The sequence below is a fragment of the Coloeus monedula genome (genome assembly GCF_965178545.1).
Source record: "Coloeus monedula genome assembly, chromosome: 1".
Lineage (NCBI taxonomy): Eukaryota > Metazoa > Chordata > Aves > Passeriformes > Corvidae > Coloeus > Coloeus monedula.
The window spans coordinates 69,912,085-70,033,980 of NC_138781.1; the positions used below are offsets into that span (position 1 = coordinate 69,912,085).

A 121,896-nucleotide genomic window follows, 5' to 3' on the forward strand; every position below is an offset into this window, starting at 1 on the left:
TGACGTGCGCACGGAGGTCAGCACGAAACCCACTGGCTCAGCTGAGGGCTGCTGAAAGCAGGAGCCTCGCCAGGCTGCCAGGCAGAGCCTCTACTCCCTGCTGCATCCAGGTTGTCGAGGTCTGTGTGTTTACCTAAACCAGAGAAAGCGTGGGATGAAATACTCCTTCATTAAGGCTGCAGCTGGGGTCGTGCCTTCCAATTAATTGAAAAGCCCAGAATAACTAACATTTTGTATTTATTATTTTTGGACTGTCCCCCTGACAAAATGAATACGTGGAGAGCATGATGGAAAAAGCTGAAAAGTTTCTCTTACCTTGTACAGAAAGCGCATTACATGCAGCTCGATCTGTTAGCTGAGGGAACACATAAGCTGTTACCAAAACTCAAAGGCTCACAGGAGCACAAGGCAGTCACTGCTGGGTATTTGGATTAAAAAAGAATTGATTATTATCCATATATATATACACATATATATCCTGAAAATAAGAAAAGGGTGGAATAGTTTTTATTCTGATTCTGTAGACAGAATTCTGGTTTTACAGTGGAACAATCTCAAATTCCGGTATCTGGGGAAACAATAAGCAACAGGAAAAGTTTGGGAGATACAAAGTGTGGACACAGGATGGCATTTTGGAGAATGGATTTGTCTCCTGTTAAAAACAAAACCAAATGCTGAACTCTTTAACCCAACCACAGTATCCTGCTGATTCAAGAAGCCCCTCCATTCAAAGAATGTAAACTCTGCTATGACAGAAGCTGAGAGCTCTCTTTTATGGAGAGCAGGAAACTTTTCTAAAGGGCCAGTTTACGACCTGGTTGGAGAGCTGGAAATAATTAAGTGTTCTTGTCAAAGGTCAAAGTCATAGGGTTAAATTCCTAGGAACTCAAAACAACCCTCAGTGACTGTGCCAAGACTGATAATTTGGCCCTTTTCTGCCCACAATGGGTAGGCAGTGAACAGCCTGGGACATGACTGAGCCATGCCTCAGTTATACGCTCTTTCCAATTCCTAGTCTGACATTTTTAGACTCATCACACGCTCGTGGTCTAAAAAAGCAAAGCTGAGGTTAAAAAAATAAAATTGGGAAATAGGAATTGCAGCCAAATGACCTATTTATAGCCACGCCAAATATGAACTAAATGACAAATGAAGATCCCGGTTCATATTCTACTTCTGATGTAACCCTGCTCGATTTGATGGGGCATTATTAGACTCTGCAGGAAGTATCTGGCCCTTGGGGAGCTGTCACTCTCTGCTATGTGCACAAAAACTGCAGAACTGTCTGTATCTGTAGGGATCTCGCTGCTTAAATCTGAAGCTGTGCGTGGTGTTATTCCTGAGCAGGGCTCAAAAATGTAATGAGCTGGAAGGGAGAATTCGCTTGTTGGGTGCTTTTTTTTGATGACGACATCAGAGAAGCAACAGACTGTTTCTCCTTGTGACACTTAGCTGGAACACAGTGCAACAATGAGTTGCCAACACCCCTAAAGGAGGTTATAAGCTCATCTTGGTGAGACTCTGTCAAATGCACTCAGCAGCCCAAAGGCAGAGGCAAGAGGAGAGCAGAGATGGAGAGAACCAAAACCTCCTCCACAAACTGTGTGACAGGAGAGAAAGGCACTGCCCTCGGAGTTGCTTTTCCCAGTGCTTCTCATTCCAAGTTTTTTGCCCTGGCACCTCCAAAAACTATTTGACTCTTGCTTTGAGCATCTTTATAAGGCAAGAAAATGGCCCCAGAAACCCTCCGAGAGTGTTTCTCAGCTCTAATTGTCAAATTGTCAGTTACAAGCCAAGCAGATTTTCCTTCTACACCAGGAGAGAAGAATTGTAGTTTTGCCTCAGGCTTTAGGCTCAAAAATCATCTCCTTTCAGCCTTGTGCAAGGAATCAGGTGATTCTCTGTCCAAATCCTTTGCTTCAGTCAAAAATCATCTCCTTTCAGCCTTGTGCAAGGAATCAGGTGATTCTCTGTCCAATCCTTTGCTCTGTCCAAATCCTTTGCTTGCACTGCCCTCGGAGTTGCTTTTCCCAGTGCTTCTCATTCCAAGTTTTTTGCCCTGGCACCTCCAAAAACTATTTGACTCTTGCTTTGAGCATCTTTATAAGGCAAGAAAATGGCCCCAGAAACCCTCTGAGAGTGTTTCTCAGCTCTAATTGTCAAATTGTCAGTTACAAGCCAAGCAGATTTTCCTTCTACACCAGGAGAGAAGAATTGTAGTTTTGCCTCAGGCTTTAGGCTCAAAAATCATCTCCTTTCAGCCTTGTGCAAGGAATCAGGTGATTCTCTGTCCAAATCCTTTGCTTCAGTCAAGGCTACCCATCTGGTATCAAATTTCTCCTTTAAAATTCGAGGTCTCAGATTGGAGCTGAAATGTTCACAAAACTTGGTGGACATCTTGCTTCACAATGGGATAAACTGAGGTCAAATTATAAATATTTATGCAATTTTGGGACAGATCAGGTCCTGGCACAGTGGGATGAGTCAGTCTCTACTGAAGATGGCCATTTTGCCTTTGTCTCTTCTCAAGCTGTGGTTCTGCCAGTCCTCAAGCAGTCCTGCTGCATCAATTTATCCTTATTCATCCCCTGCTTCCTCCCTGTTCAAATTTCTAAACCTGGAGAGCAACTGAGACCATCCGGTGACCTCCTGCACTGACTGTTCTGTCTTTTGTGAAGCTAAATTGATTTTCCGTGCAGGGGAACATCCAGGATCTACCCTTTGACCTTCAGCCTGAGGTTGTGTATTAGGAGCAAGAGAGAATGCAAAAATGGCATTTGATTGTTAGGACTGGCAAGAAACATGAGCCATCCTCTACTAGGAAACTGTTTGTGTCCAGTGCCTGGAAATATGGGAATTGCCAGGCTTGCTTAGGAACAAGGGTCAATATCCTGTCCCTGATGCTAGCCAGCACCAGAAAGGCCTGAGAAGCCTGCAGCTGGGCAGATATGGGATAATTCCATTCTTATCTTCCTGCTGTGGGGAACAGTACAGCAAGCATGGACACAAACACAGACACAGACATATACATGCACACTGGAAACCGCAGGCCTCAGAGAGCTCTTTTCCTGGGAATACTGCAGAATTCTGTGTCAAATATTTTTAATGCCCATCACTACAGTGTGCAACAGACCCCAGGGGCCTGGCTCTGTAAATGAAGGGAGTGAATAAGGCACAGCATGATGAAGGTTCAAGAACTGTATTTAGCTCTTGGGTCTCTATAAATCAGTGTGCAGCTGATAAGTCAGCTGAAAATGGCCACTAAAACCAATCCTGTTCACCAGCCCAGGAGCTAAAATGTCATCATTTTGCAAAAGAACAATGTTTTTGAAAGAAATTGCCAACCCTTCAGCCATATTCCATATGTAGGCATATTTTATAACCCAAGTAAATTCTTGATTATTTTAGGCAAGTAGTCAATGGTCTTCAAGTCTCTAAGGTATGTTCAGCTTTCGGTAGTGCTCCTCCTAGTCCTTACCTACTGGAAGGGAGATGAAGTGGGACCAGGCTGAGCTTGGATATGTTTATACACTGCCCTGACCAGATCACCCTTTCTACCTATGATTTAATAATGTTGGTTGTTTTTTTTTTTTTTCATAACAGCACTGATTCACAGGGAAAAAAGAGGTTTTCTTTGTGTCATGCTGCAGCTGGAGATTTGATGTGAGGTTTGTCAGGGATTCTGGAAAGCTACTGGAACAGCCACTGTGGGTTTCCTGGCCCAATTTCTTTCTGTGTTTTGAGTATATCTGCTGTTATATAAATCTGATGATTATGAAAACACTACACTGTTTAATACCCACAGCTCAGATGAGAGGGGGAGGAGGAAGTTTGTGCTGACCTGTAAGAGAATCTTGTTATTGATACAGTTGAGGAAAACAGATCTCAGCACACTTTGCTTATTTAATTAGTGTCTGTTTCTAAGCCTCAGCTGTCCCACAGAACTCTTTCTGTATCACTAATTAAAGCACATAAAATTGTACAGAGTTATAAGATGATAATCCACATTATCTTATACTGCTGCTATTGGATAGTTCTTCAAACAAAGTACAAAACAACCCTGACCTTCCTAATGGGCTTTACTCAGAAAGAAAATCAACACAAAGGGATGCATAACTCTGCCCTCTAAAACCAGTGGGCATAGACAATACGATTGCAATTTCTTGGCCAAAAAAAAAAGTGTTTCCTTGGTATTAGTGGAGTAAGCTGTAAGCTATTTTTAGTTTTGTTCTGAAGTCTTTGTGAGGGGTGTCTCTGAATCAGACCGAAACACAAAGTCCTCCTCCCTAATTTGGAGAAGACTGTACTTTTTCTCTTGCAATGCATGCTATTGAACAGCAAAAAATAACCTCATGGACAGGTTTTTCTGGAAAGGTTCCTTAAATAAAAGCTCCCTCTGTCCTCCCTCATCCTTTGTAGATGCAGCTCCATCCAGGGTTTCCCAGCTCCCCTGCAAGCAAAGGACAGCCAGGGCTGAGTTCCAGGGTTAACTCTCTCCTAGGACAGCTGTGCGTGTGCCACACTTTGTCCTCACTTCACAGCAGGCAAACTTTCTTCTCTTTCTCTTTCTACGCCTCCCCATCGTTTCCACAAGGGCAGATGACCCACAAAACTGCTTCTTTTTCTCAGGCAGGGCATCATTTAAGAAAAACAGTAACATTCTCTAGATGTTGCTAGTTCCGCATGGGAAACTGCCTGGCCATGTTGTGCAAAAATTAATCTGATATAAATTAATTGTGCTGGCTCAAGTGTTGATGGTTACCCTTGCATTGGCAGGTTTAGTACCAGAGCAGACCTTGCCATCAGCACAAAGCTCCAGTAAGAGCATGGAATCAGCATAAACCCTGTGCTGCAGTTTTTGGCTGACTGGCTGACTCATCACATCCAAATGTCTCTCCCTGGTGAGGACCAAGTACATACTGAGGAGTGGCTGCTCTGCAGAGTCTTGCAACAGCTGGCCATGGTGCTGGGTGGCCCAGGGTCCTAGAAGGTTTGGCAGTGCCATCCACCATTGCACCTCGGCACAGGGACTACAAGAGAGGAAGGCATGATTCCAGCTTGTCAGATGTTTGCTGGCCTGCCAGGCAGAAAACCCTTCCTTTCACCAAGCTCTGGCATGGTGTTTCAGCCAACTGTGCCCCATCAGGCACAGACAGATGCCCAAGACCCCTTTACATGGGATCCTGAGGACACGAGCCCACATCAGCTCCTAGAGGCCCCCCAGCGTGTACTTAGTCTGACGTGTCCCTGCAATACCAGTGTTCAACACAAACCTCAGTTTCCAACCAAGAAAACTCTCCTTATGTCTGGGTGCATCTTGCTTCCCCTGAGGAACACAGTCCAGTGCTGGTCTCCCACCCTCCTCTGCTAGAAAAGCCAAGCCAACACAGCTGGTGCAAAGACCATTTCCTGAGCAGCCCCATGAAGCTGTTTGGCAGCAGCTGCCCTGTAACTGATCCCACCAAGCTTGTTGGGACAGGCCTGGGCTTTCCAAAAAGAGCCACCTCAGGATGTAACAGGAGAAATTAGGGGGCCTTACAGGCTCAGAGCCAGTACAGTGCTGGCTCTGAGGATGGTGCTCCATGTGGTCTATCCCAGTGGCTGTTAAGGAGTAAATTTCTGCATAAAGTCATTCTGCAGTCAAGCAGACTCTCAGGAACATGACAGTCACCAGAGAGCTATTGAGTCCTGGTAGTTACCTGCTTGCTGTTAGAAACACTCCCTAGGTTAGAAAAGCTTGCAAGGAAAACATATCCCCCCACAAGCCCTGTTCCCAGGGCCGAGGCCGTGTTAGGTACCTGGTCCTGCTGGGTGGCCCATCACCTACTCCTTGAGCTGAAACAAAACCTTTTTTCACTGCAAATGATTTCCTATGGAAAAATCAGGGGGTTGGTTAAATGAAATTATCTGTCACGTACATGTAGTAGAGAGTAAAATGTAACCATTTGGTAAAAAAATGCCTTATATGCTCCTAAACTCGAAGAAGTTTAATCAAAACACTGTAGGTTTCAATACGTGGCTTGACTCAGTGTTTTCCATACAAAATGTTTAAAAAAAGAATGTCTGTTTTAGAGGGACCCTCCACCTTCCTATTTTCTCATTAGTCAGGATCATGGCACGGTTTTACTGTTAACAGGGAAATAAAAAAAGTTATGTAAGCAGTTCAGAAACAACTTTTTCCCTGCTTGTACGTTCATGATAAATTACACTTTGAAGAAATAGGAAGACTGTGGAAATTTTTTTAACTGAAAGAAAATAGAGATAATTGCTTTCTTCTGATCTTGACATAAATCTTTTTCCCTGGAGACTGCAGGAAGAATTTCCTGTGTTTTCCCATTAGTGATGCCCTGCTCTGCTTGATGCCTTTCTGTGGTGCTCCATTCTCAGGGGCCACATTTGCCCCTATGCCAAGGCCCTGCCCTTCTGCCTTCCAGCTTCATCACTAACTTCACAGAGCTGTAGGAATTAGGTGGCATAACTGAGAAAGGGGGTATGGGAGTTAGTCCTGTAGTTTTCTTTTAGCAAGTTGACTATCTTTCATGCTAAAGAGATAACAAGAAGTGGCTCTCTGAAATTCAGAGGATGCCCCCCGAAGAACATCACTCCCTCTGTGCTCCCCATCCATCTCTTTTTAGCCCTCGTCCTTCTCCCTGCCAACTGAGTCCTGCCCTAAGGATAGTAATAACTTTAGTATGAAATAAGGAATAACTGTTCCTTTTGTTATCTGTGCTGTTTCCAGGCTCTTGGTTGATTTCTAACTTTTACCAAACCTGGAAGTTCTTAAATTACAGAAAAAACATATATGAAAACTGCAGTGCTCTGTTCTAAACGAAGGCCAAATGCATCTTCCTCCTTTCTTTACAACACCACAGCGATAATATTGAAGCTATTGCCAAAGTATAACTTTACAATGAGTGGCCATTATGTGCAGTACCCCACTGTGTTTTTGGGAATGAGAGGTATGAACATCCTTCACACGAACATAAAATGTGAATAATGAAGATACTTGCAGGTATGTGCTCTCAGAAGAAAAGCATGGGTTCAAAAGCACTGCACATAACTTTTATCCCTGAGAGTGATTAAATGCAGATGGCTACCAGGAAAGCTGGGTTTCACAATAGCAATCATATAGGATCCTTCAGACTATTTGGCTAGTAATTTAAGTTAGGAAAGATATTTGCAGAATGTGACCTCTGGAATGTAGTTATTCCAGGAAGATGTAACATATTATCAGGGAGTGAATTCCAGGACTGATTTATTTCTGGTAACAATTGAACGATGACAAAAATATTTACAACTAACTTATAAAATAAAAACATTCAAATATTTGTCAAGGAGTTTATTTACAATGAAAAGTTTCTGCAGACCTCTGTAGTTTCTACTTAGGACAGAAATAAATGGACAGAGACTTTGGAAATGATCCCTGTATGTTCATTTACAAGATACATACCATTCCCATTTATTTTAAACAATGGGGCAATAAACAGCAAAGGCTAACAAGGCACGCAACCCACGAACTGCTGCAAGTGCCCTGCTCATAGTTCAGCCCTTCACAGAAGTTCTCCATTTCTTCACAGCTGGCGTCCACATGAACCAACAGCTCAGTCCCAATGAAGACTTTTACCCTTGTCCAAATAAACCCAAAGCAAAGGTAAGTCAGAGCATTGGCACTGCAGTTCTTTGCACGGAAGCACAGACGTGTGCAAGCACAAGGCACTGAAAACAGGAGGGAAGGTCTTAAATGCTTCCTGTGTAAAACTGCCCACCAACGAAAAAGCTTTGGCTCTCACCCCCAGATATTGTAAACCTTGCTGCAAATGAGGACAGGATATTGGAAAGGGTTTTCCAACCCCGCATCATACAATTCCTTTCTATCTGCACCTTCAAAGGAGGTTTGTTTTTTTATCCCACTAATACTCCCTGCTTTCAGGGATAGATGTCTCCTTTCAGGGTTGACATGAGCATTTGAGGTTCATTTATTCTTGTGTCAGAGCTGCTCTTCAGCCTAAACAGCTTTCTTCTTTTTATGGGGTGTTTGCTGAAGTATCTATAAACAGCAATTGTATCCCCTTGAAGCTTTTGTTTTGCAAAGCTAAGCAAACCAATAGGAATTTTAATACCCTTTCCTAACAAAAAAATGACCCCTAATCATCTGCTTAATGAACCTAATGACCTCTCTTGGCATCTGTCCCAGTATGAATTGATTTTGCTTGAAAATACTTGACTAAATTTCTAGATAACATCTTGTTGGTACTTTACCAAATAGTATTGATATTTCTATACAGTGCCTGGCAATTTAATTCCCTTTCCTTAAGGGCAGGTCATGTTAGTGACCCCGGGTGGTCTTGTGATCAATTAGTACACAACTGGCATCCTCGCATCTTTCCTTCCCCTGTGTACACACACCAAGCACGGTGACTGCACAAGTCACGCTCAGGCTGACCCAGCAATTCCTTCCTCTAAAGCTCCTCTTGCCCACTACACCAGCCTTGGCCCAGAAATGCAGCTTTGGATGGGTGAAAGGTATTTCACCCAAAACAAAACTTTGCCTCCGAACACCTCCCACTTGTCAACAACCCACAGACCTTAATGGGTGCCACATCTACACTTTTCTCATTTTCCCTTCCCTGTACACTGCTGTCTGAAACTTCTCCCCAAAAAGGCCTCCCAACCACCCTGCTCACTCCTGTCTTGTCAAAACACTGTACACACATCAGCCTCTGCACTGCTCAGTCATCCATGGAGTCAGGTTTGATACTGCCTCAGGGCCAGCCTTGGCTGTTTTTCCTAGCACCCAGAAAAAGTTCTTTACTCCCAGATAGTCTCTATTGCTACTTCTTCCGACTACACTAAAAAAAACTGGAACAATACAACAAACTCTTGCTCAAGCAATGCCTGTTACACACTTCATTATTTTAGGGAGAACATTTTGCAACAGCTAAAGATAGCCCTTGGGTTTTATGTTATTTGCTTAGGTGCGTGTTGAGCAATCTAACCTTAGCACAGATAAACAAAGTATCCCAAGGAAATTGTAGCACGATAATCTATGTGTCCTGAGAGAAAGTCATGCCTCGGAAGCTTTCAGCTAGAAAGCAGCAAAAAAAAGGAATTTGAAGTGCAACTGACTAAAAATTATGAATGTGACCCCAATCTCTCATTTTACAGCACTTATTGCTATTACTTCTTTTGACTGCAAGGATGCCAAAGATGGGAGGTGAATCAGGACCCTGAGGAGAACTGAATTGGATCCATCAGGCCCATTGCATACCTTGTATACCCTGTGCTATACCTTCCCTTCCCACTGAACCCAGACCTGTCTTGTTTGCGAGACACAGCAGCTGCCCGGCCCAGTGGCAATTGTCATGCCCTTTTGGCACTGCTTCATGCAAACTTCTGCTGCACCCCGGCACTGAGGTGCATCAGAGAGGGTTCAGCTTACCCATTTATAACTCAGCTGTGTGTCATACAGCACTGCTACTTAGAGCATGCTCAGAATCCACCCCTTGGATATGTATTTTCAGTTTTGTGAAACACACCCAGGAGCCACTGTTGTCTTTTCCCCTCAGAGCCACCACTTCAGTCAGCATCCAAACCAACAGAAGCTGGGAATATTCTGCTTCCACTGGGTGAAAAACATACCAAGTGCTCTGTGCTACAGCCTTCCTGGCAAGACACAAACCTCTCTAAGTCGTACCCATTTTCAGACTGCAATGTCAAACCAGATGTGGGACCAGATTTACTGTAAAAGGCTTCTTCTGGGCCATGAATCACTCAGCAAATCTTTATTGCCCTGAGCACAATTTGGAGCAATTATAGCCTTACTTGTGAACCCAATGAGATATATCATTTCACACAATTTTGACACAAGCCCGGTTGAAACTCTGTGGATTGTTTTACTTTTTGGTATCTGCCAATGCTTCAATACAGGTTCATTCCCTCAGCAATGGCATTAACTCAGTGCATCAAAACGAGAGAGAGACAGTTTGTACCTGGTTTCAATATCTCTGTATTTGGGATATTTTAACATAGATTGTTGTTCCAATTAAATAAGAAAATGTTATTGGATTGTTTAGTGGAGTCAGAACCAAATCCCCAAAACCAGATCTATCTGAGATACAAGTTTTTCAGGAAAACCAAAAGAAGCTGTTCCTAGGAGCTCACTGACACACACTGATGCAGACACCCACAAAACATAACTCCTATTTTTTAAGACCAAGTCTTGCTAGTTCCTTGTTCTTTATTGCTGTCATTTTTCAAGGTTTGTACTGAGGATCACTTCAAATGTGTCCATCTAATACAGTGGTTGGGGGGAGAGGAAGCAGTTTTTAATGATGTTGAAAAAACATACAAGCCAAAAGTCAATCCTGACACAAAGAGACTCTGCAGCTGATATTGCCAAGGAGAAGAAGAGAAAGAAGGTATTAAAAATGTGCTAGAATTTCTTCTCAGTGACCACACTCCATAGCAGAGCTGGGAAAGGAGCCTCAATCCCTTTGGCTTTTCATCTACTGCCTTAACCTTCTATACCACTTTTGTGAACCCTTGGGGGTGGCATATCCACCTCTCCCTAAGTATTTATGCTGCTTGGTAGCTTCATCACAGATCAATTTATGTCAAGGCTTAGGAAAATTGGAAAAAAAATGCTAATGAGCCACAACAGAGGCTTGCTCTATTAAGCTTAATTAGCTAAGCAGTGCTCCAGGAGCAGCTGAGGGATTAAGACCCTGCCTCAGAGGGGCACAGGGCTAAACAGGACTGTCTGCCATGACAGCTACGTTACAGAGGCAGTGAAAATGGGAAAGGAGCAATTACAGAAGTCCCTGCTGTGCTATTTCATGCCATGTCTGTTTCAGGTCACATCTCATGCAACAACTGTGTTGTGCTACGTGAAAGCAATTTATGTAAAACTACCTTCTCCTGAGGAATCGGGGTGCAGGTACAGAGACAGCTCTGCAGGCTGAAACTCAGACAGAACTTGATGAGTCTAAACATTACAAGACACTAATTACCTCAAAGTGGGGCTATAAACATACAGATTCATAGGGCTGTGGAAAGATGATTTGGCCATAGATCTATCTAGAAAAAAAGAAAAAGTTGGCCACTGGACTTTGGGGAAAATTATTAAAGATACTGTTTGGGAAAATAAATGGATCTGTTGGACCAGTGTTGAATAGGAAAAGGATTTCTTTTAAATGAGGAATACCTCTGAAAATTTTGGCCAAGCAGCACTGTAGGCAGTAAGAGAATAAAAAGAATTAACAGACAGCAAATCATTCAGTAGTAAAGCCACTGGTGTTTATACCAGGAGTCCTTCTGTGAGGAAAATGCTCTGTGAGCCAAAAACGCAGCAGCAGCTGATGTTTGCAATGTGGATGCAGTCTGAAACAAGCCAAAGCTGCCTTAAAGGAAGAGTCTATTTTCTTCTGGTGTTTGAGCAACACCTTGCTGGTGTTTTTCACCAACTCTGTGGCCATCAGAAAGGATTGCTAAATTTCTTTTTTAGGTCAAGCAAGCCTGGAATTTATTATACAACCAAAAATTTTGGAGAATAAAGAGTTTCATACATGGAAGAACAAACTGACTTCCATGTCCATTTAAAATAACAAGACACACAGCTAGCACAAATCTAGACACACAGGATCGGTTTGTCCAGCTTCAGAAAATGAGAAGCTGGGAGTGAAGACTTTGACTTGAAAGAGGTGGGAAAACCTAAGTAATTATTTTTTGTGCTCAACAAACTGCAGCAAAAGCATCTGGTTATTCCTCTTCATCTAAAGTTAACCTTTCATTTCTGAAAGAAGATGTGTTTTCTTACATTAACTGTAAGATTTCTAATATTCGACTTTTCCAGGAGCATCCCTCCAACTCCCAGCTGGAATTTCCTATTTGAAATTGCAGCTCAGAGCTTACAAACCTATGATGAGACTTCTGAGGATCGGGCAAATGCTTCACCTCTCCACTGACACAGAAAACAGCAATCTTCTCAGTGCAACAGAATTTAATATGAAAAGGGTTACAAATGCCTACAAAAATATAAATTATTATCACCAGTAAGAGGCATCTTTTGTCAATATGTCACAGTTTGCCCAGAGGACTGTGCAGGTTAAGAAAATAATACTTTTACCTCATCAGAATAACAAATCTAGCCTGTTCAGACCTGATGTAATCTAACAAGTTGGATTTTCTAAGGTTTCCAAATGCCTGAGGATCTTTTCTGCCTTCTGCCTGCCCTGTTAATTTGGAGGTAACACACACACTCACAGCCTAAATACATGGTTGCAACTCCTGCCTTTGCTAAGGAAGGTTCATTTCTGTGGCAAGCAGACTTTCCAAACACAGCCCTCAGTGGCACTGAGGCATCTGCAGGCTCTGGGTCATGATCTAACAAGGATAAAGTGCAAAAGCAGGAAAAGTCCTTGTTGCTAGAGCTTGGTGTCTGCCCCTGCTTCAGCTGCCGCAGCCCAGTGCAGCTTGGATCACACGTCAGAGAGCTCAGCTAACAGGCTCTGTGGCCAGGCTGAAGCTAAGTTATTTTGGTACACAGGGTCACACTTGTAAAAGTAAGAGCTGCTACCTTAGCGAGGCTGCTGCACCTGCAAGGGTGACAACCTCTGGGCCAGGGCAAGGCAGGCAACATGTTTTTGTGGACCTGAACCTGAAGTCCCGATATTGCCACCTCAAAATGGATTAGCAGCCATGGAGCTAGGAACTGCAGCCAGCTTGGATCATGAAGCAGAAGGGAAATACCGTCTTGGGAAGGAGACCAGCATGACCATTGGCTGGACATTAGTGCCTGTCTCCTGAGTTAATTTGATTTTCCCCTGCCTTGATCTGACTTTTCAGAGCTGCAAGGCTCTTTTTTAGCACTGTAGCAAGGTTAGAAAAATCCTCAGGAAATGGGACTGCCAAGTAAATCATGATGATAAAATTAAATTATTACCCATCATAGCTCCACCAAATCTGGTGACTGTAAGACAGTCACAGATGACCACTGGACTCTCCCTGTGGGCTCTCTGATTCGAGGAGCACTCAGCCCGAATATCTGACAAATCTGTCAAAAACAAGGCTTACCAAATAGAGAGGAAGTGACAAAAAAACGGAAGAAAAACATTTGTGGTTTCTGTCTTTTACAAAAAAAGAAGAGGGGAGACGGAGTAAAAATGTACTCCTACAACCAAGCCTTCCATACGGAGCCAATGGGCAGATGTGGTTTCCTTGGACTACACTGACCTTTCCGAGGACACGAGAAACCCGATGAGAAGGGTCGGGGGAGGGAAACAGGAGCAGCGTCCCTGGCAAGGTAAGTGCTGCCCAGCAAAACCCCTCCACTGTGGTTGCTGGTGCTCTGGAGAGGAGCTGCTGTCCAGTAAGCAGCTGAGCCTGAGCCCACAAGCCTATAGGCAGCCTGGTACCTATCCATGTAGATGTGCAGCAACCTCCTTGGTTTTTTTAACAACACTGTCAACCGATTTGAAGTCTGTGCTTGTTAAAGGCCAAATTAATTGCTGTTTTGCTCTCATGGGCTTTTTTTTTTTTTTTGTTGAAATATTTTTTTCTGTGTGACAACTGACCATTGCAACTTAATTCCTCTGTCTACTTGGATCCTGGTAAGTTGTTTAATAAGATGCATTTCATGAGTAATCAGAGAAGTCCTGCCCCATTTCCAAAGGCAAATCAGGAAGTTGGCTGGTAGCAGTGAATTTGCCACTCCTGTTTGAAAAGGGGTCAAAACCCATGTACCTGCTGTTTGCCAAGAAGAAATACATTGTAAACTCTTCTGGACAAAGACCGTCCTTATTCTGAGCTATGAATTACCAAAGAGATCATTATCTCTTAATTATATCGCTACTTATATTTATCAGGAAGTTTTCGATTTTCTTTTCAGCATTGAGTTTACAGTAATGTATGCTTCAGTCAGTCCTGTAAGCATCAGGGTATACTGATAGTTCTCTAAACAGAGGTTTAGTATGTGGGAAAGTTTCAACATAATTCAAATTGAGTTTTAAAGACAAAATACATCACTCTTTGCAAGTGCTGATTTCACCATAGGTCTGCCTCAGTCAGTCCTGTTCATTCCAAAGCTTTCTAGCCTACAGATCTTCATGTGGCTGAACTTACATCACAATGTTTTATTGTCTTTATTTAGGCAATTCATAGTGATGGAGGAACATAATGCAATTGCTGTACCTTCTAGTCTGCGGTGGTGGGTGAGCTGTTTTCTAATGCTGGTGGCATTTAATTTCTGAAGTAAAATATGTTTTGGTAAGAAAGCATCTGTGAACATTATTTGAATAATGACTACAAAGCTGTGTCAGCAGTACCTGCCCCTCTTTCACTTTCTGCAGCTGTTCACAACTGAGCTGTGATTGTACAGAGAACAAGCATGAGTACTCAGGAAATACTATGTGGTGACCTGCCACAGGCTGCCCAGCCTCCTTTAGTTACACCATTCAGGGCGTGACAGGATATGACAAGAGGTTAATGAGGATATGACTTGAGTACACATTGTATGGAAAACAACAAATGTACTTTTGCCCTCTTTTGGGCTATTTGAAGGAATCATTTCCAGGGCTAAAAAATACACTTGGGTAAAATGCTTGTAGAGTAAATTTCGCTAAGTAATTTGCAACACTGGTGAATTTGTACTGAACTGAACAATTCTGCCAAAAAGACAAGGCAGGGCTGGAGACAGATGTGTAGCAGTGTAACGCCATTAAAAGCAACCCTCATCAACCTCCTTGTAAGTCGCTGAAGTCCGTATCCAGCTGCACATCCGATGGACCGACCTCCCTAAGCCAGGAAAAAACAGAGAGAAAATCCAGCTCAGTGCTGAGGCTTCCTCCAAAGCAATGCTGCTTCACAGGGGCAGCTAAAAAAAGTTAACCTTTGCTGGAAAAAGCCTGGTATAAACAGTCAACAAAGCTTAATCAAGGATTGGCATTGGAGTGTTGTGCTGAGGCTGAGTGCATGGAACATGAAATTTTTTTGCCTGCTTCTCAGGAAAACAAAAGAAGGCTGATGAAAGCAACTTGTGTTTCGTCAGACAAGCTACACTGCCTCTTGGGATGAACTTTGGCTCTCCCACTGGGAAGAGCCAGGGGACCCACTGTGGCTGAGAGATATAGCCTGCAGCTGGATAGCAGAGATAAATGAATGTGTGGGGACCAAGATTTAAAGGCGGGTGAGTCAAAACACCTCAGAGCAGAAGCATTCATAATTCAGGTCTGTGACAGAGGATATGAGAGGAGTGGAAACAGGGAAAGAAGAAGCTGGTTTTTCAAGCGGAAAGGAGGATGAGGAAGGGAGAAGTAGCTTGGGGAAGGTACAGCATTCTCCGTCATCCTCTGAACAGTCCACAAGAATTCCTTCTGCCAGTCATCCCTCCTACCCTTTTCCCAAAAGTGAATTCTTGTCCTTACCACTGTACCATGCATTTTAATCCGCATGGTTTCCCACAGAAACCATGAGAGCACAAACTTGACAGAGCTGTTGCACAGAAATGTAACAGACTCCTGTTAGCAATCTCCTACTATGTATCCAGCCTGTCCTCCTCCATGCAAACTTAGGACTCCTGTCTGGTCCTGGAGTTTGCCCTTAGTAATCTAAGTGGGCTAATTGATAATGACAATTAAGATGATTTTATAGCTACACTGAATAACTTCAATTGTAGGTTATGGCTTAGTTTTTTGCAAACAAAATAATTTTCTTTATCTTATTCTCACCTAAATTTGCTCTTTCAAAGCTAAGCATTCTCCAGGTGCTCTACCGTACAAGCTTGGTGGCAGGCATGTTATCAGAAGTAGTATATTTTAAGGAAATATTGGCATTTTAAAGAAGTCTTAAAGTTGTGTTTAAGAATCAAAACTGGAAGCTATTGTTCTTGCCACTCAGTGGGAAAATATTTTGAATTAATCACATACTAACCAAAGAATATGTCATGAATATCAAACACTTAAAACACTCTAAAAGCATCTGCGGAGCAGCCTGAAAAGCAGAGACTCTTCTATGCCTGTGAATGACACAATAAATAGTGAAATATATGCCAGTACTTAGTTTGGAGCATATGGTGGGCTGTGCTCAGATACCCAGACATAGTCTGAGATCACATCAACTGTTTGCCTCAGTCAGCAGTAAAAAAAGAGATCTAAACAGATTCACAGAAGTTTTAGGCAGACCAGTATACTACAGAGCAAAAATTAATGGTCCTCAATTAATCTTCATGATACCTTTGATTTAAAACTGAGTGGTTGTGTTTACATGGCATGACAAAAAAGCTGGAAGGACAGGATGGCCCATAATGGATCCACCCTCTATTCTCTTCAGAGAGACTCCCAATGCATTGCCTAGACACCTTCCCTTAGGTAAGGAACAGACAGGGATCAAACCTAGATATATCTTTGTGCTCTTCCCTCTGCCTCATTACTGATTGAGAGCCTTCTGTCCTGTGCCTGAACAGCACTGGGCTCCCTGCCAAAAAGGGTATTCAAACCAGTGCCTGTTGCTGCATCATGAGTTCCCTGCCCAGGCAAAGGAGCTGGAACTAGGTGGTCTTTAAGGTCCCTTCCAACCCAAACTATTCTGTGATTCTGTGATCTTCTATCTTTCAGAGAAAGCATAATCTTTGTTTCTGGACCTTATTTGTTGTTAGGGAAATGACTGCAATATCCATGCATTCAGCATTAACAGGAAAATCTCTAAATGATTCTGTGGCCTTTAGGGATGCCAAAACCAGAGCTGGTCTAAGTTCTGTGACATTTCTTCTCTATAGTAGCTTGTCAATCTGTTGGCTTCCTCCCACTGGTTGTCTGATCCTAGGGGGGGCCCAAAAGGCTCTTCTAGAGGAATATTAGGGAGTGAAACACCTGAGAAGAGGTTATGAACACAAATGTTCATGTGTTCATGGAAAGAATTAAAGAAGGGAAAATGAATCTTACTTTCCACATCATCTGAAGTGCAAGAAATTACCTCTTGTCACCAAGATTCAAAGGTTGAGGGCTCGCTGGGCACCAGCAGGTGCTTTCTTCGCAAGCTTCACATGACGTGCTGAGGCAGGCAATCGTGATGGGCTGGTGCAGGGACTTGGTTATAGGGGCGTAGATGACTGTGAATCACCCACATCCCTATCCCCCCTCTTTGCCCCAGGCCACAAGGAAACAAATCTGCTTTAACTAAACTTGACCTCCCTCCAAATAAAACCTTGTTTCTCTCTGAGTAGATGAACTCTTGTCTGCCAATACAGCATCTCTAAATGTCTCAGGCAGGACACCTCAGCAGGACTTTATTTTGCCTTATATCACTCTTGTATGGCTTTCTGAAAATAGGACACCCTTGTGTAATGATAACACTGATTGTTTCTACTCTGCTTCCTGATTCAAAGCAGTACAGAAAATATTCTTTTTCTAAGGTGCAACCAAACAGCTTCAGAAATGTTGATTTTCAGAGGGGCTTTCTCCTTCCTCTAGAATTAACAGTTGATGCTGATAGACAAGACTAGAAGTTATGCTGTTTCTACATTAACTAAACAGCAAATACAAGTAGCACAGAGCTAGAACTCCTGCCATGCCCTGCCCAGGCCCCACAGAAAACATCCCTCTTAATGCAGGATGTCTTGATCTGAGGCGAGGGAGGAGGAGGAGGTTTTTACAGTCATTTAAGCCCCCATGCAGGTACACAGCTCACTTCTCAGCTCAAATAGGGATGTGGCCCACTTCAACAGAGATGAGAAAAGGGCTCCTTTTATGCCTTTCGTGAGACAGACATTCTTCAATTTATTTTATGGCTACAGATGACATAGCTGTCTAGAGGCATTCTGGTGAGGAGAAGCAAGGAGAAGAGTCAGTGTGGGGGTGGAAAGCTGCAGCTCTGCCACTCCATTTGATGTGGTCTCTTTTAAAGGTCACCCACTGGGACCTGACATCAATCAAATTATTTTTGTAAAAATGGAGATTTATATAACACATTTATACTCTAGCTCTTGGTTCTTTTTTCTTAAATTACTTAAAGCAATATAATAACTTTCACAGGCTTATCACAGGAGACTGCCAACATTTCAAACATTTCCTTGATGTAGGATGATCACAATTGAAAGGAATGTGAATTTTATCCAGCTGTCAGTAAGGTTTTGTTTTCCTTAATCCCTGAGACTAAATCACTGGATAGTTTTCAGCCTCCAAACTAAATCTTAATCGAGACTAGGTGTCATTTAGGTTATTGCACAACTCTTATAACCTATGTGCTGGGATACATTTGAGGAAAGACTGGGACTGTCCCTGGGATGGGGACCCTCAGCACTTCATTAGTGTGAGCTAGTTGTGCAAGAGAGCTCTCCAATACTTTGGAAAAAAGCAATCAAAATTTCTTTTCAGTGTTAAAGTTCCTTCATTTGAAGTGTTTTCCTGCTTGAACCTGTGAGCAGTGTAAACCAGTCAGAATTCCCACAGGCTGGAAAAAAAGCTGGTGGTTTGTGTCCCAGGGGGATGCCATTTTGCTTTGCGCTGCATACACACTAGTGATTTTTTTTCCTTCAACATGAGAGTTCAGCTTATCTCTCAAACTGTACAAAACCAAAACCTTCCATCTCCCAACAAAAGTCACTAGCAGTAGGGTTCTATCTAGGCTTCTGCAGAGGTGTTGAAGAAAACAAGTGGTTCAGCTGTGACACTGAAATTTGTAGGCAAGATCCTGTCACAGAGGGGAAAATTAGAGATATTTCAGTGCCATTTCTACTGTAACAACTTGGAACACCTCCAAGCACTCTGGCAGTCAAAAGGTAACATTTTTCCATAAGTGAGTTAGGTCCCTTTTCATCAGGACCAGAGGGCAGTTTCTGTCCCCTTTGCCAGGATCCTCAACAGAAGAAAGGCGGTGGGAATGGAAACACCAAGTACAACCCACTGTTCACCTCCCCAGCAGCAACAAATCTGTGCCAACACCAATGCAGGGAAAAGGTCTTGTCAAAGGTGGGAGTGAGAGAGGAGGAAGAGAATAGTGTGTTTGCCATGTCCCAAAATTCCCCCTCCCACATCCCCCCTCAGTCTCCATGGCACCCCTCAGGCAACATAAGGGATGGTCTTTGGAAGATGGAGGCTTTGTTTAATTTGGAGGAAAACCTAGAAGTACTCTCAGTTCTCTGTGACTTGTCTGGGGAAGAACCATTTAAATTGTAATGCCAAGGCTTAGCTTTAACTAGGATTTTAGCCCCAAGCCTTACTTAAAGATTTAATAATTTAGATGGACTGTTCAGGTTGTGCCAGCGCCAGTGAAAACAGACAGGCTATTTCTCACCCTGAAAACAAGTCGGGAAGAGGTGAAATCCAGGAAACCCTGGAGGGACCCATTTCTCCCTTTCTAGAAGGACTGTGGATTCCTAGCCTGGGACTGCATGTCTAACTTTCTGGCAATTACAATTAGGTCAGAGGTGTCTGGGTTTCTGCACCATGGCTTCTCCCTTTTAAACAGAGAGTGAAGCTCATTCGTGCTTCACAAGGGAGTCACAAGGGTGAATTCAACATTGCGCACGCCAACATTGTGCTGAAAGAAAATAAAAAGCCTGTACACAACCAGCCTGAGCACCTCAGCACTCCATTCCAAACAGTGCCAGTATCTCCTAGAAACAGAATTAAACGTTCTTTTTATGTGAGCTGTTGAAAGTTCCCACATAAAATTCATACTTCTATTTCATGTCAGGATTCAGCTAAATAATGAATCCCAGTGAGCATTTTGCTTTAGGAAAGTATTCCCAATAAATACCAACAGACTTTTGATTTTTTTGAAGCTATACTGAGTGTATAACTTAATGATAATGAATGAGTGACTGCTGCTTCTTATCACAGCTCTCAGTCATAGAAAACCTTTGCCAAAACCCTACTAATTGAATAGTACAGATTGGGGAGCAACTGGCTGCTGGAAGGGATGTGGGAGTGCTGGCAGGGAATAAGATACATATGTGCTAGCAGCAGACACTGGCAGCAGGGACAGCTGGCAGAGCCCTGGGCTGCACTGGAAGGAGCACGGCCAGCAGATGTGGTGAAGTGTTTTTTCCCCTTTGCTCTGTGCTCATTTGAGCATATCTAGACACCGTGTCCAGTTTCACCCATCCCACCCCCCCGCCAGTACAGGAAAGGCTCCAATAGCCTTGGGTGAGTTTAGTGTAAGGCCACTAAAATGGCTGTGGCTGGAGCCGTGGCTGGAGCACCCAGCCTTTGAAGAGAGGCTGAGGGAGCAGGAATCATTCTGCCTGGAGAAGCGATGGCTTTGGGGATGATCTATCAGGGGCCCTATGGTACCTACAAGAAGGTTACCATGAAGGCCAAAACAGGCTCTTCAGATGTGTGTGGTGGGAGAATGAGAGACAAAGGCTGTATATCAAAACAGGGAAATTTCTGACTTCAAGTGAGGAAAGTAATTTTCCCCAACAACAGCCAAAGCATCAGCAGGTTGCCCAGAGACACCACAACATCCTTGTGGTCTCCTTGTAGAGACACCATCTACATCCTTGGAGGTCTTCAAGATGAGCTGGACAAAGCTCTGAGTGGCCTGGGCTGATTCCAAAGCTGGCCCTGCTTTGAGCAGGAGGCTGGGTTAGGTGAGCTCAAAAGGTCCTTTTCCTACCTGAACTATTCTGGCATTCTTGTACTGTAAACTGTTACTTGTCATGAAAGGTATAGAAAGAGTATCAGCCATCACTGAATATCTCTTGGCACACAGGGCAGCTAAGCTGTAATGACCTGCAGGCCTTCTCTCCCATAGCACTGCATCCACTTAGTTAAGGACCTTCTGAGGCAAGAACTGCAAAATGATTTTCATTATAACTACGTGAGTGGTCATGACTGAATGCTGATCTGCCAAGACCTGGTCTGGAGCCAGGTGAAGTAACTGGAAAGTTTGAGGGTACACATCAGCTGATGTAGATATCCAAATTTGAACTCATTATTGGCAACTCAATTACGCTCCGTGAAAAGATGTACTTAGGCAGAAAGCTAAAATAGGTCAGACTGATTAATGCCAAAACACATTTTCTCTCCCCTGACTACAAAAGGAGTCTGACTACTCCAGATACATCTGTGTACAGAGCACACCTGTGCAGTTAGATCAGATGGTTCCTGCCCCTATTGACTTCAGTAGCGGAGTGAGGTGATGGATTCTGCTTGAAGTCTGTGGAGGTCAGCACAGTCAGACTGTGAAATAAAATGTAGAGAGTCCATGCAGAACTGTATTTCTGGTACATCTTCCTGTTTAGAGTTCTAGTCCCACAACTTTATGACCATAACAGCTATTTATTGAGAACATATTTTCCTTCTTGACTGTCATGGGTGGAACAGTCTTGAGGATGATAACAAGAGACTGGGTGAGATTTTATAGTGGAAAACATGAGGAAAGCTGAGGAGAAAAATACCTGACTACTAGGACATCTTACAAGTTATGAATGTACTGTGGGATCTGATAACTTCTCCCTGAAGCCTAGATACATTGTGCCAAGCTTCTCCCCAAGTCCACGGCAAAGGCAATGTGAGCCTGTTCTCATGGTCCTAGCAGAGAAAAAGGCTGGTGTCATCTTCCGTGTTATCAGGGGGAATATTTCCAGCAGATGAAGTTGAGCTGCCCAGACTGAGAAGGGCTTCAGGAAGCCTGAGAAAGCTGGGGTTAACTCTGTACTTTCACAGTCTGTTTCTGTTGGCAGAAGCAGGAGGCCATGGGGTGAAGTGAATCAAGACTCCAGTCCGGGTTAAAAATAACAGCGTGGGAGGAGAGGGCTGCTGGAGGGTGAGCAGAGAAGGGCAGTGGCCAGCTCTGCTTCCAGACAGGCAAATACCTGGGAGGTGGCACAGTGTGAAGGGTGGGACTTCTGCTCCTGGTGACCACCAGCTCGTGCTGGCTGGGACCTCCTGAAGTGGAAGCCCAGCCAGCTGAGGAGCTGAACCCGGGTGAAGGAAGGTGTACAAGGGTCTGACTGCTGCCCCAAAACACTCCCAGTGGGGAAATAGAGAAGAAAAGAGTGAATGACAACAGCTGAAAGACAGTCTCATTCCCAAACACTAAAAATATGTTTATCCTGGTCAATAATACGTTTAGGTTGGAAATTAGAGAAAGGTTTCATTTCCTTTTCATTTTGCTTATTTTCTTCAGTCTTCAGCACTTTCACCTCCACAAATAAAACAATGTCCAAACCAGAATTTCTCCGGCATCCACCCGCCATTAACAAATGTGTGCAAAAGGACTTCTCTGTCAGCACCCCGATAACGGGCAGAGCTACAGTACTATAAGGATATAAATGACAAACAGGCCTCAGAGCAGCAATAGCTTACATTAGGCAAAATGAAATTAAGAAAACAACAGAGAAGCTTCCAAGTACAGAGGTCTGTAAGAAATGTCACGTGCCCAAACCTTATTTGTTTCCCGTTAACAAATATGCCAGCCTACAAGAAAGTGTAAACTTCCCCCATCAGCCTTCCTATCACTTTTCTGTGATGTTTAGTTTCCAGCTCACGCTGTCCATGTTTCCATTTTATTTTATTTCATTTCCATTTTATTTTGCATTCTTCCTATGTTTACTAAGCCACCTCCAGGTACTCACTACATAGTGGAGCTCAGGACACAAAGTGTTAAGATGGGAGAGAGATGATCAGGAGGGACAGCATGAGGTGTGAGGGTCTTTCTTCTAGGCAGCCACACTTTTCTCTGTACTTTGGAAACACTTTGATACAGATCAGGCCCTGAGTATTCAGGTCTCATCTCTAGCTTTCTCCCTGTATGTTTTCCCCCTCTCCTCCTGCTGGTATGAGAGCAGACTCCCTGACACTTGCTCTCTGGCAACAGGCACACAAGAAACTGTGGCTTGTGCAGCATGAGCTGCCGCAGAAAAACCCACACTGAATGAGCTGCACATCTAGAAACAGCTCCCACCCAAAGGAAAGCGTTACAATTACCATCACTATCACAATTATCATAGTTAACATCTCATCTCAACTCGTGAACACCCAACAGAAAATTCAGACCCTCTCTTCCCACTTTTGGAAAGCATCTGTGCAATTCTTGTGTAATTACTCAGAAAAAAAAAAAAAAGTAATAAAGCCAATTACCTTATCCTTGAGTCATGCCACTTGCAGCCTTAGTGCTGTGAGCTGAATTCCCCAACCGACTGAACCAAGACAGCTCTGTGGAAAGCTGACACAGTGCTTGGGAATGCCAAGCCAAGGAAGCAAGCAGTTCATCAAAACAAGCATTCCTAAATTTGTCCCTTGAAGCAGAACAAGCACATGGGCAACACCAGTGCTATGAAAGGAAGGTAGCAGTTAAGGACCCCAGTCCTTAAACCTACTCTATACTTAGGCTCTAGCATAGCTGTGAAAATAAGTATGTGTTAAAAATTGCCCCATCTAGAATCTGGTCAAAGGGAAGGCCCCAATATAGACACAATTGTATAAGTATTGCAAGTCCTTCTACTGATGGTAACATCTACTCCAGTCGGGAAATCAGTCTGGGCTACAAATGGGTGTAAAGTCAAGGTCCTTTCAGCCTTCCAAGAATTCAAAGTACATCAAAAAACATGAGATGTGTTACTCACTGCCTGTGCAAAAAGCCTTGCTCTGCAGTGTTTGTGCCAGAAGGAAGAGGAAAGCCTTACAGAAAGAATCAAGAGGCTTTTTCAGTGTATTTGTTCTGCAGGCACTTATTCCTGGCCCATGGCATGTTAAGCAGGGTTGTTCAGGTATCAAACACTAGCACAGAGGATGGATGCTCATACATATACATTTTACTGCATCATTGCAACTCACGTGCCAAACATGCTTCATAGATTGCCCATGCCGACCCCTAAGGTGGTGAAGGCAGGTCATTCAAGGGTGAGACTTATCTCTACACTGTAATGACACTCTGTGTCTCTCTTTCAACTCCTGTCCTCCTCTCAGAGAGGTTAGTGAACCCCTGCCTCTCACTCCTACTTAACTCCCACCACACATCACACTTTTCAGAGTGCAGTCACTTCATATAAACTATATAGTGAAGACAGGTGTGCCTGCTGCCCTACTCCTTTCAGTCTCCTAAGGTAACAAGGAATGGCTTTGCGGTGTGCCTGCTACCTAACATAAAATGCCTCCTCTTACATCCAAGTGCAGCCAAATGTCTAACATTTCCATCCTTATTGCACTTATGGAGGAAAGCTGGCGATGTGTACAAGCCAGTACTTTCAGACACTGACAGGTACCTGCTGTCCCGAAACTAGGATTCAGATCCCACAGTACTGAGAAACTCATCCTGATATAGACTTTCCTATGTAAATATGTGCAGTACATCTGTTGCATCTCAGACTTTAATGTACTTATGTACAGTTCCCCTAATACTGTGTTCTACATTATTTATATACTAATGATATAACAAATTTGAAAAACGGCTGTAAGGTGATGCAAATATTCGGTGCCTCATGGACCCACACAAAAGCCATCCTGGTATCTTCCTCTGTATTAAGAACTTTGTCCTTTCACATTCTTCTTGAAAGGCTGCTCACAGCTCAAAAACTGCTATGAAAACCTTCACCTTTGTTCAGTATTTGCAGTGTTCAGAAGTGGAACAAATCCAATAGTAACATCCTGGCTGTGGAACCAAATAATTGGTAGCCATGAGGTGAAAATGATTATTAGACCTGGATTTCATCCTTGTTTGTGTTTTGAACAGGCTTGTGATACTGACCCAAAGTCTGGTTTTCCTCTCCAGGGAATTTAATCACAAGAATAACACAAAGCATCTATAGGGCCAGACCTTCCTCCCCTAAGGCCCCTACACTGCTACTACAGAATCACCCCAGTGATCCTTTGCTGGGCCTTCTCACACATTACAGCTCCCAAGCACAAGACTCCCTTCCCCAAGGGACCACGGGAAAGCCCTAAGATGAGGAGACAGGGGGGTATCCTGCCTGCTTTAACATACACCAGGAATGGCACTGAGGGAGCAGGCAAACTGAGCTAAACACGGAGTACTGGATGTGGGAGAAGTCAGTTCTGTCTAGAGCCTCTGAAATTTGTGAATTCACTTAGCCTGGCCTGCTTGAACTCTAATGCCCACAGCGTTTTTACCACAACACTTGTGCCTTTACCACAAGCTCATTTACCGGAATTGTATTTTTTCGAAAAGGATCCAGTGCTTATTTCATGTAACAGGCAAACCCTGCATCCTGAGTTAAGTGGGTAGTTGCTGACACTGAAAGCAAAAGGCATTTTCAGTTGCCCATTTTCTAACCCATCTTTGTCCACCTCCAGCACCTAACCACCTTGCTATGTCCAGAGATAATCTGCCATTATTAATTCTCTCCCTGCTTTCAGTTTTTACTGGATGAACATCAAATGTCATGTTTAACAAAATAAATTGATTTAGATTCTCTTGCCTCTCTTTAGACAGCACAGTTCAGCCTATGCTCATGCAGCTCAGACAGTCTCTGTACTCTGCCCATCTGTCAAAATCCTTTTAAAACTGTAAACATTTCAGAAATGGTCTCATTAACGCTGTACACATGGAAATATCACCTCCTTGACCTTTACTCAGCAATCTGCTCTGTAACATTTGCTTTCAGGTACACTGTATCACACAGGGAATGCGTGTTTAGCAGATTATCCATTATAAACAAGCCTGAGTCACTGGTTTCCAAAACACAATCTCCCGGTCAAATAGCACGGCTATAAAAACACATCTCTGGTCTGTTAGCACCTTGAATTTGGCTGAAGATTCAAATACACATTTTTGAGGAGGAGATCAGTTTACCAGACAGTGCAGAAGATGCTAAAGAATAGGCTGGTCCCTGACACTGTTATTTATTTCTTCATCACTGGTTGCATCATCACCACTGTCTTTGTCTAATGGAATATGTCATGTGTTCTTAGGTCAAAACCCAAGCCACTGAGTACTCCAAGCCTCAAAGAATGAGCCCTTTGGTATATCCCTCAGGAACAACAGTTCTGAATGCCTCCTCATTTACGATTACTTTAGAAAGCATGACTATTAGCCAGATTGCAATTAATTTGATGCCTTTATTTAGTCTTATGCTGTTAGAATTTGGGGCTTGTCTTTACTCAGAGCATCGTGTGGAACAAAATTATGTCTTACAGAAATTTCAGTAGGTGTATGCTTAAGTTGATATCAAAAACATTACTTCTACCAATCAGACACCATCTTACCAAAATTACATTGCAATTAGTTCACAAGACAGTTTTACATTAATTACCATTAATTTTATCACCTTTTCCTAATCCCTTCCTGTGATTTGCCCCAGAATTTATCAGACTGCTACCCACTTTTCAACTCTTTGATCATAACTCCCATTTTTTCCTTACTTTTGGCTTCAATGCCCTGACAACTGATTTTATTCTTTACCAGTTAATGGTGCTGAAAAACGATGGAGGTACATATGAGTGCAGTAAATGAGAACATATTTTTTCTTAGGCTGCAGCAGAGAAAACTGTGATTTTTCTTGGGCATTCTGACTTCATCTACATCATGTCTCCTCTGCTGGATTAGAAAGAATATTTCTGCATATGAGCTCAAACATGATTGCTTAGGAAAAGAAAAAGTAGAAAACCTTGCTAAAACTCTCAAAACTTTCACCTTTGCTCTTCTTTTGGTCAGGGAAGAACCTGTTGGAATAGTTGCAGGTGGAATCTATTCCTTCTTGCACCAACCTCTTTCTGAAGTGATGCAACTCCATCACTCCAAACCACATCATTTGTTAAGCTTTGGGCAGCACCTAAGTCAGACATAGCCAGATCTGACAGATCCCTTCACCAGCACTGCAGTGCACATGACCAGTAACAAGGGGATAACCTTCCTGCCTTCCTTCAGCACCTTCTTTCCCTGAAAGGAGCAACAGGTTTAACTCAGAGCAAGGAAACAGAGCAGACACAATATAGAAAGAAAAAGCTCCCCTCTCCAGGCATATTAGATCTTGGTTCCTCTGGTTCACTCAGGATAGCCTCTCTCCACTGCGCACACATTAGGGCAAAGGCAGATGCCAGAGGAGGAAGGAAGGGACAACTGATCTTCAGAAGATGACTGTTTGTGCTTTGTGCATCTCTGTGCATTGTCATTACCATACGTCTGCACAACTTGTGCTATTTAAAGAAGGGATAATTTGAGATTAGCTGCCTGTGTAAAATGATAGCGAGTGACAGAAACATCCCAGCCTGGACTCAGTAAAATGGATTAGTAAAGACCAGTATCTCAAATTTCAGGCTGGATTCTACTGCTGTTTCTAGTTACATAAATGGAAACACAGGGCAATCTATCAATTCACTGCTACTTCACACTCTAACTCGCTGCTAAATGCCTGCAACAGGAGCTCAGGTGACCTTCCAAACCCAGGTGGAAGGTTTTAAGAACTGAATTATTACTTACATACCACAGGAAAGTAACTGATACTCTGAAGTGTCTTTGACTAATGTATTTTGTCTAACATTTCATGTGCTCCAAAATTGAGTTCCATTTATCACTTCTGGCAAGAAATAGGATCACTTGTGTGGCAAGTTTTACTGATTAAGGGTGAAAACAATTTGTACAATATTATTGCCACCTCTGTTGAAGAAGGAACAGCTGCTACCCCTCACACCAGCTTTAAAGGGTAAAGATGGGTGGCTAGAAATCTGCACACGCATTCATGTGGGAAGCAGGAGGAAAGGAAAACACTGGCAAGACCCATGCTATAAGCACATCTGGGCTCAGAGAACAGGCATCCACTATTTAAGGAATGGCTCCCTGATGCTCAGCTTTGAAAGTGGAACAAATATTTAGTGCTGGCTCTGAATTTTCCAGCTTTCAAGTTTAAAACAACGTGAAACAGCCTTTGCAGCATGGAGCCATTCCACACCAATTCGCTCATTGGGTTTGGCTTACAGGGCTACTCTGGGGATGGCCAACCTTCAAGAGGTGATCCACTGCGCCTTGGCTGGCTCCGGAGTCAAGTCACCAAAGATCATTCAAGGTTTCCAGAGGCCTCCTCAGCACTTCATTTAAGCACCATTTTCTTGCTGATGGCAATACTTGGAAAACTAGGTAAGAGTTAAAAACTTCCTGGAATTAAACAGGGGTGTGACACAAGATGATTAAGAGGATTTTGGGAGGGTGCCTTGCACAAAATCTTGGACTCCACCTTTATCTTCCTTTTTGTCAGCAACATGCTTCCTCTCCCACAACCTGCCATGGTGTTCTCCCTTTGCTGAGTGCACTCACTCCCAGCAGGAAGGGCAGCAGCAGCTATCGCAACAGCAGAGTGGCTCAAGGGCAGAGAAAGCTTGCACTGACCTAAGTTGTTTGACATAAAATGGGTTTATCAAGAAGCAGCAGGCAGCTGGCCTGCTGGAAGGGACCTCTTTGGTCAGCCTTTTTTAATTCAGGAAAGGGCGAGGACCACTCAACTGAGGTGTCAGTGGAAGGTGGAGAAAGAATTACTGCATAAATCTTCTTTCAAGCTAGTCCATGCTATTTTCTCAGGGCAAGTCCTCTGGGACTTCCCCAGCAGCTCTACTGCCATGCTTGTGACTTTGAGATAATTCTCTACAACTTTAGGCTGGAAATTTTAAAATTTCAGTATGGAACAAATGAGTATTAAGGCTGACCTTGATGGCAGCAATGGATGGATTTGCTCAGACTCTGTTCATGGCAAGTCCTAGGCTGTGACTGTTCTCCTCATTGGCTGTCAAAAGCAGCAGAGAGCAGGGGAGATAAAAATTGTAACAGTAAAGCTCTGAAGGAGGAAAACCCAATGGAATAAAGCCCCAAAGCAAAGAGACAGAGAAGAGAGTTCTTGAAGTAAAGTGCTATAGGAGGTGAGAGAACAGAGGAGTAGGTCAACTTCTAACAGTTCCTGCCCCATCAGCAAACAAATTATCACTCCCAGGATCTTGTCCAGATTATTTACAAGCCCATTTAATGGCAGTCAGCAGCCCTACAGACCACACAGCATTACTAGTGGCTGTGGGACAAGCAGTGGGTAAGGAGGTTGAATGATTTCAGTCCTACTTGGTGACCCTGGGGTGTTGGAAAAACCTGTAGGTACTGCAGCCTACTTGAAAAGCCTTATGTCCCTCACAAGAGATGTCAAAAATGCTCCAGTTTACCAATCTTTACTGGTCTGTGGGGGAAACATCTCCAGTTCCTCAGCGTGGAAAAAGAGGATCTGGGCACAGTTATTGTGGCTGGGTCCCCACCTCCTCTGGGGAGGTCTCTCCTTCCTTCCTGTAGGATGAGGATTTCAGAAAAAGCTGGAGTCACTAGAGGAGAGCAGTGGAGGTAGGCTCAGGATGGAGCTCAACAAAATTCAGTTTTCTTGTTGTCCAGCCTCTGGGTACATGCTCACACGTTCAATGCCACTTTAATGCACAGCCCAAACCTCCCCACACCCCTCCCTTCAGAGACACCATCCCTTTTGCTTTATGAGTGCTGTCTGGAAAGCATCAGAGAGAAAGTAAGTACCCCTAATATCATGTGGAAAAGGCCTCTGGTTTGAGTAGTTCCACTAAGTGACTGACTGGGCCAGATTTCCTTCCCTTCTCAAACAGCATTTGCAAAATTATCTGTCATGGAGAACACTGCTTTACTACTGAATCCATAATAAACTGGACTAGGAATAATTCTCCTGTGTGGGAGGATATATTTGAGGCTCTGATAGAATTATTCTAGAGCTAAACCTAAATGTACAAAACCAAAAAACTAAAATACACCTGGCCCTTCTCTTATAGTTTTTGTTGGGTTTTTTTTTTCCAGCTTTGAGCACTTCAAAATATATTGGTTCTTTTCTTGTTTTGGAGTTCTTATGACTAAGTGTTAAAATTAAGGTAATTTTGAGGTAGCGTTTTAGTTTTGAGCTAGAGTTTCCTATGCAAAAATATCAAAACAGGCCATTGGATTAAAAAATCTGAAATTTTTACAGCTAAGTCACTCAGAACTATTAATTCTCACAGAAAGTGTTAGTTTTAGACAAAGTAGGATTTTGTTTTATTACAAAAATGATCTGTAAAAAAAACATTCCCAAACAGCTTATCTCTAACAAGGCTGTCAAAAGCCTTATGTTCTTGTCCCAGGGAAATTGTTTTGTAAACTGAAACCCATTGCTATTGCAAAAGCAGGAAGAGATTCCTCTGACCTCCACAGCTTCCACACTTAGAAGAGCATGTTCCAGTGCCACCAGAAAAAAATGTCCTATCGTAATACTCCTTTGCATGCACAATCTCCTCTGTCATCCGTCCAACCAAAAAAAAAAAAAGTTTATATTCAACTACAAGTTAGTGACAGCTGGCAGACCAAAGCAAACAGATTGAAACTGCTTCCTGATTGCCCCTGTGTGCATCTGAGCACTACTAGGGCCACCAGAAGGTCACAAATCCCAGTCTTGTCCAGTGTTAATCACTTAGCACATTTGAAAAATGTGTCACTTGTTGAAGGGCAAACCCATGTCCTCTCTCCCAATGTCTGAATCTGCTGCCAGATTTGACAGATTTGGCACAATGGGATTCACTCCCTTCAAGGCAGATGGTTCCCACAGAACCAGGGGACCAAGTCATAAAAAAATTGAGAAGTGGTATTTTAGACCTGCTTCTCATTTGTTACATGTAATGGCAACCACATATTTTTATGGATACAGCCAGGTCTGCTAAGCTAAGCAAACAGAATGACCCCTTTCCTTCTAATTTGCTGCTTTTTTCCTTTGAAATCCATCTCTGCAACTGAGCAGTGGCTCATTGCACTGTAGCTGTGCAGAACTAACCTGGGCAGAACCTTGAATATGGTGTCAGCTCTTCACTGCAAATAGTTCAGTGGTTTCCCTCCAGAGACCTGCCTTGGGAAACTACAACTCTCCCTGATGCTCCAGTAGGTGACTTTTTCCTCCACTGAGCTATTTGCAGGGAAGACATGACACCATGTTTGAGGTTCTGCACAACATCACTGCAGTGAACCAAAGTGATCAACTATCAGGTCTATCTGTAGCCACAAAGCATGGAGTAACTGTTCTGTAGGCACCTTGCCATCCAACCAGCCCAGAGATGAGAGCAACAGGTACAACAGCTCTTATTCCCACACAAAATAATGCAGTTGTGTGTGGTCCTGAACACCCCAGTGAAAAGGGATGGTCTTTCCCACAGAAGGAGCAGAGGACATCCAACTCCTGGTCAGAGCTACACAACACACCACTGGACTGAGCTGTTAAGATTACATTCTAGAGTTATTGACCTGGCAAGGGAAACAGTCTGGTTTGATTATCAGACTCTGAATGATGACAGATTTGCAGCACTGTGGGAAAGAACAGTCCCAGCCCCACACCGCATCATGGCCTGGGCTCTCACGAGCTGAATTCCCCTGGAGCAGACCCAAGTCAAGGTCAGGCATTAGTTCCTCATACCATTTCCTAGAGGTGGTACCCCCTGTGGCAGAGCTGCTGGAGCATGGAAGTCTCAAGAGCTGCTTATGTACATGAGAAAACTGAATACTGGGGTTATTTGCATGGGCTGCTGAGCCCATGCACAGCACATTCACTACATCCCTATTTGCCTGCCAGTAGGTATCTACCCTGCTGCTACTCTGCATCTACCTCCCTGTCTGTGCCCTGAGCTCATCTGACCCCCAGGACAGCGAATTCCAGGCAAGCATCCCATGCAGACCTTGCTACAAACAAGTGTTTTTCATTATTGTTGGAGTTTAAGGAAAATAGCTTACAGAACTTTGGAAAAAAACAAACAAACAAAAAAACCCCAACCAAAACCCCCTTGTATATATATATATATATATACACATTTATGTCAGAGGATTGCTGAAGTTGGAGAAGCATTTGCTGCCAAGTGGCATGCCCTTCTTTTTGTCAGCAAAGCCAGCATATACATTTGGGCTTGGATGATCGCCTAAATGGGATGCTAAGGAGATGTTTATCTAGGGATGTAACTCACTGCAACTGGGGAAAGAAATAAAGGCCCACAAAAACACAGAGAGAAAATGAATTACAAAAATGTCACCAGCGGTGTTTTTGTATTTATTCCAATGCTGAAAACAATTACCCTTTGGCAAATTTTCAAATTCTGTTTATTTGACAGTGCTGCAAGTAAGCCAGGGGAAAATAAGCATGAAAGGGAACAAACTGATATTCCTGATGCAGAACTGGATTGGCGCTTAGAGGAAAGCATACCCAACTTAACCTCCAAATGTCATCTGCACATCATAACATAAAAATGAACAAGGTCCTATTTATAGGGCTTCAAATGAGTAGCTGACAACTGATACTTAACTATGAACACTTAAATACGTATCTTTCTTAGGTAACTCCTGCCTTTCACATAAACACATTTGGTTTCAATAAAAAAGGTATGCTTGGGGATCTTTTTTTTTTTTTTAACATGTAATAGTCCAAGCTAGTCCTTTTGTCTGCAATTACTGTATGACAGCTCAAACTCTAATGGACTTCATTAGCAATCACTCATCTCATGAGACACATCATTGTTAATTAATGAACTTCTGCTGTCTTGGATGGAAGTCCCCTCCATTATTGTTACAGTTTTTCAGATAGTCCAGGAAGACTTAACCTCACGTGGAAAATCATTCACAGCTGGGGGGGGGGGGAACAAGAATAGTTCTGCCAGACTGAAGGTAGAGGAGCATTTGGTCAAAGACAGCTATTGCACTGCAACAGAGAGTCTGTGAGTTGGACTTTGCTGGCCAAGCCCCTTGTATACTTTGTGTAACACATCCTGTCACCATGACAGGCATTTTTGTGCCAAGCAGAGGCGGCAAACACCTTGGCCAACAAAATCACAGCTGAACAACCTGCTGTCTTGCTCAAGCACAGATTGAGAAGGGATCCACAGACTTAGACTTCATTTGCCTAGTTTGTCCAAGAGGCCCAGCTTAGCAGAGAACTGGAACAATTACTCACAGGTTTGCATATAACAAAGCTGGAGGGGGTTGTGGTTCTCTTCGTATCCTACAGCTCAGCTGCGATGCAAGGAAACCAGTGTTTAATTCTGTTCCTCCGTCTCACTTGATCACCCATGCCTCAACTCTTAAGAACATACTTAAACCACCTAGCTGTAAAGTCTTGCAGGGAAAGGAGGAGGAGGGACTACTCACTTGGTTTTGCTTTCAACTTTTCCTATTAACTGGCTGCAGACCTCTTGATCCACCTGTGCCAGAGCACTCACGCCAGAGACACAGAGCAAGTCAGCAGCGGCACAGCGCAAAACCAGGAGAGCTGTGCTGAGGTTCCCATGTCACCTCATGTGGGGGAAGGAATATAGGCAACAGATTTTAACACTGTCAGTTAGCCAAGGGGTGAGATTAATCGTTATCCTCTCAACTACAGTAGTTTCTGCATTCCTTCACAGTTCTAAGTTCATCCTCTTTCCCATAGAATGTTCATATTAGACCAGACCATTTAACAGCACAGCATCTTAGAACCAAACTACTTTACTAGACTATTTTTCCTCCCCCTGTTAAGTGACACTTTATAACTACAAATTCAATGATGCATCATCACCAAAGAAGAAATGCAAGTTGGCAGAAGCTTTCAGTGTCAATTGTAAAAATAGTTCTTGAAGCAATGCATTGCTAATTATTCATGGAAAGACATGCTAAATTTTAAACTCGGAATCTCTGCTGCAGTGTTACTCATTTTCCTTATAGGCTTTGTCTAGATTATTGAACTCAGGGAGCCAAGAAATCCCAAAAAAGTGGGAGAAGACAAATAAAAACAGAAACTGGGAAGGGGTGAAGTTGTAATATGGGAAGCAAATGGACCAGAAGAGCCGCAGGAGTTCAAGAACGTAAAGCTTTTAAGGCAGGATGAGTGACTGGATCTCAGGGTATCCCTCGGTGCATGACTTCGAGCAGGGATGACAAAGTCTGTGCCTCAGAGCTGGGGAAGAGGTCTGCATAGCAATTACTTTACCTCCCAAAATATAAAACTGCTGATGTAGACCAGGCAAGGTCAGAAGCGATCGGCAATCCCTATGGACTGAAAGCTGCTTCTTGACCTGCCAAGGGCTGGATAAATTTCAGCTACTACTGCTACGACAAATATTTGCAGCATGTCTCAGGCATGAACATGGGAGCCCAGCATCCCCCCTCACACCAGCTTTGACCTCAGCTGGTGTTAGTGTGCAAGGCTGCAGACTGCCTTGGAGAGAGGGAAGGATTCTGCTCTTCTTGCTGGCTCTGCCAGGATGGCAGTAGCTTCCGGCAGAGGGGCTGGGCACACCAGTATGGCAACATCATCATCTGCTGCTGCAACCAGACCTGAGAGGAACTACAAGCTGTGTCTCATGGGAGGGGTGTGTGTGTAAATTTAAGTGTTTGATGTTTGTCTTGCAGAGTGGCTTATTCATGATCATTAACTGAAGGAGTGAGTGGGTGGGAAAAGGCCCTTCTTTAGAGCAGCAGCTTTGAAGCCAAACTGAGCTACTGACCTGTAACCTTTTCTCCTGCCTCTGGCACAGCATACAGCAAGTGTAAGCTCACGTATGGTCACAGCTGCTGCTCTGGGTTATGTTCACACAGGCAAGGGCAGTCTGTGACAATGACTTCCTCAAGGATCCTGGCTGCATGCCACGGGTGCCACTTGGAGTGGTCTCATCCCCCTTCCAAATAAATGGGCTTGAACAGGGTAGAACACTATCCTCCTGAGAGCTGCCTAGGCAGAACCTGACAAGTGCCTGCAGCTCCTCTCCACTGGCACATCAACCTTTATTGCTTGTTTATTGCCTGGGACCACGCTGGTCTCTGATAAATGGAGCTTTTGAGCCAGAGACTGCGGAAGGCTATGGGCTGATGACTATCTGCATCCCATCAGGCAGCGGGGGGATCCTGGCATGCTGATGGGAAGAATGGGACTCCAGGAGGCACATTTTTGCACCCCCCAAGGCTCTGCTCTGCTGCCTGTGACTAATTCTTCACCTAAATTAGAACACAAGAACTCCTGCTGATACATGCACTTCCAACAGGACAGCCAAACTTTACTTTTCATTAGCTTTTAACTACAGTACTTTACGTTTACATTAACTCATGTCTGCTCTGGGTGCTGTTCATTAGGTTCTTCAGTACCCCGTGTTTCATGAGACTTACCTCCTCCCACCCCCACACTTCAAGGCTCGGTGAGTGGCAAGCCCCACGCTCCCAGCGCTGTGGATGGGGTGAGTCTGTAGACTTGCCCAGAAGCAAGTACGTGTATAGGTGTAATCATCTTCCCCAGGCAACTCATCCAGCAAGGCTAGGGGTTTGAACCCCAGCGGTGAGGCAGGCCTCTGGCTTTTCCACTACCAGGCAGTACCTCCCAAAGTGTGGTTGAACAAAAGTGGAAAGTGGCATGGCCTGGTGCACACTGAATGCTTACTGGTGCAGGACTTGATCCCTGTTTTTTGGTGGTTTAATCCCAACCAGCAACTAAGTACCGTGCAGCCACCCACTCACACACCCTGCCACCCCTGCAGTGGGATGGGGAGGAGAATTGGAAAAAAGGTAAAGCTGGCAGGGTTGACATAAGAACAGTTTAATAATTTAAATAAGATTAGAATAATAAAATAATAATTGTAGTGGGAAGAGAGATAACCAGAAGAGAAAGAGAAATCAAACCAGAGAAAGACAAGTGATACACAACACAGTTGCTCACCAGCTGCTGATACCCAGCCTGTCCCTGAGCAGCCATCAGCCTCTCCTGGACAACTGCCCCAGCTAATAGACTGAGCAGGATGTTCTATTGTACGGAATATCCCCTTGGCCAGTCCGGGCCAGATGCCTTGGTCATGTTCCTTCCTGCCTTCTTGTGCACTTCCTTGCTGGCAGAACATGGGAAACAAGAAAATCCTTGATTTAGGCTAAGCACTACAGAGCAACAACTAAAACATCAGTGTGTAATCAACAATATTCTCATACTAAATCCAAAAATACAGCACTGTACCAGCTATGAGGAAGAAAATTAATTTTATCCCAGCCAAAACCAGGACACCTATCAATCTCTTTATCATTGTTCCCTACTTGCAAATATGTTGGGAGAGGCCCAAAGCAACAGCTTATACCTAAAAGTTCTCAAAACTGGAAAATATAGAAGTGCAGGATCTTGCATCCATCTGTTTTAACTGTCTGTGTGGAATTTCCCAACGTTTTCCTACTACTCTGCAACAGATGGGAACAAAGCTGCCAAACACTGCCAAGACTTAGCCCAGCTTGTTTTTACTGAATTAGCACTACTGAAAAACAGGCCTGGCACAGTTTGCTGAGGGAGCTGACAGACCTCAGCCCAGGAGCTACAGAGCATGCTGTCAACAGAGCGTCAGCAGCGTTTGCTGTGCCACACGGAGGAAAGCTGCAACATCCACGCTCATCTGACATGGAAACATAAACAAATTTCATCCACCTCCAGGAGCAAAAGGCTGGAATAATTAACCTTTGGTTTTGTTTTCTTCCTCTTGCTAACCTCAGGCAAGGCAGTTACCATCCTGCTGCAACCTGTCATGCCAAAACCAACACCTTGCATCAGCAGGATATGTGCTGTGGCACACTGGTTTTTTTGTGAATGAATATGGCTAAATAACAGAGGCAGCCAACAAAACTGCTCTTCTCCCTTGTCCAAGGGAAGCTTCCCTACTGACCCAAGTAGCATCATGCTTGCCACGTTTGGCTGGTACTGCAGGGTCCTGCATCACCCTGCTCACTTATACCTCTCAGAAAGGCTGAGAAGGTTTAGGTCCCCACTCCCTCAGTTGGTCCCTCACAGACAGAATAAAAGTCAGATGAATAAAAACCAAGCATGGGTTTTACATCAGTATATATGCTTTAAATATGTATATCTGTATATGCACGCACACATCAATCCTCCCTGCCACATTTCAGTCAAGCACTACGAGCATCAAAAATGTTTACAAATTAAGAGAATACTATAGTTACAAAATCGAGTACTCTGAACCCAGACTGTACAAACAGATTTTGTATCTGCATTTCTTAGCATTAGACCTCATCCATATGCCTTTTATCACATACTATTTGCCCATAAATCCCCTGCCTCCTTCAGTGACTAACACTCAAGTGTTAGTCAGGGGCTGTGCTCTAATACCCTGTCTAGAAGAACCCTCCTTTATTTTTTAAAAAAAGTCATAATATGCTGCTGAAGTAGTGAATAATGTATTGAAAGAAAGATCATGGTCCCTTATACCAAAAAAAGTTTCCATAATTTCAGATTGCACCCATAACATTCACACAGCTCCTGCAAAATGCCTATTACCTTATACAACCCCAGGCTTTAAAAATAGTTTTTTTCATATTCATCTACTTCCAATTAATTATACTGAAACATTTTTGGCCTGCTGTGCTGGGACAGTAGGAACATACAACAACAACCAAAAGCAGAGGGCTATACTTAAATTAATCAAGTAGCATAAGAAATTGTTATGTATGAGTAAGAAGGGCTTGGGATTTTTTCCTCTTAATCTCACAGTTCATTTTGACCTTAAACAAATCTGGTTTTCATTTAAGCAAGCCTGTGAGCAAAGTTGTGTCAAAATCAGAAAACAGTTGTCAGCAAATATTATAAAAAATTCAAACATTTGGGTTTACTCTTTCCCAAAATAAAACTGTTTAAGAACACAAGTATCTAAATTTTTATATAAACAGCATGTTTTAAATGGAAATGAAAAACAATATTTTGGATTGCATATTTGTACACCACTCCCCCCCCCCCCCCCCCCCCAGGAAAAGACAAAAAAAAAATTGAAAGTAACAGGCTTCAGATGAGGAGAGGTTTTAGATATGGCTTTCCTCATCCATTGAGAAGTGGCTCAGATGAGATGCCTGACGGCAGGTGCAGCACATCCTGCCCTGGGTGGTGATGAATTAACTTTCTGTGCTTCTCTGCTCCTCCCAAAACATTGCCTCTCAACACTAGGCAGAAAAACAATGTATGGACATCTGCAACAGCAGCACTACCTGAGAGCCAAACACAAAAATAACTACATTTGTTCAGGGCTGAAGGGGACATACCATAAATACCAAAACATGCATGGAGCTACACACTGTGAAAAGGAAACAGAGACTGACTATGCTGAGTGACAAGGAGAAAAGTTTTATGATCCTATGAACTTAAACTAAAGGTAGTACAGATGACCTTGACTTTGGTGTGTATTCGCTTTTGGAAGTACCATTAGTATTATTAAAAAGCACAGACCCACATTAACAGGATGCTTCTAGTAATGCTTTCTTAATGTTTTACAAAAAATATACTGACACAACAGATTTTCACTTGTGGAAAGGACTCTTCGAGCAACATTTACACCTCTCTGCTAGAGCTAGGGCAATAGCTCATTATTACTCCCTTTATGGTCCTCTGCCCAAAAGGTGAGACAGACAGCTTCCAGCAGGTTTGCAGCCTGTTGCTGAGAAAGGAAATGCAGCCCTGAAGGACAGTGACCTCTGGGATAATGTTCTTCAACCAGTTACTCTCCAGATTGCTTAACAGGCTGAGAGGTATTTATGGTCTAAGTGTGGAGGTTGAAGTTGCAGTTCAGCAGCAGCCATCAGGCCTGTCCCATGCAGCCACATCAGGAGTGGCTCATTTCAGGAACTGGGACTGGTTACAGGATCTGTGCCTGTGGTTTGACCCAAAAGCCATAAGCCCACCTGGTCTAAGCCTGTCAGACCTGTAAGCACCTTCAGGCAGGATCTTCCAAGCCAGAAGCATCTGGCAATTCTCACTGCAGGTTGCTTGGTAATTGGGGTGTGTTCTCTGTGCCTAGGGTATGTTATCAGTTCCCATGCACGTTCTGAACAGCAAAAACCAAACACACATTAAACAAGGCTTATGCCTCAGCCATCTAGTGGGAGGTGTCCCTACCTTGGCATGGGTTTGGAACTAGATGATCTTTAAGGTCACTTCAAACCCAAATCATTTATTGATTCTATGATCTATCCTTTTATTTAGCCAACTTCTTCTGGTTCTCTCCACTCCTACCTACTAACACTTTCCTCTGCATTTCTGCATCTGGCCAGAAGAATTTTTCTGACTAGTTCTCCTGTAAACAAAGCATGTTCGATAGCTATTTCCAGCTGCAAGTGACTATAGCTGGAATCCTGCCATACAGAGTCGTCAAAGATGAGACCCTCCTGTGATGCATAAAATATGGACTCTGTTGCCAAAACCACCATTACAAGTCACTTCAAGTCCTCATACCAGTGCTCACTCTCTCACTATTACTTGCTCAGCTCACAAGGACTGCCTCTGCATCCTGTTCCTCAGACTGTTCTCCTAATTAGAATCCAGTAACTTCCTGTAGCACTTCATTCATACCTGAAAGAGCAACTGGTATTATTAGCTGTAATTTGAAATACACTGGTGAAAATAATACACCACATAAAAGGTGAATTCAGTGTCAAGGAATAAATAACCTGTTTGTGAAGCAAAGGCACCGAGCCTTTGTTCATTATGGAGCAAGAGGAGGGGGGAAAATATGGCAGATCTGGAAGGCATGCGGGTTGTGCCTTATTTTCTTTCCTCACTGCTATGGAAGGGTACAAAGTAAAATCATGGAGTACCTGGAGCAGCAGTCAGCCCTCTCAGTACAATGTTGTCCTTCTTTAGAAGGGGGAAGCTTAAGATTTTATCATTGCTTTTGACAAGGATTTCTTTAGCGCTTTTATTTTAAAAAGGATTTTAATTGATCTGTCTTTCCATCATCTTCAGTACTATGATTTACCCTCATAAACCACATGGATCATAGAAGGGTAATTTTGCTCTTGGTACCATTTGTGCAAAATAAATGGTTTTTGTGTGCCTCAGACTGCACTACAGAACTGAAGGTATTAATTGAAATGTAAGGGTAATGATCCCAAAGCACTCATTTGAGAAACCTTTTTTTACCTCTGGAGCCCTATTTGGTCACCTAAGCTATAAAGTCAAGCTCAAGTATCCTGCAGCCTTTGGTTCACAGGATTTAGCATGAGGTCACTGCTGCCCAATGCGGTGGCAAATAATGCAATTCCCTTCAAGAGTCTCTGAAGTAAGCAAGAGAAATGAATGCTCTAGGCACTTTGTAAGCTGGTCTCATGCCTTACTCTTGGGCAGAGGCAAAAATCCCACAACAACAGATGAAATAACATGTCAACAGACTTCAGACTTGATGCCTTAAACAAAACGCCATTCTGCTTTACTCTGTTGTATGGATCCCTCAGCCAATGATTCCCCCCAGTTCTGTGTTCCTCCCCAGGCTGAGCATGCACCAACAGGTCAGTATCACATCTCAGGAAAGTGAGGGACTGCTAGGATCAAACGTGTTGCCTGTCCTGCCATAGCTGAGAGTTATTGCTTCATAAATAGCTCAAGGAGACTGAGCTACACTCTTGATCCACAAGCAGAGGAACTGACACTGGCACTACTGCAATGGCATAAACTCACTCTATAGCTACGCCTGCAAGATTCCCTGCACCTAGACAAACTCCAGCAGTGCCAGCACACTTCCCAGATCACAGGAGAGATGTATATTTAGCAGCAACAAGAAATCCTGCACAAGCTGTCTGGCCATCACTTCCCTGAAGGGACACAAGGCAGGAACAGACTGCCCTTCCTCAAGGTCACACCTTGCAGAAGAAAAGGTGGGCTGGCGGGAATACAAGAGAGGGAAATAAGGCTCCGGCCCTCTGCCTCAAGAGGAGGGGCCAAAAGCAGTGTATGGGTCACACACCCCAGGGGCTGCAGAGGAGGAAGAGGAGAGCAAAAGTGATCACTAAACCTTCTTCAAAGCAGAGTCCAGAGAGAGATGAACTAAGTAAGGCCAAAAGCAGCAAGGCAGCACATGCAGCTTTTATGAAGAGTTCCCCCCCCCCCCCCCACCCCGAAGTTGTCTCCCACCTGGCCAAACTCTTTGGCCAATATCTGATCACAATTGTGGATGCATAGTGAAATAAATACTTGGCTTGGGGCAACAAGTCACTTCTGGCCCCTTCAATCCTCTGGACACTTGACATATTTGATGTACAGGGAAGTTTTTGATCTTGTTCTTTAAATCCTCTGCAGGCTGGGTGAGGGGTAGGCAATTGGGTCCAACATGTTGAAAACATTTTAGAAATTGGGAGGACAGAGGGAGTAAACAAGAAAAGACACAACCAGCAGCCAGCAGCTACTTGCATACAAAAATATCATTCCTTTTTCTTTCCTGGGAAGTTCTGCTTCTGTGCTTAAGACCCAGACAGACAGGAAAAGCCCTTGCCAGGACATCAGTTTTCCTCATTTGTGGGAACAGAAAAAAGGAGACTGCTGTGCAACCTTTACCAGCAGTCTTGCTGTCAGCTGAAGGACGCTACAGCTTACTCAGGGCCTTTGTTAAAAATCTATTGTGGTTGGGAGTGGTGGCAGCTGTTAGTGCCATGATGGGAGCATACTTTAAGGCAGCAATCACTTTGTACAGTCGTGTCTCTGTAACTTTGGACAAAGCATTAATGTTGTCTAGAAGACCTTGGGGCAGGAAGGAAGTCATGCCTCCTGAGTTCTCCACATGCTACAAAGAGGATAGTGAAAGCATCTGAAGTGCAGGAGCCATTGTCATACCTCAGAGACCCCCCCACCCCAACAAGCCAAAAGAAACAGGGGCATTTCTTACAACCACTTTCCTGGATTTGGAAGTACAAATAGTGAAACCTACCAAGCTCTTAAAAAAAAAATAAGTATGCTCTGTTTCCAAGGTTTCCTCCAGACTGATTCTCCTGGCAAACAGAAAAGATCCCCAAGCCAAGTAACTCTACTCAGCCTCATCCTGCGTGTCGCATGCTTGAAGGATTAAGTTATGGTTTACTGCAGCTGTACCCAGAGCTCGCCTAGAACTTCACACCCTCCATGGGTAGCACAAACTCTTTGCATATTCCTTTAACTCACAACTTTCTCACAAGCTTGTTCAGCTATTTCCTGACACCTCCCACGGGTCATTTCTTGTTTTTTTCCAAGAAGTTCAGGTCTGTCTTTGAAACCTGAAGTGTCTCAGAAAATTCACACTGAGTAATTGGTCATCAGTGGACAGTCACCACTTAAAGTTCAGGAGGCAAATTCCACGCAGGATCACAGTATGAGTGATCCCTTATCAGAATGAAGGCGGGGCCTCAGAACTGTTGTGTTTATGTTACCCAAGACAACAAGCAGGTTTGAAAAACAAACCAAAATGACCTTTGAAAGTTGTGACAGCACAACTGGTCATTTTAAAGCTAGACTAATGATCTTCCATGTAGAGATTGACCCTTTATTTTACGTTTGCATAATCCGTATGATGGGTCTGGCTTTAGACACTGTCCCAACAAGAAGAGCAAGAAAAATATTTTTTTGAAGACTGAGTTATTCAAACCCATAAAGCATTATGAAGTCAAACCAAAATTGTGATTTGGTTGTGCTTTGGTTTACCAGCTGCATTTCTCTCAAAGCTTATTAGCGAAGCCCACAAAGGAGCTAATTTTACCCTGCATGAGGCCTGTTTGTCTTTTTGGTTCCCCAGCACAAAGCTACAACCTAGGCTGCAGATATGCAGATGAAGGAGCTGCTGAAATAAGCATTCCAGAGCTATTGAACAGCTCTGGGTATCAGCCTCCCTGATAAATGTATAGGGAGCAGTAAAGTAAGGCCAGGCAGCATGCATCAGTTTATGATACTTGCCAAAATTCCTTAGACCTTAACAGGGATAAAAAAAACCCCATGCCATTGATTGAAAACATATATTGCTGACAGTGGCAAAGTTATTTAATGATATTTTGGAGAGAATCAGAGCTTTTTCCTGAGGAAAGTCTTGTTCACCATCAGGAGAAGCATGCAGGGAAACCCTGTGTGAAACAGAAGTGTTTGAATTGGCAGGACGGTAAGTAAATGGAAAGACATTTTCCTCCTTTTCTCATCTCTGTTTCATTGACCTTTTCTTTCAGAGGATGGAAAAAAACACTTGGGTCTGTGAAGAAATATTTGGAACAAGGAAATCCTGCAAGTGAAAAGAAGTCCTACAACTGGGAAAGGCAAAAAACCAGCCAGTGTAACCACAATGCTGGACTTCCTATGGAGATAACCATCATCGATGCACAAAGCTCCTGTGTTCCTTCAATTAACATACTGTAGGTGGAAGCCAAAAACACTGGATAACTGTAAGTTTCACTTTCTACAAAGTCAAAAGCTGTTTTAATAGACGTGTAAGTGCCTTTCTTTTCAGTTCAGCAAGAAAGAGAGTATTTTCTCAGAGGTTGACTGAACACCCACATTGTTCAGAAGCCAGGCAGAGCGCTCCTTGTTAAGCTTACTTGCAATTAGTTGTAGAGTCAAAGCTAGCAAGAGCTGGTGTCCTGAGCAGGGATAATGCTGCAAGCCTTGGAAGTAAGTGCATTTTCACTGAACATATTGCCAAGAAGATTTTCTCTGGCAAAGGGGAAAGCTTGTCTTTAGTGAATGATGTCTCAGGGAATTGGTAGAGTCTATTGGGGTGCAGCCCATAAGCACAAAGACATGAGCAACTTTGTTCATCTTGCCATTAGAGGTGACCTTTTGAAGATCACACTGGTAATTCCTCATATTTAAGGGAAATTTTTCGATGCAAAGAGGAAAAATTCAGCATCTCCTATGCTAAGGACAGTCTAAGACATTTCAGGAGGCCTTGTACCCCACCACTCCAAAGCCTTCACAAGTTCCCAAATTCATGGTCCTCATTTGCTGGTCCACAGCACCATAGCCACCAAATTTCCCTGCGGACACCAATACCACAGGTAAGACAAGTGGGCTCAGGGCTTCGACAGGGAAAGAAAAGGAGATTAAGAAGGCTGCTAACCTACACATTTAATGAAGTATTTCTTCCTTCTGTCAGCCAACACACAAACATATAGGCATGTCTATGCATTACCACACACCTACTCTTCAGCATTTGAAGTCTAGATGGCCCTTGAGGCAAGAATCACGTCATGCAGAACAAAGCACAAACTACATGTCATAATAAATATTTTATCAGTAATGAGACCACTTTGGAGCTGAGCTACAATCTTAACTTTGCTCCTTAGCTTTCACACCCAAAGAACAGTCAGAGAAGCTACATCCTTACACAGGCGATAGAAAAGATAAGGAAGCACATTTATGATATAATTAAGTAAATCATGCTGGTCTCCCAGTAATGAACCCATTTTTAATTATCCTGGAGTCATCTTATCTTGCATGTGCTGCTTGAACTCTCGTTTAAGGCACTGCCAGAGTGCCTTGTCAATAGGACATGGTTGCCAATAGAAACTTCACAGCACAGATCTGAAGCCAGGCTTGCATACCTGTCCCAGTCTCTAGCACTGTAGTCATTCTTGAGAAAAATTTTTAAAAGAAAACTACAGCGCAATTTTGAAAGGGGTCTGAGTGAAAGAAATCAAGTAAGAACTTGGAATTGATGATTTCATAAGCAACATAAAAGACTTTTTTCCACATGTTACTGTTTTAAAAAATGAAACGCTTTCCAACTTTCAACATTACATAGCCCAAATGTAAGGTTGTTTTACTGGTTGGGTTTGATAAAGGACAGAAAGAATGTCCAAGTTTCTCTTGAAATCCCCTAAGATCCCAAATGCATCTCTTTGTATTTTTCAGTGAATATTTTAACACAGGTCCTTTTCCAGAAGCCATACTAGTTTAGGGGTTACTCCTTGCCCCTTACATTTATTCTCCTCACCTTTTGCTGTTCCCACTGTAAATGAAAGTCATGGTTCTTTATACCCCTTTTAAAGAAGGTAAGTGCATAAATAACCACCAAAAATGTGTCCTGCATAAATACTTCAGTTATACAATTAAACATTTTCTTCTTCTCATGATATGTTTTACTGAGGTATAAATCAGGACTACAAGGCAATTTAGCACAGACAGGAATTTTATGGAGGGGGTGTGCAGATCCCCTGGGCTCATCTGGAAAATGAGAAACATACTCATAGATGATACAGCTTGCCGGGTACAAGATTCACAGGAGCTAGAGAGCACTCTGTCTAGACTGAGATTTAACTCTCATTTAAATCAAGTGAAATAGGACTGTGCTGGATGCAATTGAATTAAAACCTTTCTGGGGTGGATTAAGGAGCTTTTTGCAAAGCCAAGTCACACTGAAGAAATTGTGTGGGCAGAACGAATTGATGCCAAATCACAGGCAGAAAGCAGGAGCTGAAAGGTAGCAAGTGTCTCCCTATGTTTAGCAAGGCTTTAGCTGTGCTCACTTTCTTCCACTAAGCAGAAACTTTTCCTTCTCTCCTGCTACTAAGACAGATAGAGAAACGCTTGTGGCACACTTTGCTTTTTTACAGTCAGGACTCAGTTGCAGAGCTTCCTTATTTCCCTCTAGGAAGGTGTAAATTGAGGTCAAATACAGAACTTTGGCTTGCTTGCATCTGGAACGTGCCTGGAAAGAGGCAGCAGGATTCAGACATAGCTTTTTTCAGTACTCTCAGAAACTGGCCAAAACCACCCCCTGCACTTTGGCCATAGGGCAAAGTCACCATGATGGAAGGGAGGTCTCTGCCTTGCAGTGTGCCCAGCAGAGGTGATTGCCCCATTTCCACTGATGGAGGATGGAGTGATCCTGTTGCTCTCTTAGCTGGGCTATGAGATGTGTACAATCACATCTGTCTCAGTGTCTGCCCATTCAGACATCCCTGCCCACCACATCCCCCAAGTCCGTACTCAGGAGTCACAGAAGGAAGCACCACAGTGTTTGATTTCTCCAGCCAGCCCTGCACCCAAGGATCTGGGGCATTATCCACCTCACCTAACAAAGACAACTAGCCTTGGCTGTCCTCTCCACAGTCAAGAGAATCTGGTATTAGACTTAACAGGCCCTGGAGACACCTCGCTCTCAGCAGCTCAGCTAGGCAGGATACATTTCAGCCTTCCTGCCCAGAAAAATATAACACTTGTACCTAACACTAGCACCTTCCAAAAACCAGCCAACTAAGCTCTGCCCACACATCTTAGTGCCTGCATGCTAATGGGGCAAGGGCAACATTTTCTTCTCTGTGCACAACCCAGCTCACACCTGGATTCAGGGTAGCTGCAGGACTAAATTAAATTGTCCTCTTAGCTGCTTACTTGGAAGCAGATGGAAGAAGCAAGACACAGCAGAGAGTAACAAGCTGAAACAAGTCCACAGTCTCAGATGACCCCAAGGCAAGTTATATTTGAATCATGTACCTCCCTCTTGACATGCAGCACCTTAAAGTACACAGCATTAATTTTTTATCCGTGTGAGCCTTCCACTGTCCAGCACTGACAGCTCAGGATACATTCTCCAGAGAACAAGACCATGTGCCCTACCTGCTCCCAGATTTTGCAAGAATCCCAGCATTCAATTAATTTTTTTAGCAAAAAAATAGATATTTTTTTTACTGAGCCCTCAGTGCTTTATCTGCTTCTGCAGTTCAGACCATGAAACCAATCCACCTGGTTTGTTCAGGCAGCAACCACATGCCCTTCCTCAGGATGTCCACTCTCAACAAGCCATTGTGGATTTTCCCTGGTGCCTTGCTCTACAGTAAAGTAAGATGCTCTGTGACACTCATAAAGCAGCTCATCCCCAGCCCCTGACTTTCTGCACTAGGTCCTTGGCTTCCAGATGAACATATACACCCTGCCTAATTGTCAGGGTTTCCAAACAATAGCTAATCACAGGTTTGGCATCAGCAGCAAGTTCCAAATCAGGCTTCAGTAGTATTGTCTGACCAGAGGCTAGTAAGGGGAGAGGCCCCTTGACAATGGGGAAGGGAAACTGGGATTAAAACTTGTACTAAGGCATACAGAGAAAGAGTGGGAGGGCTAGAAGAACTCCATGTAAGAAGGATGAGGGTTAACAAGAAAGCACAGTATCTTTCAACCCTCTGTTTTGTTTTGTACTTTAAGGCACAGTAAAACGTATTTATACCCAATTCCTTAGTTTACAGGGAAAGCAGGTTGCCTTAAAGGTTTTAAAACCAGCCTCAGCTGAGCAGCAGTTCTCCCAGCCTGGATTTGGGGGATTACATTTCACTCCATGAATAATTCTCCCATTCATTTTTTCCATCTACAACCTCTACCTCCAGCTGACAGAGATGGTTTATTTTCATCTCCATTGAAACACAAAGGCCTGAAGTAGAAACTGCCTGAAATATAGGCAGTTACAGAGATGTTGTGCACAGAGATTTAGGTCATTAAAATTCACCACGGAAAAATTTGGGTATAGTGTTGAGTGAGGCTGCAAGAAAAACTGAGTACTTTAGACTGGATCTTGAAGAAAAGTACTAATTGCTTGGATATAGATATATTTAAGGAAAAAAGGGATCTTCAGACTAAATTAGCAGTGGAGGCAGAAGATATAAAAGCATGAAATGTAGATAGAGAGTAGAAAACAGTATGCTTTCCATTTGTTTCCCATCTGCTCTGCAAGTAGTTAGTTCATCAACATACATTGGCCACAGTTTATCTAAAGGAAGCCTGGCCTTGGGAGCAGCTCCTGCATTTACTGTTCTTTAATGCAGCAGTAAGACCTCAGGGACAACTCATAAGTGGGAAGTCCATCCCCTGATAATCCTCATACAAAACAGAGCAGCCCTCAGGAGATGCTGGCAGACAAAGCAAAGTGTGGAAAAAAGCCTAAGCCTGCTCTGTTTTACGCCTGTGTCCAACCCGGTAACTTCTCGACTGCAGCCAGGTACAAGTTTAAAGCCAGCTTAGTCCTTCTTCCTTTCCAAGTATGCCAAAGTGCAAGTGAGGCATATCTCATGCTCTAGCCAACCGGAGAGTAACGAGAAACAGAGATACAGAGACTTAGCTGAAGTTTAGATTGTGGATTAATGCATCCTGGACCAACTGGAGAAAGTATCCCCAAGTTAACAAGGATGAGTGCAGAAGGGAGAGTACAGGGATCTAGATGATATGTTTATCAGCTGTGGAGCAACCTGGTATTTAAAGGCTGGGCTCTTCCAGTGTCTCCTCATACCATTTTTTAATATTACTTTGGCCAGTTAGAGACAGCCTCTAGTTGTTATGTTTCACTGTTGTGTGGGGTTACCACAGGGTGTATCTGGATCATCAGGATTCACCTAAGAAACAGCCAAAGTAAACACTCATTGTACCAGTATACAGCCTTTCTTTGAAAGGCCATTTTATATGAACCCCTCTCGCGTGGTCACCATTGCTATTCCATTGGAGAGGGGGAATCCAGAGCAACTAGCTAAATACACATACAAAAGGGATAGAATAGGTCAGTGCAAACATTAAATGCTCTGATGGTCAGAAGCAGTCAGACACCAGGGAGAACTCCCTTTTGCTTTGCTCTATTTTGATCTGGCTGAAGCCATAGGTCTAAAGAGCACAAAGAGAAAACGAGAACAAAGCAAAGCCCCTACCTTTCAGTTTCTCTGATGTAACCTAAACCAGAAATACTCAGGTTTTACAAGAAAGATGAATCTACAACACACCCAGCAAAGCAAACAGCTCAGTGGAGTGTGGCAAGGCAGGGCACCCCGAGGGCCACCCTGAGAGCCGCCCAGACATGAGCCAGCACATGCAGGGACACAGGACCAGCCACCACACCTGAAGGCTGGGCTCAGACCCAGCGCAAACCTTTGCCTTTCACAACAAAAACAAATGAAAGGCTTTGGGTTGCCCCAAATGAACATAAATATTTTTCTCTAGGAATTCTTCTGTTTTGTTCTTTGTGTGCGTTTTATTTTTTCCTTTAAACTAACAAAGAGCAGTGTAAAAGTAAAGGGGCTCTCTGAAAACATTTTAAAGATTTATTTGCTTTAATGCTAAAGCAAGAGGATCTAGCATCTACTTAAGTTCCATGAATACATACATTTCTTTTTAGCAACATTATAATGCCATTAAAGAACAGATTCACTCACCGGCCGACAAATAATTCTGCCTTTACTCACAATGCCTGTTCATTTCCCAGAATATTTTTAAGAAGTCTTATTTAACTTTAGTATTTTTCTCCCTTCTCTCATTCATGACATTTCTGTATGCTCATGATTATTTATTTGGCATGGCATTTTAATGTAAGAGAACAGCCAAGCCTTGTGTGCATACATAGCACAGAATTTCCACTTTAAGAGATTTGGATTCTGTAATTTATAGATGGCATGAAAAGCTAACTTAAGGAGTGAAAGTTGAGAGGTGTTATCTGTGTATGGCTCTTGGCAAGACAAAACAAAGTCCTATCATCAACTTCAGCTTTAGACAACTTTTGCCCTTGGCCCTAAACCCAATATTACACCTTGAACCTTTCTCTGCTATTGAGCCTGAAATAACATCTTGACTCTGTGCAGCTGGCCTGTTCTAGGGGACTGCAATACCACCAGCAGTGGCACCCCAAGCCTGCTCAAATGGACAGGGGAAACACAAAAGTGGCTTGTCTCAGGCTCTCTGCCTGAGAGCTTAGATACCGACACAGCTGTGTCATTTCCCCCAGTGACACAGAGCTTCTCCCAGACCCTGGCTGACTCCTTTCACAGTTGAGCCCAAAGCCACTTGCAAGTAGCAGAAGGACTTAGTCACTTCACTGAATTGCAGAGCTCACCTTGCTGTTAAAATCAGGCTTGGCCAGGCCAAGCAGCAAACAGAGACGCTTCCCTCCATCACACAAAGGATGATGGCAGTAACATGGGCCGGGCCATGCCTGCCTGCCCACAGCTATGCAAACCCTAACAGCTACAGACACCTGGAAAAGGAACTAGTGGCTGCTTCCCTCCCTGCTAATGAAGCATTTGAGCTACAGCCATTGTTTATTCAAGAACCTAGTGAGAGAAGACTGTGGCTATTTTCCACTTAACATCATTAGTTAAACAGAAATTGATTGCAGATGGAGAACAGCCATTGTGTTTTATTACCAATGATTTGTTTCCTGGGATTTAAGGGCAGATCTAGTTTGGCAGATCTGTTCCCTTAGGCTGCAGACACTACGAGGTGTGGCCACACTCCGTGTTTACAAGTCATTAACAGGGCTGGCTTTTGGCTTTTTTCAGCTCCAGGCATGTCAATAAGTCTTAAAGGCTCTGTGTGAGAGAACATGAGTAGAGCTTGGTTTGTTTGTTATCAGTCAAAGATTGCTGACATGCTTTGACTATCTCTTAATAGAAAAGCTATCCACTACAGGCAATCATTACTTGCTTTCAACAGACCTTAGCAGCCTTGAACAGAAATGGGAAAAAAAGGAACCTAAATGGCTTTTATGTATCTTAAGTCGTTTAAGTGAAACACAAAAGATAGCTCCAACCCACTAAGTTTAATTTGGCTGGGCCTTGCTGCTTCGCCCAATGCTGTACCAGATCTGATTCGTGGAACTACACCTGCAATAACTGGGATGCAAGTTTGAACTCTGTCAGGCCCATCTTTCTGCAAATGCATACAAGATCCCACTCAAAATTTCAGCTGGTGCCTATTAAAAATGAGACCAAGCTAATTAAAACAAGCAGTGGGTGTTCTATCGAGCAAATAGCTACAGAAATCTTTACTGGCTCCAAGGACATAGTGGGAAACAGTGCAAAATACCACTGTTGAAAATCTTCTCTGCAGCCTGTCTCAGATTTTTCGGCCTCAGATTTCCCCCTTCTGTGTCTTTTCCCCTTTGATACTCAAAGGACAGGTGCTCCAGGTTCCCATTCTGCAAGGTACCCTCCATTTACAAGGACTTCAGCAAATGACAGCAGTGGTAGGATCTGGTAGGACCTGATTCTCAGCATTTAGCTATGCAGTACCTATAAAGCAATTGTAAGGTGTTTCTGGCAGATCCTTTTCACTGTGTGTCTTTACCATCTGATGGAGCTTCCCTACTAAGCCTGACAGCTGGAGTATGTAGGAACCACCATATTTGAAAAAACTAACCGTCCTTCTAACCCATGTGCTGGTTTTGGTGTAAAACCAGCTGCCTTGCTGAGATACAAGTAACCTAGCAGTGTCCCCAGGGGAGAAGCTTGTTCATAACCTCCATTGGTTACGTGTCAATTTATGCCTCAGGTCTGAAAATTTACAGCCCTTCCACTGCCTTTTAACCCATATGGACCATAAAGCCATCAAATACCTGCTGGCACCCAGATTATCACTAGGATGGATAAACTCAAATAAAGAAATCGATAGATTTTTCTCCCAGGCTCCCCGCAGACCCCATGATCATGAAAAAGAAATCGTCCATCCTGAACCTTGCCATCCTCACTTCACATGACCATCCATGAAGCCATAATTTCATAAAGCTCAGAGATGGCAAAATTGTACTTACCTATTTTTTTACCTCCCCCCCCAAACAGAAAGCTTCAAGGAAAGTGTTTCAGAGTTTCTGAGACCAGCTGCAAAATGCTTTCCATAGTACCATATGTAGCAGCTGATGTAGTAAATGCACAACAGAGATTGTAATGTTTTAAATACAAATCTCAATATTCTGCTGACCCTCCCTAATGTTATGTTACATTTCAGACTAACACCTGACTGATGACCCAAACTTGGACCAAATTTGCAGCAGGTGCAAATTATGCAGGGCATGATTCCTAGCAAATCTAGTTGGGTAAGTATCCCAGAGTTTTCTTTCATGTGACTATTTCCTGTTCAGTACAATGGTTGAATATCAAGTGCGAAAATGGGAATTTTTTTTCTGATACGACAAATTCTGTTTTATTTCTCAATATTAATCACCATAAATGAATTCTTATTTCTCAAGACTTAAAAGTCCATCTGATGTCACAATCTACACAGTTTGGTATCACTAATGGATGCGTTAGCACGGCCTCCTGTGTGACCTTGTACAGTGGTATGGCATTTGTTAGCTTGTTCAATGGCACTACAATCAACTTGCAAATTCATAAAAGTGTTTTTGTTCTTAAGCAGCATGACTGCTGGCAGCAGTGTGTATGTTGTGTGCAATTGCTTCGTGTTTTGTGCAATATCATCTGCAACATTTTATTTTAATTCATCCCCCCCATCCTCCTCAAAATGTGACTAGACTCTTTAAGGGTGAGAATAGATTTTACAGAGGATGATTCAGAGCTAAAACTTCATGGGGCCTCAAAATAATACCCCATTTGTAGAGAAAGAATAAAGAATTAGCTGCAAATACAGTAATATTAATGAAGAAATCATCTGCTGGCATGGCACACCCTGGGAAAGAGGCTAAGTAAAAGGCATTTGTGGAAAGTCACGTAGGATTACTCTACTAAAGGCAGTGGCAAGACATTTTGGTTATCAGTGATTTTTAAAAGTTCTAATTAAGGTTCTAGAAAACAGTTTTACCTAGAAATTGAGTCCTCCAACTTCATCTACACTGGAAATACTTTTCATATTAGTTCTGCAAGCATTTACAGCTTTAGGAAACTTGGAAAAGTAATGACTAGCATTCTATTATCTCAATACTCTAAATCCTCTTCCCATAAACTGATGGGGTAATGACTTCCATTTACACCATTTGCTGATTTTATTGGCTGAAGCATGTGATGCACAGGACTTGTTTCCCAGCAAATCAAGCCAGTAATCAAATCAAGGAGCTGAAATGCCAACTCTGTTCTTCTGACAGGTATTAATTTTGCACAAAACACATAGTGTTGGGTTTTTAAAAAGAAAACAAGAAATTTAGTTGGAGGGCACCTCCTTTTCCATCACTTGTCCATTGAGGACTCTGCTGTGCACTTCAGGAACAAGTGGTTCACATACCCTGTTTTCACCTGCTACCAGGAAAAGCTAGCTCTTTCCTTGCATTCAGAGAAGGAAAGAGTTCACTTACAGAACATCTGTAGCATGATCAAAATTGCATCTAACAACAAAGAGAGACAGATGCAGGCAGATACATTTTCAGCATCCTTCAGAGTGCCATACAGATCGTGACACTGAGCACAGAGCCTCCTGTGGAAACAGCTCAGGTACTCCCTCAATTCAGTCTCAGTCAACCACAAGTGACAGCATCTTGCAGGAATGTTGCATTCCCACACTTTGGACCATCACTGGGCCTTGTATCTTGCCTTGGCTTCAGAAAAAAAAGAAGCTGCATTGTCAGGGCCACCCCAGCCAAGGTTCTGGCTGAGGAGCAGTGAGGGGTGGTACAGAAGAGTAAATTCAACAGCTAATCCTTACAGAAAACACAACCTCATGTCATGATAGGGCCTCCTGTTTGGAAATTGAAGTTTCTTACATTCCTGAAACAGAAAGAGTAGAAAATCTTCCTTACAGATGCAGCAAGAAACAAGACAAAGAACCCTTTTTCTTTGCTTGGTAACAGCCAAGAGAGATACTTCATGGTTTTGTAATGTCCTGAGAGGGCAAAAGTAGGTTCATGCATAGATGTGGTTTGGTGGGATGAATCATGATGTGCACTTAATTTATATTTTGGATTATGGAAGAGTGATGACTAGAGAGGGTCATAAGCCATGATGTTCAGATCCAGGTCTGAAACAGCTCCAGGCACTGCAGAGCATGGGGTGTCAGGCCTGGGGCTTGAGTTTTGCTTCGGGTCATTGGAGAGAAAATGGTCAGCTACACAATTTAGCTCTGGAATCAGTCCTGAATTTGTCTGGATTCATGGTTTTGGCTTGGACCCATTAGTGGTAACAATTGTGAGTGAAAGCACAAGGGAGGAAGGAAAGATAACACAATGGCATAAATTCAGTAGCTCTTGGAAGAAATACATTTGACCTTTATTATCTACTAACTTCTAACTCTGATGCTTAACTCTGGTTTTTCCCTTTTAAAATATTGTCCCTGGCAGAATGGAGTCCAAGGAGAAATAGGCTCTGGAAAAAGTGTGAGACTCTGGGGAGACAGTTATTTACTGGCAGTTTCACAACCGTCCTTGCACTTCTAATGAAATTTCATTTGTCAAATTCCGTGCACCTTGGTGACAAGCCAAGCTTATTCTGTCTGCCTTTTAGCTTAGAAACATCTTTTTGGTCTCTTGCTCTCAAGCAGTGCCTTTAATTCATTTGAGATAAAAAAGAATTGCAGCTTGTAGCTAAAAGGCTGGCCTGAAGCTCTCACGGACACAATTTCTTATTTTATTATGAAAAATGAGTTAAAATTTTGAACTGCTGTTAACACCATGCATAATAAAACATGCTCCTCACCAGCAGTACTTCAAAGGGAAATACATACAGCTTTGGCAAAAAAAAAAAACCAACCCACAACTGGTTATGATTTTCTATGGACTCACCACTGTCTGGGATGAGGCCACCTAACAGGAGTCTGGACTTAACATCCTTCCAGCATAGGATGAAATCTGTAGCTTCTAAAGAGGGAATGGATCTTACTTATCTTACTTGTTATTGATGTTTTTTAACATGTGGGGCCCGGTTTGTCTACATAGCTTGCATTACATTCCAGTGGTGGGTAAACCAGCTGAGCTATTTTGAATTGTCCTGTTAAAATACTGCTTTAAGCCTGTTGAAAGTTTTTGCATGTTTGGGTCTTAGAGTAGAGCTGTCAACAGAAACAGTCACAGGTTTTGTTTGGATTTAGGGAAAAGGAGACTTAATGAAAAAACCCAAGAAGAGTTAGCACAAACAAAATGATCACACTTACCCCATTGTTCAGGAAAAAAAAGAAGAAGAAAAGAACCCAGTGATTTATTTTAGACGGCCTGAATAGCTGGAGACAGAGAGCTAAAATATGGCAAGGAAATTGCTACCCTAAACAAGTTCCTTTGAGCAATTTGTTGATTTTTTTTTTCCTTTCTGCCTGAGTTATGAGCCCTTGGAATGCACATACCATTGAATTGCTTGGTAATTTGCACAAACATCTCTTCCTGAGGTCCTAAAGCCACTGTATATCCCTGAGTGGAAATATTAACATGATAGAGAGGGATGGAGTCCGACTGTTTGCAAGAGTCTGGCCACCCGACCTTGTGAGAAGCGTGAGACGCTCCGGCCTCTCCCGTGAGACATGGGAGCAACTGAACACGTGCTGTCACACACACGGCAGTGAACATGGGGATACACACACCCACTTGCCCTTCGCTTGAAAGCTTCAAACTTCTGCTCTAAACTACCCAAAATCTCATGGAAGCTTCATTGCTGTGGTACTGAACACCTCCTGGCTGCACATCTGGTGGTGTGACCATCTCTATTGTTTCGGCCCCCTCCTTTTTGATAGAAATGTTTGTGCAATGAGATATTTTCTTTTGTTAAAGAGGTTTGTTTGTGTTTTCATCTAAAATATAAATACAACCATAATTATAAACATAAACACACCACAGTTTTAGTGGATGAGATTTGTGTGGGTGGTTTGGGTGCCTAATTGCCATGTTCTGCACAAAGCCTGTGGTTCCAACCCTGAGAACCTCTGCCTGCAGACACTGAACCTTGTTTTCTCTTCCATGACCTCCAAACTGCTTTGTGCCTAATAAATGTTAAATAATGGTCCTACAGCAGGCTTGTTAACTACATCCCCCACAGAACACGTGCCCAGGTAGATGCTATGAGAACTATGGCACTCTTTTATAAAGGGGGCCAATGGCTAAATTCCATTTCTGGGACAGCAGAAGCGAGAGCTCAAATCTTTCTTTGCCTAATATGAAAAAAAACTGGTGCTTGACAATGGTTTCTCGAACTCTCAGGAGGCTGACTCAGCAGCTATGTCACATGTTAGCTGGGACTGGTCCCCCCACTGTCTCACTAGAGGGACTTACTCCACTCTGCTCCCTTACCTAAACTGGCACAGAGATAACAGGGAAGTAAGAGGGTAGATCAGTAATCCAGCAAGTTGGATGCTCAACATGAAGCTGGGCATCAGGCTGCCTTTCAACAGACAATTACATCAGGGACACCCTCCAAGTCCCAGCAAGGAGAAAGAGACCCAAGCTTTAGGGGCCCTCTTCTTTCAGTTCTTTGTTTTCCCCGGGGAAGAGTGGGCAGACTCGCTTTGAACTGTTCTGCTAATACCCTGCCAGTCTCAGAGGCCAGGGGAGTGACCCACCGTGAATGGTGCTGCTCCCAGCCTCCACCCTGGCGAGGGACTGAAGTGACCTCCCGTCTCCACGTGCTCCTCCTCCTAAAGCAGCACGGTTCTCAAAGGGAGGCTCTGTTCCTCCCTTTCGGGGTGCAAAGTGGGCACCCTGATTTCTAGCAGTAGTGCGTTAAGTTCAGTAACTCACACAGCTCAGCCTCCTGTCTAATTCACAATTAATCTTAGAAAACTAGGGCTGAAAGAGACCCCCTGAGATCATCTAGTATCATTTTCTGCCCAAAGGCAGGGTCTTATGTCCATGGGCTAACCCAAACACATGTTTATCTAACATGTTCTGGAAGGCATATGAGAAAGGGGAGCCCATACCCTCATCCAGATTCCTACTTCAGTACTTTATACTCACAGAATTTATCTTTTTTTGTCATACAGTCAACTAACTAATCTTTGCTTCAAATTTATTTTCTTCCTCTCCCAACATGTCTGAAAGAAAATATTAACTGAATGTAAAAATACTGAAATTAAATTTCAAAGTTAAATTTCTCCCATTGAAGCTAGCAACTAGTAGGCAATTTTTCAAAGCAAAATAAAAGGGAATTGCTAAAAATAAGGCATGTTTTAGTGCTGTGTCACTGTATATGGAACCTCCTCTTGGAGCTCTGCTGTGGATGTGGCAGCTCTTTGTTTATTTTGAAAGGATAAGTTAAGCAGTCACTCAAGGATGGGTAGGAAAAGCCTGAGGCTGGAGATTACCATGTAGCTTTCTAATTAGACTGGAATGAAAATAGGTCTAAATCCATTGAGTAAACAAAATATGTTTGCATACTTGGTAATTGATAATAATTACAGTTCCCTTTAACAACACTAAATGCCTAGTTGTTATTTTGTGACCTCAGGCAAATGAGTAGGGTATTTGTTTTTCTTAACCTGACAAAACTTGTAAAAAAGGCCACCACAATGACATTCCAGAGCACAGTGAGAGCTGTCATTTCATCTGCTGGCTGGTAAAAAAATAATATATGATTTCATAATGTTATCCTACTAAATGCTTGAGGAATTGCACATCTCTCTAGCTGGAAGGATCTGAGGAATTAAACACTAGTTGAACAGTCTAACTCAGTCCTACCTCAGTGCAGGATAAGCAGTCATGTACACCAGCAGCAACAGAAGAACGAGCTTGTTCTTGAGAAACTGGTGGAAAAGTCTGACTCTTGTTACCTTACATTGAATTTCCTTACATGAATCAAGAAGTCAACTTTCAAAATACCCAAATGCAGACACAAACAATATGATGAGCAAGTGTTAACTGACAGGCAAAAAATACCTAAAGAGTCATTGTGGTTATCTAGGGAGGAAATAAGAAAAAAAAAAAGAGTACATTTTATACAACAGATAGTTGTTAAAAGCTGACCTTTTCCTTTGGGTTCTGATTTTAATGGTCAGGACTTGATTATGCAAAAAGAGGAGAGATTTTCAGCTGCATGAACAGAAGTTATGCAAAAGTGCTCCCAACCCCACAAGCCAGGTTAACAAGTACAGAGGTAGAGATTTGTATGTTGAAAGCATTACAGCAGCCACACGCTGCCTCATGCTCAGTTCTGAGAGCCAGTTACCAGTGCAGCCTGTGTAAATGTGCCACAGGACTAAACAGCACTCCAGGGACCAGTGCAGTTTGTTAAACTTGTCAAATTGATTCTTAAATTGACCTCCAAATGTATGTGTGTGCACCTGTGGGGGTGGGGTGTGCGTGTGCCTGGTTTCCCAAGGAAATGAAAGCTTAAGGGATACACGTGTACATATTTCTTGGAAACTGCACCGTGTGTGCAGATGACCAAATATCTGAACTTAAGAAACTCCCGACTCTCGACTGCCAGGGAGCCAAGGCCGGTAGCTCATCCAGAGCCTAGCCCAGTGAGGTGGAATTCCAAATTGCCTGTGAAGCCCTTGATGTACATAAAGTAACACCACCAAGAAAACCATCTCTTTGCAGTGCAGAAAACCCCTTTGTAGTGGATATGCAGCTGCAAGTTGATTTTGCATATTGAAAATGCTGGGGATTTGTCAGGGATTTTGCAAAAGGAGATGATCTAGCTGCACCTATAAGTATCTCTGAACACTTTATGAGACAGCTTCTTTCTGCATTTTTGGTACTTGGGATTAAACTTGGCAACAGATGAGGCTTGCAAGTCTGGGAGATATTTAATTTTCGGCCATGCTCAAAGCAAGCTGCTCAGATTTCCAAAGATTTGGGAGATTCGTATGTATTTAAAAATACTTCACTGCATTTCTATGGATGAGTTCCAGATACTACAGTGTCCTGCAAAAGCTTCCAGTTATCTCCTTTATGGCAGCCAGAATTTTAGACAAGGTTTTATTCACAACAGGCATAAGTCTTTTACAGCATGACCTGAGAGAGCAAGAACTGTTCTGCTGAGTAGTCAGACAGAGCCTTAGTCTTGTTTTGTTCATGTGAATTAATAAACTACTTCAGCTGTAAGCAAAACTACAATGAGTAATAAACATTAAGTTTTTAGTCTTCTAGTAGAAGGTGTTTACAGCCTAAAGGAATGAAAGGGGCTAGCAGTCCAAGTGCTCCTTGGAAGAGGGAGAAGTAGATCAAGAGCTTGTATTTCTTTACATGTCAAACAAAATAAAAATAAGAATGACCCCCCCCCCCCCCCCCCCCCCCCCCCCAGTTATTACAGAGGTTTTATTATGTGTAATTTTAAAATGAAGGAAAAATATTTTTATAATCTTAGGAGGCAAAGTGAATAAAACAATTTCACACAACATCTGTACTCTATTCACAACTGGAAATGGGGTGCTTCCCCAGAATAGAAATGCCAAAGTTTCACCCTCCTTTTGTACATGAGAGAAAAAGGAGATAAGTCAGGTAGAAATACCCCAAAATACAAGCACATTGTGTCTCTTCCCAGAAACTAAATAATTACACTGAAATAAAGGTCATTTGGCTTTGTTTTAAAATCTCTGCCACCAAAACTTTAGCAATTCCATGTAGAAAAGAATGCAGGTTTTTTTCTATCTGCCTCAGTATCATTACCTGAAACATACAGATTATTTTGGATACGCAGAATTTACTGTTCTCAGGATATTATGTTCATTTGTTTTAATACCAGAAATCTGATACACTGCAGTCCCTAGCTAGGCTCTCATTCACCTGCATTTTCAATATAGGAGGACAACGTTAGTGGGCAATACAATATTCATGATACAGCATGGAACAGAAGGAGAAAAAGGAAATATTTTTCTTCATTGTCTTAAAGGTTTCTTCAACAGAAAACTAGAAAATAATTTCTACAAAGTTAATTTCATTCATAGAAAAAATATCTAAAGATAAGGAAGAATGAACAGTCCTAAACTAGCAGCCATTTATAAATCTATATAGAAGAACTACACAAATAGATACACTCCCAAAACTATGCAGCAGTTGGATGTGAGTTGTTCGCATTCCAGGAGAAATGAAGGCTTCCCATTCTAAAAACACCTGCAGAGGCAAGAGGAAATTCCCAAGTTCCTTTATACTAATCTTTCGTTAGGAGAATTGCAATTCTAAATTCCATTTTGAAGAAAGGTGGGGAACAGTGACTTTCAGCAAACATATCCTCAGTTTTAAAGAAAAACTACAGAGGGAAAATAGTGATGGTATTGGCATTTCCAGATCTTCCTTTGTTCTGTCACCCAGAAGTGAACCAGGTTAAATTACTCTACATCCATTTACTTTTTTTTTTTTTAAGCTGAACTAGAATGATGGAAAGATTCTTAGATGCAGCTTTCAGAAAGCGAGTAAGGGAGCAAGGGGGACAATTTTGTCTCAGTAGCCACCCAGAAGCCCATCCCTCAAGAAATAGAGAGAGCTTCCAACCAGGACCATCTGTGTTTCTTATTGATCTGATTTTTGTCCTTTTGCAGAGGACTAGCAACAACTATAGAAGTCAAAGATCTATATGAAAGTAGAAAGGCAGTTTTTTCTTGATTCTCTAAGAGGCAATTGAAAGGTGGGAAGCAGCATGCAGTAGAGGTCTGGTACCTCTTGCAATCTAATAGAAAGATACTGGACCTTAATCCAGTGCAAAATAATGGATAGTCAGCCATGAAAACTGTGAAAAGTAGAGGTCATTTCACACAGCCACTTTGAAAGGCCAGGTCCTTGCCTAGTGAAGATGTGTGTTGACTCATTCAAATCAGTGCATTTGGGATGACCTGCGCTAAGCCAAGGGATAAGCCTGAAATTTTTATGCTCCGTCTTCTGTCTGCACTTGACACCATCCTCTTAAGTTGGAATCTCCAACTCTTCTACTCAACCTTTCAATAACTGATGTAACGTGGCATAAAATAGGGGAACATGTGTCAAACTGATTCCACATTCCTTTTTCTTTGAGATGCTTGTTGCAAAATTCCATACCACATTAATCAGCACAGGTGCTTGGGTCAGAGTTGGTTACATTTTCACAGCCAGAACATTTACTTTTCACTTGCACTTATGAAAGAAGACAGACAACTTAAGATGAATGATATTACCCAATACCAGTGCTTTGAATGAAGCATGCAGTCAGGACTTACTGACTTTGTTAAGATACACTTAACATACTTAAAAAACAGAGAAATATTTTACCATATTAGTTGTAATCTGGTTAAATTGCAAAATTAGTATCTTTACATGTAGATATAACTTGCACACATGCAAACATTTTCATATCCATTATCAATTAGGAAGTAAATTACTGAAAGCAGTTGCTCTTTTTAGAAGGTACAGAATCCAATATTTTGTTACTCTGACTGAAAACAACTCAGTTGACAAGTAGTGTATTGAAATCAGTCATGACACTTCACAAATGAAGTAAAATCCTCCCCTAGAGATAGTTTTAATAATCTGTCCTATGGGCTTCTGTACAACTTCTGTAAGAGCTGCTGCAGTCCTCACCACTGAGACATTTGCATGCCAGGCTGGCAGAAACGATTTGAAATGTAAGTGTTCAGAAAATATTCAGAGAAAAGAATGGCTTGGGAGCAGATCCTAAGAATGCTATTTAAAGGGATAAGCATCCAGTTCTCCTGGCAAACTTCGTTCCATGTGAAATAAATTACACTATTAGCAGAACAAAGCTTAGCTAAATGTACAGAGAATCAGGCAGGGTTCAGATTATGAGAACCATGTACTGGAGCACAGACACGGAACAACGCTGCTGGTTTGGTAGAAAGGTCGGGGCCGTTTTCACCTGTGTTTGATATTCTTTGAACTTAGAAAATTATATTAGAGAGAAGAGACACGCTCACATGTTAGCACATCAAAAGCCTTGCCGTTAAACTGAGGGCCTGGCTCAATAACCACAAGTTCCACCCATGAATGTGAGCCCCCTTGAAGCTCTTTCACTGCTCCAGGAAGAAGCTTCACAGTTGCAAAACAGGGCTGTAATATTAAATTAGACATAAATATTGCATGTTGAACACAGCTAGATTTGGAAGATCCACTGTGAAAATCCAACTAATGCATATTTTAGAAACTTTAAACGTTATGAATGATTCAGTAGACCTGAGCGTCTGTTTAACAAAAACAAACAAACAAAAAAAGAGCTGGAGAATGTATCTAGCTCCTTTGGGTTAATGCAAACATGCCCTGAGCTGCCCCTTGCTTTTGCAGTCCCCACACTACCACATGACTCAACATGGAGGTTTTTTCAGTATGGGCTGAAATTTTGCAGTAACATCTTCTGTATGAGATCCATCAGCAACTACCATCTCTTAAGTTACCCTGCATGGTCTCCTGCCATACCAGGGGAAGGATGAGCTGCTTAGGTCAGAAGCCATTTTGACATCATTCTGCAACTCATTAAAATCCCAGATGAAATCAAGACCAAAAGTAAATGGCTGTGAAGCCCATGTTTCACACCCAGAACATATTTATGGGAAAAGGAACCCAACCTATGTATGATGATTATGCTTTACATATTTTCTTTAGAGAAAAAGAGAAGCTACTCCAGCACAAATGAGATAGTCTGGAAGATTATTACAATGTAATACATAGAATTGGTCTTGTTCTTTTAATACCAGCTCTCCTTTGAAATGAAGTCATGATTTATAGCTAGGTGGTGGTTTTAGAGAAGGGTTGCTTTTTTTTCACTATGAGGTCAGAGACCACAAATTATGCAATAATCTCAAGAGCTTGTCCTTAAAGATCAGTTTACTAATTGGTGGGCAAATATTTCCTTCAAACTTTTCTTTGGTAGCAGTTTCAAACCACGATTTTGAGGGATTTTAGATTATAAAGCTTTTTTTTTTCCTCTAAAGGAGAAGAAAGATGGAGACTTGGTTCCAGTGCTAGCAGTAAGTAACTCCGTATACAGCATGCTCAGCAGTTCCAGTTCTGCCAAATGTGCCACCCCTATAGATCTATCACGGAGCATTAGTTGGCACTGGCCCTCTGGCCAAAGGCAAGTGAGAGTGGCAAATTCCCATAGAATGAGGGTAGACGTTTTTGTTACACAGCTCTGCACATCTCCTGGTCACACCAGGGCTGCCTTCAGCATCCAGAACAAAAGGCCTCTGCTGTTTGCCAGTGAGTGGAGGAATGTCATTAATGTGGCAAACCCTCTTTCTTCTCAATTTAATAGCAAATCTGTCACAAAGGAGGACAGACCTTTGGTCTTCCTCTATAAAAACCCATGGAGTGCTGAGCTCCCGGCAAAGACTTTATCCCTCCCTGAAGATAAAACTGCACTGACGGTGAAAGATGACTGCCTGCCATCAAAAAGGAAAGATAGTCTTCTTTTCTGTGTTATGACATTCAGCAGGATGGGGTTAAGTAATTTAATAAAGCTTCTTCAGCAGCACAGCTAGCCCCTGCTGAACTAGCCCTGTGTTCCTAGAAACTACCCCTCTTAGAAGAAGCTTTGGGACAGCCACTGCATTTGTTTTTCCCTACCATTTGGTTTAAGGGGTAGATGTCCCCACCTACATTTCTTCCACACTAAGCCTCTCATAACTGAATAAGAACTGGTTGCAGAAAGTAGCTCCCACAAGCTCCTCACAGTGAGGCCCTTAGCAGACTCCAAACCCAAAGGGCTCCATCTTAAGCACTAGCAAGGACTTGGCAGATGCTTGGCAACCAAAAAGGTGGTATATAAGGATTCCTTGTATAGGGAAGCTTTAGGCATGCAGTCAAGCCAGGATGCAAATTCTAGTTAGGTACCCACCCGGGAGGATGAAAAAGTTGAGATTTATTGTGATACCTTCAATTTAAGTAGAAGTCAAAGGAAAAAGTAAAGGCCAGTTGTACTGAGCATTTGGACAAGAATTATCATGCTGCATATTTCCATTTGTCCTCCTGTCCTAGTTACTGTCCTACTGTACCCAGCATGTAAGCTAAACCGAGTCTAGCATTCCCAGCAGGCCAGTTGCAGTCCAGAGGACTAAAACAGTGTATTTCACCTCTTTGTGAAGAAGAATGGCAAAGCATAGCTCACAGCTGGCACTACACAGCAAACTTTCTGAGTCCATTTTGCTCTTGCAGTATTGCAAGCTGAAAACCACATCCTCTCTGAATGTGAGTATACGACCTTGAAACTCCCAGTGTGAGGTGTGATTTCACTCTAAAAAACCAGAAATATACATTTTGTCATGGCAGCTAGCAAGGTAGACTACTGATGCACAGAGCAGGATATTGATATACGAGTGAGTTAATCAGTGATGCATTTAAGGGTCTTTTACATATGGCACAAATTAGTAGAAACAAAAACCTGAAAAGAGTAGCTTCCCTCTGCATTATCTTTGCCTGCTGTGTGCATTCCATCAAATGAACAGGCTTTTCAAAAGTCCTGGGAAAAACTTACTGACTACTTGAGCGCTGAGATGCTTGACTGCAATGAATCATTTTCTGTTCCTTGCTGGACCAGAGAAGAGGCCACTTTGTATTTACAGGATCAAAGTGGCAGGGGTCATGGTCGCCTAAGCAAGCAGGCTGTGACAACTGCACAATGGATGAATTTTCAATTGGCTGAACCTTAGGGACCGGAAACTGGCCCCAATTTTTCTCCCACTGCTACTCTAACTACCAAATCTTTCCTGCTCCCAGAATTCCTGGACCAAAATTTTACCTGGAAACAGCTCAAACATATTTTGAAGATGTGATGATTATTATTTTATGTGTTTTCTCCTCTGCATGTCTGGCTCCCGACAGAAGAAATGATTTGAAGAGAGGGAGAAGCAGGTCTCAAACTCCAGCTCAGCTTTGCTGAGCCAGGACATTCAGGACATTCAGGACATTCAGGTATCTTGGCCATGATCCCAATAAACATTCAGGAGTTGGATTCAAAAGGCTCAGGTCCCCAGTTCTCAACTATCCATGCAAGGGTGGGTATAATGCAATTGGACCTACTGGATAATGCTGTCCTTCTGGAGCTGCAGCTCTGTGTCAGCTGGGGTACCCCAAGACAGACCTGACCACGGACTCCATGCACAGGTAACCCAGTCCCATTCCTGGTGGACCCACATTTACTCCTGGAAGTCTAGCCCTCAATAGTCACGTCTAAGTGAACCAAGCATCCAAACCACTTTGATTTTTAAGGACAAGGACAACATAGGCCGTAGAGCAAGTGAAATCCAGCCTGGTGCTATTTGTAGCACTACAACACAGGCAATGATATAGTGGTGGAGATTCAGTGAAAATACAGAAGCCCCATCTATATGTAATAAATCAGAATTATTACTCTACACATATGAAAGCAACTGTGATCTACTGCAACATAAATTTTACCAGCTGGACTGGTGTCAAGAGACAGTAATGACCCATAAAACTGAGCAGCTTCAGTGTAGCTTGTGGGTTCTCAACACCACCAAGATCTTGAACCAATCAAAGACAGACATCATCTTTAGGATGTATGGCTAGTTTAATTAAGCAGTCATATCACATATGTCTTTAAAATTGGCATGCCTGATATATTTTAGATTATGTGGGGACACCTGCTTACAGACAATACGTCTGAAATCTAGAACAACTATATAAGCATGTCACATGTCTGCTTGTTTTCATGTTCTGAAATGCAGAACAAACCCTGCGAGAGAAAACAACAAATGCTAAAACTGAGCTGAAAGACGTCCAGAGCTGCAGGTGGAAAACATCCTCTCTGCATCAGGCATCTTTCATTGTATCACCATGCAAAGAAAAAGCTGAAAGATGCAGACAGACTTTTTACTTGCCCAGATATTTGGGTGGTGATAAATAGCAAAAAGTGACACAAAATCACAAGTTTTTAAGGAACTTTCAAACTTTTTCTGAAAGAGTGAAATACTGAAACATCTACTATCATCCTCAAAGAGGAGAACTGAAGTCAGCAAACAGAGCAGCCTCAAAGCCTGAGGGAAAGGGCCAGGAGGAGCACTTTCGACTCACCAAATGAATGGCAAGCAAAGAAAAAAGCAGACCTGACCTTTCAGGGAGACCTGGAAACAGCCCCAACAGCACTGGTCATTGAAACAAAACAAAACACACAAAAAGGCATTAAGAAAACCTCACTCCAGTGGGAAGAGGAAGTGGTTTAAGGGGATTAGGTCCCAAAAAACAAAGCCCCACTCTTCCTCAGACTGCTGAGGAGACCCTGAACTCTTCTTCTATACTGAACTGGGCTGTGAAACTGGACAAACGTTGGCAACCACTCAACAAATGATAGTAATGTGAGGTGACATCTCTGGACCTCAACCAGCCAGCACACAATTGTCTCATTTTCATGGTGCATCAAATTAAATTTAGACTTTAGCGCTTTGCTCGTCTTGCGCTGTTACCTCCTTTCCAGAGCAGAACACAGAAGAACATTTACAAATTTACACTGACTTTGACCTGCAAACACAAATGCCAGCCCTCAAAAACTAGTGCTGAATCATTTCTTTTCCTAACTGCGACCTTTTTACCCCCCTTCCTTTTCACATCAGTCCATTTCTTCATGAGAGGCTCTCCTGCATCTGTATCACAGAAGCATTTGAGAAGAATTGGTGGGTTTGTACTGAGTAGCTGCAGGGACATTTTCTCAGCCAGGAGCCTTTCATGTTGGGCAACAAACACAGTGCCCCGTCTCTGACTGCCATTCAACAACCATAGCAATCACCACAGCAACAACCACAAACCTCACAACAGCTAGTAACCTATTTCACAAAAGTGAAACGCCCTAAAATCTTGGGATGTTACAGAGTGGCAAGGCATTTATTGGATACAAAATAAACATCAATTTTTTCTTGGCACTGTAAAAGCGTGAAAATTTATTAAGTCTTCTCTACCTTGAAACTAAACTGATGATACAGTGGCATCCCAGCCACACTTGAGTCAGCTTTGATAGGACCAGGACTACACCCTCTCATTCTTTTACTGGAGTGAAGTACATCTGGAAGTACTGTTACTGAAACCAGACACTTTAAAAGCCTTGATACTTTTTTTTGGAGCAGGCATTAAGAGTCCAATGTCTTGCTGCATCAAGGCAAAAAACATCAATCCCTTCAATTGCAAATTACTCAGAGATTTGAGCTTTAAAATGGGAGGGAGTTTATGGACTCAAAACAGGGCCGAAGTTAAAAGTCCTTGAAGCTGGTTAGCTGACTGTGTGACTCCAGGAGACCCTAAACTTGAATCTCAGACTGAACAGAGAGAACTTGTAGAGATAGATGAAGAAACAGAGGTATGAAAATGAAAATGAAAGCAGGCAGTGCCACTTCTGGGTAACTGTGTGGGGATTTTGAGAAGAGCTATCGGTATGAGTGCTAGATTAGATCTGAATAAGTCTGAGTTTACCACAGAAAAAGAGATGTCTTGTACCAACTGCTTCTGCTCAAGCTGGAAATACTAAAAAAATTACCTCTGCTTATGGTATTTTGGCACTTCTGGGTTCAGATGATCAGTACACAGAGATGAATAAAAATCAGGGAAGGACCTGAACCACAACTCTATCCAATATCCATATATTTGAGAACTCATTGCACATGGATCAAACTCTGTGGATAATTTCAATGGGAGATAGATGCAGCAGAGAAAAAAAGCACAATGATTTTTCAAAAATATTGAAAAACTAACTCTTCTGGAACAGAATTTTTTTGAGCAAGCAGACAGAGACCCATCAAGGACGAAGTTCTGTGAAGCACAGATGTACAAATTAATAAAGAAGGACTGGAGCATGTGTGTAAAATTAAGCATGTGCTCAGTTGTTCTGCTGATCAGAGAGTGTAGGTTCTACTCCCTAGCAGTCATTTCCCATTTGGAAACCCTTGTCAGGAAGAGAAAGGGGAAGAAGGAGGGTTGTTTAGCACGATATTTTTAGATAGATTTTTAATGGAATATTTGTTAAGCTTTCTTCCACCCTGACTCCCCCCTGCCTGCTGTCTGGGTTTTGTGTGTGTTTTTTTAATGGCTAGCAATGCATCACAGTGTGGCTGCTGTTTAAATATTTGCCTGAAAAAAATGTAGTCTGTGCTTAAGAAAAGTGGTTTGGCACAAACTGGACATTTTCAAACATCCATTTACCAGATGGATCACTTTGTTCAATTACAAAGAAAAAAAAGATGGTGAAGGAGTTGAAAATCGAGTGGAATGTTCCTAAGCACACAGCATTGTTTACTATCTGCATGTCTCCTGGCATCGTGTGAGAAACTATCAATAGGCTCTTCAAAAATGTTCCTTTCCTTTAAAAAGTCTGCATTTTTCACTATAATAAAAAGGCAGTAAATATATTCTACAATAGCCTGATGGAAAAATGTGCTAAAGTATTTCTATAAATCAAATGTAGCAGTTTGGCACTAGCTCTGAGGCAGTAAATTTAGTAAATTAGGACCAGATGATTTTAAAATAGAATCTTACATAACTTTCTAGCGTGATATTTTTTTTTTTTAAATTTAACACAAGTTTGTCCATCTTCATAAAGTTATCTTGGCCGCTACCAGAATGTGGTTCAGTCTTTAAGGACCATATTTTTTGTTATTTATCAAGTGTAGAATGTTTTAAATATTGAAGTAAGAAGTGGAACAGATTTCTCAAAAGACAGAAAAGGCTATAATATGTACTGATTCACATAAAGTGTGGGGTACTTTGTATCCCTGATGCCCTGACTATTTCACTCTCATTATTTTGATTAATAATAGTCTATTTCTCTATTCATCTTCCTTTTTTTGCCCTCCTTCCCTTTTCCCACAAATTCAAGGACATGTCTCCCTCCATTACCCCCCAGAGTGTTTACAACTCCTATAAAAGCAGCTTGGTCCAACAGACTTCTCCCTCATCCATGTGCTTAGGTCAGGAGTCAGCATTGGGGACCTTCATTTCTTATGATATCCCACTTTTGATCTCTGCACCAGAATATCCACCTCTGAGAAATAAGGAAAATGGAATTATAAGAGTCCAAGGAGCCTATGCCACCAGCTTTAGTCTACACCTTTTGGCCCTATCCACACATATATCCACAAAACCTGCTCTCCCAAGCACACCTTTGACTTTCACATTTCTGAGCCAACATTTACGCCACCAGCCACGTCAGACCACTGCTTATATGCTGAGGAGAGGGATTGCATAGATATATCCTCCATGGTCTTCTTTTTGGGCAAACACTCAGCCATAACATGGCCTTTCACTGGAGGCAACAACTTCTGGAACAGCTACTGTGGAGCCATCCCACAGCAGCTGTGCTCACTACGGTGCTACAGTGGCTGACTTGGGAAAGCAGAACCAAGGTCCTTTTACAGTGCACACTTACTGTCTAGAGAGCCAGAGCCAACACATTCTATCTCAGAACTCTGAAGATAAAGGAGTCCCTCCAGTACCCTGACTCATGGCTTCCAGACACACTCCACATCATTATGACAACACAAGAGCTAAGCCCCTCCTCAAAAGCTGTAAGAATACATGGAGACAGATCCTTACAGCTCCCAGACAGGGCTGAACTCTGAGGATGTGAGGTGTCAAATCCCCGTGTCACTTCTTATGACTCAAGCCCTCATCAGACTTCTGAAGCAAACACCATGAGTCAGCTGGAAAGTGAGGGAAAGGACAAAGACAGGAACAGAGGTGTTGAAGGAGAGGCCAGCAAAGAGTTGTGTGGAGCCTTCCTTTCATATGATCCCGAGACTGGTGCTTCCATCACCCATGCAAGTATCCAGCAAGCAGAAGAATAACTGTGAGGGCTGAGTTATCTGCAAGTGCTGTCTCCCTCAGCAGAGGCAGATTACTCTGAGAAGCCAATGAAGTCCTTAGTCCAATGCTTGGGATACTGCACGGCATGGGCCAAATCCTTGTCCCAGTGAAGTTGAGAGAAGCTTTGCCAATGGGAACATGCTCTGTCCTTTTCACCCTGCCTTTGGCCACCCTGTTGCTGGAAGCATTCAGAGTTTGCAAATGATGGCAATGGAAAAGAGAGGGAACGGAGTTCCCACATTCCTTCTCTTCTAGCATTGTTTCCTGAGAGTCCTGCAACACACAGCAATGCAATGATCTCTTCTCTAAATGACACCACACTGAAATGCTTGTTAAAAATAACAGAAGAGAAGGAGGGGTTTAAAAGTCAGTCATTTTCCTTTAAAGAATGATTTTGGGAGAGTAGACCATAAACAGATTTAGATGGCAACAAAGAAAACCATTTTTGGCAGTTTTGTGGAGACGCAAATTTACACTGAGTATGAGATGAGAGCTTAAACACCAACACCCAAAGAAGAGAAAAATAAGTCAGACAGTGTGAGACATTTCATATGCTGTTCTCTGTTGTTATGGATATCAACTGATCTCCACAGATCTGTTTGAAACAAAAGAGAGAAAAGATGATTTCTTTCCTATCTTATATCCTCCCTCCAAACACCTCCAAAAGAAGGAAATTTCCTTGAAATTCCTCAAGCTTCAAAACACATCCAAGCTGAGACTTCATGGGAAGCTTGGCAGTAAAGGCAAAACAGAACTTTCCTCTTTGTATTTTTTTTTTTTTTTTAATCCCAAACTTGCATTTTATTAAAGTTTTATTTTTGCTTCTCCTCCTACTGGAAAAAAGCTGGCTGCTGGCTAGTGAACAACTACTGAGCTGATGGCCTTACCAGACAGAAATGCTTTTGCTTTGAAAGAGTTGCTGGTGAGAGATGGGGAAGAGAGAAAACATGAATATATAAAATATAAAAACAGCAAATAATTTCTGCTAAAAGAAGTGTGGGAGAGATGCAACAAAAGGTTCCTAAAAACAGAAAGAACAAATATAACAAGCTTTGCAAGAAAAATGGACACAGCTGGCAAGTCCAGTCACAGGACAATTCCTTGAATGATGTGTAAAACTGATGGACAAATTACAGTCAGAAGAGATTGTATTTTTGGGTCATTTTTGATGTTTTGCCAAGTTAAAGTAGTGTGCATTTTGCAAATCGGAGGAAGGAGAGAGTATTTAGACAAGGTTTGCTTTGGTCCTGACTCCCAAAATGGGGTTAAGACACACAAATGCTCTGTCCAGAAGATTAATGGGATTTCAAGGGGTTTTATGCAGTATTTTAAATCTATCTAATATATGTGTGAGGAGTTCAACACACACCCCTCTTTATTCACCATTTTTGTAGCTTCATGTATCTGTACAACCTCCTTCCACACAAGTTCAGAGCAAAGTGCTAGCATGTGTGCTTTGAATTGGGGCTCTCCACCCTGCCAACTGCAGGAATGGGAAGGCAGGAGGAGGGGAAGGAGAGGCAGGCAGGAAAAGTAGACAGGAGCAGGGCACCACAGACTGGAAAGAGCAGAGCTCTGCTCTACTGTATTCAAGAGAAAGCTTCTGGGGATGAGAGTTGCTGTATATTACTCTGCGTGTATGTGAGGAGGTGAGAGAGGTTGCATCTCCTGAGAAAAAACTTGCTGATCCTAGTCTACAAAACCTTACCTTTCTAGGGTGTCACAGGAAAGTGAACCTTTTTATTCCTGACCACTGTTTCCTACTTAGTTGTCCACACTCGCACTCCTGCATTCATTTAGAAACTCCTTTGCAGGTGGGTTATGTGCTATTTGAGCCAGGGCTTTGTTCCCACAAACCTAGTATGCGGGATGCATGTATTCAAAAGAGCCTGGGGTGTTTCCAAACTGGGCTCATAGTGCTGTGATGTGCTAGGTGACCTCCACAAAAAAAAACCAAAAACAAAACACAAAAACCCCTACAACTCAACCTCCAGAAAAACAAACCAGAAAACCCACAACCCAACACCAAACCAAACCAACAAAACAAACAAAAGAAAAGAAAAACTTTACTCGATTCATTCCTATTTTAACAGTTTTAATAGCTAGTGGAATAATGTAACATGTTCCATGTTTCGCCCAAAGTGGGGAAAGTTCAAGTAGAAAGTTCAGGTAAAGATCTGAGCTTTTGGATGCCAGCACTATGACTTCTTACAACTGCATGAAAAGCTTAACATGCCTAAGCTTTGTGCCCAAGTTTCTTGTCTGAGGCAATTCCGGTTTCAATTTTGGATTCCTTTCATCTTAAACAAGCTGTGATATCTAAACATACATTTCCTCTTGAGCAACCTCCCTGTATTTCATTTATCATATTTCATCTGCACAGTTGTGAATCAGAGAGAACAAAAGCCCTCTGCAGTCTCCATAGTTGTGCTGTTTTGCAGTTTTTCTTAGGAAAAACAAGAAAAACCCTTTTGGCATCAGTAGGTTGAATGGCATGCATGCCCCGCATCTGGAAGCAAGCCAGTATTTTTTAACCCGTGTATTAAAAATATTCAGTGCTGGAGGGGAAAATAAGGGAGTGTAGCCCTTGAGCACGATTGTTAGACTGGTTTGTTTGTTTGGGAAATGAATTAGCCTTTGACAGTATCTCTGGAAGGAACAGGCTAGTGTGTGCTCCATGCTGACATTCTTTTCCCTGTCCAGTCTTCCCTGCATACCTCACATTCTTCTTCCCCTCCCAATAACATTGGTTCCTAGGCAAGCAGGCACTGCAGACCCAGTCTGGCACAGCCCTGCACCCACTCTGAAGCCATGGGCTTCTGCCATCCCTCCTCTCACCAGTGTTACATACCAAGGTTCCCAGAGCTCCAGCTTTGCCTCAGCTCTGCAAAGGGTGCATGGCAGCTCAGCTACAATTCGTGTTGTCTTCCACAAATTCCTCCCAACACTGCTGAGAACATAAAGTCCCCCTGACTTAAGTGCTCTACACCAGCCATCTCCGTGGGGAGCTGCTGCACAGACCTGGAAAAGCTTTTCACAGAACCACAGAACATGCTGATTTGGATCATTGAGTCCAACTCTCAGCCCTGCACAGCATCATCGCCAAGAGTCACAGCATGCCTGGGAGCACTGCTCAAATGCTTCTGGAACTCTGTCAGGCTTGGTGCTGTGACCACTTCCTTGGGGACCCTGTTCCAGTGCCCAACCATTCTCTAGGAAAAGAACCTTTTCCTAATACTCAACCTAAACCTCCCCTGACACAACTTCAGGCCATTCCTCCATGTCCTGTCACTGGTCACCACAGGGAGAGCTCAGTGCCTGCCTCTCCTCTTCCCCTCACCAGGAAGCTGTAACTGCAATGAGGTCTCCCCTCAGTCTCCTCTTCTCCAGGCTGAACAGAGCAAGTGACCTCAGCTGCTCCTCATTCAGCTTTGCCTCAAGGCCCTTCACCATCCTCACAGCCCTCCTTTGGATGCCCTCTAAGAGCTGCATGTCTTTTTTATACTGTGGTGCCCAGTGCTGACCCCAGCACTGGAGGTGAGGCCGCCCCAGTGCAGAGCAGAGGAAGACAATCCCCTGCCTTGCCCAGCTAGAGGTGCCGTGCCTGATGCCCCCCAGGACACGGCCGCCCCTCCTGGCTGCCAGGGCACTGCTGGCTCATGTTCAACTTGCCATTGATGAGAATAATTTCTGTGGCACTGATTTCCAATGCTGGAACAGAGATAAACTTACTTCTTTTCAATTTTACACTCTCTTTCTCCAGAGTAAGATGCGTCCCTCATGCTGTTTTAATAGTCATTCCACTGTTTCCTTTTCCCATGTCCATTCTCCCCTGAGAAGGTGACCACCTGCTTCTCATAACAAATTAAAATTGTAGTGGTATTTATTCCCCGTCTCCCCTTTTTTTAAAAACTGAAGAAACTTCTCAGGTTTCATTCACTGGGTCAGGCTGGTGGTTTAGTGACAGCCAGTGCCAAAATATCTAAATTCCAACTGCCTTCCATGATTTCTCAAGCTAACAAAGGCTGGATTCACTTTCAAAACCTTTTGGGTGGGAGGACACCAGTATGTTTCTTTCTGGCTGGCATTTGAAGCAAAACAGAGTGGACAGAAGGAGCTGCATTTATTCTCCTTATCTGAAGGAGGGTCACTAAACAGGGCCTTGATGGTTGACTTACAAAGTTAAATGAGCAATTCCTGATGAAACACTGTATAAAATGCCCTTATCAAGAATGTGAACAGCTTTTGTGCCTTATTGTGAAAGGAGGTGGGATGCCTGTAAGATTAGTTTGTATATATTAAAGTAAATGTAGAATTCTAAAGCGAGGCAAGTGAGCTAGCCCAATGGTTAAGACGCCTTAGGTAAAATGGCAAAGGACAGGCAAATGTAAGAAGGTAATTTTAAGTCACAATTTTTATTCTCACAATTTGACCCTTGCATTTAAATCTCACCACTACAATGACTGCTACCCATTCCTCTGTCCACCAGGATAGATTTCTCATACTGTTAAATGGAACAGAACGCTTGCTTAAAAAGATTTCCATCACTGGTCAAAGAAAAACACAGCAGACTTTGTTTTAGTTTGCTGAAATGCAAAATATTCCCTTCTTTGGGTAGAATGAAATATTTTTCTTATTATCTCCTAGTGAGGTGGGAGAGGGAGCCTTTCTGTGCAGACAGACACAGAATCCTGCCCACGTCAGTGGTGAACTTTTGTTAATGCTCTTCTCAGGAAACAGCAGCGTTTCATCTTTTTTAACAGATTTGTCCAAGCAAGCAAATTCCACCACTCTGAGTGTGTGTACAAAACCATTCTGCACAGAAGAAATTCCATCCACTGCATATCCGCTGAACCAGCCTGGGTAACATTATAGAAGTGACAGGACATGAGGCTAAATATGACTCCTTTGCTCAGAAAGTGGAGTGGCACTATAACTAAATTAATTTTAATCCAAATTCCCTGGCCAAGTATCACAGCAAGAAGCAATGCAGATGGCTGCACAACATTATCCAAGAGATAGTTAGACCTTTGTGAAGAGGGAGAAAAAAAAAGACAGCTCAATGTTTCCCAAACACAGAGCTCACAGACCCTTCCTGAAAAGACTCTCTCAACTGTGAGGGAGACACTCTGCTGTGTCCCTCTTTTCTCAGATTGTGTCAATGGGGAAATGGGAACAAGGAGATTTTTGTTTGAGTAACCTTTCAGAGCAGGATATCTGTCTCATGTTCCCCTATCAATTGTCACAAGGTGATAGCTGGCTGATGTGCTTCAGCGGGTATTCCCTTCCCAGCCTGCTGGCAGCTCCGTTTCATGTTGTATCCTGAGGGCTGCAGCGGGCCAGCCGCAGAGTCCAGCTGACAAGCAGTCCCTGTGGCTGCCTATCACATCACCCACTGCCACCTTCCAAACACCTCAGTACCCCAGCTGTCAATCAGAAGGGCAACAGGAAGACACAGAGCAGAGACATGATTAGAAATAAAGCAAGCAATAAGCTCAGCAGGAGGGGGTATGAGAGCAGGAGACAAACAGTAGGTTGCCCAAATGAGCAGAGAGTAATATTAATTGCCTTCAGCAAAAGCAAAGAAACAAACAAAAGCCATTGACAGAGACACAAGATGAAGTCACAGAACCCATTTGCTACTCTGCTAGAATTGCAGTGGAATAAATATGAGGCAGTGAATCAAGCCATTGCTGTGCTGCGAAGCAAAAAAGACACATTACATGAATTACCCTCCTGAGAACTTTAATAGGACCTTGTAGTTATAAATCCTGGCAATACAGCTCAAGTTGCCTCTGAAACACAGCCATCAGTAATGCCTGGTCCCGGCTTCCTCATCAGCAAGTTGCATTGTATAATTGAGCTGATTATCCAAGGCAACCGACTCAAAACTTCCCTAGGCTGTGCCTGAAATACAATATTACATAGCAAAGGCACGGCCGCAGCCAAGGTCACCAAGAACAGCACAGTGCTTGCACTAACCACAAACGGGCCTGCCGCAATCCTGACTTCTCACAGCAACACGAGGAGGTTAGTGGATCACGTTAACAAATCTCTCTTTCAAGGTATATCTAATCCCTGATATCCGTGATAGACCATGGAGCTCTGCCATGCTGCCAGCTCTGCTAGAAGTGTCCCGCTGAGTAGAAGTGTTTCACCCTGGGGAAAATTAAAAACCCCTTCAAGGTAAACGGAGTAGGTGAGAGAGGGGGAGGGAGGGTGTGTGAATAAAATGAGCGGTGGGACTTCACTGCACAGGTGGTGTGCGATGGCAATCTCTTTTTCTCCCTGTAAAATACCAGCTCTTGTATCTGCTCCTTCAGAGTTGTAAAGTACAGCTATCAAAACTGACAGACTTTGAGGCTTTGTGCCTAAAGTGTCATTCCAGTGGCATCTAAGTAAAAGTATTTAATATGAGTTATGGAGAGTGATAAAGGCAAAACAATACACACACAGGAACACTCCAACTAGAATTTCATATTAACACGTCTCTTACTGTATATTAAAATCAGCCAGGGATTTTTTGCACACATTAAAAGCAATGCAAGCTAAAACAAAAGCAGAAGGCACAGCTTCTCAAATGTGCTTAGGTTTCATAATGCGATTGTAAAGCATTCTGAAAAAACACCAGTTACATGAAAAGTACCCCTATTGGTGGGATGACTGGAAACCAGATGCACTCTGAGTTTAAATATAGGTGAAGTCAGAAATAGGATGTTACTTTTCTTATTTTTGTCTCCAATGCTTATTTGGTTCTTACTGATGTGGTTTTACAACCCTTAATGCATTTATCTTCATGGCAATGGTGCCACGTGAGCAGATTATACAGAGTTTATTCAAGGAAGGGGATTTGGATGCCAGTCCAATACCATGCTAACATCTTAGCCATTGCATCCTCTGTAGTTAAAAGAAATTTTCTACTTGGAGTATGAATGGCAAAAACATGCAAAAAGAAAACCGGTGTTTCTTTGATTCTTAACTCTTCAATTAAGAAATGCCCCAAAGAGATTTGCACTCTCCTAATAGTAAGCTGGTTATATATAGGCACTGGAAGAATTCCTTTCTTCATTAAAGTGGCTAAGGACACAGCACACAAGTGAGTTTTATTCTCTTGAACCTACCCAAATTTATTTTGATGCTGCACTTAAAACAACACTGCCCTAAACCCAGTGCATATAAAATATTATCTGTTTTGCCTTTCTTCTTGGGAAATCAGAAGACTCAACAGCAACAAGAAAAATGGAAAGGAAGGCCCAGAGAAAAACGCCTATGAGGGGTTGGAGCAGCAGCTACCACCCAGCCACAGTGGCTTGTTCTGTACTGCAGAAAGCAGGAGCTCGCTAATTTCCGAGACTTATTTTGTACTGACAGGGACACACACCCATGAGCTATTAGGGCATGTGCAGTCAAGAAGACAGAATAGAAAAAAAGAAGCATTTTTTCATCCATTTAGTAAATTTGTACAGTACAGCCACATATTTTATGCTGGAATTGGAGAACGGAGGAGATTGCAGATAAAAGTATGACATTCTTTATCAGTCAAGAAGCCATTTTAGCAACAGGATCCCTCTCTAGAGGATTAGTCACATGAGAATTTAAGGATAACACTGTGCTATGGAATGTAGTTATGTTTGTAATCTGGTAGTACGAGATTACTCTCTGCTATTTTTCCTTAGGCCACTAGAAATAGCCTTGAGTCCATCTGTGACCTAAAAATGTTGGGTAAGATCCAGCTTGGGCAAAAAGGAGAGAATTTATTTCCTGTTCCTCTAAACAAGCTGGAGTATGTCCCATACACAAAGATTCCTATTATGTGCACCATATTAATCATGCCTGATTAAGAGATCTGACTTGAAAAGCATGGAGGATCACCACACATCTATTTTCCCCGCTCTTTCTTGTTCCCAAGATACCAGAGTTAATTATTACTCTCTTCCAAATAATTCTTATTTACCATGGTCACTCTTTATAATGGACATCACCAGGCCATTAAAGCATTCTTGGCCTCTGGTGTCTAATCAGTGTTAAAATAGCAGCCAGGCAAAGCGAACACTTGGCATCTTGATTTGACTAGTAGTAGTTAAAAAAGGTCATCTTCTGAGGACAAATGAGAACAAAAATAATTGCAGAGACAGGAACAAAGCAGTGTTCAGCCCCTCCAAGAGCTGCATGGGAGAAAAATGCCTTTGGGAGGGATGGATGGACAAGACTCACAGAATCACAGAATCAGGTTGGAAAAGATCTCTGAGATCATCGAGTCCAGCCCTTGATCAAACACCACCTTGCCAAGTAGACCAGAGTGCCACATCCAGCTGTTTCTTGAACACTCGCAGGATTGATGACTCCACCACCTCCCTGGGCAGCCCATTCCAATGGGTTACCCACCGTTTGCATGAAGAAATTCTACCTTTTGTCCAACCTGAACATCCCCTGGAGCAGCTCGAGGCCGTGTCCTCTTGCTCTGTTGCTGGCTGCCCGGGAGAAGAGACCGACCCTCACCTGGGTACAACCGCATGCAAGGCAGCTATAGAGAGCGATAAGGTCCCCCATGAGCCTCCTTCTCTCCAGGCTAGACACCCGCAGTTCCCTCAGTTCCCACAGTCACAGGACTTGTGCTCCAGATCCTTCCCCAGTTCCTTCTCTGGACCTGCTCCAGCACTTCAAATGTCTTTCAGTGAGGGGCCCAGAAGTGGACACAGGACTTGAGGTGTGGCCTCCGCAGTGCCCAATAGCCGGGATACCTGCCCTGCTGGCCACACGATTGCTGAGCCAGGCCAGGATGCCACTGGCCTTCCTGGCCACCTGGGCACACGTTGGCTCCTGTTCAGCCGCTGTCGACCTGTGCCCCTAGGCCCTCTTCCGCCGGGGAACAGTCGAGGCGAGCAGCTTTGAAATGTACGGGCGGGGGTCCCGGGGAGCAGGGCCGCCAGCCCCGCAGCTCTCTCTCCCTGGCCATCGGCGGAGGGAAGCGGCTGAAGGCGCCGCGCCCGGGCCCGAACCCGCGTCCCCCCGGCCCCGAGCACCCCCCGCGGCGGGCGGAACGCGGGGCGGGGCCGGCTGGTGCCCGAGCCCGGCCCGCGGGGGCGGCGCTATGCAAATGAGCGCCTGAGGCTGGCGTGGCGGCTCGCGGCGGGGCGCGCAGAGCGCGCGGGGATGCGGCGGCGCGCGGAGTAGCGCGCGCGGGGTGGCGGAGGCGCAGCCATGAAGTACAAGGTGAGCGCTGAGGGCGCGGGGCCCGGCCGGCAGCGCGGCGCGGACAGCAGGCGGCTGTCGGGCGGCTCGGGGCTCCCCTCCGCACCTCCTCGAGGCCAGCCGTGTGCCCGCGGGGCGGCCAGGTCTCCCCTCGCCCCTCCCCTGCGCTGTCTCCAGGCGCAGAGCCCCAGGGAAGGTGTCCGCGGGGAGTGGGAAACGAGGGGGCAGCGAAGGGGACGGGCTGTGGGGACCCCCCGGATGCCGTGTCGGTGTTAGCGGTGGGGGGAGAAGGGGCTTCCCTCGCTTTTCCCGCTGATGCGGGTCCTGGATAACGGGGTGAGCCCGGGATCGCGGGGCGGTGTGTGATGGCCAGGCGCGTTTGGGACAGGTACCCCCGATCCTCCCCGGGAGCTCCTTCGCCCCCTTTCCAGCCGTGTGTGGATGTTTCCTTATCACGGTTCGTTCTGTTTGATGGGTCACAAGCGAGGGGAAAAAAAACCGTAACATTTTTGAAAATTGGGTAGCCTTACCGCCTTACTAGATCCTTTAATCCCCTCTTATTAAATAATCGCTTTTAGCAACCTTTTACCAGAGGGGTGGTTGGTTGGTTTTGTTGTTTTTTTTTTTCCAAAAGACACAAATGTGGAGCCTGTCATCCTAATTTTACTCAGAAACGTCTGGGCAAGGTACAGAATTGCCCACGGGGCATTAGATTACTGTACAGACATACCGTAATCTTGTGTGCTTGGAAAAAAAGGGGGAGGAAGGAAAAACTTTCCTTCCCCAGCCAAAAATAACTTCAGCGTCAATAAAAAGGTGATTTTGGAAATGTCACACGCTATATACTTACTTGCAGACTAAGTTGCTTTGGAAGTGAGGTCCATCTCCGTACTGAACTTAGGCAGCATAGTGTGAAAGAGTGCTGATGCTGTAGCAGTGTGAGCGAGGAGTACGAGTGATACCCAGGTAAATGTGCACAGATTTTTGTGCTCTTCTGTACATCTCTGAGCTCAGACCAAGTTTTCAGAGTCTCTCAAGCCAAACTTTGGGAAAGGTCAGAGTTAAGTTTCCAAAGCTGCTGCCAGTTTCTCCATGTCATGGAAAGACAAGGGAAAAAGAAATTGTGTTAGACGTGGGTCGACAAAGGTAATCCATGGCTTTGACAATTCTGATGTGAATCTGATGGCTTTTTTTCTTTTTTTAAACTGTGTCTCAAACAACTGACTGATCTGAAGTCCGAGATAAAATTCATTTCTCTTCTATCTACTCCACCTCTGATCAGTCCAGGTAGACTTTATACCTGCCTGGAGAAGCTGTTACTCTGAGCAGAAAACATCAGGCACTCGAGGGTAGAAGAGCAGTGTCACTGGTAGTCCAAGCTCACAAACTGCTTTCAGACTGCCCATGGCCAAGCAACACTTGTATCCCAGTAGCAAAATAATGGTCCTGCATAGTTATACAGTGTCCTGATTTCTTCTATGTAGCCCAGTGGCACTGCAAGATAAGTGGACTGATAAGTGGACTGATAAGGTGGCTCAAAAGGGGGAAGTCTTCCCTGCTCTGTAATGGTTCCTTTGCCCTGTCTTGTGGGAATGAGCATTTTGGTTTTGGTTTGTGATTACTTAATTCTAGACAGAGAAAGAACAAGCCATTAAAAAATAAATAAAAAGAGAAGATTGAGGGGTTTGGCCTCAAAAACTTTCTTGTTGGATTACAGTGCTTACTTTCCCTGGGAAATGTGAAGTAGTTACTTACACTGTTTAACTGGGGCAAACATTCTTAGATCTATTTCTTATCCCTAGAGTAATATACAAAGAAAATACCTGCACATTCAGTCTTTGTTCTTTCTGTATTTTCTCTCTTTATCTCCCTATAAGAAAACAAAGTCTTTTTTTTTTTTTTTTTTTTTAATTATATGCATGAAATAAAGGCACAGAGAGTGCTCATGGCCTGCCTGGGGACATGCCATCACTTCAGAGGAGGCTTAGTGTCCAGGTGCAGATTTGGCTCTGTTTAGCTGTTTCTGGTGTTATACTGGGGCCTGTCATTCCTTACTTTCATTGTGATAGTCCATAAGGCCTCATTTAAAGAAATAATTGAAATGCTTGTTATAGTTTAATTCAGAATTTTAACAGTAGGACAGAACAGGAACTGCCTCATGGGTCAGACCCTGAATACGTCTCTCCATCACTCATGACTTTGCTTTCAGTGTGACTAAACCCAAGGTAATTTCTGGTCTAGAAATCCTTTCTGCTACTCAATCTACACATTTTTTATTCAGACATTTTCAAAACTTGTTCCCTCCCTCTCTTCCTCCATTTAAGCTTCTTTTATTGTCCATTGCACTCTTTAAGCATTCTCCCATCTTAATACTCAAGTCTGAATCCTCTGAAAGGGAAAATCCCAGTGGATTTAAGCAGGTTCAGAATTTTACCTTACATATGTCTCTACACCACTGTCTATCTTTTGCACACAGTGTGATATTCGGTGATTATGTGGCTATTTAAAGCAAAGTTGACCCCAGGCCAGGTCCTGTTGTCCCATTCATGTACTAGTTAAATGCCTGAGAACACAGAAGTTATTTTAACTGCAATATGGAAAGATGGGAAACGTTAAGCATAACAAATACTTGTGTTGGTTTGGAGCATTTCTTAGCCCTACTTGTCTAAAAGCTGCTTTCAGAAGCTAATTCCTGTAGGGGCGCAGTTGTGTGAGGGCAACACCTCAGTTCTTTGATGACAGCAGCTTGCTTTTGTGCTGAATCCCCATGTGCCACAAAACTGCATCCTATCAAGTTCTCACAGGACTCCATTCCAGGAGGTAATCCAGGAGGTAAGGTCAGCCTTTTCTGAGACCAAACCCAGGCTGTTATTCCAAGGATGGAGCAGTTACAGCTACAATATACTGTGTGGGGACAGAAATACCAGTGGGTTACCATGAGCAGTGAAGGACATGGATGGGAGAGGGTATGTCTGGCCACCAGTTCCAACGCTCTTATCTCAGGCAATAAAAGTGCAACATAAGCAAAAGGGAGAAGACATTATCATAACAAGGCTTTTGTAGCTTGGTGGCTGTTCACATGCAAGACAAAGTAAGAGGGGGAAGGAAGGAAGGAAGAAAAGGGGACTCATCTGTTTACTAAACTTCCGAACAGTTAGTGAAAGAGGAGAGGGAAAAAACCCTACATTCCTTACCTCATTTAAGCCAAAAGGAATGACGTAGATGTAAAGTATGAGGTCTTGATTATCTATTTTTAGATAATTTGTTGGGCAAGGAAGAAACCTAAACAGGGTTCAAAATGCCTGTAGTGCACAGTCCTGTAATATATAGACTTGATTACAATGTCTGCACGCCAAGACAAACAAAATAGTGTCCCTGGGAAGAAATACAATATTCCCAACCAGAAGTGCTTGTGGAAAGCTGCTTGTAACCCTGGCAATGAAAGACTTTGAGTGTTGGACCATGTAAAAGGAAAAGAACCGTCTGTACTTTTTTAACTAAATCCTCTCTGTTCTGTTTATTCCTCACTCCTTTTCGTTTCACTTTTTTTTTTTTTTCAGTATAGCAATCAAACTCAGAAGTAAATAGGAACTGTAAAACCTTGTAAAATGTAATGAGAGAGGAAAAAAACCGACAAGGGGAAAACCTGTCCAAGTTTGTGCCATCTCTCTTACTGTCACGAGTTTTGAATGGAAGTTTCATGATTTTTCTCTCATCTGTGCATGTGCGGGATGAGGTGGCTGAGGTCTAGCAGGGTCAGGCCCAAGTCAGCAGCAGCACTAGTGAGATAGAGCCAGAAGGACTGTCCCCTTCACAAAGCTTGGGGGGCCACTGTCATTTTCAGATTGCGGCTGCAGCCTGTGTGTGCCCTCCTTCCCCTCGCACACCCCCCTGTAGATTGATATTTGTATACTTAATAGAGGGAGTGCCTCAACACCCCAGGGTAGTTGAGAAACTCCCACAACTGTGTCCACTTGCCCTACCAAAGTCTTGGTAGGATAGCAGAGTGCTTTTAATTCTGTTTTACAGATGGAGCTGCTGAGGCTTAGGGATGTTACAAGGTTTGTTTCAGAGGAAGAAGAGGAGCCATCACAAAGCATTACAGCCAGTAGCATGCAGGGTTTTTTGCCAGATTTCTAAACTTCTATGGTTTTTAGTCTAGCAATTGCTCCTGAGTAATGTAGCTGTGAATCTGTTTAATCAGAAACTGATAGTCTAATCTGTCTCTGTCCAGTAGTTCCTAGTATTTGATGGGGAAGCAGAACTACCAGATGAACAGTCTTCCTTATTTTTTTTTGATAGTTCCAATTCAGTTTGACTCTAGATAGTACAAGAGGCATTAGATACTTGTTTGGGGGTTTTACTCTTGCTTTTAAGGTCCTGCTAGAGGTTGCAGGTTGCATGTTAAACTACTACTTGGCCTTGAGGTATCTTGACTCAAGTCTGCTGATTCCAAACAGTGCCACACTATCAAAATACCTCATCGAGGGGGACCTGTCAGATCAGAGAGCAGGAAAACTGTCTAATAGTAAGACTTTATGGAAACATCTCCTGCAAAGGAAAAATGAAAGCACATTTCAGTGGTTATTGTCTTAGAAAGGCTGCAGAACTCTCCTATTTTCCAGAACACAGGCTAGACTTCAGAGAAGTCTCATGAAGTGTTATTGTGAATTTGTTAAAGTGTTGGAGCACACTTCCTAAGACTGCAGACAAACTCACCTTTGGAACTGTACCTTCTCAAGCCCAGCAACAAGTGGGGTTAGAAGACAATACTTGCACTGATATCTGATCACTGAACGCTGAACTCCTGTGTGTGGTGCCTGAGGAGAAATTTGTATTAGTGTATTGCCTGTGCTCCATTTTAAGTACCAGAGTAATTGCAGCAAGGCCAGGTGCGTCTAGTGCATACAAAAAGGTAGCAAACAGGAGCATAGAGCTTCCTACTTTTCATATTGCTGTTATCAAAGATGTTAGGGGCATGGGAATGCCTTCTGCATACAAGAGATGCGCTTAGGTCACTTAAGGGCCAATGTTAAGTAGTTTTTGTCTTGCTTATTTTATTTGGACTAACTTAACACAGCATTTAATTACTTAAATCCCCTTCATACCAACAGCAATTAGGAACCCACCTGTCTCCCAAGGTCCAGTGTTTTAATTCCATTTTTAAAGCAACATGAGTGCTTAAGAGTAGTATGCACAGCCTCTGCCTTGGCTGCAGCACCTTTGGAGGACTCTTATCTTGTACTGCTCCCATTTCTGGCCACACCTGATGGAGACAAGTAGCTGAACTTCTTAGGACATTAAAATCCACACACCTATGTAGGAACCCATTTTCAGTGACATTTGGAATTGTAAATGCATAAGTCACTTTTCAAGAGGCTTCTTTACGTAATAGATGCTCTCTGAGCATCCATGAAAGCAGTAGACATCTACTTGTTAGAGTAGTACTCTGGTCCCTGAAAAGTGCTTTATGCCAAGCCTTCAGTAGGCTTGATCAGATGCTCATCTGGGACTGTACTATGAAAATAATATTTATGGCAGGTATTGAGCAATATTTATTAAGTCAGGCTGCATGTAGAGGTACTTCTGCCTGTAAATGGCTGCAGCTCTCAGCATCAGTGAAGCTGGGTCACTTTATAGCAGCTCAGAGTGCAGCCTCTGCATATTATTGCCTGATTATCACAGCTTGCTCTTGGCAAGTGCCCATTTTCTTTTGCCTTTTGGTCTAGACATTACAGTAGTGGAAACTGTCTTAATTTTAAGGAGCTCATTTTTCCACAGCAGATTTGGACGTAGCTTGTGTTTGACATGAAACAGGACTGCTAAAGCTATAGTTCACAGTCCTAGAAACACAAGTGCATAGCATGACAAAAATTGTATTTTTTTTTGTTTTTTCTCTATAGGGATGAGGCCAATTCTCGCCTTTCTATTTTTGTGTTGGTTTTAAAAACACTTTCTTCACAGTCAGAGTGGACCATCCTGCCTGGAAAAGGAAGAGTAATAAGAATGGGTTTACTCTACAGGAATGCAGTCAGCACATCAGAAGCCCTTTCTTAAGCTGGCCTCATTGACAGCAAGGTTGAAAATTTTAGCAATAGCAATACCACGAATCTTTGGTAACAACAAATCTTAAAAAATGCTGACGGAGCCTAGGAGTAAATCTCAGTTCTTCCAGTGACCTGCTTAGTTGCAGACAGAGAGAGGAAGACACAGACCATAAAAAACATCAATTATTCTCTTTCTAAACACGTTTCTGATCCAAAGGGTTAAGTACAAGACAGCTAGAGGTGTGCACTCTGTTTAACATACAGCTAGAAGTAGGTAGGCTCATGAATGCCTATGTCCTGTGGACTTTACATCCAGTTAAAATGCTTAGGGTAATAAACCAATTTTTACTGCTATAGAAAGATGTAATTTACAGGCAGATATCTTCTTTTGTTTTCTCTCTCTCTTTTTATACTGCTTTCTTTTGTTTGCATGCAGCCCAGGAGCTGCCCAAACCGTTCTCTCACATGATCAAGAATAGAGTTAAAGTTGTGTTTCAGCCTGAGACTGAGCACAGTAACCAGAGCTGCTTAAAATGCACCTACACCTTCACCATCCCTCTTCTCCGGGGGTATGCTTGCCCAGAAAATGTCAGCTTGCCAAAATTGAGCTGTTCTGGGAGGCTTGTTGACTTTTGACCGCTGCCCTGTAGAATGGAGATGACTCTGACTGGACCTGGCAAGCATCAGCTGCCAGCCAGGCTTGGCTTCCGTGGAATTCTGATTCAGAGGCAATGTGCTACCTGTCCCACCAGCCTGCTGAGGGCTGGAAGGAGCCTGGAAAGAGGAGTTCCTGAGCTTGTTTTTCTTTAGTAAGCTGGACTCTCAGGGCATCCCAAGTTGTAGCTGCTGTGTAGTATCCCAGATGGTGACACTAAATTGACAGAGTAGGATGGCTTTCCTTTCTAATGAAATTTTTTTGAGAGACTTGGGGGGGAGAAGAACATGTCCTAGTTCATCTAAGTTCTAGATTTAAAGAAAAATAATTAAAAAGTCATACTTTTCAAAGCTGAAAACATCAGACAAGTAAGTTGGTGGCAGTACTGAGGTGCTATGTCTACATAGCTATGGTTTCTTGACAATCAAGTTGTAATTGTTTCCCCAGAGCCGCAGAAGGAAGGGTTAATTTTGGGTTTGGGTTGTTTTTTTTTTTTTTTTAAGGAAGCTTTGTCTGGGAGAAGACTGCTCACAAATGCCAGAAAATGGAAAACTGAGAACTCAAAACACACGTTTCAGGATTCTTTCTTTCCATACTTTTTTTTTTTTTCCCCTTCTGCTCTGCTTCTTCAATTCTTTAGCATTTAACATCTGATCTCCTTTCATTAAGTTTTTAATTGCTTGCCTCAGGGAAAGGGGTTAAGTTTTACATCTGCTTTTTGATTTTGATGTACTGTGGTTTAATCACAGTGAGATCATATTTACTCTAAGGGTATTGTTTGCATGCTTGATTTTTTTTTTTCTCTCCCTGTTGATGTCACAAAAGGCACACAGCCCTCAGACAGATTTGAAAAGGCCTTTTAAAGTCATGGAACGAGATCACACCCTTCCTTGGGTGGGGGGAAAGGAAACCGGTTACGAGGGTGAAACATACACAGAAAACTTAGTGAGTTAGGTGTGGTGGAATTTCCCAAAATATTAATAGATCTTGAAGGTAAGTCAGGGGATGTGGTCTGTGTTCCCAGAAGGAGCAACGAGAATGGCATTTCGGCACTGCTGCAGAACCCCAGGAACTCAGGGGGCAGAGGAATAAGAGGAATATGTCATCAGTGGATCCGTGCTCTGCCGCACTGTAGATGTTTCTGTCGCACACCGTGTGTGACGCCTGCGATGGCAGCAGAGCAGGGTGGGTGGTCCGGCAGCCCAGCAGCGCCGTGCCTTAGTGCCGGGCTGTTCCGCAGGGCTGGGTGATGGAGCATTACCTCAGCGTGCCCTTTTCCAGCGGAGCCGTGGCCGCCGCGTCCCGCTGCGCGCCCCGAGCGCGGCGTTGCTGGCAGGGAAAGGGAGCGGCCCCGCTCCTGTTAAACCCGCCCGGCGGGCGCAGCCGGCACCTCGGGGGCTCTGTGCCGCTCACGTGGGCTTTGGGATACAGCACGGCCTTGGCTGCATCAGAAACACCTTATTTAACAGCTAGGATATTATGTTTCTGGGTAATTCTTTGTAATGCCTCTCACCCCGTCTCACTAAAATAAAACTGGACAAGCCAAATAACCAGAACTCAGTCGACAAACAAAAGAATATCATCTGAGCAAACAAAGCCTGGCTTTTTTTCCTTCTTGCCAATGTAGAATTATCATTTTGGTGCTCTCGATAGATACGGAGCCAGAGATCTTCCTTTTCAACTCGCTTTTCCATTGTGAAACATCAGGTATGGCAATAAGCTTCTGCACTCAGGACAAAATACTGAAGTATTTTATTCACACAGGCCAGAGCACCAGTTAGGATCTTTGTTCTAACCTTCATTTTAACATTTTTCCTTTTTTAGTTCCCCCCTATTTGTTCTAGCCTCCTAATTCCTTATTTAATAGACATACATTTGGATTCCCTCCCAAGGTGCAGGTTCACTGCTTTGCCTCAGTTTTGCAAACTACTTTGCCAACTACCTACAAAAAAAATGGATACACAAATATCTCCTATTTACTTAAAACGGAGTAGCTCTGGTGAAACAAAAACGGTTCTCAAACCAGAGCACTTTCAGTCTCTCACATGTTTATGTCACATTTGAATCCCAGTCTTGAGTGAACCAGTGGACCTGCAGCATCCTGAGCAAGGGTGTGAAGTGCCTGAGCCCTAGCTGGTCTGCTCGCTGCTTGCCTGCCCTGCTTGGTGGAGTATTGTGTCTGCAAAAACTGGCAGTGAATATTGCAGAGCATGACAGCCATAGTGCCTACTTTGGCTTGCCCCCCAGTGTGGTCCAGTAAGAAGGGGACATTCCTATTTTTCCTCTTTAACTTTCTGTGTAACTTGTCTCACTACCAAAAAAAAAAAAAAAAAATCCCAGACTGAGCAAACTCTGAAAATCAGGCCTCTCAGGCAGGCAGAGGGGCTGGGACAGCTTGGTGGGACATTGAAATAAGGCACTCACCTCTGTGCCCTGCAGAAAGAAGGTTTTCCATGTCACAGCCTCCAGGCAGCTTGGTGTACTTCAGCATGACTGACAGGCTCTGTTCTGGAGATCCACAGGACTAGAGAGTAAGGATACTTAGGGTGGATGAAGACGTGTCCTTAGGGCTCTGCAGAGGCTCTTGGCTCGTAGCTCTCTCATTAGCTGTGAAGCCAGTCTTCCAAATCTGTGTGTGGAAAACTGCCTTAATTTCCATCCAGCAGCACTTGTAATTTTTTGGGTGAGCAGTGCTTGACCAGAGAAGTATCTTCGCTAAACCGAAAACTTGAGGTTTTGGTGTTAGAAAGCAAGAGAGTGCCTGGAAAGTAGAACTATGGTCTTTGCCTGAGGAGTGAACTGAAGCATTACCATGGTGAACATTTGCAACTGGGCTCCTTACTTTGTTGTCAGCTGAGAGCTAAGGGAGCTCAGAGTTCCCAGAGCCGGGCGCAGGCTGACTTGGATGCTCAGGGCATTTCCCCTGCTGAAGCTGCAGCAGCTGCGACACCCTGCTGGTGCAGAGGCTCTCATACGTGCTGTGGTAGCATTTCCTGCCTTCTCTGCGTAGCAGAGAGAGACATCATCTTGAGAGAAGAAGCAAGAGTCTGCACACAGCTTGTTGCTGGCAATGAGTTGTTTCAGGTCTGCGCGTGGATGGAGGCTGTTATGGCCAAGCAGTGCTGTTTCGTAGTCCACTCCCCATGTCACTGCCAACAGGGACATGTCTAAGAACATGCCAGTGCAGCTTTGTGTGTACCAGGTACTGCCTTTGCTGTGCATACTGCCTTCTTCCAGGTTTAAGCAGACCAGCAAAAGACATTTTTCAAAGCTGAATGTCTTATTCAGTGACCTCTGTCAGCTTCTATTAAGTAGGCTTTGTGATAAGTTGCTTGTTATAGATAGACCTGTTACCTACTGTGCCTCAAGAGTTGCTTTCCTGGCCAACACAGCACAATGAATGCTTTATTTCAGGGGCAGTGACACTGAGAAATAGAAAAGGAGATGGGAGCTGAAAAGAACCAAAGTTAAACTGCCCAATGGCTCTGGCACTGAAACCCTTCTGTCAGAAGACACAACAGAGCTGAAATTTCCCTCTCTTCTACCAGTTCTGCTTGTAGGCAAACCATGTATCTCAGAATAAAGCTCACTTTTTACAGGGTTTTCAGCTCGGTTCTTTTGTCTCACAGGCAGATCATTACTGTTGGGCCTAGTGCAGCCCTATAAGGGTATGTAAATACTTAAGCTTACTTTGGAATAGCAGTCATTCATTTTTAAGAAATCTAAAACATGGGAATCTGTATCAAAAATATTATGTGATGGGTAACTAAAAGTGATCCAACCAAAACTAAGCTACTGGTTTGTTCACAGACATTGCCCCCACCTTTCCTTCCTTTGTTCCTCCCTTCCTACTCCCAAGCTTGCTAAACATAGGAGAGAAGCTGTTTCTCATTTTAAGAAACAGTTTGTCCAATAATAGAAAAAAGGGGTCCCACCCTCTTTTAGTGAAGAGCAGAGGCGATTTTCCCAGTTCTGTTTGCACATAAACTCTATGCACAGGAAGCAATATTAAAAAACAAGACAAAGCAGAACGAAACAATACGCCTCAGCAGCCAAGCACGGAGCAGGGATCAGTATCCTCATACTGCACCTCTGAGGGATGCAGCAGAAATTCTTTGAGCTTATGGTTGGTTGAACCTTTTCCTCGAGCGTTCATTCATTGTGGAGCTGGCTGAGAGGAGTGAAGTCGGCAGCCCTGTGCCGGGAGCTTGGCACCATTGCACTCGGCCCTTAAAGAGACCATTGTGTTTAATCTCATAGCGTGTAATTTATTATTCCTGTGTTTGCTTCCATGGCTGTGGGCACCTCACACACGCTCGTTATCCACGTCACTGGATGTGTTTACTCTTACAGAAGTGGTAGCTGTTTCCACTGCTCTTTTTAACTCTTGCCTCTTCCCTCTTCTGCCTCAGCCTCATCAGCAAACACCCTCTTCATCCTCCAGACTATGAATTACAGAATTCTGTCCGTTCCCTTCACTGCAGAGAAGGCCATCCAAAACAGATCATGATCTTCAAAGTATTTTCATGTGTGTTCATCCAGCTGCAGACATGTTAGCCATCAATTGCAGTAGGCTAAGGAGAGAGTAGACACCTTTGACAGTTCTGTAATAGATCAGTTATGCAGCTGAATTTGGCCCGTAGTTCCTTCAACATCTGAGAAGAAAAACAGTTTACAGAGTCTTATTTTTTTAGTTTGGGTTCTGCAAGTAGGACAGCTGACAGTTTTCAGAGCAGCATCTTTTGCTCACAGTTGGGTTTCAATAGGACATGCATCCTAGATGCAAAAGAAAGGAAAATCTAAGGCATGCAGAGAATACAGATGGCACCTTTCCAGCTTTTATCTAATGGACTTTAACTGGCATTAAAGGAAACCTCAGACAGAAGATTCAAACTCCTGGTTCACTTTACCTAGAGAAAGCTTGAAAGCTTTACTTTTGTCTCATCCAGTGTAGAAAATTAGGATCATGAGCCCTGTAATCTGCATTTAATCTAGAGAGTATCCATTACAGTTCCAGTTCTTTAGAAAGTTTCTGACACATGACATCAGCAAAGTCTGCTGAGCCTTTTCCTGCAGCATGTTCCAGCTAAAATCCCCAGGCAGCAGTCATTAGGGTCGGGCTCCCTTTCACTTTGACCTGCTGACAACTGAGATAGCACTTTGTTTAACAGAAGACTGGAAAACTTCTGGTTTTCAGTGATTTTACATAAGATGCTTTCTACTGCACTCATGAGCCCAAGCTTAGGAGGAATTTAAGCTTCTTGAGAACAAATGTGGGGTTTTTTTGTTTTGCCTGTACAGGGCATTAACACGGTGGGGGCCTGACCCTGGCTTCAACTTCCACACATCCCGGTATTGCTAGCAAGGCTTGAGGACACAAAAGCTGATCTGAGTCTTTCCAATCAGCCATTAGCTGTAGAGAAGCACTCCTTACTTGAAGCACAGCTGCTGTAGCACAGGGGGCTCAGGAGAATGGAGCTGCTACACAGAGACCACAGGGTACTTCTGGCTTTTAAGAAGAGCTCCACTGCACCTATCATGTAGTTAATTTAACTGGACCAAAGGAGAGCAGCAGAGGCTTCCATTCTTAGTCTTACTAAAAGAAGGTGGTAGTTGCCAGTATCTTCATTTTATGAAGTACTGCTGATTTCTATAATGAAACAAAATTTTTTCCCTCTCTAGCATCGGGTAATTTTTCCCCTGCCTTTACAGAACTTGAATTTGTACTTCTGCATCTGTACCACTCCCTTTTTTTTTTTTTTTTTTTCCTTTCTATTAGGAATATAAAGGGACTCCTGTGCAACTTACCGGTTGTGAAAACAAGTTCCGAGACAATTTTCTCATTGCCCTTTCTCTATTGCAGATTTGTCTAGGAAATGGCCAAAGGTTTTTGTAGCATTTAGTCATACAAAAAGGTCACTGCTGTGCTTTTGTCTTCTCATATAAGATCTTGGTGCTTACTTGGTGCTGGTTCTCAGACAGTCGAGTGGACAGATCCATGCCTCTTCAGAGGCAATTAATTTTATGTAACTGTCCCCAGTCTCTGAGCTGATGAAGCCAATGAGGTGTATTGAGATATGGGCTATGATGCCCATAGAATCAAAAAATTACTCAGATTTGTCAAATCTGTGGAGATGAGGCCCACAAGTGTTGAGAATTATCTTTGATCAGAACTTCTTTCTGTGTGTGGAGGAGCAGAGACTACCATCTTGATCACCACAGCAGGTTAAAGGTACCTCTGTGGTTTCCAAATGCTTTCCTGGAGGCCTTCTGTGGTCACAATTTCATTTTTCTCAAGGCTGATTCTGCTGACTCAGGAAAGTGGTTTTGACACTGTTTCTGAAGCTCATACTAAACAATCCTGTGAAGGAAGAATGAAGTCAGGGAGATGCTCAAAACACAGGTCTGCTTAGCAGGAACAGTGCCTTTGCTGCTGGCACCAAGCAACTGGCTTAGTGTTTCTGGTCCTAATGCTTATTTGGAGGAATATTTTGCCTGCTTCATTGCTCCATCAGTGACTGGTGCTGCTGGCATGGCTGTGGGCTATTTAAAAGGCCTCAGGAAATGGCTGTGAAACAAGTGGCAGCCAATTAGTATAATTCACATAATGGTGCCTGAGTTAACACTGACAATTAGAATCTGAAGCTGTTTTCGGCAAAGAAGTTCTTGAAGCACATCCAGAAAGTGTTAACATGCTGCATGCAGGTGGTGAGAAGGTCACTGGGACAGAGATAATGAGCAACTGGGAAAAAAAATTCACATGGGAACTTTTATCTGCTCTAATTCTACCACCATTTCAGCTTTGTTCTGAGAATTGCTTTGCTGTAGAAGCTAATCAAGCTTTTCAAATACCTTTAAACTCCACAGTATAGAAGAACATGCATTTATCATCGATTTAGCCTGCTTGGTTTGTGCCTCCCCCACCCAACTGTCCTCTTCCTCCTTTAAACAACTCCTCTGTGAAAGTCTTCTGTAAGTTGCACAGGCTCAACTAGTCCCTTAGGTAGATTTCCCCTGTGAAAGATGCTAGAAAGAGATGGAGTCAAGATAAGAGATTAACTTAATATTCTGATTAGGCAGGGGCTTTTGTTTTCTGAGCTCCATGGACTCAGCTAAGTAGCCCCATCGACATGGCGAGAGCATAGAGGAAGTGCTCAAGAAGAGGCCACTGGTTTTGACCATGCTTCAGTAATAGTTTTGCAGTCCTGCCAAGGCATGGACAAAAATTGCTCCCTACTTTATCTATATTCTCATTTCTTATTGTTGTTGACTGATGAGCTGAGTAGAGGTACATCAGAGGGGATAGTGGGCCCCAGTGCTGTTGTTTACATGGCAGTTCAAAAACGCAATCCTGCTTTTCCAAGCCAAAGCTTAATTTATACTGGCCTTACTAATGATGCTGATGAAAGGCAAAGCCAGTGTTTCTCATACACTTGAAAGCTGATCTTCCATTCAGAGAAGAGGAAACTGATCTTGTGCACCCCATTTCAGCACCACGTCTTGGGAAATGCAAGTTTGCCTACCTTTTATGTGACATCTGAGCTTATCCCCCTTCCATCCACCACTCAGCCCTGCACACAATCTGCTGCACTGAGCAAGGTCAGATGAAAGTCTCTGTCTCAAGGAAGCACAGGGATGGTGGGAAAACACGAGTGTGTCAACAGGGAAAGATATAACAAGTGAGGGACAATAAAAAAAAAGTTCTGATATGTCCAAGGAGGAGGATAAATATGACAGATAAAAACACTAAACTGTACTTGATGCTATTCCTTTGACAGAGGAAAGACAAATCTTTAAGACAGCTGCATATCCTTTTTGGTGGATTAACACCATTTCAGTTTGTGTACTGCATCCAAATATTTCAGATTGAACACTCTAGATCCAGGGCTCTGTATATTTTTTCAAGTGCTTACAATTAGATTATAACCATCTCTGCTGACTGCCTTCACTGAAAATCAGGCAGTCATGGAGCAGCTGTTTCCAACACGTCTGGAAATATCACCAGAGCCAAGAAATTAAATCTTCATGGCCTTTTTGAGGGGTCCAAGAATGCTAGTGCAGACAGCCTGCCTACTTTCCATTGAATACCTTGGCCAGTTACTCAGAACTGGATGTGCCATACAGGCCTGCAAAGGAAGAGGAAAGGGAGGTAGTTCCATGTGTGAGAGGAGGTGGTACTTATTAGTAACACATCACAGCCAACAACCTTACATCAACTCAGAGCTGTCTTAAAACTTCATAGCAGAGGTACTGCTGGGAGTAGAACCCCAGCAGGACAGAGGTCAGGGCAAACTGCAAAGCCTGCCTGAAACACGGGGCAAATGCTTGGGGGTAGTAGAGCTGTGTGAAGTTCCTCATGTTAATGGTACTGCTCCACTTGACATTATCAAGCAAAATGCATCTAAGAGTGCTTAAACTATGTTGACACAAGTCAAAGACACTCCTTGGCTGCCCTAAGACTCCTCCTAAGTTAACACAGAGGCACTTTATGGTGCTGGTTGGCACCTACAGTCTTACATTCTTTGGCTTGTAACAGGCCCCCAGAGATGGGCACTGCTTCCCTCATGGCACAGGCATGACCCCACTTGGAGTCACTGGGCACATTATTTTTTTAAATTATATTTTTCTCTTCAAGATCTCAGAGGACTCAGAGGAACCGTGTTCTTTGAAGTTGTTTTGGAGGGGTTTTTTTGTGGTGGTGGTTTTGAGGCAGCAGGGGAGGAAGTGTTTTACCTATTAAGCTACTGCTATGCTGTGTTGTGTCCCTGAGGACATTTGCACAGAGTGAGAAGGCACAAAGCTACATGCAAAGATGAGCATTGTAGCTCAAAACCTGTGACATTTTGTCAACTTGTATTTTAGATAGCTTTTCTTACCAGGTGGTCTAAAGATCCATCACTTTAAGGCACCTGCAGGTGTCAGCTAAGAAAAGCCAGGCCACTGTCTTTACACTAATGGGATCTGCACCTCCATGGAAAGTCTTTTGGGACCCCACAAGTGTAAAAATGTTTGGCAAAAACCGCTCTGGATTACTCACTCCTTTTGAGTCTTGTTCAGGGTTTATTTTTAATGGCAGCTAGCTGGCTGCAGCAGTACACAGAGCACGTTTGTGGGGAAATCAGTGTCAAGAGATGAAGGTACAAGCCCCTCATTCACAGGAAGAGCACCTCAGTGCCAAGAGCAGAACTCTCCTGACTTTCTGTCTGTTCAGGTGACTAGGCCATATAAAGAGCTTCTATCTGAGCCACTGTTACTGGAAAATTTCTCACTAGTAGTGTTAATAATGCATAAGCCTCTCATTTCTCAAACTTGGGACAGAGGAATCCTGTGCTGCATGATTTTTCATGTTATTTTGATTTCCTGCACACTTATTTTTCAAATTCAGTTCTTACTTATCACCTAGAGTGTGCTTGAAGATACAGAAAAATTGTTTGTTGATTTGCTATTCTTGCCCTTCTTTCTCCACAGAATCTTATGGCAAGAGCCCTCTATGACAATGTCCCCGAGTGTGCAGAAGAGTTGGCCTTCCGCAAGGGAGACATCCTGACAGTGATAGAACAGAACACCGAGGGCCTGGAAGGATGGTGGCTCTGCTCCCTACACGGCCGGCAAGGCATCGTCCCAGGCAACCGTGTGAAACTCCTGATAGGTCCCGTGGTACAGGACTGTCCCTCTGGCCAGGATATGCCCAGCTCAGGATTGATGAATCAGCCCTTCAGCCACCAGAAGATCTACCAAGTGCCAAGCTCACACGCCTCGGCACGGGACCCTGTCTACCAAGTGCCACCTTCCCACCAGAATCAGGGAATTTACCAGATACCCACTGGTCATGGTCTGGTGGGACAAGATATTTACCAGGTGCCACCCTCCATGCAGAGGTGTATTGATGGTCCAGCTGTGATTAACAAGGTGTGTGCATTTGCTCTTACTTCATAGCTCCAAAGCAGCTCACTTGTGCTGAGAGAAGTATGTGGTCTCAGGTTCCTCCCAGGCTGGAGCACATTTGGCCTGTGGCGTTCTTGCATTGTATGTTCAAAAGAGCTGCTGCAGCAAGATGAACTCTCCCACTTATTAATGAACAGTTACATCATCTGCCCAAGTAATTTTTGTTTAATTAAAAATTATATACTGGCTTGATGGAGAAGTCACAGTGGGTCTAAACTACAAAGAGGAATCAATGATTGATGAGACAAGGGCCATATTTCTAAGAGTGAGGGAGCAAGAGGATGGTGATAATGAGGGATGTTTTAATACTGAACCTAAATCTTTTAAGAGTGCACTTGATGTTTATCTACAGTTAAATTTCTTGGTTGAAAGTGAGAGCTGCTGCAGCTCCATGATGCAGCCATTACTGCAGCAGCTGACAGCTCCCAAGGCTCCAGTGAGAAGCATTGCATTGTGTGGGTCCCCCCTTATGCCTGCTGCCCTTCTTAAGTTCTCCCCATCTTCTGCCACTCCCTCGTTTTACCTTCAGAGGATACCTCTCAGGTATCCTGGTACACACAGTGCCAGGTACCCTGGTGACTGAAAAGGGTTAAGGAAGATACGCAAGGAAGGAAGGAAATTCTTTTGGCCTTCCTGGCTCCTTATTACAAAGCCGAAAAGAATTTCTTTCAGTCCCTTCATTCCCAGTTCAACAGTTCCAGATATCAGCATCCTCCTTGCCTTTAGAGCTTAAAGCATAGCCTTAATATCCAATTTATGTAAGCAGGTGATGTTTCTGTCAAGAAGTTCTTTACTGGTTTAAACTTTCATCTCCTAATTTAGGTTGGCAAGACCGTCTGTTTTGTGTTTTTCCCCCACATCACCCACAAGTCAGCCTTTTTCATATCAGGCCTTTGGAAGACATCTTCTAATGCTTTTATTTCCTTGTTACAATTTCATTTTCTTTGATAAGAATAAATGGACTTCTTGCCTTCTGAGCAAGAGAGAAAGATCTGTGAAACCATTCCAAGTCAATTTATAAAGAGGTTTGCTTGCTCAGCTTTTCCACAGTTATGCTTTATGGGCTGTGCAGGAAGATAGTATGAGAAAATTGCACTTGCTGCACAGGCAGAGATAGGAGCTTTGTTGGAGCAATTACATGGGTTTTCTTGATAACTCTAATGTCATTTCTCTCTTTTTCTCCTTTCCCTATAGACTACATACAGTGCAATCTTTTCCAGGGGCAGTACTGTTTGTCCACAGTAGATACCCTCCAAGGTAGTTAGTGAGCACCTGGTAAATAGCCTGTTGATGGGGCAGCAGTCCCACAAAGAGATCTCATTTTCGGCTATGGCTATAGGAAATGTCTTACAGCACTATCCAGAGATGCCTCAGCTATCCAGCTTGGGCACAGGAGATGCACCATACAGCAGCTCTGCAGGAAGGTCTGCTGGAAAGCCCAAGGTATTAGTTTGGAATGAGCACTATGTTACTTTCATTTTAGGACCTGACTTGCCTAAATGACTATTAGGATAGTTTCCTTAGCTTAATGAATGTGTGTTTCTACTCTACCCAGAAAGAGTTTTCCAACTGATTAGAAGTTTCTTCTCCCTCCTCCCACCCTTTCCCGCTCCAATGAAACTAACAGGACATTCTGCATATATCGGTTTGCTGCTAGGACTGTGTTAAAACCCTTGAAACACCAAGAGACTGAAATCTTTGTTTTAGTTTAAGTGCAAAGTTCCTGTTGAGGTGCAAAAATCAGAAGCAGTACAGCACCTGTTTTCTCCAAGTTTTTGCCTTGAAATTTTTTCAGCAACCTTGATTATGAATTTTTCTGAATTCAAGTCACCTTTAGAAAATTAAGATTATCTATTTCTCTGAGTTGTGACTTGTTTTCATTTAATTCCTCTCAACCCATGAAAGGCCAGCTATGCTGCTAACTGTAAAATAACTAAACATGCATGTTTATAAAGCATTTCACCCTCAATCAAAGTAAATGCCAACCTGCTTAGCACTAGCCAATATTTGCTACTTGCTTTAGTCCTGACTTGAATTTATTTAGCCTAAGAATCCTTAGTCTCAGTACTCAATGTGTTGTATTAGTGGCAGGCAAACCTCATGGCAGAGTCCTGCTTTGATCAGAGGTAGGCATATCTCTTGCTCCTTGGAATTGCTCAGTTCTGCACTAAAAGGAGCCTATTGGGATTGAAACCGTGGCAGGCAAGAGACAACTTATTAGTGAGGGAAGTGTCTGATGTAAAACTACTCTTTATCCCGATCTTGCTAAACTGTATTTTTAAAGCTACCGCTGCAACTCTCTGCTAATGCCTTTGTGAAAGAAAAGCCTAATTACAGGGAAGCACTTTAGCACTTGTCTCCTTTGTATGAAGGAACAGTCTGTCCTCCAAATCCACCTCCTCTAGGGATCAGTAAAAACAATCCTTAGTATTAAGAAAAGCTGGGCATCTTGAAGATTTGATTTGGGGTCTCTTTGCTATGTCTTCCAAAATGAATAATCTCTTTTCTTAGACTTGTGACACCTGCTTCAAAGGCTTAAATGAGCCACTCTGCCTCCTTACATCAGCAGAATCAGCTGGTTAGCAAGCTGCGTATTTTGGTAGTCTTAAGGATGCCGAAGGGTTTTGCTACAAGTTCTTGTTGTATGCAAGCCTTCTCCCTTCCCGTAGCAGGAGCTAGAGAAGAAAACCGTGTCCTCTAGACGCCACTCTAAGCGGGACCAGCAGCAGTTTCTGTGCTATCCCTTTCCGCACGTGTCTCCTCGTTTCCCTTGTGCAAACGTGTGGCTTGGCTGCAATACAGGAGCTGCTGTCAGGCAGGAATTGTCTAGCCTCGAGCAGCAGTAAATCAACAAGCAGGCATGTTATTAAGCTGTGCTGAGGTAACGCATCTCCTTAGCCAGCAAGGCAAAGCGAGTCAAAAAAGAGTCCTGGGGCAGATAATTACAGCGATTAATTGATTCTGGCCAAACTGGTTGCTGACAACAGAGCTGTATTGGCTCCTTCTTTCAAATAAAAATAGCACCTTCTAGAACTCACTCTACCAATGACAGAGATAACAAGAGGTGGTTTAAAATTAGCCTTGGTTAGCCCCAAGCTGTTGTAGCTGTGCTGCAAGTTCAGTCACAAAACAGTTCCACCCCAAAGTGCGGAGAGCGTCTGATGATCGTAAAGAGGTGAAAGCTGTATCTTAGATTTCATTCCCTCTTTCTGTGCTCTGCCTTGGAACTTACCCTCTTTTGCTGCAGCCAGCAAAGAGAAGGAGCCTTCAGACAAATCTGACGTTCAGGAAACCTGGATTTTATCCTTATCACAGAATTCTGCATGGTCTTGAGTGGTGCTTTTGCATCTCATCTGCAAAATATGTGGGTTAATTATGAGGGAATTCATTCTGTACAGATTGCTTTGAGAATATCCTTTGGGGAAGGTGCTGTCAAAGCACAAAGACTCTTTTGCATCTGTGATTAATCATTAGCTCACACCTAAGCTTTAAAGCAGGGAAAGCTACACATGGAAAAGAAGTCACTGCCATAATTTAAACACTCATTTTCTGATTCAGTGTTTCCCCTAGCTGATCTGTTGTACTATCCCTGCCATCCTGAAAATAGCATTGGACAAAAAATTTGAGGGAATTATTTCCTTGTTGGAAAACAGCTTTCTGTAGGAACCAGTAGCTCTCAGGAGAACTGTTGATCAAGGAGAATCTGCACAAATCAGAATGAGACTGATGTTCAACCGGGGAAGAGACTGCACTGTGGGAGTTACAGACCCTGAACTACTGCTCCCACAAGGCACAGACCAACTCAGGCAAACAGAGATTTATGCCAGCTTGGAACACATCAGCTTTTTTTGTTTGTTGGTCTGTTTGAACTGGAACACTGCGGTTCAGGAAACACTCAGATTTATCCACCTTTTAAAAGTGGATAGAGCGGAATAGGGAAGGAACTCATCTTCATCCCTAGCCTATTTCCAAGTATAAACATGTCCTTGACAAATCAAGAGTTTCACACCCTGCCATCCTGCTATCTCTGCCTTTTTCAAGAGGTCACTGCCTTCAGCAGGAGGTTAGGGTAAACCATGGCTATGGGAACGGTCCTTGTTCCCTGGTTTGTATTTATGTTAGAGACGTGATGGTTCCCACCGCCCCACAAGCAGCACCACCCTGACAATTCTGGCACAGACTTCAGTAGCAGGAGCCAGTTAGCCACATTATGACATTTTTCCTCCCAATTACACAAGTACTGTCCTAGGTGGGAAGAAACAAATGGCTGCTTATAATGTTTGTTGCAAAAATAAGCCTGCCTTTATGTTATTGTCTTCTTTTCCTTGCCTATTTTCACATTTGTGAAGTAAGAAGAGAGACATTAAGCACAGTAAAGAGTTGTGTGACAGATTATTTCATTATCAGAAAGAATGGGAGCATATCTAGTGTTTTGCAGTTTGTTGGTAAAATGTATTTACATTCCAAGATAATGTCCCCATTTACCCTCAGGCCTGAAATACCAGTTTCCTGTGATGGGGTTTCCATAAATGGCCCAAACAGTGATCGTACAGTCCCTCTTTTCTTCTGCTTTCACATTACAAATTCTGCTTTGGGGATTTGTATCCCTCGTAACAAAATATTGCTTCAGTGTTAAAAGTGCTGAACACACAGGAAGTTTGCTGAGTGCAGCAGGAGTGGTAACACATACCTCAACACTCAGAGCTGCCTTTCACAAAGCGTGCTCTAAAGGATGAAAATACCTCAAATCAAACGCAAGCTCAGTGGTTAAAACAGCACACAGCCTTTTCCTTAGGCTCGGGAGTCTCACTTGTAACTTTCCATGTGACGTTAATAGGAGAACAACCATGTTACTGATAGAAAGTCCATGCAGTTAATTCCTCATCCACAAGGCAGAGTAAACAGCAGTTAGTCACTGATGTGATTTGTAGAGAAGTATTTCAAGAAAAAGACTGCATTTTATTAGGCTGAGCAAATATATGAACTCAACATTACTCCCTGTTCCTCCCTGAGCACAGGGCTCTTTATCATCAGTTCTATTTGTAGACCAGATACATGCATTTTTCCTCTGGAGTATCAGAAAAAAAGGCCAGTTCTGCAATCTAATCCAATAACCAAGGTCTCCAGGGACACAAATCTGTCTGCACAAGGGCAGGATCAAACCTTTGCTAAAAATAGTATAACAATAGTAATAGTAATTATAATAATAAAAGAAAAATGCAAGTTTATGGGTTCTTTCTTGGTCGTTAGAAACCTAACTGAACCTTTGGTTATGTCTGAAACAAACCACCAAATTTGGGTAATCTAAATTGCCCTAAGTACTAAAAACTAAGCACAGCAGCAGAGCATTTTAGAAAAAAATTCCACGAGTGGAAAACTGATTATTCAGAAAGTGAATCGCATCATGAGGAGGAAGTGTGGTTTCTGGAGATAGGAAATGTGTAGATGAAGACAAGTTGCTGACCATCAGAAAACACAGTTCTAGTGAAATCTAAAGTCTTGGCAGGCATTCTATGATTTTTTAGATGTTTCGATTTGGAGGACGACTAATTAGCATCAGAATATCATCATTCTATATGTTTGCATGAAACATTTCAATTTTTCTTTTTTATAAGCAGTGGCAGTATTGCATCTTTTTTTTTTTTTTTTTTAAACACAAATCTAAATTAATCTTTCTCCCCAAACAGACTGTTAGAATGGGAGCAAAGTGAAATTAATGTAGTTAATTTCCTAGGAGACAGAAACCTTCCATAAAACAGTCCATCCTTAATCCTTAAAAGACAGTAATATATTCCCATTGGTTCTTATCATCACAACTTTTACACATGCACAATCAGTCATGACTGAGGTCTGGTATAATTATTATACAGATGCAACAAACAATTAAGGATGGAGTTTATATCTGTTTAAAAAGTATCTGTGCCTTCCATAAACTTGCCAAAGCAAGTTGTGTTAATCTAAACACCAGTTAGTAGGAGCACTTGTCTGTACAGCTGCCCTGAGATACCCATACAGAAATGGAGCCAAAGTACAGCTTGGGAGCCAGAGAACCTCTACAAATCTAATCAAATCAAATTGAGCTTCTTCCTCATGGAAGGTTTTATTTGCCTCTCTCTCTCAGAGCAGCATAGTTCCCAACTTAAATGATTATGGGGCACTTCCATTGTTTCTGCCCAAGTGTACATCTGAGAACACTCTTGTGGAATTGAAACTTTTTGGCAATGCTTTGTCTCAACCATTTTTTTGCCCACTGGGAAATGCCAATTCACAAAACTGAAATTGTTGACAGGGAATGATCCGTTCTGAGAAATGGCTTAAAGGAAGGGAAACAAGAAGTCATGGAAATACCCTGTTACAACAATTCCCAAATGAAGCTTCCCCCACAAAGTTTCCATCTAGAAGTTCAATATAGTAGGAAAGAAATAACAGAAATAAGATGAAGCACCTTAAAAGAACTAAAATTATTTGTATGGACTGAACCAAACTGGGGTTTTTTTGTGAGCCTTTAGGATTTCATGTAATTCACAGCAAGACACTCTCTGCCCTACCTGTCTTAACACCTTTTCCTTTTTTTCCTCTCGTCCTCCAAACTTGCCCTAAATTTGGGCTTCTGTCTTTGAGAAGAGACAGTCATAGTACTACCAGCACACAAAACTAGCACTGGTTTGCAAATGGTTGTTCATGTGACAACCTTTTTGAAGTGGGGAGACTCGACAGACTGGGCTGGCCAAAGCAAGATACTCTTTTTTATCGTGGACGAGAAACCCGAATGCTGAGGTGCTGAGTTTTGCCACATGCTTTTCATTTATCAAAACTGCAGCTCAGATTTAATCACAGGTTTCCAGAGAATGCTTTAGCAGATACACGTATTTCTTCACTAAAACTTACCACACAATAATTGGGGGGAGTTTCTTTCTCTGTAAGACCCATCCATAGACATTATTTCAAAGTTCATGCCTGTTCTATCACCAGTCCCGTAACACGTCAGCTTTTTAGCTCTGTAGGCCAATGCATGCAAAAATGATGATGTCTCTGTCTGCCTAAATATGAGTAATTGTCATGGAAATGACACTGGTAAAACTCTTATCAAGAGTTTCACACCCCTCTTAAAAATGCTGATAATTTAATAGTAATGGTATGATTTGCTCATCTCTCTTGTTCTCTTCCTCTCCTCTCAAAAATGGGACATTTTCAGAAGTGTTGGTTTGAGTCTCTTTAATTACATTTTGTAAGCAAGAATGACTCGTACCAGAATCTTGGAAATACCCCTTCCCAGTCAGCTTTGCAATTCAAGGCCAGCCAGCACCAAGCCTGTTCCACTGAAGCAAGCAGAAATGTTGCTCATAACACAACTGGCAGAAAGCCCTAGAGCTGATGTGAGAGAGAGCAGGATCATGTCACGAAAACATCATAAAATAAAAAAAGTCCAGTCAAATCTTGCCAGTGACAAAATTGTTGAGCATTTTTTTGTGCTTTGTACAGCTCATTCAGTAAGATCTGGAGATACTGATTTTTTTATCTACATTTAGTTTGCAATCATGAACATCAGTGAGAAAAAGGTTCAACACTATCATCTAAAGCTACAGCTAATGCAAGTTCAGCACTATTCCACCACACTTCATACAGCCCTGTCATTTTATACTAATCAGAGCTTAGGACATTTATGTAACTCCACATATATATATTTTTTTAATTGTTTGGAAAGAATAAACCTGCACTTCAGATTTAGGAAAAATACAAAACTGAAAAATAGTGTAATGACCCTGCTTTTGTGTACTGATTAATGGAAGAGGTCACACCAGAAGTTAAGAAGTCAGGATTAGTTGCCAAGCAGTTGGTTATACCCTTTTCATCAGCAGTGAGGGTTTGAATCCAGACCAGCTTGTGATAGCACATTTTTTATTGTAGATTTGTTTCACAACTTCTGCTCTATATCTTCAAGACTCACAACCCAAAACTTGTGTAAGTCTTGTTGAAATAATACAACCTCAAAATTGTAACACCCATTTTCATTACTTACTGTTGTTTACATGACAATACCACAGGGGCATTTTTTAAAACTGGGCATCTACTGCTGAGGCACTTCATAGACACATTTAGAAGTTTCTGTTTAAATGCCCGAGCCTGCAGAGTTAAGCATTTTTAACTTAACACACCATGAGTAAGTGATATCTGGACCTGCTTTAGATTTTGAGAGCACTTACAGCAGAATCTTCATAGGTGTAGGTCTTGGGCAGCAAATGGACATAAAGTGTAGGAGAAAAGAAGCAAGTTTTTTGAAGATGAAAGCAGCATCACGAAATAAATCAGTTCTGTATCAGGGTAGTATTTGTCATGTGTTCTTACCTTCACACCTCTGAATATTCTAAGAAATCTCACTTGTGAACACCCACTCAGAGACAGGCAGAGGTGTCACAATGCGCCTTGATGCTGCATTTCTTTCTGCTGTGTGCTAGAGCTGATAACTCACTCAGCCCACAAAATCAATACCGTCATTTCTGTCAGTTTCCTCTTGCCTGGCAGAGACATTTGGGCCATAGCACTAGAAACAACTCATAGTTGCAGCTACAAGTCCAGTGCACCAGAAGAAATACCTCTACAGGCTTCCTCCCCTCTCTTCCAGCTTGTGAGACTTGATCAAAGCTTTCCAACAGTTCAGTCTTGGCAGAAAATACTGCACCAGAACATTTTATAGTGGCCCAATGTTCATACATTATTTGGATTAAAATAAAGTGTTATGAGTTCGTAATCTAAGAACTATAGCAACTTACAAACCCAAACATTGGTAAGAGTGACAGTCCTTAGCACATGTGAAACTCCAACCTTTACTCACTGGCAGCGGGGAAATACACTGTATGTTATTGTATACAGCAAATAAATAAGTAAAAACATGATTGAGTGGTTTTTTTCAGAGCAGGCAACAGAAAGGGATACAGTAGGTATTACTGTCTGGAGATTCATTGTCAGTCACTGAAAATCCTGATGCAGCTTGCAGAAGGCATGAGTGGAAACACTATGAGCTTTCTGTAAAAATGACAGTTTAAGCCAGCTAGCCAAATACCCAAATTACCTTAGAGACTGTGTTTTTTAACCTAGCCTTCCTGCAGTTCAACTTAGCCACTGAACCTTTCCCAAGGGAAAAAAACCCAAAACTTTTAAGGAGACACACGTGGCTTCCTAAGTACATGCAGCAGAACAAAGAGAAGGGCCAAGAGGTGGTTCACTGCCTGATCTGACATCATTTAATGGCTCTTGCCACTGCCTTGCAAAAGGCTAGGAGTTCAAGAGAGTCGGGATTTTTTTCTCCTTAATTCTCTCTGGTAATATTTCCCCATATTCTCTTTGTCTATTTTATGCTTGTTACAAGCGTAAGAGGGCCCAGGTGGCTGTTACATATCCACTTAAGAGGCTCAGGAACAGAATTTCAACCATTAGAGTTTCATATTAAATTTACAGATATAATTTACAACAGAAAACAAAAGTGGTTTTTTCTTTTTTTTCATTTCCTTACACTTTGATTCATTTTTCTCATATCCAGGCTTTGTGCCAGCCCCATTTCATGTACCACCACTTGGCCTCCTCCAGGGCAGAACTCTTCCCAGGGTAAGCAGTTGATGGTAGTAGCTCATCAGCTGCTGAGAGTTACCCATGAGGTGAAGAGGAGGGCATTGTGGGGGAAAATATGTTTTAATACAGTTCTTCATCTCGATTTAAATACATGCCTCTTTTTTCCCACCTTCAAAAAGCACTGATCTATTTAAAAAGCAGTCAGTGGGCTCTCAGGGTTGAGAGGCCGTACTGGGAAATACCAGGCTACCCTTTTCAGCTCCCCTCTCTGCCTGTGGTTTGGGTGGGGCAAGGTGTTGCAGAGGTGCAACATACCTCTGATCAGTTCTCTCACCTGTAAAACTCACTTGTTTCCCATCATTCTGCATATCAGGAACTGGAGTTCATGAGAACAGGCCAAATTCTGCCCTCCACGGTACTGCTATAAATTCAGAGTAATTTCGTTTGCTTCAGTAGGTTTATTTGCTCTTTGTCCTTGTGAAATAGTGTAAACTACAGTGTTGTGTATTGGCTGTAAGCACGAGAATGGTCTTCTTGTTGCTGTAGTTAGGAATGTTCTCTGTTGCAGCCTAACATGCATTTTAATCCTGGAAGAAATAGAATGTTGGTTTTTCCCCCCCTATATTTAGGGAAGAGGGATTTAATGAACCACAGGACTGGATATTTTGTAAAGTACATGCACATTCAGCTCTTTTTTCTTGGTTAGGGACATGCCACTGGCATGGAAAAGGCCCAAGTAATTGCTTTTGGAAGAGCATGGTCTTCAGCAGGAACAGAACAAACTTTCTGCTCAGCTGCCTTTGTTTTGCAGTACTGAAAGTTTGAAGGCTCATTACATGTTTCACCAGAGCCAAAGCTGGTCCCTGTTAGTTGCTCTGCATGGATTAAGTGGTTAACAATGTTGTGAGAATGTTGGGCTAGATAGTTTGTGGGAACACCATCTGTTTCCTTTAACACGTAAACAAGGAAAATTGCTGGTTTGAAATGCAGGGGGTTTTTTTATACTTGGATGACCACAGGCATTCTTGAAAGAGAAGAGGTAAAAGGAAAAATAATCCTCGTGAGGTATAAAGTTCAATGACATTTGTTAGAAAATAAATTCTTGAGTGCCAGACAGGGCTGCTATCCCTGTTCTAGAAGTGGGAAAGGGGGAACATTTCCTTTACAGTCATCTCCTTCCTTCTGAAGTCATCTTCGAAAGTAAACTACCGTCAAAAATAAAACCATAAAAAATTGTTCAACAATGCATTGGGAGGGCTGAGCATCCCATTCAGAAGCATCAAGTTAATTTAATATATTTATGGGTGAATATCCAAAATCAAAAGTTACTTCTGACTGGGTTTGGTATCTTTCTTTCTTCATCTGCCCAGCTACCCCTCTCTTCCTCATACAGAAGAAGCAGGACAATGCTATGTCCTGATGTCCCATGTGAGGTCATGAGAGTAAGAACAAATGCCCCACATTTGCCTTAGTCAAGTAGTGTGGGCATTCTTTTAACTACTGTAACAAAATGTTTACTCAAGCTTTGGCGATGAGCTGCTTCTGTTCTGAATTGACCAGGAATAAGCAGTCCAGAGGCATATTTAGCTTAATGAAAAGTGTTGGAAGGAAAGAGGAGTGGAGGTACAACAGGAAACATTCTTGTACTCGGTACAGACCAGATTATCATCTGCAGGGGATTTCGTTGTGAAATTGCTCATAACGTGTTGTTACTGGATAATAATCCTCCACACATGAAAATATACCCGAGTCACGGGGAGAAAAAAGCTGTCTTTCATGTTATCAGCAAACCTTGGTTGTCGCTGGGTTTCTTAAAGTCTTATATTCTGCCTCTCATATAACTCTTTTAAAAGCCTAAAGAGGAGCAGACATAAAAGCATCTGATGCATTTTTATTTGGAAAATAAATGCTACCTTAAGTAGAGTGCACTGCTAAACACAGCCCTGCAGACGTCTCAGGTCTTCTGTCCACAGTTGCACTTGCAGGCAGACTTCACTCATGAATACCCAGAATGAAGCATTTTGTGCTTTAACCTCTCACTTTCTTTGACAAAAGCTAAACACACCCAGAGCAGGGTTTTGTTTCAACCAAATAAAGGCGTTACCCTGCTTGACCACTGCTTTGGGTCTGGGAAAGCGCAAAAGTGTCTAGATGATACAAAAAGTCCTGCAGTGCTGAGTGAAACTGGCTTCCTTCATGTGGCCCATCTAGCTTTAGTGTAGCTTTTTAGGATTGTATCACAGCATAATAAATAAAACCAGTGGCCTTGTAGTACTGTAAATCTTCCATACAGCATCTGGTATGTCAGGATTTTTTGAAAAATGGGAAAGGCCTCTAAAGATGAGCTACAAGAGTAACTGCAGCTGCATGAAACTCCTGTATGCAGAGTGAGGGAGACTCTCTCTGCAAGTACTGGGTATGAGCAAGCTTCTCTTCCATGTAAGTTCCAGGCTCCATGGTGCGAGGATATCATCTGCTTTGTGACCAGGGCTTCTTGTTACAAAAGCAAAATATCATGTTTACCTGTAAGAAGAGCAAGTGGGTTTACTTGTGTGTGCTTAAGGACATGGCTTAGTGGTGGACTTGGCAGTGCTGGGTTTATGGTTGGACCAAATGATCTTAAAAAGGTTTTTTCCAACCTTCTGTGATTCTATGCCTTATTACCTGTGCTGCTTGGAGCGACTCTCTTTTTTATATTAGAGGCCTGTGACTTTGCTCATGGAGATTAATTCTCTGAGCAAGAAGGGAGTGGTGGTGTCTTCAGTCCTGAAGGAGTTTACTCATTCAGCTTCTGGTGTAGAACAAAACTGAGCGAGGGGTTATAAAAATTTCACACTGAGCGACCACTATCTGCCTTTTTGGAGTCTGACACAGCCTGAGTCCTGCTTTGTCCATCTAGGCAACAAGCAGCATGTGAAGCAGAGCCAAACTGCAGCAGCACATCATTCTTCCTGCTTCCAGCGCTGCGTGGGGCCTCTGGCTGCCCACCATGAACACCCTGCTGTTTCTTTTCTCTGGGATGGTCAAGCAGTTTCCCAGCATATTAGCAAGCAGCCTAATGCCACAATGTTCACAGCAGCAGAAGGGCTGGTGGAGATGGGCTCCAGGAAACAGCCCTTTGTTTTTACTGTACATTGTCAGTTCTCCCAGAGGATCCCTTTAAAACACCAAATGACTCATTGAGGCAACTCCATGGTTGTAATTTTGGAGCCCTTGGAAGGAACCTCTGAGTAAACATTGCTTAAAACCAAATATTTCTGTTCTTCATTTGGGTAGAAAGCATTTGACTGGCAGCACACAGCTGGGAAAAGGATGCAAAATATACATGGCAAACTATTCTAGTCTGATCACTAGCCCTCACTGGCAGAAAAAGCATGAAGAAGTGATGTTGATACAAGTTAGAATTTTCTCTGGCAAACAGAATAATCCCAGTATTACATGAGAGTGGCCTGGGAGAGATACTGTCTGGAGTGACCCATTATGGGAAGCTTCCAATTACTTCAGAAAGAACTTCCTTGAAAGTTTTACCTGTAGATACCTTTTACAATGCAGTAGGTGACTCTGTGGAACAGGAATGGCCTGTCATTAATGTATTTTTTTTAGATTCTTTTTAAAAAAAACCTCATATGTACATAAGGCCTATTAGCCTCACACCCAACGGAGCAGGAGTTCTCTCATACGCAGCGCTCTGGAGACTGTATCGCTTCCAGTTCCTGTCTTCAGATGCTAATTCAAAGAAAAGCAGTTGCAAAACCCATGGTCTTCCCCGCCTGCCAGGCGTGACTTCCTCCTTCCCCCAAGGCCCATGCAGTCAGGGCAGGGTAATCCAGTGATTATTTCATGGTACAGGGGCAGAGACTACACAGCCAAATCTGGAAAAGTGAAAAGAAGGAAAGCCTGTGTTGTTAACATAGCAGAGAAGAGCTAGGGGGTTGGCATGAGGGACTTTCCCTGAAGACCTCTATCAAGAAAAACTCACTGTGAAATCCTTTGCTGCAAGAATTCCTTTCAGCAAAATCTGCCACAGGATCCTTACCATTTGAGCAAGAAATGCTGTTATGTCTTACATCCAGTTCTAGGGATGGTTAGGTAGCTCTGGTACAAAATTTTCCCCAGCTGAGTACAAAGCCACATCTTATACGAGCCTATGTAATTTGCCATTTTGTGCCTTTGGGTTGCAGTGTTTAAACTTTTTTCTTAGAGCTAAATAGCACCAGCAGAGGTTAGGATGTCAGCATTTCCACTACAAACCCAGCTCTCTTTTGGGGTTAGGTAACATCTCTTTTATACCACACTGCACTGAAATTCTGCTGTGCAGATGCTGTCCAAGACTTAAGGCATTTCTTTTTCACCATATTTTATTTGTAGTCATTATGATAGTTAATGGTTTACAAAATGTCAAAAAATGTAAATTCTAAGCTTTCTTGTTTTTCAGAGGCTGTGATTGCATGATATACTTCAAGAATGGTTTGACATTTCCCATCTCTTAGAGAAACCAAGCAGAGACAGCATAAGTTGAACGTCCTGCTTTGGAAGGCTTAAGCATAGCACTTCAATGTAAAGAATTTCCCTAGCCACAACTCACATTCAGTTCTCCAGGATGCTGTGCTATGGAGCACAGTAACACAAGGAGTCCTGCTGGAGGTGGGAAATACCTTTACAAGCAAAGGCATAGATTCCCAGAGCCTAAACATAATATTTTAAGCCTCTGACAACAAGTGGGGACACTCACACCTAGCAGGATCAGTGTACACACAGCCCTGATCTCAGCGAGTGGGTGGTGTAGCCATCACCTCATGTGGTCTGTGCTAATGGGAAGTCAGTGGGAAGAAGGGACTGAGCTCTCAGATGGGCTGGAGAATCTGTGCTTGAGAAATAGAAGACAGTGTAGAGCACTAGCAAACAGTCATGTCAGGGCTGGTCTGGAAAGAAAAGATGGTGCATTTGTAGCTACTAACACTCATTTTAGGGTGTTCAGCTCTCAGAAGGGTATGCAGAGTGGTGTTACTAACATTGCCAATGAAGCATGAATGTTAACAGGAGTGGATTGTTTATACCCTGTGCAGTTATAGGAAGAACATTCTAAGATCCTCAGAGACTTAACATTTCCTCTTTTTCTTTCATCCACAGGTAATAACACCAGTCCGGTCAGGACAAGGTTATGTTTATGAATTCCCTTCCAAATACCAGAAGGATGCCTACGATATCCCCCCCGTTCGCCCTCTCCAAGGGGTAGGTACCAACAAAAGTGCAAACAGGGCACAAAAGGTGATGAATTTCTACCAGACTTTTATGAGCAAGGCAGGTTCTCTCATTTCAGAGAGAAAATATGTTTTAATTAGATGCCATGGCTTATTCACAGATCACAGACGTATTTCAAAGTTTTATTTGATGTTGACTGAGATTTGGCAGCACACCAAAGGCAAAAGTCCCATTTGTTCTCTCTGTTTTGATCAAAGAGTATATCTAAACAGAAGAAACTTGCTGCCTGGGAACATTTTTTTCCCCGTACTTTGTTGTTGCATAGTTGACAGTAATTCACTCAGTAAGGGTAAAATTATCGCCTAGATGAACAGCTGCTATGCAGGGAGTTGTTTTCACCACCTATTGACTGCACCACGAGCTTGAAATATATGTTTGTTCTGGGGGAAACCCTTAGCAGTCAGTCCCCAGGACCACAGACATGTGGAGTGGATGGTTGCAGGACCTGGAACTCAACCAACCTGGATGTAAGGGTGTGATCAGTTCTGGTCACGTGTGCTCCCCTGTTCACCCCAAGAGGTATCTGTAATAGACTGACCCTGATTTACCTCTCAGGATGGAAGTCAGCTGTGACTTCATTTCTCCAGCCTGCTGTCCACACAATTGCCCAAAGGAGACCTAGCAAAGTGCATTTCCTCCTAACTGTCCAAAATTCTGGGCAAATCCAAGACATTCTCCCATATGAAAAAAACTTGAAGAGCTCTGGTCGTGTTCAGACTTTTTGAGAGGAGACACAGAAACTAGGAAAACTCATCTGATAGCAGAGGTTTCCATGAGGTGACTTGTTTCTGTAATCAGTTTATTCTTTCTTCAGATATATGACATTCCCCCCACATCGGTTAAGGGGCCTGCACTTCCAGTTCCCACGGGAGAAGCAAAAGCTTTAGGAGTGTATGACATACCACTTGCCAAAGGGGTAAGTATTACTCTGTTTCCACAAGATCCTGTATTTTCGTGTCTGACCAAAGACATGTTCAAACAAGGGTTCATGTATGATCCTGAAGGAGAAGGAGATTTAGTACTTCAAAGATTTCCTTAGGTTTTTAAATGGTTAAAACTGGTAAAGTGAAGCACTGCATCGAAATTAAGGTTATGAACTATAAACTGGTAATTAGACCTACATTATCTTTGTGGCAGCATGCTGCCTTTTTGGATTTTTCTGCTTATGAGAATTTGCATCAAGATGAGTGATAAAAAGCGAGATATTAAAACTGACTCTCAGTCAGACTCAGGATAGGTAGCTGACTCTTTGAAAGTCAATAGCAGATCTTCCATCCCAGCATTTTATAGGCCATATGGAAGATGTAAAATATTCTGCTATTCTAGTCAAGGGTTTCATGTTTTCGGTTCTGTGATTCAGGTCTATGCTGCACCTCCATCTGCATGCCAAGATGATACAGCCCTGAGGGAAAACTTGCAGGATTTTTCATCTCCAGTGGGCCACAGTGTAAGACAAGAAGGAGTATATGATATTCCTCCTCCCATCACCAAAGCAACTGGAAAAGAACTTAATAGATTTTCTCCTGAGAGCCTGTTATTGCCAGGTGGAATGCCACAGACACAGAGTGTTTATGACATCCCTGTGAACCATCAAAACCAATTTCTTGGACAGCAAATTGCACCTGAAAAAGATGTTTATGATACCCCGAGAGGAATTGCATTCCCAGGACAACAGACAGGACTCAGTGAAAGTCTCATCGCAGAAGGAAGAGAAGGTGTCTATGATGTTCCCCCACAAGTCCTCCAAGACAATAAAGGCTTACAGGATGTGACTGATGGGATGAATAGGTTGTCTTTCTCCAGCACAGGAAGCACGAGGAGTAACATGTCCACATCTTCAACAACATCAAAAGACTCTTCTCATTCATCATCAACTGCACAGGACAAAAGACTAATCCTTGATCCAGACACTGCTATAGAGAGGCTTTATCACCTCCAGCAGATGGTGGAGACAGCTGTCAATCACCTCACAGCCTTCATTACACCAGACTGGCGGTCCTATGGATATATGGAGAAGCACATCAATGAAATTCACGCTGCTGTGGATAAGGTAGAGCAGTCACTGTTGGAGTACCTCCAGTTTGCCAAAGGATCGGCAGCCAATGCTTCGTGCCTGTCCGAGTTCAGCCTCCTCAACAAAATGAGGAGGGAGGTGCAAAGGCTGGAGGACTCTCACCAGATCCTTACCCAAACCAGTCATGACTTGAACAGCTACAGCTGGTCTTTGAATGTCCTGGCTGTCAACAGAGTGCAGAACAAGTGCGATGACCTGGATCGGTTTGTTATGGTGGCAAGGACAGTCCCGGACGATGCCAAGCAGCTGACCACTACTATCAGTGTCAACGCAGAGCTGCTCTTCAAACAGGCTCTCGCCAGCTCCCGTTTCAAAACTGTACCAGAGAATATAATGAACACTCCTGACTGTGTCTACGACAGTCCTCAGATGCAGCGTCACGGAGAAAAAGCACAGACCCACTGCAGCTCCCTTCCCCTGCTCCTGAGTAAAGGCCAGCACCCTTACAATGCCACCAGTGAAGTCTCGGAAAAGAGCTGGATGGATGACTACGATTATGTTCACCTGCAGGTAGGTAAACCCAACACCTTGTTCTGCACAAGGCCATGTAGGAATTGTCTGTGGCTTTTGTAGAAGCTGCTTGTGGGGAAGTAGCAATTGATTGTCACACTAATGCATATTTGAGAGTAATTTCACCAGGGTGATTACTTCCTCTCAAATAGGACTGTTGCATATGTGATAGGGATAGCCTTTTGCTCTGCCACACTATCCTTGCATTTTCTGTACTCTTGGTGGTGCACTACCAGTGAGAAAGGCAATACAAAGCAGCCTCTTTCTTGATCTGTGAGTTGTCATTTAGCTCAGGAGCAGTTTTGATTTAACACAGTCTCTTACGTTATGCAAAACAGGGTAAAGAAGAGTTTGAAAGGCAACAGAAGGAGCTTCTGGAGAAAGAAAATATCATCAAGCAGAGCAAAATGGAGCTAGAGCACCATCAGGTATGTTCTCCCGGGTGTATAATCACCCTGAAATGCAGTGTTCCTCACACGTAAGGAGCACTGGTCAAATAGAGCAGGAGGGGCCCTTGCCTTAGCAGTGCACTAAGGATACAGATAATAAAATGCAAAGAGTTTAAAAACTCTAAAAGCTTACCACGGAAGAGAAGTGAGCTTCTGTGATGTCTCACAGCAGGTCAGTCACAAAGCCAGCTTGAGAACTTGGCTTTCCTGGCCCACCATCCAGGGCCTTAATCACTGGACCATACTGAATACATGTGCCACCTGCACAGCTCCTCAGTGAACATCAACACCATCAGCTCATATTGTGCTGAACATCATTTTTAGTGCTAAAAAAGTAGGTCACAAGATCGAGGGCTGTCACTTTTTCCTCATATTAATTCTTCAATATGTTGTTGCCATATCGTATGGCAGAAAATTGTACAAGCAATGAGGAGGTGAGAGTTAAAGGGTTTTCATCTCAAAATCCCACAGAGATGACAGCTTTTTAAAGATTGTGTAGGAGTCATTGGCACTTGAGTTCATCTCTCTCACTTGTGATTTCAGAATACTCCAAATGAGCAACATCCTGTAAATTCAGGAGTTTGGGTTGTTGGTTTTTTTTAATGCAAATAAAGTATTTTAGGTGTTTCTCCCTTCTGAACTCCACATGTTTGGATTTATGGTAATCAAAGCACTTGATCCTTTTTACCTAGCATAAGGTCAACATAGGATACCCAGGGGTGTCCCAAGGCATGAAGTGAAATTGTAATACATAACATCTTACAAGAATACTCGCTGAAGAGAGCTTTTGTTTTTCCTTTCAGATCAATCAGTTTCAACGCCTGGAGCAAGAGATCACAAAGCCAGTAGAGAACGACATCTCCAAATGGAAGCCTCCACAAGCCCTCCAGACCTCCCACGACAGCCGCCTGCTTTTGTTCTACTCCGACCAGTGTGAGACTCACTTCAACTCCCTCCTAAACGCCATTGATGCCTTTTTCAGTTGTGTCAACTCTTCTCAGCCCCCCCGGATCTTTGTGGCACACAGCAAGTTCATCATTCTGAGCGCTCACAAACTTGTGTTCATTGGGGACACGCTCGCGAGGCAAATGATGACTCAGGACATGTGCAACAAAGTGATGAACTCCAGCAACCAGCTGTGTGAACTGCTGAAGAGCGTTGTTCTGGCCACCAAGGCAGCTGCCTTGAGTTACCCCAGCACTGCAGCCCTGCAGAAGATGGTGGACCGAGTAACAGAGCTCTCTCATCACGCACAGTTGTTCAAACTCTCACTGGTCCAAATGGCATCCATGTGAAACCTAGCAGAATCCAATCCGTGAGCAGCAAAGCAGAAGAGCAGACAAACTGGAGCTATTTTTATGTAAATGTTATCATTTTCTAGATATTTTTTATTAAATATTTTAAATACATTCTTATGCATTAGAGAGTCTAATTAAATCAGGGATCTGGGAATATTTTCTGGTTCTGTATTATGTTTCTTATACACATTTAGATTTGTATACACAGCATATATGTATATGTTGCTACCTTCCCTAAAACATCAATTAAGCACCTTAAAAATTATATGTCAGGTGAACAGTGCATATCTTTTGTATATACAGCCTGTTTCCTCAGCATATTTGTTAACTGGATGCTGCACTCTTTTTGTTTCATTCCATCTTGATGCTGGTGCATGGGCTTGGTTGTGAAACCTACTTGTAGCAATCCATGAAGCAAGTGTAATGGTTCTCATAGAACTCCATTCCCTTCTTAGAAATTACTTTCTATAGGTTAATTCTGTGAAGCTCAACTCCTCTTGATGTTACTTTGTTGTGTAAAACATTTGGTCGTTCTGACCAACATAGATGCACAGCTGCAATGAGCAACACATCAATCAAGGCATACAGCATTTGGGAGAAAAGCATTTTTAGGCCATGTAAGAAACAGGACCTTCTAAGGAGGAAGGCAGAATTGTATATATTTAATATCTTTTGGCATTCAGATTTCACTGTTTCAAATAACTGTGCAACATGGGATTTCAAAACCATGGATGGATTCCCAGCAATGTAATTTCATACATGTTTACTTTGTATGTCCTTGCATTGGCAATTTAATTTTAACAGTCAGGCTTGAAAGCCTTATTGTTTATGGACTCAGAGTTATCCTGAGGGCATCCCAGGATACATTGGGCTCATCTTTGAGGCCGTGGATGAGCAGTGTTTCAAAATACCAATCCCTTTCAGAAGGATTAACATACAAATTGTATTTCGTATGGAAAGAAAAGAGCTTAATTTGAAATAACAGATATTTAAACATCTCTATATCATACACACAATTTAATGAAGAATAGCACTTAATTTTCTAGGACATGTAATTGGGAATTAATTGCATCTGTTGCAATTCTGACTTCCATTCAACTACTGGGCTTTTTTTCTGAAATTCTGTTGTGTAGGTACTGGTCCTTTCTGCACTACACTGTTGTTGCCAAAAATGACATCCTGTTTTAATGGGACCGTTCCATCAATAAGCACACACACTCCCACCTAGTAATTTTCAATGTAGACCCTTAAAAACTGTTAGCAGAGTGTTAGGCTCCTCTAGAAGTTTCATGTATGCTGGTCGCTCCAAAACCCATATCAGCTTATTTGTCATCCTTGCCTTCTGTGAACCCCTTAAAAATAAGTCACAGAACACCATTTGCCTGTGGTCCCCAGCCTAAAAGCTGTGCTTCAAAGAGAGCAGTAGCTCAGGAAAATTCCAGGTGATTCTGGCATTTTTAAAGCAGAAACACTACTGTCCTTATTAATTCAAGGTGGTCCCACATGAATGTGTTCAGAGCATTTGCCAGATCTCTGGTAACTACATGGTTGTGAGATCAGTAGCACCTGGAAAACAGGCACTTCTGCCTAACTCCTGACTTTCCCATTTTGTAGCCAAACATGTGCCTTATTAAAATGGGATTTTTTGTCTTAGGTAACAGAACTGTTTCAGCAGTGTATGAAATCCTGCAGCCTTAATGTATTGTCTTAGAGCGAAGACCGCTGTTCGCTACCATAACATTCCAGAGTGCAGAACATTCCTGGAAGGTCAATGGAAGCCAGCACAACCCCAGCTGGCTCAGGATGGGCTCCAAGGCTTGGCCTGGTGTAACATTCTGAAAGGGCAGTTATGATTTTGTAACCTATAACCAGTTGCCAAAAAAGCAATCTACGTGAACCTGTTTTGTACTGTTGTTGTTTGGGATTCTTTTGCATTTCCTTGTCCATTTTTTTCACTGTATATTCTTAGAAAGTGAAAATGTGTTTCTAAGTGTAGTGGTTATGTTGATAGTTCGTGCTTTCCAAAGGAGAACCTTTATTGCAACCCTGTATTACAGTTTGTTATCTTGTAGAGAATCATTTTGAAACAATTAAAATTACTAGCTTTTTTTATATAAAAAAGGCAACTTGGTCTAATTTTTTCTTGTTTTCAGAGTCTTCTAAGCATATTAAAGGGCAATTTTGCTGCTTGCTAATACAATCAGAGCCATTCTAAGATGAGGAATTCACTTTCCATCTTTTCACTGGTCAGTGCTTATAGTGTGAAATGAGAACTTGGGGGTTTAAGAGGAAGGGACAGACAGTTTCCCTGCCTGTCCAGAAGCAGCAAGTGAAGCATTTATCCAACTCAGCTACACAAGCTAACAAGTCTAAAATACAACTATCAGAGCCTACAGTACACTGAGCCACAGTCCTGCCCCATTCCTTGTGTGTATTCCTGCTGTTTAAGTTGCATCCTGAACCGCCTCATCCTAGCACCGACAATGGTCCTTCAGGTGAGAGTGGGGCAGTTCCTCTCAACAGGATCCCACAGGAAGGTGGGGTTGCAGGACACAGATGTGCCTTCCACCCTTTCTGGCCTGCTCTCCCTCTCCAGCACTTACTGGTGAAGCCATGATCCACACAGGAACTGGAAAAGCAATTTGGCTCAGTGCAGGTACCTTTCCCTGCAGCCCAGTGATAACAGTACCCCTCTTCTACCGCATGCCAGGTTGAGCATTATGTGGGTGTGAGTTCCATCGGAAGCAACCCAATGGCTTTAAGGATCAAAAAGTCTTTCCCAAAAGTTACTTTCACATTTCACTGCTGCCAAGGCACTCACTGCCCAATCTCCTGTCAAACACCCAGCAGTGCAGGGAGGAGAGAGAAAGCCCAGGGCTGGCACTGTCCTTGCACCAGTTTTTGGCTGCTAATGAAAGACATTTCTGCCATGAAGCCTAAGAGCAATGAAAACCTTGGGAGCAAAGTGCTTGGTTTGGCTCACCACGTCCTTTGCAAGGGGACAGCTGGGGATGCAGGGCTCCTTCCAGAGAGTGCTCCATTTTGCTCCCCTGCTAAATTTAAAAAACTCACTAACAACAGAGAAGGGACTGGACAAACAAAATAGTTCAGAATAGAAACCAGAGACTCTTTTTTCCCCTCCCTGAGCCACAATGTCCCCATGCACTTGTCAAGAAACTGCTGTTGTTTGGCAACCAAGTTGATGGCCAATGTGAAATGACTGTCTCCTGTCCAGTGTGGAAAAAAGTCTGCCTCAGGCTAGTAGCAAATGCAGAACACACATGGCTCTTTACTCCATACATTAAGTAATTATTATTTCATGTTAATTAGAAAAATGCTTCCTTCCTCTTCCAGAATGATGAGCAAGGGAGAAAGAGGCAAAAGCCATCCTTGAAATGAGCAGATTTTAGAGAAGTTACCAATTCATAATGACACAGGACATAATTCATACTTCGCAGGCCCCTGCTGCTACCTCTGCCATTTCTTGCAAACCAGGGTTGTGCAGCTCCTGCCTTTTCCATAGCCATGCACCGCTGCAGCCTCGGCAGATCCGCTGCCTGCTCTTCCAGCACAGGCAACATGGGTGAAGGACACCCACTTCCCACACCATTGCCTGATGCCAGAGTACACCCCAGCATCTTCACATCCCCTGTAACTTCTAGGTCCTGGAGCTTTTGGCACTCTCTGACATGAACATCTGCGCTGTGTTTCAGAAGTGTCCCCCCCACACCTATCATCAGCTCTTCAGAGTGTTGTCACACCAGTGACACCTTCCCTCTGCCTACAAGCCAAGCATCTGTAGCTTTTCAGATCCAAATCCAGCTTTTCCTTATTGAACCTCCACTTCCAGGCTGCCTGCTCCACCTTAACATGCCTCAATCTCAACCTAAAGGCTTTAGAAGCTCATGGGATTTTCTCCAAAGGTAGCTCTTAACCTTCCCTTGCCATTTCTCCTCTCATGATGTCCACAGCTTTAGTTGACATTTAGACAGAAACATTTCCAGGGCAAAGGCAGGGTCATGCCAGTCCCAGGAGATGACACAAAGTGTTCCTTCCTACCCCAAAAGATGCCTGTTCATTTCATCTTAGCCTGTTATACTGGCAGTTTCAAAGGCTGCATGTGCATATCTTAAATCAATGGAGCCCTTTTTCTGCTAGAAGGTTTTCCCATCTCAGAGATGGACTGTATAGATAATGTAGATTTGGGGTCTTTTAAAAAATAATTTATTTTTGTTATCTGCACCCAAATTCCACCTACGACAGCAACTTTCTCTGTCTAGGAGTCTGGATATAGCTCTGTGGCTTTTCAATATCACAGTAAAGCTACAGTTGTATGTAGTACTGCAAAATCCTTCCCAGAAATTCTTCTGGATAGAAGAGGGCATTGAATCCCAGGCTTGAGAGTACCTGCATAAACTGAACAGCAGCAGGAAAAATATCTAATCCAGCACTATTAAAAACCTGTTGACTTCAGAGAGAGCAGGAATGATGTTCAACTTCCTGGGAGGTTGCACGAGGGGTAGCACAGACTCTTAGTAACTTGTACTACTTAATTTTCCCTCTGATGTACTGCCCAGAGACAATTTTACTTTGATTAAATTAGAGCTAAATTTGGAGTGGAGTTCACATCATGAGCAATGCCTGACTGTGCTGGACGTATTGCCAGCTGTTGGGATCATTTAGGAAACCCAAGTACATCATTCTCCATTCAAAACCCAAATATTTAGCCTTCAGCGCCAGTGAGTTATGCAGGGTAGGAAATAGCCAGTCAGCTGCCTGACCTTGGAAAAGACACCTCCCCAGGGCATTGATTTGAGCTCTTGGGAAGCTGCTGGGTTCATATCGCAGGGGGTCCGATGCTGCTCAGCACCGGTGTGCCGTAACCTTCCTAGAGAGAGCGTCCTGCCAAGAGCAACTCATCCAGGGGCGGGGGCAGGCCTCCCTGACAGCAAGTGTAGCAACTTCTGTGCTACAAGTGATTCCAGCTCTTGTGATTCAGCTCCTTGTGAAATCACCCAAGGCAAACTTGGGGACAGAGAGACAGGAGCCTCGCTTGGCAATTCCACAGAGGTAGCTTTTATTGTCCAGCAGCCTCTGTGAAGGGAAGGCCAGAAACAAAAACTCCCTCGTCATGGGCAGAAACAGGGGCTTTTTATGGGAAAGGCAGGGGGTGGGGTAGAAACCAAGTAGCCAACTGGGTACAGGCTGTTACCATATAGAAACGAGGCATGCTGGGGGTGGTTCACTTTGTCACCATGACCCAGGAAGGTTGCTTATGTCTGGGGAGAGTCTTTTTGGCCTCAGGCCTCTCTCCTCCAAGGGAGTGCAGAGAGCTCTTGTGTCAAGGGCTCACAGCCCTCCACAGGTTCAGATCAGGGTGCTCTTCATCCCCCCCACCTTCCAGGTCAGTGGCTAGGACCACTTGAGGGTGGCTTCCCAGAGCAAAGGACCAACAGAGATAGTTTCAGGTCAAAATTTCAGGGCACAATCTGGGCATGCACACAGCTGTAGAGGCCTCCTCTTCAGCCTCTCAGGACAGCAGAAAAGCAGTTAATTGCCCATCCCATGGGCAAAGCTCTTTGTGCCTCCTTATAAACCCTTGTCTCTGCGGAAACAGTCTTTGCTCTCAGATGTGTGGATTGCTGAACAGGAGAGACTGAAATGGTCAGAGAGGCAGTGCTGAGTAGAAGATCACTTTTCCATCTCTCCTGGGGTTTAATTCGCAGTAGTAACCTCCTCACAGCAGTTTGTGCTTCAGTTTTGTCTTTTCAGCAGACAGTATCAGGCTTGGCTCAACCCACAATCGAGCTGCAGTTTGCTTTCGTCTTTCTGCAACTCTCCAGGTTTAACTTCTGGCGCTAGGCCCCCACAAGCAAAGCCCACCGAGTCACTGCTCCTCACGGGAATTCACTTTGTTGCTATTAGCCTGTCCATCTCCATGAGTCCTCCGAGTCCCTGCCGAGAGCGAAGCCCAGTGCCCGGGAAACAGGTGCCCAAGGAGCACTGCTGCAGCTCCAGTGGCCTCGGCATCCCCACCAGCGCCCTGACAGGGGTTTCCTTTTCTCTGCTGCACACCAAGGGAAAGGATACACGCAGCAATTCAACACGCCGGGCTGACTGTGGTAAAACCAGGAGCGGGGAGCACGAAGTCTCGGGTCTCCAGGAGATCCACGAAGCTCAGCTCATCGCTCCGCGCTGCCTCGGCTTTGCGGCAGGAACAGCCGCCGCCGCCCCCGCCCGCCCGCAGCGGGCTCCCAGAGGGTTTCACATTCCATAAGGCCGGGCAAAAATCACAATTCCCTGGTTCCGTGCAGGCTCGCGCCCACGGAGTATCGGCTCCTGTCAGCCAAGGGGGATGCAAAAACCCTGCTGGGTGGGAGGAGTTGTCCTCTGAGATCAGGAGGACTTTTTTTCCTCATTCCGTGTAATTTCCCTTAATTACAGAAAAAGTGATCAGGGCCCTTTCATTGATGTAAAGCTGCGGGAAACCAAATTCAAGAGGCCCTTCACAGCTTCCTACTTAGGCAGCTTTATCTTGCTCAACACTGCAGCCAGGGCTGCCCAAACCATTGCCAACCAGGAAAACACAGTAACAATGTCCCAGAAGCATCTGCTATTTATATGAAAGCAGACTTAACCATGGTTAAATGAAGGTTACGGTGAAGGACAAGCAGAAAAATCTGGAGGAGGAGAGCAGAGGACAGGAAAAGAAAAAGAAAAGCCTGTTCCGGCTTTAAATTTTCCTACAGAAAGGAATCAAAGTAAATATTAAAACTTTTTGTGCAGTTAGAGGACCCCAGGGCATTTTGCCATGCAGTGATCCAAGTCCTCCTTTATTCTCAGTCAAGCTCAAAGACAAAAAGCCACAAGGGTGAGTGGCCATGAACATGAAAAAGAAAAGATAGACTTCTACTGTTTTTTCACCCTATGCTTTGTTTTTATGCAGGATGTTAGGAGCAGCCCACCCAAAAGCCTTTTATCTCAGGAGGTGACTTGAGCTGGAAGCAGGTACCTGTAATTAACTGGCATTCCAGAAGGGGAGAAGTTAACTTACCTGGCTTTTCTTCATGAGGCATTTCAAAGAGAAATTAATTTTTGATGAACGAGCATGTGCATTCTGCAGTGCTTGACCTGCAGTTACTTTTCAGGCCCCACTGCTCTAGACACGGCTTTCACTTGTCCACTCGCAGATGTACTAAAGGAATAAGCACAACAGCCCTGCTGGAAACCTGTACCACTTTCATGGGAATTGCTACAATGACCAAATGGACATTGCCAGAGCAGGGCTGCGCTGCACAGGACACCTCATTCCACCCTGAAACAGCAGCAGGTGGAGTTGCCTTTGCTCACTGAGAAGTTAAGGTGGAAATGCACAGGTCCCTTGAATGCAGGCAGCACACAGAACCACTGGCTCCATCCAAGCAGTAGAGCTGCTGAAGACACCAAGATACACAAATGAGAAAGCTTCTTCCTCACTCGCTCCTTTTCTCTCCATGGGGCAGTGATGTTCAGAAATGCCTCAGTTTGGATCAGCCTGTATCTGCTCTCAGTGTGAGACACCTCAGATGCAATTCATTCTGCCCACCTAAAGACATTTGCATGGGAAATATCATCAGAGTCCCCTTTAAACTTGATTAGAGCCTGATCTATATGATTAAATCTACTTTAGGATGAGATAAATCCTCTCTGGGCTCCATCTTCTTAGGTCCTCAAGGGCACCTGAGACAAGCAGCTCAGGTGCAAATGAACACATCATACACTCCTAAATTTTGAGGCTGATGAACACTACCTGGAGACCTGCCTCCTGAGACATGGTGGGGCCACATACACGGCTCAAGTCACAGCCT

The 121,896-nt window shown here is 43.2% G+C and overlaps 1 protein-coding gene across 4 annotated transcripts; it reads left to right on the plus strand.

The window, feature by feature from the left end:
- Nucleotides 1–51,434: 51,434 nt before the first annotated feature.
- Nucleotides 51,435–116,170, plus strand: NEDD9 (neural precursor cell expressed, developmentally down-regulated 9). 4 transcript variants are annotated; one of them, XM_082286699.1, is made up of 8 exons: nt 78,198–78,263; nt 79,099–79,208; nt 94,413–94,853; nt 109,587–109,688; nt 110,533–110,634; nt 111,079–112,302; nt 112,641–112,730; nt 113,555–116,170. In XM_082286699.1, the coding sequence occupies exons 3-8, from the start codon at nt 94,419–94,421 to the stop codon at nt 114,044–114,046; spliced, it is 2,445 nt and encodes an 814-aa protein (XP_082142825.1). In that variant the 5' UTR covers nt 78,198–78,263; nt 79,099–79,208; nt 94,413–94,418; the 3' UTR covers nt 114,047–116,170. The 4 variants fall into 4 exon arrangements, with proteins under 4 accessions (XP_082142823.1, XP_082142824.1, XP_082142825.1 ...); XM_082286697.1 differs by lacking the exons at nt 78,198–78,263; nt 79,099–79,208 and adding an exon at nt 51,435–51,497; XM_082286698.1 differs by lacking the exon at nt 79,099–79,208 and having other exon boundaries at nt 78,197–78,263.
- Nucleotides 116,171–121,896: the final 5,726 nt, after the last annotated feature.

What these genes read in the sequence shown, in the direction of transcription:
- NEDD9 (XM_082286697.1), top strand. Translation starts at nt 51,465, where the DNA reads ATGCAGGGCATGATTCCTAGCAAATCTAGTTGG. An exon ending in CCGTTCGCCCTCTCCAAGGG is followed by an intron (nt 109,689 to 110,532) that starts GTAGGTACCAAC and finishes TTCTTTCTTCAG; the next exon opens with ATATATGACATTCCCCCCAC. An exon ending in TGGAGCTAGAGCACCATCAG is followed by an intron (nt 112,731 to 113,554) that starts GTATGTTCTCCC and finishes TTTTCCTTTCAG; the next exon opens with ATCAATCAGTTTCAACGCCT.